Genomic DNA, 111,453 nt, shown 5'->3' on the forward strand with positions numbered 1-111,453 from the left:
GCCTGGAAAGCACTTCGTGCACTGAAAGCCCTCGGGCACAGCGCACGGCACATTTGCCTCCTCCGCAGCAACATGAAGTTGCTCCAGCTTTCCACGCTTCGAGTACGTCTCGAAGCGATCACGCGCTTGCTTAATCCGATCACGGTAAGCACTCGGCCTCTTGTTGAAGTTCTCAACAAAGGCGTTCCAGCTTTGACAAAGTGCCTGCCATTCGGGCACTTTGCTGCGAGAAGATGTCTTCTTGCTTTGAAACCATCGGAGCTCATGAAAGCGTCCGATGTAGTAATCGCGCCTTTGATGCGTTTCCGCATCAAAGTGCAGCTCGGCAGCTACAGCGTCATCTTTGATGGCGCTGCATACGTATAGCGGCACCTCATTCGGAGGTACCGAGTTCCCATACCGGTCCGTGATCTCGGACGCGGACGGTATCCATGGATCGCGCGCTGCAGGCACAGCGCGCGGAGAGCCTTGAGCTTTAACATCACGCGCTGCAGCAGCAGCGCGCGGAGTACTGAGAGCCCCAGCCGAAGCGAGTGGGGTATCACTCTCAGTACGCGAACGCTTCGAACTCGAAGCGTCCGATTCGTCCCCTTCACGCGGACGAACGTTCTTAGCGTGAGGGTCGAGTGATTCGCTCGACACTGAGTCTTTACGCTTTGAGGGCGAGTCCTCCTCGCCATCCATATCTTCATCGTCGTCGTCGAAGTCGACGACGTCGCCGTACTTCGCCTTCTGGCGTTCGAAGTAGTCGTCGATGGAGAGATGACTCCCCATCGACTTTGCGGACTTCTTCTGAGGCGCGCTCATCGTTGAATGAGCGCGGATTTTCTTCTCATTACGCGGAGAATTGACGAATGGTCAATTCCAAAAGATTGACGTGCGGGGACCCCGCGCGTCTAACCTTAAGGGGGGGATGGTGTAACGGGGTTACACGCACAAGTGGCTGCAAGCCACTTGTGAATTTAACAGATAGGTTATCTGTTAAACGTTTTGGATACTTCCTCACATTGGTGTAAGACACACCGATGGATACATTGAAGTGGACCACCACAGTGAGTGGTCCACACATACTAAAAGATCCTATTGGTAGAAAGCAGCATCTTTCTACCAATCAGAGAACATACATATTAGCGGGGCTCTGACAGCCAGCCGCTGCCAACCCTTTCATAGATGATAAACAGTTTTTAGCAGATTTTAGAGGAAGATCAATTTACAAACAATACAGTTCTCATTTTACCTAATCTAAGTCACTTGGAATCCTTTTGTTACTTAACTTATATTTGTGTATTCAAATATAATTAACCTAAGTAATTACTAAGTACTTACGCTTCCTCATACACGTTGCGCAACGTGTAAGCTAAAGTAGTGAGTCAAGTTAGACCCACTACACCTGGTAGCACTTTGTAGTCCGCCCAACGACCGACTGCTTGACGTTCGTACGCGGTGTACGAACGCGGAGCCGAGAACCACATGAGCACGGAGGTGCCCATGGAAACTCAACACGCCTGCAACGCATGTTGCACGCGCTGACTGCCCCCACCTGTCTGACCCAGAGTGGGAGGCCCTCAACGACTGTCAACAGTCATTGGAGAAGCGGCGATAGCTACAATGCTGCGTACGCTATCGCCGACGGAGCAACATGGTGTTGCTCTGGGCTTCATCATGAAGGAGCAGCGTGATGCTGCTTCCTCAGTGACGGCGTCGTCAGGGACGACACCGCGTGCTCAACCATTAAAGTTGAGCGTAAGTAATTACGTGGGAAGAGGGCGAGCCTCTCCTCCGATGGCTTGTCGAACTCGACACAGCCATAGCGGCTCGACGCATCGTCGACCCGCTGTCGAAGGTCGCGTTCGCCATGTCCTGCCTTGGCGGACGCGCAAGGAGTTGGGCGTATGGACGCCGACTCTCCGATCCTACGTGCTTCAGCACGTACGAAGTGTTCAAAGAGGAGCTCAAACAAGCGTTTGAGCCCCCGCAAACGAGTTCCGGTCGAGGGCGGAGTTCCTCGACCTACAGCAGGGTAAGCATGACGTCCATGCTTACGCGCAGCGCGCACGATATTTGGTATCAAATATCGTGACTAACCAATTGACGAGGCGACCAAGGTCGTCACGTTCATGAAGGGCTTAGAGATGGGCCTGTGAAGACCTATCTCTTCCGAGAGTACCGAGTACTCTCGAAGCTGCAATCACCCTTGCCACGCAAGAAGAGTTTAGCCTGCGGCAGGCTAAACTCCATGTAAACGTACCGAGGCCGCAACCGCGCCCGGTAGCGAGACGGGAGGTCCGGAGCCAATGGACCTCTCGAACGCAACAACCGCTGGTTACCAGCAGCTGGGAGGCAACGTGCGATGCTTCCGTTGCGGAAGGATCGGTCACTTTGCACGGGAGTGCACAGCTCCCATGCCCCCTGGAGGTGGCCGTCGTGGCGATGCTAGGCATCGCCGCGGACCAACAAAAAACGCGAACATCCAGTAGGCGCGGGGCGCCCTACTGGTAATGCAGTCGCGCGTGCCGACAACGGGCACGCGACACTGAGACTGCAGCCCCAGTGAGACCAGCTCTCACTGCAAGGAACAAGATGACAGGTCGAACCTAGTCATCTTGAAGGTTTACTCGAAGAGAGTGAGTGACTCTCTTCGAGCTTTGGTAGATTCAGGCGCGTCGAACAACTTTGTTCGACTACGAAGCCTGTCGAGACTTGACTTCGAGGAGGTAGATACACCTCGAAGTCTTCTGGAGGTACGACTGGCAACAGGTGCCATCGTGAAGACCGAGAAGCGCGTCGTGAACGTGCGCTTCTTGTACAAACAACGAGTGTTTGTCGAACACTTTATCGTCCTGGACCTGGACGATAAGTTCGACGTGGTAATGGGCATGCCGTGGCTTGCACGGCATGATCCGGTGATAGACTGGAAGAAGCGCACGCTCGTGCGCTTCGGACGCGAAAACGGAACAGAGAGCGATGGCCCTGTTACCGCAGCGCGCGCACCAGCAGGTGCGCGCGGCTCTCAATCGAGACAGCGCTTTATGCTGCTGTCCCGGAATGCCAAGAAGTGCGCGAGGGCGCGCACAAGTGAACCCACGTCGGCAATGCTGCCGACGTCGGAAGAAAAAAGATGTGTTGGTTCCGGGAACCAACACCCACGTTCAAGCGTGTAAGGGACAGTCCCTGACCCGAAGCGGTCAGGTCGACGACGACGCGTCGGCTCCGGGAGCCGACGCACCCTCGGTCAAGAGGGGCTCCGCCAATGATTGGCGTCGAGGTGACGAAGGCGTGTCAACTCCGGGAGTTGACGCTGCAAACAGTGCGGACGGTTGCAAACGTACCGCACTGACGCAATTGCATGCTGTCGTGCAGCCGGGCTGCACGACGAAGCGCTCATGCGATCAAGCCGGGCTTGATATCGCGCGCCCGCAGACAGGGTCTGCCGGCGAAGGACATTACCGTGCAGCCGGGCTGCACGAAAGAAAAAACAGTCAAGCCAGGCTTGATACCGCGCGCCCGCGGACAGGGTCCGCCGGCGAACGACTGTCCACGGCCGGGCCTGGACAAGAAGAACAACTGTGCGGAGCCGGGCTCCGCACAACAAGAAGACGGCGCAAGCGGAGAACGCTGCGCAAGTCTCGGTCCGGGACCGAGACGCAACAAGAAACAGTCTGCTGGGCAGACTGCGGCGGTGACGCCGAATGTCAAGACGCTAAGCGTCTTGACGCGCACCGATACTGGATTCCAGTATCGTGACATGGAACTCGCTAGTCCTCCGACGACGGCGTCGGAGTTGACTTCGCTTCCAGCCATGAGCTGGAAGCGCTTCACGCGCGACTTGCACGATGGACGCATCGAGCAGGTCTACGTTCTTTCGGACAGCGAAAGAACGGAGAGCGAAACGAAGAGCTGAGCAGCTCTTCATGGGAAGTACCACTGAGAGCGAAGACGCTCTCAGTGCGAAGACGAAGCGAGAGCGCTTCGAGGAACAAGGTTGGGACTCGCTGAAGTCGAGTCCCTATTACGAATTGTTGAGGGAGTACAAAGACGTACTCCCGGAAGACATTCCTGCGGAGCTTCCGCAGGATAAGGGCATTCAGCACGAGATTGATCTCGTGCCGGGCACGAAAGTACTGTGTCACGCGGCAGTGGCCACTGCCGCGAGAGCAAGTGAAAGCGATCGACGACTTCTTTGAAAGTCGTCGTAAAAACAGAGACAAGTGCGGGAATCAAAGTCCCCGCACAGTGCTCCGACGTTCTGTGTCAAGAAGCCACAGGGCGGATGGCGCATCGTTCATGCCTACAACAAGCTGAACGATGCGACGGTACCGGCGCAGACGCCGATACCACGAAAAGATGTTATCATCGATTCGATGGCCGGGAGCACCGTTTACAGTGCTCTCGACTTGCGAGATGGATTTTATCAAATCCTAATGCGTGAGAGCGATATCCCTCTCACGGCAGTGAGCACGCCAAGCGGCATGCTCTGGGAATGGCTAGTAATGCCACAGGGGCTTAAGAATGCCCTGCGACTTTCAACAGGTGCGTGACGCACTTGTTGCGCTCGGTGCGCGACTTCGCACCGAGCTACTTCGATGATGTATTCATCCACAGCCGGGCTGTGGACGGGAAGACCGACGTAGAGATGCACAGGGTGCATCTCCGGAAGCTACTTGAGCTTATGCGAAAGCATAAGCTCTACGCGAACCTGAAGAAGTGTATCTTCGGGGCGAGCGAGATACCCGTCCTCGGGTGTCTCGTAGGGAAGAATGGTGTTCGCCCTGACCCGGAAAAGGTCAGAGTGATAAATGAATGGCCAACGCCTTCAAGTGTCAAGGAACTGAGGCAGTTCCTTGGCTTGGCCACGTACTTGTGCAAGTACGTGGAGGACTATGCGGGCAAGATCCGCCCACTGTCACAGCTTCTTAAGAAAGAAGCTGTGTGGAATTGGACACCCGATTGCCAAAGGCATTCGATGCAGTCAAGCGGGGCTTGACTGAGGCGCCGATCCTGGCAGTGGCCGACCAAGATCGCCCATTTCACGTAGTGTGTGACGCATCCGATTTCGCGATCGGATGCGCGTTAGCAGCACGATCACGAGAGCCGTGATCGTGTCGTCTACCAATCGCGTCAGCTGAAGCCAGCTGAGCGCAACTATCCGGTGCATGACAAGGAACTCCTTGCCATGAAGTATGCACTCGCAAAGTTCCGAGTGTACTTGCTTGGGAGTAGACCATTTGTGGTCTACACCGACCATGCTTCACTGCGCACCGCAGTGAAGTCGCCACATTTCACAAAGAATGGCGAGATGGCTCTCATTCTTTGCGGAGTATAACTTCCGGGTCGAATACAAACCCGGAAGATTGAACGTGGTGGCCGACGCGTTATCACGTCGGCCGGACTATGCAGAAGCTGTTGACGTCAATGCCATTGACGCCATGCGATCGAGCAAACCCACATCATCTCTGTTGGATGATGTGAAGGCCGCGTACGCGCACGACGCGGACGCGAAGCTCTTGCTGGCCTATGGCACAGCGCCTTCTGACAAGTCCCGTCAGAAGCTGCCCAAGCACCTTCGAGCGCGTGCACACCGCTTTCGTGTGCACGACGGACTGCTACTCTACAACGCAGTCGACGACAACGCGGATCGCGTTGTCGTGCCGAATGACCATGACCTGCGACTCAGGATCATGTACGAGTATCATGATGCCCCGACTGCGGGACATCTCGGACGTGAGAAGACATACATCCTTCTCACGCGCGTCTTCTACTGGCACCACCAGTACAAGTGGGTGCGCAAGTACATCCGTGCTTGCGAGGTATGCCAACGCGTAAAGCCTGCGCCATTCGCGCAGGCTCCACTGCAATCACTACCGACTCCGTCGGAGTGTTGGAAGTCCATGTCTTTGGACTTCATCTTTGGTCTTCCCCCGGACAGCGGAGGGAATACCGGTGTTGTGGTCTTCGTTGACCGCTTCAGCAAGATGGTACATGTTACTGCGGTGCCGGCAGAAGTGACCGCGAAGCAGACGGCCCGTCTGTTCGTCGACATGGTGTTCAAACACCATGGCATGCCGACCGACATCGTGTCGGACAGAGACCCGCGCTTCACAGCGCATCTGTGGCAAGAAGTGTTTACACTTCTTGGGAGCCAGCTTTCCATGTCGACTGCGGATCATCCGCAGACGGACGGTCAAACCGAGCGCGTGAATCGCGTGCTCGTCGATATGTTGAAGAGCTACGCTCACTCGTTCCAATACTGGAGCGAGTGCTTATCGATGGCAGAGTTTGCCATCAATAACTCAGTGCATGCCTCGACCGGGCATACACCGTTCTACGTGAATGCCATGCGCCATCCACGCCTCCCGAGTTTACTCGGAGTGATGGCTCCCACTTTAAGTGGGGGAGGATCTACGACTGCAATACAGCAGCCGCAGAAAACTGCTGACACTTGCACAGTGTCAGCTGCAACAATGGACAGACCACATGAGTCTGCGCAGGGCGCAGACTCCTCCAAAAGCAAGGACAAAGACCACGGGTCTGCGCAGAGCGCAGACACCGCAAAGAACCACGCAGAGGCCGGGCCTCTAGCGGAGAGCGAGCTGAATGACTTCAGCTCGGATGCAATCAACTTCATACAAAAAGACAAGCCGTAATTCGGTTTGTCCAAGAAGCAATAGCAGCTTCTGTTGATAAACAGAAGCTGAACGCAGATAATGTGGGCAGAGGCAACACAAATGAATTCAAAGTTGGTTCATTGGTCTTGCTAGCTACACAAAACCTGCCTAAACATGCCGTTTCGGACTTCGGAGCAAGCATGCTTGCTCCGCGCTTCATCGGGCCGTTCACGGTGTTGGCACGGCACGGCAACGCATACACGCTAGACATACCGTCTAGCATGCGCCTCCATCCGACCTTTTACGTCGGACGGCTGAGGCCATACCTGCAGCACGAGACATCTAGCTCGGCTGACCCGAAAGCCTCGGCAGGAGCCGAGGCAGAAGCGAGACTTGGCCTCGGCGACGAGCAGCCTCTCCTCCAGCGCGCGGACGCGCTGGAGCAACCCTCATCTGGGTCCCCAGCTCGACCTGGATATTCGAGGCGGTCTGCGAGACCGCCGCGACTTGGGCCTTCTGGTTCGCCAGCTCCTGCTTCAGGGCGGCGAACTCAGCGCCTACAAACGCTCCACGGCGGTCACCCGGTCGTGGAGAGGCGCATACTGATCAGCCCGGGCTGATCATACCCGGGCGTGTTCCCACCCCGCCACCGCCGATCCGTGACGCCCGCGGCTCAACCCGCTGGATTGTTGAGCGGATTGTTGACCATAGTATCCCGAAAACGAACCCTCAAGGGGCTCGTTTTCGTATTCGTTGGAGAGGATTTCCTCCCCATCGAGATACATGGGAGCCGCGGAATGTCTTGCTGGAGGACGTTCCGGAAATGGTGAGGGCGTACGAAGAGCAGTACGCGCTGGCGCAGCGGAAGTAACACGAGCGCTGCGATCATCGCTAGCGCCCGAACCCTCACGTGCTAAGAACTTAGCACGGAGCTCTTTGAGACTCTCGGGCACACGAAACGACGTGTACCCGTTCAGGTCGCGGTCGCTCAAGCGGACCGCGCCTGGGAAGCACTTCGTGCACTGAAAGCCCTCGGGCACAGCGCACGGCACATTTGCCTCCTCAGCAGCAACATGAAGTTGCTCCAGCTTTCCACGCTTCGAGTACGTCTCGAAGCGATCACGCGCTTGCTTAATCCGATCACGGTAAGCACTCGGCCTCTTGTTGAAGTTCTCAACAAAGGCGTTCCAGCTTTGACAAAGTGCCTGCCATTCGGGCACTTTGCTGCGAGAAGATGTCTTCTTGCTTTGAAACCATCGGAGCTCATGAAAGCGTCCGATGTAGTAATCGCGCCTTTGATGCGTTTCCGCATCAAAGTGCAGCTCGGCAGCTACAGCGTCATCTTTGATGGCGCTGCATACGTACAGCGGCACCTCATTCGGAGGTACCGAGTTCCCATACCGGTCCGTGATCTCGGACGCGGACGGTATCCATGGATCGCGCGCTGCAGGCACAGCGCGCGGAGAGCCTTGAGCTTTAACATCACGCGCTGCAGCAGCAGCGCGCGGAGTACTGAGAGCCCCAGCCGAAGCGAGTGGGGTATCACTCTCAGTACGCGAACGCTTCGAACTCGAAGCGTCCGATTCGTCCCCTTCACGCGGACGAACGTTCTTAGCGTGAGGGTCGAGTGATTCGCTCGACACTGAGTCTTTACGCTTTGAGGGCGAGTCCTCCTCGCCCTCCATGTCTTCATCGTCGTCGTCGAAGTCGACGACGTCACCATACTTCGCCTTCTGGCGTTCGAAGTAGTCGTCGATGGAGAGATGACTCCCCATCGACTTTGCGGACTTCTTCTGAGGCGCGCTCATCGTTGAATGAGCGCGGATTTTCTCTCATACGCGGAGAATTGACGAATGGTCAATTCCAAAGATTGACGTGCGGGGACCCCGCGCGTCTAACCTATAAGGGGGATGGTGTAACGGGGTTACACGCACAAGTGGCTGCAAGCCACTTGTGAATTAACAGATAGGTTATCTGTTAAACGTTTTGGATACTTCCTCACATTGGTGTAAGACACACCGATGGATACATTGAAGTGGACCACCACAGTGAGTGGTCCACACATACCAAAGATCCTATTGGTAGAAAGCAGCATCTTTCTACCAATCAGAGACATGCATATTAGCGGGGCTCTGACAGCCAGCCGCTGCCAACCCTTTCATAGATGATAAACAGTTTTAGCAGATTTTTGAGGAAGATCAATTTACAAACAATACAGTTCTCATTTTACCTAATCTAAGTCACTTGGAATCCTTTTGTTACTTAACTTATATTTGTGTATTCAAATATAATTAACCTAAGTAATTACTAAGTACTTACGCTTCCTCATACACGTTGCGCAACGTGTAAGCTAAAGTAGTGAGTCAAGTTAGACCCACTACACTGCTCCTTCATGATGAACCCCAGAGCAACACCATGTTTGTAGTGGGTCTAACTTGACTCACTACTTTAGCTTACACGTTGCGCAACGCGAGGTAAAATGAGAACCGTATTGTTTGTAAATTGATCTTCAAAATCTGGCATCTATGAAAGGGTTGGCTGTCAGAGCCCGCTAATATGTATCTGATTGCAGAAAGATGCTGCTTTCACCAATAGATCTTTAGTATGTGGCTCACTATGGTGGTCCACTTCAATGCATCCATCGGTGTGACGTGTAACCCCGTTACAAGCAGCGTGATGCTGCTTCCTCAGTGACGGCGTCGTCAGGGACGACACCGCGTGCTCAACCATTAAAGTTGAGCGTAAGTAATTACGTGGGAAGAGAGGGCGAGCCTCTCCTCCGATGGCTTGTCGAACTCGACACAGCCATAGCGGCTCGACGCATCGTCGACCCGCTGTCGAAGGTCGCGTTCGCCATGTCCTGCCTTGGCGGACGCGCAAGGAGTTGGGCGTATGGACGCCGACTCTCCGATCCTACGTGCTTCAGCACGTACGAAGTGTTCAAAGAGGAGCTCAAACAAGCGTTTGAGCCCCCGCAAAACGAGTTCCGGTCGAGGGCGGAGTTCCTCGACCTTCAGCAGGGTAAGCATGACGTCCATGCTTACGCGCAGCGCGCACGATATTTGGTATCAAATATCGTGACTAACCCGATTGACGAGGCGACCAAGGTCGTCACGTTCATGAAGGGGCTTAGAGATGGGCCTGTGAAGACCTATCTCTTCCGAGAGTACCCGAGTACTCTCGAAGCTGCAATCACCCTTGCCACGCAAGAAGAGTTTAGCCTGCGGCAGGCTAAACTCCATGTAAACGTACCGAGGCCGCAACCGCGCCCGGTAGCGAGGACGGGAGGTCCGGAGCCAATGGACCTCTCGAACGCAACAACCGCTGGTTACCAGCAGCTGGGAGGCAACGTGCGATGCTTCCGTTGCGGAAGGATCGGTCACTTTGCACGGGAGTGCACAGCTCCCATGCCCCCTGGAGGTGGCCGTCGTGGCGACGCTAGGCATCGCCGCGGACCAACAAAAAACGCGAACATCCAGTAGGCGCGGGGCGCCCTACTGGTAATGCAGTCGCGCGTGCCGACATCGGGCACGCGACACTGAGGACTGCAGCCCCCAGTGAGACCAGCTCTCACTGCAAGAAACAAAATGACAGGCCGAACCTAGTCATCTTGAAGGTTTACTCGAAGAGAGCGAGTGACTCTCTTCGAGCTTTGGTAGATTCAGGCGCGTCGAACAACTTTGTTCGACTACGAAGCCTGTCGAGACTTGACTTCGAGGAGGTAGATACACCTCGAAGTCTTCTGGAGGTACGACTGGCCATAGGGGCCATCGTAGAGACCGAGAAGCGCGTCGTGAACGTGCGCTTCTCGTACAAACAACAAGTGTTTGTCGAACACTTTATCGTCCTGGACCTGGACGATAAGTTCGACGTGGTAATGGGCATGCCGTGGCTTGCACGGCATGATCCGGTGATAGACTGGAAGAAGCGCACGCTCGTGCGCTTCGGACGCGAAAGCGGAACAGAGAGCGATGGCCCTGTTACCGCAGCGCGCGCACCAGCAGGTGCGCGCGGCTCACCAGTCGAGACAGCGCTTTATGCTGCTGTCCCGGAATGCCCAAGAAGTGCGCGAGGGCGCGCACAAGTGAGACCCACGTCGGCAATGCTGCCGACGTCGGAAGAAAAAGATGTGTTGATTCCAGGAACCAACACCCACGTTCAAGCGTGTAAGGGACAGTCCCTGACCCGAAGCGGTCAGGTCGACGACGACGCGTCGGCTCCGGGAGCCGACGCACCCTCGGTCAAGAGGGGCTCCGCCAATGATTGGCGTCGAGGTGACGAAGGCGTGTCAACTCCGGGAGTTGACGCTGCAAACAGTGCGGGCGGTTGCAAACGTACCGCACTGACGCAATTTGCATGCTGTCGTGCAGCCGGGCTGCACGACGAAGCGCCATGCGATCAAGCCGGGCTTGATATCGCGCGCCCGCAGACAGGGTCTGCCGGCGAAGGGACACATTACCGTGCAGCCGGGCTGCACGAAAGAAAAAGCGGTCAAGCCAGGCTTGATACCGCGCGCCCGCGGACAGGGTCCGCCGGCGAACGACTGTCCACGGCCGGGCCTGGACAAGAAGAACAACTGTGCGGAGCCGGGCTCCGCACAACAAGAAGACGGCGCAAGCGGAGAACGCTGCGCAAGTCTCGGTCCGGGACCGAGACGCAACAAGAGCAGTCTGCTGGGCAGACTGCGGCGGTGACGCCGAATGTCAAGACGCTAAGCGTCTTGACGCGCACCGATACTGGATTCCAGTATCGTGACATGGAACTCGCTAGTCCTCCGACGACGGCGTCGGAGTTGACTTCGCTTCCAGCCATGAGCTGGAAGCGCTTCACGCGCGACTTGCACGATGGACGCATCGAGCAGAGTCTGCGTTCTTCGGACAGCGAAAGAACGGAGAGCGAGAGCGAAGAGCTGAGGCAGCTCTTCATGGGAAGTACCACTGAGAGTGAAGATACTCTCAGTGCGAAGACGAAGCGAGAGCGCTTCGAGGAACAAGGTTGGGACTCGCTGAAGTCGAGTCCCTATTACGAATTGTTGAGGGAGTACAAAGACGTACTCCCGGAAGACATTCCTGCGGAGCTTCCGCAGGATAAGGGCATTCAGCACGAGATTGATCTCGTGCCGGGCACGAAGTACTGTGTCACGCGGCAGTGGCCACTGCCGCGAGAGCAAGTGAAAGCGATCGACGACTTCTTTGAAAGTCGTCGTAAAGCAGGACAAGTGCGGGAATCAAAGTCCCCGCACAGTACTCCGACGTTCTGTGTCAAGAAGCCACAGGGCGGATGGCGTATCGTTCATGCTTACAACAAGCTGAACGATGCGACGGTGCCGACGCAGACACCGATACCGCGAAAAGATGTTATCATCGATTCGATGGCCGGGAGCACCGTTTACAGTGCTCTCGACTTGCGAGATGGGTTTTATCAAATCCTAATGCGTGAGAGCGATACCCCTCTCACGGCAGTGAGCACGCCAAGCGGCATGCTCTGGGAATGGCTAGTGATGCCACAGGGGCTTAAGAATGCCCCTGCGACTTTCAACAGGTGCGTGACGCACTTGTTGCGCTCGGTGCGCGACTTCGCACCGAGCTACTTCGATGATGTATTCATCCACAGCCGGGCTGTGGACGGGAAGACCGACGTAGAGATGCACAGGGTGCATCTCCGGAAGCTACTTGAGCTTATGCGAAAGCATAAGCTCTACGCGAACCTGAAGAAGTGTATCTTCGGGGCGAGCGAGATACCCGTCCTCGGGTGTCTCGTAGGGAAGAATGGTGTTCGCCCTGACCCGGAAAAGGTCAGAGTGATAAATGAATGGCCAACGCCTTCAAGTGTCAAGGAACTGAGGCAGTTCCTTGGCTTGGCCACGTACTTGTGCAAGTACGTGGAGGACTATGCGGGCAAGATCCGCCCGCTGTCACAGCTTCTTAAGAAAGAAGCTGTGTGGAATTGGACACCCGATTGCCAAAAGGCATTCGATGCAGTAAAGCGGGGCTTGACTGAGGCGCCGATCCTGGCAGTGGCCGACCAAGATCGCCCATTCCACGTCGTATGTGACGCATCCGACTTCGCGATCGGATGCGCGTTGATGCAGCACGATCACGAGGGCCGTGATCGTGTCGTCTACTACCAATCGCGTCAGCTGAAGCCAGCTGAGCGCAACTATCCGGTGCATGACAAGGAACCCCTTGCCATGAAATACGCACTCGCAAAGTTCCGAGTGTATTTACTTGGAAGTAGACCGTTTGTGGTCTACACCGACCATGCATCACTGCGCACTGCAGTGAAGTCTCCACACATATCACAAAGAATGGCGAGATGGCTCTCATTCTTTGCGGAATATAACTTCCGGGTCGAATACAAACCCGGAAGATTGAATGTGGTGGCCGACGCGTTATCACGTCGGCCGGACTACGCGGAAGCTGCTGACGTCAATGCCATTGACGCCATGCGATTGAGCACATCCACATCGTCTCTGTTGGATGATGTGAAGGCCGCGTACGCGCACGACGCGGACGCGAAGCTCTTGCTGGCCTATGGCACAGCGCCTTCTGACAAGTCCCGTCAGAAGCTGCCCAAGCACCTTCGAGCGCGTGCACACCGCTTTCGTGTGCACGACGGGCTACTGCTTTACACCGCAGTCGACGACAACGCGGATCGCGTTGTCGTGCCGAATGACCATGACCTGCGACTCAGGATCATGTACGAGTATCATGATGCCCCGACTGCGGGACATCTCGGACGTGAGAAGACATACATCCTTCTCACGCGCGTCTTCTACTGGCACCACCAGTACAAGTGGGTGCGCAAGTACATCCGTGCTTGCGAGGTATGCCAACGCGTAAAGCCTGCGCCATTCGCGCAGGCTCCACTGCAATCACTACCGACTCCGTCGGAGTGTTGGAAGTCCATGTCTTTGGACTTCATCTTTGGTCTTCCCCCGGACAGCGGAGGGAATACCGGTGTTGTGGTCTTCGTTGACCGCTTCAGCAAGATGGTACATGTTACTGCGGTGCCGGCAGAAGTGACCGCGAAGCAGACGGCCCGTCTGTTCGTCGACATGGTGTTCAAACACCATGGCATGCCGACCGACATCGTGTCGGACAGAGACCCGCGCTTCACAGCGCATCTGTGGCAAGAAGTGTTTACACTTCTTGGGAGCCAGCTTTCCATGTCGACTGCGGATCATCCGCAGACGGACGGTCAAACCGAGTGCGTGAATCGCGTGCTGGTCGATATGTTGAAGAGCTACGCTCACTCGTTCCAATACTGGAGCGAGTGCTTATCGATGGCAGAGTTTGCCATCAACAACTCAGTGCATGCCTCGACCGGGCATACACCGTTCTACGTGAATGCCATGCGCCATCCACGTCTACCGAGCTTACTCGGAGTGGTGGCTCCCACTTTAACTGGGGGAGGATCTACGACTGCAACACAGCAGCCGCAGAAAACCGCTGACACTTGCACAGTGTCAGCTGCAACAACGAACAAAAGGCATGAGTCTGCGCAGGTCGCAGACTCCTCCAACAACAAGGACAAAGACCACGGGTCTGCGCAGGGCGCAGACACCGCGAAGAACCACGCAGAGGCCGGACCTCTAGCGGGGAGCGAGCTGAATGACTTCAGCTCGGATGCAATCAACTTCATCACCAAAAGACAAGCCGTAATCCGGTTTGTCCAGGATGCAATAGCAGCTGCTGTTGATCAACAGAAGCGGAACGCAGACAATGTGGGCAGAGGCAACACAAATGAATTCAAAGTTTGTTCATTGGTTTTGTGAGCTACTCAAAACCTGTTTAAACATGCAGTTTCGGATTTCGGAGCAAGTAAGATTGCTCCGCGCTTCATCGGGCCGTTCACTGTGTTGGCACGGCACGGCAACGCATACACGCTAGACATACCGTCTAGCATGCGCCTCCATCCGACCTTTTACGTCGGACGGCTGAAGCCATACCTGCAGCACGAGCCATCTAGCTCGGCTGACCCGAAGCCTCGGCAGGAGCCGAGGCAGAAGCGGAGGACTTGGCCTCGGCGACGAGCAGCCTCTCCTCCAGCGCGCGGACGCGCTGGAGCAACCCCTTCATCTGGGTCCCCAGCTCGACCCGGATATTCGAGGCGGTCTGCGAGACCGCCGCGACTTGGGCCTTCTGGTTCGCCAGCTCCTGTTTCAGGGCGGCGAACTCAGTGCCCTGCAGACGCTCCACGACGGTCACCCGGTCGTGGAGAGGCGCATACTGATCAGCCCGGGGCTGATCATACCCGGGGCGTGTTCCCACCCCCGCCACCGCCGATCCGTGACGCCCGCGGCTCAACCCGCTGGATTGTTGAGCGGATTGTTGACCATAGTATCCCGAAAACGAACCCTCAAGGGGCTCGTTTTCGTATTCGTTGGAGAGGATTTCCTCCCCATCGAGATACATGGGAGCCGCGGAACGTCTTGCTGGAGGACGTTCCGGAAATGGTGAGGGCGTACGAAGAGCAGTACGCGCTGGCGCAGCGGAAGTAACACGAGCGCTGCGATCATCGCTAGCGCCCGAACCCTCACGTGCTAAGAACTTAGCACGGAGCTCTTGAGACTCTCGGGCACACGGAACGACGTGTACCCGTTCAGGTCGCGGTCGCTCAAGCGGACCGCGCCTGAAGCACTTCGTGCACTGAAAGCCCTCGGGCACAGCGCACGGCACATTTGCCTCCTCAGCAGCAACATGAAGTTGCTCCAGCTTTCCACGCTTCGAGTACGTCTCGAAGCGATCACGCGCTTGCTTAATCCGATCACGGTAAGCACTCGGCCTCTTGTTGAAGTTCTCAACAAAGGCGTTCCAGCTTTGACAAAGTGCCTGCCATTCGGGCACTTTGCTACGAGAAGATGTCTTCTTGCTTTGAAACCATCGGAGCTCATGAAAGCGTCCGATGTAGTAATCGCGCCTTTGATGCGTTTCCGCATCAAAGTGCAGCTCGGCAGCTACAGCGTCATCTTTGATGGCGCTGCATACGTACAGCGGCACCTCATTCGGAGGTACCGAGTTCCCATACCGGTCCGTGATCTCGGACGCGGACGGTATCCATGGATCGCGCGCTGCAGGCGCAGCGCGCGGAGAGCCTTGAGCTTTAACATCACGCGCTGCAGCAGCAGCGCGCGGAGTACTGAGAGCCCCAGCCGAAGCGAGTGGGGTATCACTCTCAGTACGCGTCCGATTCGTCCCCTTCACGCGGACGAACGTTCTTAGCGTGAGGGTCGAGTGATTCGCTCGACACTGAGTCTTTACGCTTTGAGGGCGAGTCCTCCTCGCCCTCCATGTCTTCATCGTCGTCGTCGAAGTCGACGACGTCGCCGTACTTCGCCTTCTGGCGTTCGAAGTAGTCGTCGATGGAGAGATGACTCCCCACCGACTTTGCGGACTTCTTCTGAGGCGCGCTCATCGTTGAATGAGCGCCGATTTCTTCTCCAAACGCGGAGAATTGACGAATGGTCAATTCCGAAGATTGACATGCGGGGACCCCGCGCGTCTAACCTTAAGGGGGGGATGGTGTAACGGGGTTACACGTACAAGTGGCTGCAAGCCACTTGTGAATTTAACAGATAGGTTATCTGTTAAACGTTTTGGATACTTCCTCACATTGGTGTAAGACACACCAATGGATACATTGAAGTGGACCACCACAGTGAGTGGTCCACACATACCCAAAGATCCTATTGGTAGAAAGCAGCATCTTTCTACCAATCAGAGACATGCATATTAGCGGGGCTCTGACAGCCAGCCGCTGCCAACCCTTTCATAGATGATAAACAGTTTTTAGCAGATTTTAGAGGAAGATCAATTTACAAACAATACAGTTCTCATTTTACCTAATCTAAGTCACTTGGAATCCTTTTGTTACTTAACTTATATTTGTGTATTCAAATATAATTAACCTAAGTAATTACTAAGTACTTACGCTTCCTCATACACGTTGCGCAACGTGTAAGCTAAAGTAGTGAGTCAAGTTAGACCCACTACATGACCAGTCGCCCATGGATCTGGGCCAGCGGGAGCCGCAGGATCTTGGCGTCATCCGGATTACACCTGATTTGTACCCAGAGTAATCAGTGTAATCAGGTGATGACAGACCAAGTCCGCCCAATCCCGGCCACAAGATCCTGGCGTAGTCAGGATATCACTGATTTGCACCCAGATGTAATCAGTGTAATCAAGTGATGACTGACCCAGACAGGCCAATGGAAGGACGCCAAGGCAGCGACGCGCATTCACGGGCGCCGCCAAGCCAGTAGCTTAGTGGGTGTCTCACCCTTGTTCAAGGTGTACCCAGGAGATGTTTACACCCTTACTTGATAGGCCCTTTGTATGTGCATGTGCATGATAATAATCAGAGTTTGTTTTGCACCGAAGACCGCAAGCGGCGGAGTTCGTCTTGCGCCAACGGGCGTGTTGCGTCACAGGGACCAATCTCTGCCCCCGGCGGCGCGCGCAAGGTCAAGTGGAGTCGCTGCGAGTGTTCTACGGTCAAGCTCAGCTAACTCCAAATAAATTCAAGTTCAACAACCAAGCCTTTTCGTGTTTCGGCCCGGTTTGCCTTCGTTGTTGTATTTCCAAACGCGGGACATTGGTTTTGTTGGTTTTTCGTGCTGGTTGGCTGGTTTCCTGGCGGTGCTTCATATTTTCGGGCGGAAGGTGCTCCGCTCTGAGGTTTCGGCAGAGCAACACCTGGGATAGTGGTTTCTGGGGTTGCTAGTGGTATCCGTGTGGCGCGAATAGTCTGGGATAGTGGTTCCCAGCTTCGCTGTGTCGCCTACATCAAGGCGTGGTGCGCGGAAGTCCCAGGGTACAGCGCGAGAACCCTGGATCAAGGCAGGCTCAGACCGAGCCAACTCTCGGGGCCACTCTGGTCTGAGGGGCGAATGAAGACCGTTGTGCGGCTCTCAGTCTGAGCCGCCGGAGGAAGTGTCGTGACTGGAAGCGATTCGAAGCCGGAGTCGCTGAGCAAGGAGGAGGCTGTTAAGGGCCAGAGTCCAAGGGCCTGAGAAGAGAAGTGTACTAAGTGTGTGTGGAGTGAACGTGTTTATATTCAAGAAAACGGGGCACAGCGGACTCAGCACGTGCGTACAAGGGCCTTCCAAGCAAGGAGCAAGCTTCGTCTGGGGGCATCTGGGAACTGTCGAGTTCGGAGGTAGCTGGTGTGGCCGACGCAAGTCTGGGCCCACAGCATAGCCTTAGGAAGAACCAAGTCAAGGGATGCAAGAGTGAGGAACACACGCCTCACCCAGCTTGGGATCTGAGATCTAATCTCAGATTCTGAGTTGAGTAGTCTGAGATCGAGGTCTAGACGCGAGGCTATTCCCTGATTTTGGAGCCCGCATCGCCACAGGTGGATCTGGTCTGATTCCTGGATCCAACCCAGATCTGGAGTTACGCGATGGATCTACAGCTGGGGCCTGGCGGAAGTAATCAAGGAACACGCAAGAAAGGTAGACAGGCCATGTAGAGTCGGTAGACAGTGATGGGAGGATAGGATCCATAGGGATGATAGGACTTTGGGATGGACCGCACTTAACGGTGATCAGACCTGAATTTGCTTTGGACATCGCAAGACCTCCCTCCCAAGCCTGGATCCGGGAACTACATTGGCCCGACACGGCGTAGAGAGGTTAGCGGTAGGAGATCTAGTGTTGGTAATTAATTCTGAATAATATATTGGCCAGATCCAACCTCCTAGAGATCCATCCTGAGCCTAGATCCAAGATCCATCGAATTTATCTACTTGGCCGGCGGATCCACTCAGCTCTCACAACCCAAGACCCCGTCATAGGAGACGGGAAGTACGACAAAGGAAGACCTGCGAAGGCAAGAAAAGGCGCCGCAAGCACACCCAAGGCAACCCTTCGGCCGGATCCAGATCCAGGCCGCCAGATCCAAGTGCACCGGCATTGGATCTGGAGTATATACCGTGAGCAGAGTGAGGATTTCCGCACTGCTCCACCCGGATCCCCGCGTCTCGCCAAGACATTCCTTCTCCACCGCTTGGACTCTTCGGAAGACACCAGAGGAGCAAGATCCAGCCCTACCGACGGGTACACAAGGTGATAAGTTCAGCACAGATCACGGATCATCGGGGGACCCCTCCGTTAGTCGTTGTCCGGGCGCTGTTGGGAAGTTGGATCTAGCGATCTCCCAGATTTCGCGGATCCCGCTACACCACAATGTGTCCCGCAATCCTGGCAGGTAATCATAGCACTTTTCCACTGATCGATTTCTCGGTTGTTGCAGACTAATAGACAGATCAGACTGCACCAACAAACTGCATTTTCCTTCCTCTTTCCGTCTTAGCTGGTTTTGTTTGTATTGCAAAGCCGGAAGGCTACCTTTTCAGGCCATCTCCAAGTGTCCCATGACCCTGGCAGAGCGGATACAATATACAACCTGCGGTTGTGTCAAGGTGAGCGTTGTGCACCAGAGCTCGCAATCGGGTACCCGAACCCGGGTAAAATGCTTACCCGACCGGGTATACCCGAACTTTGGGTACCGTAAGGTGCAGGTACCCGAAATCATCCTCAGGTGGGTGCAGGTATACCCGAGTCTATACATAATGTTGTACTACAGTACATCCGCTTGCCTGCCTTTGCTATAGATACTGTATAGTCCGCTGTGCATTCCGACATCAAGCGCGGTATCAGAACGCAATTTCTCCACTGCGGGAACCGTAATGTGTAAATCGCGGAGTTCCCTCAAGCCATCGATGCTAGATGATATTCTGGTAGTGAGATCTAATAGCGATCTCATCGACTTGGAGTAGGTCAATTAAAGATGAACTCACAATATTTTGCACACTTTGTTTGAGTGGCTCTGTCTTTTGTCAGGGCCGAATAAGTTGGGTGCCCGAACTGCGGTGTCGGGCGGGTGCGGGTACCCGAGGTGAACTAAGAGATGCGATCGGGCGGGGCGGGTAACCCGAATATCGACATTTGCGAGCTCTGCTGTGCACTTCGATTCAAGTTGCCGCAACTTCTTCGTTATCCATCTACTTTGCGTATACCCGGGTCATCAGCTTAACTTAATAGCTATTATACCTCGTATATTATAATACTTCGAAGTAATTCCTGTTAAATAATTATCTGCTGTAGCGTTCGTACAAACACTGGTATAGCAAACGCTAGCGTTTGCAAATTGTTTGTTAGCGTCAAAACTACTAACGTGTTGGTGGAGTTAGTCGGATTTGACCTGTAGCTCTCTCTAGCCCACATGCACTTCTTGGGAGACATCTGAACATGCTTTTAGATCAAGTTCGCTGCACTTGGTACGGGTGCCTCTGATGGCTGCGCGCATCGTCCTCCATAATGGAGAGATAACTATGAGGCAGTTACTACTTTAAGTAATGGAATCGGACAAATAATTCGTAGCTAATATGGAGGCAATCCCAGGGCCTAACGCGTATGCAAACTACACTTACTTAGCTGGTTGTATATGGTACATGTTTGCGGAGTGCACTACAGGATCTTCATCACGAATACATTACGGTTCTCGAGGTTTGAAACACAATACAGTACGGATCTATTTGGTAGTGCTTCCGTATCTCACGGGCTGAATGAGGAAACCTTGCTCGTCGTACGTATTATGGTATGCTCGTCAAATGGCAGTGTTCGGACTCCAGCTTCAGTACTTTCTTGTAGATGACGGCCGGGGTCTTGGTTTAGGACGTCCAGTGCTTGAACGAAGGAGAGCTCTGCAGACTCATCCGGTCCTTGAACGAAGGAGCCCTCTGCAGACTCTTCGCGAGCTGCTTGGTCTCCGGGTTTTGAGAGCTCTGCAGACTCATCCAGTCCTTGAACGAAGGAGCCCTCTGCAGACTCTTCGCGAGCTGCTTAGTCTCCGGGTTTTTCATGGCCGCTTGAATCATTGTCGCCAGCTTCTCCTCGCCGAAGACCTTGGTGAACGTCTGGATCATCGTCGTCTCTGCGAACGAATACCGCTGGTTGAACGCCGTCAGATAATCGGTCCACATTTTCAACAGTGGATTCGTGAAGATGTTATCTCCGGCCTCGTTAAGTTTAAGGCGCTCGAAAATGTTGATTGGGTGATCTGGACCAGCCAGCCACTTCGTCACTACCTCGTCCTTAAACTTCGTTGCCTGGGGACCGTCATCTAATTTACCCAAAAACGTTGCCATAGCTGGGTGGTATGGTTTGTCCAGCAAGCTCGTCAACATCTCGTCCTTAAACTTCGTGGCGCTGAGACTGTCATCCAATGTACCCACAATCTTAACGATACCCGTTCCTCCGTAGGTCTCCGTGAAGGTTTCCAACTGAGTCATCGTCTTCTTGGGGTTCTTTTCGTTGTAAGCTTTCAGGTAGTTCAACCACGTAGCATACTGAGGACTATCAAAGAGCCCATCTGTAACCTTATCCAGCTTCTGCGTCTGCATTACCTTGACTGGAGTGTCATTTTCCCTCGACCAACGACTAAGTTGCGCTGCCTCAAGTGATGCGGCGAGTTCCTTGGTGTTTGGATTCTTCATTGCCTCAGCCATCTTCTGCGAGAAGACATCACCGCCTAGGTTGACCGTAATTGCCGCGGCGAGAGCCTCCTCGGGGTATTTATGATCGGTCATCTTCACGTATCTATCCAACAACTGGAACTCCTTACTCGCGAGAAGATTGCCTTCCACCTTGCCCACCTCCAGTGCCTTGAAGGCGTCGTCCAGGCGCGTTCCTTCCTTCTTTAAGCCGTTGAGCAGATTCATCACGTGCATGTTGTCGCTGATATCGTCTATTTTCTTCATCACGCCGCTGACCATGTCATCAAAGAGGTTGATACCAAAGGCCGCTCTCTCTTCACCCTCTTCAGCGTCAATAGTCGTGTGTGTTCTCAGATGCCGTTTAGGTGAGGAAGCGTCCAGGTCAGTGAGGCCGCGGACCACAACTGGGGAGGACGCCGTCGAGGTCGAGGTGGTGCCAGCGCTGGCAACGAAGATCGCGACCGCCAATGCAATGTAGTGAACACGCATGGGATAAGACTTCGCTACGGCTGTGGGGGCTTGAGCCGTTGTTGAGAAGTGAGTGCTACCGGAATCCACTGTCATTGACTAAAATGTTCGGTCGCTGGGGATTTAGAAACAGATCGTTTGCAGATCATTTCTGCGCTGGGATTTAGGAAACAGGTGTTGTGTCGTTGGAGATATCGGCTCGCTGTACAGTACAAACCGCTGTACAGTGCGCGTCAAAATTATAGGACCACCCTGTGCGGCCTCATAACTCAATCAGTTTTTATCATTTTGAGGTGGGGTTTCGACACAAGTAGTGGAAGACGCTGAGAAAGACCTGTTATTCTCTAACACTAGCGTTTTTGCATTTTATGCTTCGTACAAGGCGATAGAGTGCTGACCACCTCCTTTTTCTGGCCGCTGAGCAGAGCCCATGATTACCTCAGCGCGCGGTAAGCGCGCTGTGGTAATCATTGTACAGTACCATTACAATAAGCTAAACGGAAAATGTACAGTCCATGTTTTCAGTCGGAGGGGGTGAAACGACTTTCGAATCTAGCAAGAAGCTCAAGCTAAGTCGACCCCCGTGGCATTTAAGAGCCACGAACAACCCGCAGTCAGCCCCATGGTCCTGGCTGGTGCTACGAATCCCTGCTCAACGCTGGGTCGGTCTTAAGCGGGCTTTAACGACCGATAGATCTACGTTTGGCAGCAGTAGTTCACCTTGACCCATAGGATTTGTAGCGGATTTGCAGACGATGACACCCGTCCCACAAGCCAAACATGTTTGGACATATTTCACCATCTTTGGCCATATTTGGGGTTTCTTACTTGTTTTCAGTATGCTTCTTTCCCTAACCGTGTTTGCAAACATGGGAGCCTAAGATGGATGTCCAAATAGAGGGGGGGGGGGTCAGAATTAGCAAATGATGCATAAAGTATGACCACTTGAGCGCCCATGAAATGACCAAACCTTTTCCAAAATATCACCCCAGTCAGATAATTTCTGACTGGGGTATTATGATATGGCCGGTCATTTTCTATCTGACAATCACTCTCCACAAGTCGCGTCTCCCACCCCACGCAGCTCACAGCGGATCGTCAAAAAAAAAAAAGGGGGGGGGCAGGAGTCGCGCGACTACATCGCGTCCTTCTTCCACGCGCTGGCGACGGCGGGCGCCGAGTCCAGCGGCGGCTTCGGCGATATCCGGCGGGCTCAACGAGCAGGTGCACCTCGCGCTCCAGGACAACGGCCGCTACGAGCTCGTGGCGGACCAGTTGGACGCCATCTTCAAGCGCCTGTTGGCACCCGCGCCCCGCGCGCAGCTAAACGGTGTCAATGAACTGACTCGTGCAGCTTGTGTTCGTTGTAGGCACGAGCTGCTAAGCTGCTAAGTCTAGGCCGATGGCAGCTTGGCCATCAACTGTTTGCTGCAGGTCGTCGACGCGATCAAGCTAGCGCCTCTGCAGGCCACGCTTTGCCGCTCCGCATCTGGGGAGGCGCACAAAGTGGAGAGGAAGCGGATGCCTGGATCCAGCGACGCGAGCAAAATGTTATGGCCCATGCAGAAGACCGGCGTGGTATCCACCACCTTCGAGCCGTTCCCACAGCACAGCTATCGAACGGCAGCAATTAATCCCCGAAATGCATTAGATAGGGCTCTAGCAGTAGATCGTGAACTTGATCATGCATTATTATGCTTTGCAATGCGTTTGTCGTTTTCACCTAGTGTTTTGCCCGAATTATAATATCTGGCGCCCGATATAAAAACAGATGGCCACTAACTCGACCAAGTTATTTTCACCAGCCTCGATATCGATCTCGATTTACGCTATCTGTGGTCGAATTGCCGATCCAAAAACGCAATTCGGGCTGATTTATTTTAAATCGCGATGGCTGTGTACGGATTATAATGCCGTGCTATATATATATATATAATATGCAATTGGACACTTACATCTGGACACTTGACGAGTGGTCGGCAGATCGCGCTGCCGATCTGTCGAAGTACCGCAGTTTCCGAAAACCTTCATCGTGCACAAGTGCAGCATGCACTCTCCCGACTACCGTTGACGAGCTGTTTTTCTTATGCATGTGTATGGAATCTGTATGCAGTATGTTAGCGATATATTTTGGCCTAACGTGCGAACACTGCAACGTTGGTACAAGTTGTTTTTGACCGATGGTGTGGTTGATGAAGGAGATCGAACTAACCGCTCGTCGCGTTGGCCGAGTGCCGTGGTCACCCGTGTTCGAAAGTACGTGAAAGCCCACCCTACATTTTATTTAGAGGAGCTACAGCGGTTCATACGAAACGCTTTTCCTAAAGTAAAATGGTAGCGTAATATCAACATGTGGTCTTACATGGCGGGGAGCTGCTCGCGCCACAGAGAAGCGGAAAGCCCAGTGTTGCAGGAGCCGCTCGTGCACTCACAGACGAAGCTAACGAGCCGTTAAACACGTCCAACAGAGCCGTACCGGAGTAGCAGTAGCCGGCGACGTTACCTCGGTGTCCTGAGAACCAACGATGCGCCCGTTATGTTAAGTAGGAAGAGGTGGTGCGACTTACCTAAGCCTGGAGGTCGATTTGAGACCCCTCCAAACAAAATGACGCTTATCTACATTTGATTCATTTTGTAACCAGCCATATCACGTTAGAGCCCGATATTTTGTGGTCATTTTGAGCTATCGGTTGCCCAAAAATACGTAGTGGAAGTATTTGTAATGGCCAGTCGAAAACGTATCTCCAGAGAAAATTAAAAGAGCAAAATATTTTTTTTGGTTTTTTATTCTTGGACAACTATGCTGCTTCAATGGACGAACTTTTGGCCTCCAACACATTTTATAAGCCCCGCAAAATTTGATTTTTGCACTAAGTGTCATTTTGATTCACTGAACCAAAATGACACTTAGCGTCTCGTAGTCACCATCGTCAACCACAGAAGCAATAGGCGAACTCCCCGACCAGTCACTGCCTTCATCGGCGCTCAACACGTCGTCCGAGCTAGAGGAGGCGACTGCAGAGTCCGCATCATCGACTGACGGTGCACGGGCGCCCACGCTGGAAGCTGGCTTCTCCCGCCTTCCCTCCATCTAATCTTGGACTGCGTGAGCTCCAGTCAAGTATTTTATCGGTCATAAAAACTAAAAAGCCCATTTCTCCGATATTCATTTAAGTGCGAACATGAATGGCACATCTTTAAACGCCGATATCTCGAAAACGTCAAAATGTAGATAAGCGTCAATTTGTTTGGCGGGATCTCATTTACTACCGTCTCGGATTTTTATGTCTTCGAATTATTTTATCTCAGAGATCGATCTAAGCCCTAAATCCGAGCGACAAAATATCTTCAAACCACAATATGATTTACCTTACATGTATTGCGTTGGGTTTTATTGTGGTTTGAAGATATTTTGTCGCTCGGATTTAGGTCTTAGATCGATCTCTGAGATAAAATAATTCGAAGACATAAAAATGCGAGACGGTAGTAAATCGACCTCCAGGCGTAGGTAAGTCGCACCACCTCTTCCTACTTAACATAACGGGCGCATCGTTGGTTCTCAGGACACCGAGGTAACGTCGCCGGCTACTGCTACTCCGGTACGGCTCTGTTGGACGTGTTTAACGGCTCGTTAGCTTCGTCTGTGAGTGCACGAGCGGCTCCTGCAACACTGGGCTTTCCGCTTCTCTGTGGCGCGAGCAGCTCCCCGCCATGTAAGACCACATGTTGATACAACGCTACCATTTTACTTTAGGAAAAGCGTTTCGTATGAACCGCTGTAGCTCCTCTAAATAAAATGTAGGGTGGCTTTCACGTACTTGGCCGACCGAAATGGTCACCATATTTTTATGGTCAGCGGACAACATTTTGAGAATGGTTCAGCTGTTTGGGTGAACCATTTCTGAAATGGTCGGAAAGGTCGACCATCGGCAACGGCAAGTTTCCCCTCAGTCTTGAATTTCCCCGCGCAGCGCACGCTTGGAAGGACAAGGCAGCCGCGGCAACATACCTTTCGCCTGCGTGCAGCAAGTACGAATAGCCCGCCACTCGTGTTCCTTTGCTGCCTCACACATCTAAGCGCATCTATGTCTAGCTTGTAGGGAACGATACGTAAGACAGTCGAGGAAACCGAGAAGACCAAGGTCCACCTAACGCGCGAAGACTACCTGATTCTCGTCTGCTGGATGGAGAATCGTGCCATGATCCACGGCTGCGAGAAGAAGAGGGCTGTGGGTGCAAAGACGACAAAGCTCGACACCTTCAAGCATTTGGCAGAGCACCTGTACATGACGTCCAAGACGCCAGGACTGAATTTTTTGTCTGCAGCGAGTATGAAGCGCCGATGGAACACGTACAAGAGTAGATTCAAGAGAATATTGAACGCCAAGCTCTCCGATACGGGAATGGGCAGAAATCGAGAGTCCAGCTTTCAGCTCCTTCTCACCCAGAAGGAGCTGAAAGCTGGACTCTCGATTTCTGCCAAGCTCGACAAAATGTGCCCTCAATTCGCTAGAATGGAGAGTCTGTTTGGGGAGAAACACAACATGGAGGCTGCGGCGACCACAGAGCTTGGGGCGGTGATTGACGTGGGCACATCAGAAACCCCGCCGACAAGTGAAACTGAAAGTGATACCAGCTGTGACGACGAGGTGGCGCTGTCAGTGATACTGACCGTTGTGATGGACGTAATGCCCGTGGTGCTGGACGTGATGCTGAACGCGGTGAAGAACACGACGCTGGGAGTAGCGATGAGCATGAAGCCGGACATGATGCACCCCGTTGTAGTAAGTCTAACTTTACTCACTACTTTAGCTTACACGTTGCGCTACGTGTATGAGGAAGCGTAAGTACTTCGTAATTACTTGAGTTAATTATATTTGAATTCACAAATATAATTCAAATCAGATCCAAGTGACTTAGATTAGGTAAAATGAGAACTGTATTGTTTGTAAATTGATCTTCCTCCTAAATCTGCTAAAACTGTTTATCATCTATGAAAGGGGGTTGACAGCGGCTGGGTGTCAGAGCCCCGCCAATATGCACGTCTCTAATTGGTAGAAATATGCTGCTTTCTACGAATAGGATCTTTGGGTAGGTGTGGACTACTCATTGTGGTGGCCCACTTCAATGTATCCATTGGTGTGACTTACACCAAAGTGAGGAAGTATCTAAAACTTTTAACAGATATCTTATCCGTTAAAAATCACAAGTGGCTTGTAGCCACTTGTGCGTGTAACCCCGTTACACCATCCCCCTTTAAGGTTAGACGCGCGGGGGCCCCGCACGTCAATCTCTGAATTGACCATTCGTCAATTCTCCACGTTTGGAGAAGAAACCCGCGCTCATACAACGATGAGCGCGCCCCAAGAGAAGAAGGATTCAAAGGCGGTGGGGAGTCGTCACTCCATCGATGACTACTTCGAGCGCCAGAAGGCGAAGTATGGCGACGTCGTCGACTTTGGTGACGACGATGAAGACATGGAGGACGAGAAGGACTCGTACTCTAAGCGCAAAGGCTTAGTGTTGAGCGAGCCGCTCGATCCCCACGCCGGGAACGTCCGCCCGCGTGAGGGGGACGAATCGGACGCTTCGAGCTCGAAGCGTTCGTGAACCGAGAACGATACCCCACTCGCGTCTGCTGAGGCTCTCAGTTCTCCGCGCGCCGCACCTGCAACGCGTGATTCTAAAGCTTAAAGCTCTCCGCGCGCTACGCCTGCACGTGGATGCCGTCCGCGTCCGACGTCACGGACCGATATGGGAACTCGGTACCTCCGAATGAGGTGCCGTTATAGGTATGCAGCGCCATCAAGAATGACGCCGTGGCTGCCAAGTTGCACTTTGATGCGGAGGCGCATCAAAGGAGCGATTACTACATCGGACCCTTCCATGAGCTCCGATGGTTCCAAAGCAAGAAGACCTCTTCTCGCAGCAAAGTGCCCGAGCGGCAGGCACTTTGTCAAAGTTTGAATGCTTTTGTTGAGAACTTCAACAAGAAGCCGAATGCTTACCGTGATCGGATTAAGCGAGCGCGTGATCGCTTCGAGACGTACTCGAAGCGTGGAAAGTTGGAGCAACTCCACGTTGCTGCGGAGGAGGCGAATGTGCCGTGCGCTGTGCCCGAGGGCTTTCAGTGCACGAAGTGCTTCCCAGGCGCGGTCCGCTTGAGCGACCGCGACCTGAACGGGTACACGTCGTTTCGTGTGCCCGAAAGTCTCAAAGAGCTCCGTGCTAAGTTCTTAGCACGTGAGGGTTCGGGCTCTAGCGATGACCGCAGCGCTCGCACTACTTCCGCTGCGCCAGCGCGTACTGCTCCTCGTACGCCCTCACCATTTCGGGAACGTCCTCCAGCAAGACGTTCCGCGGCTCCCATGTATCTTGATGGGGAGGAAATCCTCTCCAACGAATACGAAAAGGAGCCCCTTGAGGGTTCGTTTTCGGGATACTATGGTCAACAATCCGCTCAACAATCCAGCGGGTTGAGCCGCGGGCGTCACGGATCGGCGGTGGCGGGGGTGGGAACACGCCCCGGGTATTATCAGCCCCGGGCTGATCAGTATGCCCCTCTCCACGACCGGGTGACCGCCGTGGAGCGTTTGCAGGGCGCTGAGTTCGCCGCCCTGAAGCAGGAGCTGGCGAACCAGAAGGCTCAAGTCGCGGCGGTCTCGCAGACCGCCTCGAATATCCAGGTCGAGTTGGGGGACCGGATGAAGGAGTTGCTCCAGCGCGTCCGCGCGCTGGAGGAGAGGCTGCTCGACGCCGAGGCCAAGTCCTCCGCTTCTGCCTCGGCTCTTGCCGAGGCTTCGGGTCAGCCGAGCTAGATGGCTCGTGCTGCAGGTACGGCTTCAGCCGCCCGACGTAAAAGGTCGGATGGAGGCGCATGCTAGACGGTATGTCTAGCGTGTATGCGTTGCCGTGCCGTGCCAACACAGTGAACGGCCCGATGAAGCGCGGAGCAATCTTACTTGCTCCGAAATCCGAAACTGCATGTTTAAACAGGTTTTGAGTAGCTCACAAAACCAATGAACAAACTTTGAATTCATTTGTGTTGCCTCTGCCCACATTGTCTGCGTTCCGCTTCTGTTGATCAACAGCAGCTGCTATTGCATCCTGGACAAACCGGATTACGGCTTGTCTTTTGGTGATGAAGTTGATTGCATCCGAGCTGAAGTCATTAAGCTCGCTCTCCGCTAGATGTCCGGCCTCTGCGTGGTTCTTCGCGGTGTCTGCGCCCTGCGCAGACCCGTGGTCTTTGTCCTTGTTGTTGGAGGAGTCTGCGACCTGCGCAGACTCATGCCTTTTGTTCGTTGTTGCAGCTGACACTGTGCAAGTGTCAGCGGTTTTCTGCGGCTGCTGTGTTGCAGTCGTAGATCCTCCCCCAGTTAAAGTGGGAGCCACCACTCCGAGTAAGCTCGGCAGTCGTGGATGCCGCAGGGCATTCACGTAGAACGGTGTATGCCCGGTCGAGGCATGCACTGAGTTGTTGATGGCAAACTCTGCCATCGATAAGCACTCGCTCCAGTATTGGATCGAGTGAGCGTAGCTCTTCAAAATATCGACGAGCACGCGATTCACGCGCTCGGTTTGACCGTCCATCTGCGGATGATCCGCAGTCGACATTGAAAGCTGGCTCCCAAGAAGTGTAAACACTTCTTGCCACAGGTGCGCTGTGAAGCGCGGGTCTCTGTCCGATCCAGGCATACACCGTTCTACGTGAATGCCCTGCGGCATCCACGACTGCCGAGCTTACTCGGAGTGGTGGCTCCCACTTTAACTGGGGGAGGATCTACGACTGCAACACAGCAGCCGCAGAAAACCGCTGACACTTGCACAGTGTCAGCTGCAACAACGAACAAAAGGCATGAGTCTGCGCAGGTCGCAGACTCCTCCAACAACAAGGACAAAGACCACGGGTCTGCGCAGGGCGCAGACACCGCGAAGAACCACGCAGAGGCCGGACATCTAGCGGAGAGCGAGCTTAATGACTTCAGCTCGGATGCAATCAACTTCATCACCAAAAGACAAGCCGTAATCCGGTTTGTCCAGGATGCAATAGCAGCTGCTGTTGATCAACAGAAGCGGAACGCAGACAATGTGGGCAGAGGCAACACAAATGAATTCAAAGTTTGTTCATTGGTTTTGTGAGCTACTCAAAACCTGCTTAAACATGCAGTTTCGGATTTCGGAGCAAGTAAGATTGCTCCGCGCTTCATCGGGCCGTTCACTGTGTTGGCACGGCAACGCTTACACGCTAGACATACCGTCTAGCATGCGCCTCCATCCGACCTTTTACGTCGGGCGGCTGAAGCCGTACCTGCAGCACGAGCCATCTAGCTCGGCTGACCCGAAGCCTCGGCAGGAGCCGAGGCAGAAGCGGAGGACTTGGCCTCGGCGACGAGCAGCCTCTCCTCCAGCGCGCGGACGCGCTGGAGCAACTCCTTCATCCGGTCCCCCAACTCGACCTGGATATTCGAGGCGGTCTGCGAGACCGCCGCGACTTGAGCCTTCTGGTTCGCCAGCTCCTGCTTCAGGGCGGCGAACTCAGCGCCCTGCAAACGCTCCACGGCGGTCACCCGGTCGTGGAGAGGGGCATACTGATCAGCCCGGGGCTGATAATACCCGGGGCGTGTTCCCACCCCCGCCACCGCCGATCCGTGACGCCCGCGGCTCAACCCGCTGGATTGTTGAGCGGATTGTTGACCATAGTATCCCGAAAACGAACCCTCAAGGGGCTCGTTTTCGTATTCGTTGGAGAGGATTTCCTCCCATCAAGATACATGGGAGCCGCGGAACGTCTTGCTGGAGGACGTTCCCGAAATGGTGAGGGCGTACGAGGAGCAGTACGCGCTGGCGCAGCGGAAGTAGTGCGAGCGCTGCGGTCATCGCTAGAGCCCGAACCCTCACGTGCTAAGAACTTAGCACGGAGCTCTTTGAGACTTTCGGGCACACGAAACGACGTGTACCCGTTCAGGTCGCGGTCGCTCAAGCGGACCGCGCCTGGGAAGCACTTCGTGCACTGAAAGCCCTCGGGCACAGCGCACGGCACATTCGCCTCCTCCGCAGCAACGTGGAGTTGCTCCAGCTTTCCACGCTTCGAGTACGTCTCGAAGCGATCACGCGCTTGCTTAATCCGATCACGGTAAGCACTCGGCCTCTTGTTGAAGTTCTCAACAAAGGCGTTCCAGCTTTGACAAAGTGCCTGCCATTCGGGCACTTTGCTGCGAGAAGATGTCTTCTTGCTTTGAAACCATCGGAGCTCATGAAAGCGTCCGATGTAGTAATCGCGCCTTTGATGCGCCTCCGCATCAAAGTGCAACTTGGCAGCCACGGCGTCATTCTTGATGGCGCTGCATACCTATAACGGCACCTCATTCGGAGGTACCGAGTTCCCATATCGGTCCGTGACGTCGGACGCGGACGGCATCCACGTGCAGGCGTAGCGCGCGGAGAGCTTTAAGCTTTAGAATCACGCGTTGCAGGTGCGGCGCGCGGAGAACTGAGAGCCTCAGCAGACGCGAGTGGGGTATCGTTCTCGGTTCACGAACGCTTCGAGCTCGAAGCGTCCGATTCGTCCCCCTCACGCGGGCGGACGTTCCCGGCGTGGGGATCGAGCGGCTCGCTCAACACTAAGCCTTTGCGCTTAGAGTACGAGTCCTTCTCGTCCTCCATGTCTTCATCGTCGTCACCAAAGTCGACGACGTCGCCATACTTCGCCTTCTGGCGCTCGAAGTAGTCATCGATGGAGTGACGACTCCCCACCGCCTTTGAATCCTTCTTCTCTTGGGGCGCGCTCATCGTTGTATGAGCGCGGGTTTCTTCTCCAAACGTGGAGAATTGACGAATGGTCAATTCAGAGATTGACGTGCGGGGCCCCCGCGCGTCTAACCTTAAAGGGGGATGGTGTAACGGGGTTACACGCACAAGTGGCTACAAGCCACTTGTGATTTTTAACAGATAAGATATCTGTTAAAAGTTTTAGATACTTCCTCACTTTGGTGTAAGTCACACCAATGGATACATTGAATTGGGCCACCACAATGAGTAGTCCACACCTACCCAAAGATCCTATTCGTAGAAAGCAGCATATTTCTATCAATTAGAGACGTGCATATTGGCGGGGCTCTGACACCCAGTCGCTGTCAACCCCTTTCATAGATGATAAACAGTTTTAGCAGATTTAGGAGGAAGATCAATTTACAAACAATACAGTTCTCATTTTACCTAATTAAGCTACTTGGACCGTGTTTGTTGGCGATATAATGCACGTTATGCCGAACAAACACGTTTTCTGCTGATATGCATTATCCCCACATAATGTGCCTTATCACAGTTCACCTAAAAGGTGATCTGTGATAAGCCGTATTATGATTATGTGGTGAAGGGTCGCGCATTTCGAAAATAGCCGACCAGGACAAAGATCTCAAGTAGCACCCCACTTCATGAAGTTCGCATGGAATCTGGATTTGGAGAAGCACTTGCTCGAGCTTGTGTTGTCTGCGAGAGGGGGAGGGGCAGCGGGGAAAAGCACGAAGAAGAAGACGTGGAAGAGCATTGACGATGCGATGACGGCACGTTTTAAGTGCGATGTGCAAGGTAAGTTCACCCATTTTCTCTAGGGTTTGTCGGTACTGTGCTTATCAAACGTATGCTCAGGAAAATGCCAATCAAAGTATCAACGCCTCATGGCTCAGTACAAGACGTATCAGTTTGTCAGTGGTCTTAGAGGCGTTGGTATTGAGCCTGGTACGAACAAAGTGTCGCTCGATCCCAGTGTCTGGGAAGATCTGGCTAAATCGGTCGACGGGAATACTCAAGCCACCTCCCGCATGCTACAATGTTTCGGCTTCCCGCACGTGGATGTGTGTGCTTTAATTGCTGGAGACTCGGTGGCTACGGGAGAAGGCGGAGGATCGCTTGCAGACTTTGTTGCAACTACAGCAAAGCAAGCAGCAGGGGCTACTCCTGGTTCAACGATTCCAAGCCACCCAAGCGGCGACAGCAGCAACGATTAGGACGATGCGGAACCGACTCCATGCCACCAGCAATGCTCCAACAAAGTCAATCGATTAAGAGATGGGAGAGCGAAAGCCAAAACAAATGCCACCAATGATTTGCTTACCGCTGATTGCGCTACAGACGCTTTCATTGCTGCGTGCAAGGCGAGTGAGGAGATCTTTAAAAAACGTATCAAGCAAATGGAGGCTGCATCTGAAGCCGAGAATATGTTGCCGAATGGCTCAGGTTCTGAATAAGGAAGCACAACGCAGCCACGATCTAATCGAAAATGCATTAACTGGAAATTGCACGTATACGAATGCCGTTTTGGTCTCCCAGAAAGCGCTTATACTCCGACCACATTTGATGTGCCATATAATCGCGCCATGTTGACCCGGTATTGAAGTCGAACTGTATAATGTCTTCGTCGTCATCTTCCTGGCTTCCCCAGGAAAACCTTCCCCATTATCAGCTGAGTCAACCTGACGGATGAAATTGCGAACACAGCAGCACGAAAAGACGGTGACCTTGACAACTTCCAATTCACACTCGTTGACCTGTCGTAGCACCCGAAAGCGGCGCTTAAGAACGCCAATTAGTCGCTCGACGACATTGCGAGCTGGAGAGTGCTTTAAGTTGAATAGTTCTTTCGGATTTTTTGGCCGACATCCACTTGAACACCATTCCTTTAAGTGATAGCGGACGCCTCTGTATGGGGTGAGAACTTGATTCGTTAATGCATACCCTGCATCTGCTAGTACATAGTAGTCTACCGGTACTTGCCTCATAAATCCACTGAATGAGAGCACAGATGAATCGTGGGCACTACCCTCCACACCAGCATAGACATATGAAACCTGCAAATTCCAGTCGCTGGCTATTAGCACATTAGTCGACGTGGTCCCTTTCCGTGAGCGAAAGCGATCTGCATCCTCCTCTGCAACCATTAGTTGAAAATGTACGCCAACAATTGCGCACAATGCTTGATTAAAATGAGGCAAGCTCGAAGCAAATTCTGGGCTCACAGAAGTTGGTACTCGAATAAGATGTTGTAGAGCACTGATGCCGACCTTCATACCAAGAACGCGATACTTTTGGCATGTTGCGTAGGCGATCTTGAAGTTCTTCTCTTGGACACGTACTGCTGAACCAGTAGTCATCCAATTCAACGTGACAGCAAGTAGTTCTCTCGTGCTGCGGTCAGTTTCTGCAATATACAACTCGCAAACGCTGAGAAGGGAGTCAAAAACGTGCCGATTCAAACGATAATTATCACGAAAAACCTTCGGGTGCTTGTTGCAATAAGTCTGATAGAATGGGCGATCAGCCTGAGCGAGTATCGCTAGGAGGCGAGGGACTCGGACGCAACCCCCCTCACTACCGCTCGATGACAAAGTTTGTCGCATCTGGACGAGCATCGCATAGAGAATGCGTAGGCTTGCAACAGCGGCAGCTTCATCTTCGCCGCCCCCCTCCATGGCGCGAAGAATGCGACCTTTCGGTTCTCAGAATGAACACACCCAGCCCAATTCACATTATGTTGTAACCATCGTATGGAGGATAATAGGCAATTACGATAATACGCGTTATCAGCAACACGGCCTTGGTGTCTTTATTCGATTTATATTATGCTTGTGTACTCAAGTATAATTAACTCAAGTTATTAACAACTCCTACGCACGTAGCGCGACGTGTAAGCAAAAGTAGTGAGCCAAGTTGGGCCCACTACAGTTCGAACTCGAGTTCAGCGAGCGAAAGGAGCCTGTCATATAGCTGAGCAGTTGGATGAGGACTGACCCGGTTAGTTGCCCATGCCACAGCGCTCGAGTTGACAATATGTAAGCACACGTAGACCGGGTGTTTCGATGCTTGAAATTACCATTCTGAACCCTAGTACAGAGCGACCAGTAGAGCACTATGAAGTTCTCGGACGTTGATAGAGTTCTCGAACGGATCGGCTTTCAGTAGTTTGGGCTCCTCGGACGTGTGCTACACCCGCATAAATTCTCGTCGCTGCGGCTCGAGGTCACACAGCCCTGAACCCGAAGCGTCCATGTACACGTGGATGCTTGGCGATGATAGGTTCGCAAATTGTGCTACTGGAATACTGCTGAACCGATCACTGAGACTGATGACGTCTTAGAACCAGCAAAGGTCGCTGACCACTTCTGTTTCGAGTGGGCGCTGACCAAACGACGGGCTGGCAATGGCAGGTACGTGAACGTTCTGGTAGAAGGCTCGTGCTGGTGGGAAACACGTTGCTATGTGACGTAAGACACCGAGCAGCTTGTGGAGATCCATCCTCGACGCGTGGTTCGTGGAGCGAATTTCTTCGATTGTTCTGTTTGCTTTCGCAAACTTGTCGTTGTAAGTGAGACCGTACCAGCACCTGTGTCCCAGAGTAGTCCCAAGGCCTTGTTCTTCGTGCTTGTTCCAGGAAGTGAATTTCCTGTCGTTGATGGCCGTTGGCCCACTACTGTAGCCATCACCTAACGTAGCGCCGTGTTAGCGTGATGGCACCGACGTCCATAATTAACTTCGACGCATGTGTGATCGTCGCACCACCGATTTCCCCCTAGGTTCCCCAGCGTACCTCTTTCTAAACCGTCCCGCGCTGTGTTCTCGTAGAGATCATTGATTACGGAACCTGCAAGCGAATAGAATGCGGGTGAGCCACAGCAGCCAAACCCGCAGGATAAATCGATGACAACGTAGTCATCAACGAGGAAGGTGAACATATGCACCTTGCTTTCGTGTACCGGCACGTACCGGAATGCCCCAGAGACGTCTCCGAGCATTAATAACACCTCCGCGTGAGGGTGTTCTGAACGCTACTCGTGTATGCGCTTCGCTATGTCGCGTGGGAGGGGGGTGTACGCGATCGTAGGAAAATTTGACCGATCCGTGAAGTCGTTCACCGAGGACCGTTGACGGTGCGAACAATCGTTGATCATATTTATGGCGTTGCCATCTTTGTCCACCACCCCGACCGGACTAATAAATAGTTCCGACCGAAGCTTCAGGGCGCATTTGGCGAAGATGTGATAGCGACCGTCTCGTTGCCCCTTGCGCACATGCCGACACACTGCTGCCGCATGGACGGTGGAGATCTTGTGGTTTGGCGGACACCGTGACTGTGGCCGCGGGTCCACCTGGGCATGACTCCTTCCTGTACGATTCTGTTCCAGTGTTTATAGACGTCTTGACGGGAGGAGCCGGGAGGAATTGGAACCTCGTAGCGTGACTTGTGGGGTCGGTTGTCAGCTGTAGTTTGACCTCGAATTCGGCGTACAAATTTGGGTAACGATAAGCTCGAGGGCAGAGCCAGATCCGAGATAAATACGTCACTTGCGTTGTCGTTTGAGTCCTCCTGCTGTGGCGGAGGGGGAAATTCAACGCCAAATACCGAAGCAAACTCCAGTAGATTGTCAAGCCTGTCGATTTCGGCGAGTTGGTTGAGTCGCTGAAGGAGATGATTTGTAGATGTTGAATGTGGTGGGGCCTTCCTCGGTCTCGACTTGCCCTTCATATCGGCGCTGCGGAGAGTCGGACTGGCCGCCAGTCATTCATGCTTCGGCGCTGGGGCTGATCCATGGTAGCATTCTGTAATGATGGCTTTGACGACGTCAGGTAATGATGCTGGGCGGAAGTGTGCTCGCTTGCTATTGTAGCGGCCTACTGATCCGTTGACTGAACATCCAGCTACAGATATCGACTACATACACAACTTCGTATCACCTTAGCGGGTCAGGGCCGCCCAGACGACTGTCGGTACGGATGATTGACGACGTTGTCGCTTGACACGACGGAACGGATCTGGGCCAGTGTGGGTGCGGTGGGTGGAGGAATCTCCATTTCGATGAGGTGTGCCACCTTCACTGCGGTGAGAGCTACGCAGTTCGAGAAGTTCCAGTAGGTCTTCGACTCGTCGCGACAACTCGAGCTGGACGTGCTGGACTGAGTCGGGATCGCGAGACACAATGTAGCTACGAAACTTGTCAAACTTACTCGTGATCCAAAAGGTCACGAGCTTCCATCCCACGCTGTCGGATTCATTGAGTCCTCTGTATCGTTCAACGAACGTAAGTGCGGCATCGATGAGCTCGACAGCAACCTGCACGTAGAACTTGGGCGTGAATGATCTCAAGCCCCAAAATGCGCTACTCACATCGCTGCGAGAGGTCACTGTGGGAGTCGCACGAAGGATATTACGCTCCGAAGGGTCGGTAAAACTTACGTTGACATCTTGAGCTTGAACTCGGCCCCACAAATCCGCCGGGCGAGAGTGCATGAGCGTTACTTCGCGGGCTAGACATCCGAATTCCCATAGACCGCGGAACACTAGTGGAAGCCGAGGAGAGTTCGCGTTTCCAGACTGTTGCATCCTTTCAAGTACATATTGGAGACTTTCCTTGAAATTGCGACGGCTGATACGACGTTGGGTGACCGAAGGACGAAATCGTCCTCGTTCTTGCTCCTCGTCGCTGTTGTCGTTGGTGATGTCGAGAAGTGGCCGAGCGCGCTGCATTCTACACAGGGCTCGAGACCGCGAGTACGTTTCCCTAGTGTGTGATTTAGTTGTCGTACTTCTTGCACGCACGTCCTGGTCGTCCAAAGTACTAGCAAGGCTGAGTAGCTCGTCGACCAGTGAACAAGAGGCAGTGCGTTGGTCAGCATGCTGTTGTGTTCTAGATTAACTTGGTGACTGGGGATCGCGATAGAGATCGAACGCATGTTTCTTGCATGGTCCCAATTGACAGTCCAGGACATGTTTTCTGCGTACTGATACGTCAGATCGTGAGGACGTACTAACTTAATTCGGTCGTCGGAAACAAAGGGAGTTGTCAAGGCCGACCTCACCGACGCAGGCAAGTCACCACGCCGCTTGAGGCAGGTCCCAATGACGGCGTCCTGTTGAGCTAGTAACTTCTTCGGGTTGAGTACCATATCTCATACAGTAGCTCCCACCTGAAGCGGGTAAGTGATCGGATCTGCCTTGATGATGCTCAGCGGCTCCGACAGTCTGACTTCCATGGCTGTGTCACCCGCAAGGACACTAAGCCACGTGCCTTCAGTGTTGACTTGGTATCGGGTAACTGCTCCATAGGCCCACTGCCCCTCGTGGGGACCACTCGGTTGGACGAAGGCGATCGGGTGTGCCACGTAGCTGCCCATCCACAGGTTGGTTTCAGACGCATCGACATCGCCTCGACGCAGTGTAGCCACTGGTACCATGAACGCATCTCCATCGTTTCTGCGTCAGGACCAGCAACCGGAACGCTCGCCGTATCCCCGTCCACCTCGATCACTCGCACGTAGAAAAATTTACTCAACTCCGCCGCGTGTACAGGGCAGATGAAGGTGAGGGTGTTGACAGCAACGGGGGAGGCGGTCAGGGTAGGACGCAGTCGTGGCCGACTGAAAACCCGTGGGGCTTGAAACGTTGTGGGTGCTGAAAGACGGGGTTTCGCACGTCGATGCAAATGAAAAGTGAGTTCCGACACTCGCTGAACTCGACTATCAGTAGCTACCACTGTGTCTCCGAATCTTACCACCTATCGGATAACTTATCATCCTCCTGACTGACCTCAATTACTGAGTCGTGCGCGCACAGAGTGGTGTTCGTGGACATGAGCCTGCGGCCGTGGTCATACGCGACTCATGGCGCTGCGCCAGAGCAAGCTGCAACAAGCACCCCAATGCGGCATTGACAATGCCCCCCCCCCCTCTTCCCCACTCCTTCTCCCTTGACGTACCGTATCGTCGTAGTCCTAAGCGTCGTTTAGTTCTAAGGGTCAGTGTCAAAGTGGCCAATCAGAAGGAACCCGTGGTAGGTGGTTTGGAATGCGTTTATACTCTTCTACTCACGTTACAAGCATTGTTGGATGCAACCAGGCATGTTTTCGAGCAACGGAGATTAACCTCGCTTGATGCTGCACAACAGTCAGCTGCCTAGCCAGACAAAATCTAGTTTTCACCCTTGTGAGGTGTCATTGAATTCACCTGCAAAGAGCACTGCAGCATGCACAATACGTGGCGCGCCCGAGGGCGGACGCTTCGTCCACTTCAGCCTTCGCACCCCAATCTCCAGCTATCATATCCGTCTCCACCTTCAGAAGGTGGAGGCGAAAACGGCGATTGTCTCCAGTTGTGTTGTTGTAATGCATTGTTTTGACCAATCACAACTCAATATATTTTTGCTTTCTGGGTCAGCTCTGTGTGGCGAACACGCTCTAAAAAAAGTGTTGTGTCACCTGGCGATAGACATTTGCGGCTCGCAAACAGAAGGAAATAGATAAGGCGCGTGCGACTTTGATATGAAAGAGACAGACAACCCACGATGCCCGAGATTCGCAAGCTACAGTAGATATTGTAATGTACAGGTAATTCTCTCATCGATGATAATTTAATACTTTGTGGAAGAGCCCCACCAATACACTAGGCTTTTAATAATAATCCATTTTGTAAAGTCAAAAGCCTTATTGCAACAGACGAGTGGGCAAATTCCTTCAGTAAAATATAGACTGACTTTAGTTGAAGGAGACCATGTATTATAAGACTTTATTAATAGTTTAGTTTAGCTTATTGTAATGGTACTGTACAAGCGCAGCTGACGTCGAGCCCTGGTACCTGCAAAAGGCGTTAACTCTATTTACTAAAATAGCCTCTGATCGTGGTGTCATCCCATCGTTATGAAATGACGTCAACAGGGTTTAACACCTCGTTAACGTTATCTCCGGTAACACCTCGACGTCGACAGCACTACGCGCGACAAGCGCGCACCATCATGGGATCTGCTCAGCGGCCAGAAAAGGGAGACGGTCAGGGTTCAGATTTACTGGGTGAGCATATGTACTAATAGCTCTATCGCCTTGTCTCAATAATAGATCAAGTCCCCACTGCCGTCGAAGTATTATCTCATGCGTGTTCACTTGCCAAGCCCGCTTGTGTATTAAGAGGTAAAATGCGAACTGAGATTGATCCTGGCTGAGCAACCTAACACGTAGTGCTCTGAAGGAGGCCGACCTTGGGAGCCTGTGTACCATACGTACCCTCCCAGCTTCACTAGACTTCTGATTTGCACCTAAGTCATCCTTGCGCCATTGAAGACAGGCGCAGGTGACGATGGGTGCGAAAAGAGATGTCATTCTCCCCGTATGCCAGGATAATGATGGAGCCGACTTCAGCAGGGGAAGATCCTGCGGATATTCGTCAGGTACTCTGCGGCTCCGGTGTCAAGCATGACTGTACCGTTATCATGAACGGCCTTGAGGACAAAGGTTCCCTTTGAGACTGGATCGGTCTTCGTGCGTTGTCGAACAGGAACTCGCAGCATCACGTTGTCGCCGACACGGTAGAAATGCTGCACGCGTTTTAGATTTTCTCGTTCGTTGTCCTGTAGAATCGCCATGAATCTTTGCTTCGACAAATAGTTTCAATTCGCGAAGTGCAATTGGCGGGTCAGCATGTCCTCGCCGAACAGCAGTTGAGCTGGAGACGCTCGCAAGACAGTGTGGTAACTTGCTCGTATAGCATAGGCGGCGTAGTCGAGTGCGGTTTCGAGATGATCTTGCAGATCTGGGCGGACACGGAGAATATTCATCAATTCCAGGTGCACTCGCTCGCAGATAGCGTTAGACTGCGGATGTTTTTGCTGTGATCGGTTTGTCTTTGATCGCCATTGACTTCAGAAGCGCTTGGAACTCGTCACCCGTGAACTCCGGACCACAATCGTGAACGACTTGCTTAGGTCGAAGATAACGACACAGCCAGACCCGCTCGAAGCTAATTGCGGTGGCTGCGGGTCCTTTGCCGCGCTGCACGATCACCTCCAACCAGCGAAATTGTTGCTCAATCGCTGTCAGGCAGTAAAAATCGCCGACTATCGACCCGAGCAGATCAACGTGAACCACGTCAAAAGGTCGATCAGTGTTTGAGACGGGTGTCGGTGGAAGATAGCCGTACTTCTGCTTACCACCATGTAATTTTGCACGTTTGCAGTCACGGCACACCTTGACGAAGTCTGTCACGTCCTTCTCCATGCCGGGCCACCAAAAGGTGGACATTGTGTAGTACTGCTTGTCAGCACCGGGGTGGAGCAAGTAGGAGTGATACATTTCCACCAAGTCTTGTCGTAGCGATTCTGGCACCACGATTCTCTTGTGATGATGCGACAAGACGACTCCAAGTGCAGGACGAAGCGCGTAGTCTGGGTCAGCCTGCTTGTTCTCAAGATCCTGAATGATAGTTTTGCAGGTATCATCTTCCAGTTGGTGTTTCTTGACGACTGGGCCATCGATGGCGACTTCTTCTTCTTCGACTGCACAGAGTTCTTTTTCACTTGCTTGCTTAACGAAATCGTGGCGCAGCCTCGAAAAAGCATCAGCGCCTACATTTTGGGATCCAGCAATGTATTGCAATTCCAAGCAGTATTCCTCGAGAAGCACCTTCCAGCGCTTGATGCATAGTGAAGTTTCATGTGGATACAGCAAATTCTTGTGGTCGGCGTGAATGACCACTGGAAATCCCAACAGCATTGTGCGATATTCTTTGAGAATCTCGATCACAGAAAACAACTCCCACTCCATTGTAGAGTACTTCCGCTGCGTCTCCGTCATGGAACTCGAGAAAATGCAACGATCCGCTTGCCTTGCACAATGACGCCTCCGATTTGGTGTCCGCTGACATCTGCAAACACGTGAAAGCGGCGGCTGTAGTCTGGGAAGGCGAGCCACACGCTTTGAGCCAGGGCAGTCGTGATGCTGTTGAAGGCTGCAGAATCTTCAGGAGTCCATGCCAACGGACAATTCTTCGATTTCAGACGATTAAGCCGAGCTGCCAAAGTCGACTTGTTCGGCACCATGTCGCGATAATAAGAGATCATCCCCAAAACTCGGCGCAGTTCTCGCTTTTTGCGAGGTTCCGCGATCTGCTGTATCGCTTCAACCTTCTTCTTCTGCGGCTGGATTCCTTCCGGAGTAAGCGTGAAATCGAGATAGTCTACTTGATCGCACAAAATGTGGCACTTATGTCATTAAGAGTCACATCATACTGACGCAGTCGGTCGAATACGATCCGAAGGTGCTCCAAATGCTCCACAGGATTCTGCGAAAACACTAAAATATCATCCAAGTACACAATGACGAAGTCGAGACCACCAAGAATCCTTTCCATACACGACTGGTACTCATCCGGGGCTGTCGAAATCCCCATGGGCAGGCGTTTAAACTGGAATTTGCCGAACGGAAGGCAAAACGCTGTTGCAGCACGGCTTTGAGGACGATACGTCGCGCAAAGTAGCCCATGTTAGCGTCAAGAGTTGTCATACACTTGGCTTTGCCGAGTCGGAGCAGGATTTCACGGATTTTCGGCACGTAGTAAGGCGAGCGGCGCAAGTACCGGTTGAGCTGACGAAAATCGACCAGGAGTCGAAGCGATCCATTAGGCTTGACCAAGAAAAAGGCTGGAGCTGCCGCTTCCGAGCCGTAAATCTGCTCAACGACGTCAAGTTCCAGGAGTCTTTGCTTTTCTCGGCGCGCTGCATCTTCTTGACTGCGTGGGACACTGTAAGGCTTTGCATGCATTGGCGTGTAGTCGACACGCAGCGAAAGTATGTAGTCATCCAGGCGGATTCTGCCAAGACGCCCATTATACAGATCCACGTATTCTTGTAGGAGCTTCAAGTAGCAATGCTGCAGAGCAGCTTCCAGGTGCTCTGGCAATAAGTCTTCAGGGGTTACAGCACAATCATCTCCGGCATACAGTTCGTCACTGGCATCGAGTGTGACCTCGTCTTCTGCTCTTTTCTGCGCTGTAGAACCGCTCTCTGTGGTGCGAACAGTCAACTCGCTTCCATCCTAAGTGACACAACCGTTCTTGAAATCAATGGCAAGTCCGAGAGCACTCATTAAATCACGGTCGATGGTCATATCATCCGGAAGCGAAGACAAGACTTCAAATTCATGAATGATAATCGACTCTCGCTTCAGCTCCGGAATCCGAAAGCGCACCATCATTGAGCCTTCACTTTTGGTGTTTCCCTTGACCAATTTGAAGGAAACGGCGGAGTCTTTGAGCTGGGCTCCCTGCTGCTGCAATTGCTGGATGAACGCACTGTTGATCACGCTGCGCGAACAGCCACTGTCCAGGAGGGCTTGGTACCGCTCTTTTCCCGATTCCAACTTGATCATGACCCTCATTGGTGGTGTTGTAGCGGTCGGTGGCGCGTTGATCCCGACGAACATGTATTCTTCATCGCTAGAGCTCCCAGCTCCCTGCTGTCGGTGCTCTACTCGCGTTTGCTGTCGTTGTTGGCGCGGTTGGCCTGTGCGAGACCCACGTCTCTGATCAGCTTGCTGGTGTTCTTCTTGATGGTTGTCGTGGCGAAGGGCGCGACAGTCTGCTGTGTTGTGAGTGGTCGTTCGGTGAAAGGTGCAGTACTTGTTGCTGGTAGTGTGGTTGCTATTGGCGTTGTTGTTGCCTCGGCCATCATGATCACCTCTGTTGGACGGCTGACGCCCACGGCTGCTGTTGTTGTTGCCACCACGATTGCGATAATTGTTGCTGCTGCGATGTCCCTGACCTCGCGATCTTTCGTGGTTGTTGTTCTTCTTGTCTTGACGATGAAGGCGCTGCTCTCCCTGTTCAATCCGCTCGAAAAAGGGCACAAGGGCAGCTACAGTGGAATAGACATGGCCGCTGGCGTCATACTTGTTCTGTCACTCGTAGGGTAGTCCCTGCTTGTAAAGTCGACACTGCGCGTCCTCGCACATCGAAGAACTTCTTGGAATGGGTGTATCATTTCAACCAACTCGCAAAGCTCAAGTCCTGGAATGTCGAGGACAAGTTTCTAAACACTACCATCTTGCGGGAAGGCGACCTGCATGAGGCCTTCGTGGACGCCTCTCTCACAGATGACGACACTCGCATCGACGACGAATTCACACGCGCGCTCCGGTCCTCCGTCGATGAACTTCGGCATTTTCTCCGTCACCACTTCTTCTTCGATCCCTTGTTCCTTGGTCGCTGCACATACGGTGATCGAATACGTGAGGTAGCGTTCCTTGTCATCCTTGAGCGCGGGGCGGCTCATTGTTGAGGGTTGGCGGCCGACGGGTGTTCCAGGTCGATGATGCTGATTTGAAATATTTCAAAGTGCCAAGCCCGCTTGTGTATTAAGAGGTAAAATGCGAACTGAGATTGATCCTGGCTGAGCAACCTAACACGTAGCGCTCTGAAGGAGGCCGCCCTTGGGAACCTGTGTACCATACGTACCCTCCCAGCTTCACTAGACTTCTGATTTGCACCTAAGTCATCCTTGCGCCATTGAAGACAGGCGCAGGTGACGATGGGTGCGAAGAGAGATGTCACACTACATTGCACTGGCGGCCGCAATCTTCGTTGCCAGCGCTGGTGCTACCTCGACCTCGATTGTGTCCTACCCAATTGTGGTCCGCGGCCTCACTGACCATGGCGCTTCCTCAACTAAACGGCTTCTGAGAACACACACGACAACTGACGCTGCAGAGGGTGAAGAGAGGGTCTTTGGTTTTAACCTTGGCGTCGTTGATGATATCGCCAACGGCGTGCTGAAGAAAGTAAACGATATCAGCGACAACGTGCACGTGACGAATCTGCTCAACGGCTTAAAGAAGAAAGGAACGCGCCTGGACGACGCCTTCAAGGCACTGGAGGTGGGCAAGGTGGAAGGCAATCTTCTCGCGAGTAAGGAGTTCCAGTTGTTGGATAGATACGTGAAGATGACCGATCATAAATACCCCGAGGAGGCTCTCGCCGCGGCAATTACGGTCAACCTAGGCGGTGATGTCTTCTCGCAGAAAATGGCTGAGGCGATGAAGAATCCAAACACCAAGGAAATCGCTGCAGCACTGGAGGCAGCGCAGCGTAGTCGTTGGTTGAGAAATAATGTCACTCCAGCCCAGATAATGAAGACGCAGAAGCTGGATAAGGCTACAAATGGGCTCTTTGATAGCCCTCAGTATGCTACGTGGTTGAACTACCTGGAAGCTTACAACAAAAATAACCCCAAGAAGATGATAACACAGTTGGAAGCCTTCACGGAGACCTACGGAGAAACGGGTATCGTTAAGATTGTGGGTACATTGGATGACGGTCCCGGCGCCACGAAGTTTAAGAACGAGATGATGACGAGCTTGCTGGATAATCCAAACCACCCAGCCATGGTAACGTTTTTGGGTAAATTAGATGACGGTCCCCAGGCAACGAAGTTTAAGGACGAGGTAGTGACGAAGTGGCTGGCTGATCCAGATCACCCAATCAACATTTTCAAGCGCCTTAAACTTGACGAGGCCGGAGATGTGACCTCTCTCACGAATCCACTGTTGAATTTGTGGACCTATTACCTGACGGCGTTCAACAAGCAGTATTTGTTCGCAGAGACGACGATGGTCCAGACATTCGCCAAGAGCTACGGTGAGAAGAAGCTGACGACAATGATTCAAGCGGCCACGAAGAACCCGGAGACGGAGCAGTTCGCGAAGAACCTGCAGAGCTCTCAGTTCAAGCAATGGATGCTTGAAAAGAAAACCCCAGATGACGTCTACAAGAGAGTACTGAAGCTGGACTCGACCGACAGTCCGAACGCTGACATTTGGCGTGCGTACTATAATGCGTACGACGAGCAATACCCCGGCAAGCTTTTCTCATTCAAACCGTAAAATACCGAAGCACTACCAAATAGATCCGTACTGCATTGTGTTTCAAACCCTGTGTAGCGTAATCTATTCGTGATGAAGATCCTCTACAAACGTGCACCATATACTAACCAGCTAAGTAAGTGTAGGTTGCATACGCGTTAGGCTCTGAGATTACCTCCATATCAGCTCCGAATTATTTGTCCGATGTCATTACTTAAAGTAGTATCTACCTCATACTTGAGTAAGGTTATCTCTCCCTTCTGGAGGACGATGCGCACAGTCATCAGAGGCATCCGTACCAAGTGCAGCGAACTTGATCTAAAAGCATGTTCAGATGTCTCCCAAGAAGTTATTGTGGGCTAGAGAGAGCTACAGGTCAAATCTGCCTAAGTAGTCGGCGTCTTGCTGACACGCTGCATGCAGTTTCCTGGCAGCACCACAGGCGGGAATTCAACAAAATGGCAGACTCACTTGCAAATACGGCAATGGACTCTAAATGCAGCGTACAGCACCGGCCGTCCCGGATTTTAGAATCCAGCACAGCCTGGGAAGCAGTGTACTCGCATGCGCCCAGTGATATTGGTCACTGGCTGGAACGGAACTACCATGAGAACTTCTCGGAGTTCGTGGCCCCATAGTCTTAGGTCCGTAAGTAGGCTCGGTACGGAGTAGAAGGGTGGGAGGTTTGAGACGGCTGCCGACAAGGTCATAGGATGTCGTTAGCCAAGAAGTTAAGTGAATTACCCTATTCATGCATGACACTCACACACACTTATGGGGCATATGTGGACACCCACAGGTGGACACAGGTGGACACAGACCAGCCAGGCGCCCCTGGCAGCTGCCTCAATGCAGCCCAAGTCGGGGCTGGCTGGGTGGGTGGATGGCTACACTTTGTGTACCCATACACTACAGAGGTACGCCACACTACACAGCGTGCGCCACACAAGGGGGGAGGACCGAGGGACCGAGGGGGACGTGTGGCACACACACACGCAACGTGTGGTCACCATTCACTGCCATGTTGGGGTTCCCTGCAGCCTACAACAATGCATACGCTATGCCGACACGTAGGCAAGCACACCCACACGACACCTAGCCGTGCAGATACCCCCCTGCTCCATATTCACGCACACGCTTCCAGGCGCTAATGCACATGCACCAAGGTGTCCATACAGCTTCCACGCACACGTAGCCACGTCGTATGCGACATGAATCGCCATTTTCGTGCATATTAGCCGTAGTGATGCATGTTCACCGCCATATCCAGCGCCACCTCCCGCCATCACCTCCATATCCACCGCCATCACCTTCCTCCATCTTCCCTATCACCTTCCTCCATCTTCACCTCCATATCCAGCGCTTCCTCGCCGTCATCTTCCATCACCTTCTCCATATTCGCAGCGCTTCCTCGCGCTTCCTGCCTGTTGTTAATTCCATACAAAACCACCGCAAACCCCATACAATTAAAACAGCGCCAACACTTCGCGTTTTGTTCGCAAAGTCTTTTGCTTTATTTCCCATACTTTATCCTAGTCTATTTCTACGTCTTCTACGCCTACGCTAGTTACTGTTGACCCCTTCCTGCCACACCTCCTGCACACCAAAGACCACCCGGACTTAGCCGAAGGCCTACGGCACGCACTGACACTTAGCGGTTTTCACACAAAGTGACCAGCAAGTCGTCCACGTAGATGCCCACGACCAACAGAACCCCTTCCTGACGCCTGAAGTAGACACACATATCGATGAGGCTTTGCACAAAGCCGATCTCAACTAACTTCGAGTGCAGCAACTTGTTCCACAGGCGTCCAGCTTGCTTCAGCCCATAGAGGGCTTTCTCAAGCTCCAACACGAGCTCGTCGTCGCTCGTGACGCCCAGCTGCTTCAGAATCTCCTCTGGAATCGCCATACCCTGGAGGATCCGGATGTAGATGGCGAGTTCAGCCTCCTTCCTCGCCTCCACATAGGCATTAGGTACATCACCATGCTTAGCGGGCACCCGCCACTTCCGCGCCAACGCTAGTATCAGCTTGACGCTGCTCATCTCTATTACGGCGGCGAACGTGACGCTGTAATTCACGCCGAACTCCTGCTCATTCCCGCAAGCAACGAGCCGCGCCTTCAGGCGCTCGATCGCCCCCACCGCATTTGTCTTCGTTTTGAAGACCCACTTTGTGTGCAGTACGCGGACCCCTCGAGGCCTCCGCACAATCGCCCACACTCCATAGTTCTCCGGATCCATCTCAGTCACGCTGTTCACTGCATTGTTTCTCGACTCTTTCTGTTGGGTGGCCTCGGCCGCCTTCTCCTCGGCTTTTCGAGGTACTGAGCGCGTCACATGGCGCTCTCGCGTGTAGCCCTTTTTCTTCCTCTGCCTGGACCTCTTCTTCGAGCTGCTTGCGGCGACGGCTGCGTCTCCTGCAGTCGCTTCTTCGGCCCCAGCCTCGTCGTCCTGGAGGTACAATCTCTGGACGTTCTCGTTCTGCGCCTTGTCGAGCGTCTCGATGTTTCTAACGTGTTGTGTGGTCACTACCACCTTGTTCTTCGGGAGGTACACTCGGTACCCCTTCGTCTCTTCGCCGATCCCCACGATCATGCCCTGTTGCGCCCTTTGGACGAAGTTCTTCTTCACTGGATCCCTGTACACCACGCAAGGCGACCCGAACACCACGATCTCGCCCAGTGGTGGCGTCTGCTTCGTCAGGAGCTTGATCGGAGACGCACGCCCAGGGTTCGAGTTAGTCGGCGCCCTATTGAGTATGTACGCGGCGTACTGCACCGCGTCCCCCCAGATGTTGAGCGGCGGCTCGCAGGCAAATATCATACCCCGGGCCATGTTCATAATGGTTTTGTGCATACGCTCAGCCTTCCCGTTGCTCGACTGGTTGTGTACCTCGCTGCGCTATCTCGCTACCCCCGTCTTCTTGCAGAACAGGTCTACGTTCTGGTACTCTCCTCCTGCGTTCGTACGCAGAACACGAACCCGACAATTAAACGGCTTCTCAAAGAACACTATGAAGTGCTCGAACGGCTTGTCGGCCGCGTCCTTCGTGCGCGCTAAAAACACTATAGTGATCCACGAAGTTGATCATGTACCTGTTGTTTAGGCGGTCGCGTGGAGTCATCGGCCCTTTCAAGTCCGAGCAGATCACTCCTCTAACACGGTGGATGGGCGAGTTGCTGCCCGTGTCCTTCTTCGGTCTGTCGTTCTTCGTCTGCTTGCCCTGCGCACAGGTCAGGCAGATCACGCGCGCCGACGGTCCGTGAGCTCGATGCCCGAGCTCGGGTCTCGTGCGAGCCTCTCAACAGCGTCGTAGTTCAAGTGCCCCAATCTCTGGTGGAACTCCACCAGCGTGCCTCTCTGGTCATCACTTGACACGTCGGCCGGCTTCGTAACCTCCTTATCCAAAACCGCCATGATCACCTCTGACGTTCACTCGCTCCCCGTCACGACACTCGCGTGCACAACGGGCATGGATCGCTGCAGTTCGACATCGAAAACCACACGCCCGCCGTTGCTGCCGGCTACGACCCGACGGCCGCCCCTATCTGTCAGCGCGAAGCCCTTCCGGTGCAGTGTGCCGTAGGAAATGAGATTGTGCACCACGTTCTTGGCGTAGTACACATCAACCAGCTTCACAGTCTGCTGTTTCCCGCACCCCGTAACATTTAACGTGAGTGTGCCCTTCTTGGTAATGTTCAGCAGATCTCCGTTTGGCTGCACGTACGCGTCCACGTACGGCTCCACGTCCTCGAGCCACGACGCATCGTTGACCAGATGATGGCTGGAGCCGCTGTCCAGGATCCAGACCTTCTCCGCGGCCATGTTGACCTCATTAACAGTCAACGTGCTGTCCGCCACACCTCCCCCTTGGGTGCCAGGGCGCGCAGCCCGCAAGTGGCCGACCTGACCGCACTCGTGACAGCGTCACGTTTCCTTGCGACGGAGCTCACCAACCGCGCCGACCATCTCCTTTCCGATGTTCTTGTTCTTGGTCTCCAGCTCCCACGACTGCGCGAAGTGCGCGAGCTCCTCTGACTGCTGCACATAGTCCGTCCTGGTCCCATCCACCTTGGCCGTCAACACAGTGCGCAGGTCCGCAGACGCGTACTGCACGATGTTGTTCAGGACCAAGTAGTCCGTACCACCCCCTCATGCTTCTGAAATCGCTACGAGGTACATATAATGTTCTGGCCACGTTCGCTTGGGGTCCTTAGGCGCCGTGAACATCTTTATCGCTTGAGCAGGCGTGATATTCGTCTTGTAGGTCTCCAACCTCCTCTCCATCACGTACTGCAACGTTGGCATCTGCGACCACCAGGCGTCGACCTGCTTGTTGTAGTATCGCTCTGCCGTGCCTGACAGGTAGTTCCCCAGCAAGTCGACCTTCACGTCCTCCGGCCACAGGAGCCCGCAGGCAGACTGGGCAAATGCCACCTGCCTCTCAAAGCGTCTGTCCCACTCTGAGAAGCCCGACCCAATCCGACGTACAGCTCCTTGCCATTAAACGCGCGAATTGCCAGCTTCTTCTGTCGAGCATCAGGATAGCGAATTGCCTGCTGTCCGACTCCAGGCTGCGCTGTTGCAGCGTGGTGCAGTGGTGCCGGCGGAGGTGGCTGCTGAGCCTGCGCCTGCGCTGCAGCATAGAGCCGCTGCAGTTCAGAGAGTTCTCCGCCGTAGCCATGCTGATGCACCCCGAAGTACTAGTGCGCCGGCGGCGGCCTCACTGGCGATCTTGTGCTTGGCGTGCGCGGCGATCCGCTGAGTTGGTCAATGTGCATGCGTGCACCTCGACCAAGGCTTGATGCGAACAAATTCGTGTTCATGGGGGGAGTCAGGATCGGGTCCACCTTGCTCTCGTGCTTGGCCCGATCTCCCTCCAGCGTCTTCTCTAGCTTGGCTTGCGACTCCTCAAGTCGATCTAGCCGTTCGGTGATTCTGCGCATGAGTGCCAGGAGCTCCGTCTCGCCGTCAGGACTCTTGGTTTCGCCGTCGCCCTTGGGGGCAATGGCAGTTCTGTTTCTCCGACCATACCAATCCGTTTGTGACTGGCAACGGGCGCTGGCGCCGGCACGTCTCGTAGTGGGTCTAACTTTACTCACTACTATAGCTTACACGTTGATCTACGTGTATGAGGAAGCGTAAGTACTTAGTATTTACTTGAGTTAATTATATTTGAATTCACAAATATAATTTAAATCAGATAAGACTCCAAGTACCTTAGAATAGGTAAAATGAGAACTGTATTGTTTGTAAATTGATCTTCCTCCTAGAGCTGCTCAAACTGTTTATCATCTATAAGAGGGGTTGACAGCGGCTGGCTGTCAGAGCCCCGTCAATATGCACGTCTCTAATTGGTAGAAAGATGCTGCTTTCTACCAATAGGATCTTTGGGTAGGTGTGGACCACTCATTGTGGTGGCCCACCTCAATGTATCCATTGGTGTGACTTACACCAAGGTGAGGAAGTATCTAAAACTTTTAACAGATATTGTATCTGTTAAAATCACAAGTGGCTTGCAGCCACTTGTGCGTGTAACCTCGTTACACGTCTGCCTTTGCGCAAGCGGCCTCGTCAATGGTTTCGCTCATTTGGGCTCAAAACCTGTTGGAACCCCCTCTTGGTGGGAGGCTCCGTAGCGCACTTTGGCGGTAGAATGCAAAAGGGAAAGTGAGATTGAGAATCTGCGGCCCTACGCTAGTCCTGGAAAGTGGATACACACAGCTGATCGCAACTGCCCGGTGCCCCCAGATCTCTGATCGGAGATCAATCTTCAACAGTGTTGACGCGGTCCTCGTGTGCTGTCGGTCCTGCTGCAGCACTGCCGCCGTCGCCGGCAGCAGCATTGGGGCCTGGTGTGTCGCCGTCGTCTGGTTCCGATCGATACTCCACACTGCCTGCCTAGACAGCGTGCCACACTCAGACCACCTTCGGGTCACATCAATTTATGTCGTAGCCATGTCCTCTCCGTGCACCCAACTTCAACGGCAACGAGGTCAAGTTGTACCCATCCTATGGAATTGACCATAACTTTGCCGCCAGCCACCACAGGACCCCCATTTTTTTACTGCAACATGGCAACAGCATGCGCTTCTGTATAATTGGCCACGAGAACAAGAACGTCACGCTGGATTGAGCTAGCGCGTTCCCAGGAATTCTCAATGTCTCCAGCCCGCGCCAAGCCACCAACGACTCGAGCTCGCCAGTCGTTGTATTCACTCTGTGATCAACGATCTGTCGAACTTCAAGCACAATGCCCTGAAGTGACACGTGCTCACGGATCTCTGCTATCTCATCGAGATCGGGGTCGTGGTAGAACTTCAAGCGAGAGCCATGCACATCATACTCGGCTCCAGTGAGTATGTGGCGGATGAGAAAGGAGTGGGGAAGAGCTTTAACCACCTGGAAGGCCCGACCCAGCGCACGAGTAACTTGCTGCCCTGCAGACGATGGTCGACGCGCGACCAGAGAACATAGTCTCCCTCGGTAAAGTTGCACACAGTGCCCTTCGAGCGGGCCATTGCTGCCAGGCGCTGGCGTTCACGGCGGTCTCGGACCACACGGTGCAGCCCATGGAGGCTGTGCCGAAGTTTGGCAACCGCCTCGCGCGGCTCCTCCTTTTCCATCGGCAAGTTTCGGAGCACCCGTTCGCTAGGGGCTGCCAGGGTTTCAAGTGCGGGCTGGGCAGGGAGTCCCGTAAACAGTTCCACTGGGGCGCTGTTACCTAGCGAAAGCACTGGCGTGTGGTTCAAGTTGGCTTGGACAATTGGCATTAGGTGCAGCCAGTTGCGCGTGTCGAGACGACACTCCAATAACATAATCCGCAATACAAGCAAAATGTCGCGGTTCAGCCGCTAAATAGTCCCGTTGATCCATGGAGTGTACACTGGTACAAACCGCTGAGAGGTGCCGAGGTGCTCGGCCAACAAAGCCATTACCTGACTTTTAAAATGGGAGCCATTATCAGAAACCCAAGTGTCTGGCACACCGAATCGCTTGTTCCAATCGAGAATGGCAGCAACTGCCATGTTACTATCTGCTGCGTCGGTCGCCACGAGCTCACAGAAGTGCGTGAGCTCGTCCTTCAATACAAGCACATATTTCGCATCGCCGTAGGTCTCACCCAGGTAGAGATAGGCTACGTGCAAACACTCGTTCCGCTTGGCCACGGGCCGGCCAACAGTCCAGTCACGCTGCACTACCAGTCCGCCGTTGAGATGCTTGTACAGCAGGCAATAGTTGATGAAACGGGTGACAGTCTGGCGCAGGTTCGCCAGAGCAAAGTGTCGATTGAGAAGCTCCACCATCACGTGTACACCACGGTGACCCTGGATACCACAGTGTGCAACCACAAGCAGACGCTTTGTCAGACTCTTGGAATTCCTAGGTATCCACAACTTATCGTCGACCATGATTGCCCCATCCCTCTGCGTGGCACCAGCAGGTGCTTCATCGTGGTGCTGTTGCTGCGCCTGGACAATTTCGCTGCGTGGGGGCCACTTAAACTGTCCATCTTGCAGCGGGCGGAGCTCCGAGACTGGTTGAGCAGACCGCAGATTCATTTGTTTGACAACCAGATGTGCGCTTGCATCAGCTGCCTTAGGCTGCCCCCACCGAGATATGACATCCGCCCAGAGATTGTTTTCACCAGCGATGTGGTGGATCACGTAGCTAATTTCAGTACCCACCGCTGTAGTTTTCCCTTTACGTGAGCCTTCACCTCCGTGTCCGGTGCAAATAGCTTGATCAGATTTGAATGATCGCAGTAGATGTGGAAACCTTTCTCCCGTCTGAGTATGTAGTCTAGGTCTCCGCAGGCTTTCATTATCGGGTGGCCTTCATTCTCCACAATCGACCAGTTAAGTTGGGCCTTCTTGAATAGACCACCTCGACAAATCAATAGCTCATGCGCCTGTTGCGCAACAGGAACGCCTTCTTGCCAGTTGCAGACTTGAGTGACTGCCAAGGCCCATCCAGCGTGCGATGCGTCCGTGAACATGCAGACGGTGGCTCCTTTGTCCTGGAAAATGAGCTTACACGATCGCTCCAGCATTTCCAGTGTCGCCGTGAAGGCCTCTTGCTCGTCTCCGGCCCACACCAGAGTGGTCCCTCTAAGCTGTGACTTGCGTCTACCACGCTCATGCATCACGCGTTCTAGCTTCTCCTGCAGAGGGGCAACCGTCCTGGAGAAATCTGTCATCGAGTCACGTAATCAGTTCATGGCGCAAAGGAAATGTTGCAATGCAGCTCCTGTAGGAGGCAACGGTATTTGCCTTAGCACTGCTAGCCTCTCAGAATCATGCGTCACCCCTTCTGCGTCAATTACTTTTCCATACCACTTCACACGCCTGTATTTCTTAGCGTTCAACTTCAACCGGCATTCCCGCAGGATCGAGAAGAACCGCTCGAGGTTGTCTAAAAAGGTCCCTGGTGTTCTCGCAAAAAGCAGTACATCGTCGATCCACATGAGGATCCTTTAAAACAGCAATTCCTTCAACACCATTCATTTGCGCCTGTAAATGGACCGCCGAATCACTAGCAGCTTGCCGCACGCGCGTGGGGGTAAACACCGCGTCCTCGGTATCAAAACGGAACATTTCACGGCTGTTGGGGCGCAACAGCATCTGCCAGAAGCCCTAGTGGAAGTCAAAGGTTCCAAAGCCATAGGCAATGCGCACTGCCTCCATCACTACAGTTAGATTTGGCGCGGCTCCAGCAACCGGAATAGTCAGATTGTTGACAGACCGATAGTCGATTGTAATTCGGAACTCATTCGTGCCTTGCTTAGCGACAGGCAATGCAGGACAAGACCATCGACTGCGATTGTTCCGCTCGACCAGGCCTGCAGCCTCCAACTCGCGTACATAGTCTCGCAAAAATTGCCATTGTGCCTCAGGGTACCGGCGCACACCTCTTCGGTAGGGTTCTGCGCCTGGCACTAGCCGCACCTCCAGTGGCTCAACCTCAGCAGGTTCGTCGCGGCCCAACCGCAGCCGAAACACATCGGCGTAGCGCATCACCAAGTCGCGTAGTTGATCCGCAGATGCTGCGTCAAATCCTGCTTCCATGGCCACGTCCACGAGACGGCGCAACATGTCCGCCACCTCGTCGTCCGCGGTCTCCCCCACCACTTCGCCATGGTCGGCCGGGATGTCATCCGCCTCTGCGTCAGCCTCGTCGACATGCTGCTAAGCTAACTGCTCGAAGACACCATCTATGTAGTGGGCCTACTTTTGCTCACTACTTTAGCTTACACGTCGCGCCACGTGTATGAGGAAGCGTAACAGTTTATTAATAATTTGAATTAATTATACTAGAGTCCACAAGTATAATATAAATCAAATAAAGACACCAAGTAGCTAGTTTAAGGTAAAATGAGAACTGTATTGTTTGATCTTCCTCCTAGAGCTGCTAAAACTGTTTACCATCTATAAAAGCAGTTGACAGCGGCTGGCTATCAGAGCCCCGCTAATATGCACGTCTCTAATTGGTAGAAAGATGCTGCTTTCTACCAATAGGATCTTTGGGTAGGTGTGGACCACTCATTGTGGTGGCCCACCTCAATGTATCCATTGGTGTGACTTACACCAAGGTGAGGAAGTATCTAAAACTTTTAACAGATATCCTATCTGTTAAATTCACAAGTGGCAATTGTCATGCACAAGTGACTGTTGTCACTTGCGTGTGTAACCCCGTTATAATCTAGATCGACTCCGACATACTGCAGTGTATCCCGTCCCAGTCATAGCTCCTCCTCTGGTGCATCTAACTCCAGGCACGCAATGTTCGTTAAAGCCAGAGGGCCAGCAGCAGTCACGATTTGCAGGTCAATAGGGATTTTCTCACGGCACGACATCGTGTTGCCACCGGCGGCAATCACCTGGACTGGAGGCTCCACCCGCTCGATAGGTAGACTCGGGATCAGGTCTCGAAGTTCATCAAACACGGGCTGCCCAATGATGTTGGCGTCGGACCCAGTGTCGGGGCAAAACGGCACGTCTAACACCCATTAATTATTGCACTCCGAAACGCTGCTTCGCCACCAGCGGTTATACGCTTAACACGTCCCGGTTGACGGTCACGCTTCTCGCGCAATGTTTTTGCCACCCCAGCCTTTTGTTCAGCAGTGACAGTAGGACACTCTCGAGCCCAGTGTGCGCCTTTGCAGATGAGACACCCATCTCGTGGAGGTTGACGTTGCTGTCCGGTGTTTTAATTGTTGGCCGTTGCCTCTCGATGTGTGGTCGGCAGCTTGGCTGGCCATTGCGGCACCTTTCCAGCCTTCACGGTGGTCTCCTTGACCTTAGAGACCGTGTTTTGTTTCATCTCAGCTTGAATAAGATGATATCGCTGCTGCCGGGTTGCCCGTTCGATCGTCAAGTCGTACAGAGCACGGTCATTGACATTCGCATCACGGTGGTTGAAATCGACCAGCCTTGACAAATCAATCTTCAGAATTTCCGGCGTCACGTTGGCCAACAACAACTTGCAGCGCAATTTCATACGCTGCCGGTCGTCATCACTCGTCACCTTTCCACGGCCCAGCATACCGGACAGTCCATTGTTCTCAACAAGGCGATTGAAGGCTATAAAATAATTTGCCACCCTCGCTTCAATATCCTCCTTGGAGAGGTCCATCTTCAGCTCGCGTGCGAACAGCTGGGTCACGTCCGGCACACGGTCATTGACCTTCTGGCCAATCTTCTTGCTCATGTCGAGCATCAGCATGTCGTCGGTCACATCGACGACTTCTTGCTTTAGAATATAATGAGCTACATGCTCTAGCACCTTGGTTCAATCGTTGAACGAATGCTTCGGGTCACGGCTGCTTCGATTTCGCCCGTGATCCAACACTGCTCCTTCACCTTACCCTCGTATTGCTTCCTTTCACGCAGGAAAGGCACGATAGCTGACTGGCTCCATGCTTTCAAACTCGGGACCCTTGTCACTTCAAAACTGGGCTGCGGCAATGACATCTCGACGTCGCCCTCGGCGTCGACATGGTAGTCAATTCCCATTGATGGCATGACGGTGCGTGGTTACTCTTGAGCCAAAGAATACTTTATCGCGCTACGCGCTGTAGAGTAGAATGCGAAGTGAGTTCATTAGCAGTTAAGACAAGGTTCCTAGCGCTACATGCCTTACAAGGAGGGTGGGCTCTGTAGCAGCGCCCTCCAGCTCTCCAGCACCACCCATTGGTGATGATTATGCAATGCCGCGGTTGACGCGGCGTCGATTATGTAGATGTAGTGTTGACGCGGTCCTCGTGTGCTGTCGGTCCGGCTGTAGCACTGCCGCCGTCGTCGGCAGCATTGAGGTATGGTGTGGAGCGATTTGTTATGGGTCAACCGCTGCGCAGGTCAAAATTGGATCAACACTTTTCTTTGGTCAACCACGTCATATTTGATCCATAGCAAACCAAGTGATTGTATAACTTCGATACCTCTTATAATATATAATTTATAATATACAATATATATTATGCTTTTCAAGAACCTGTATTAGTAGCACTTGTGTTGTCATGAAAATTTCAGTATGCCCATAGGGCGTGCGCCTAGATAGACAGGTGTTTATCAGGTGGCGTGGGTTCAAATCCTACACCTGTAGAGGAACTCGATGCTTGAGGTAAGTGTCGTGTGGAAATCCTCCGTCAGATCTGAGACATAACCAAGGATTTGGGTCGTCCGGCACGCTCTTCTTAGGAGGAGTGAGTCTCCTATAGATCAGGCTGATTAAAGGATCACGAGTAATAACCCACCGTGATAATTCGGTTATTAAGTCGTTTGGCGGACGGTAAATGGGATCACTCCCTGGCCACAAAGTTCTCGGTTGGCAAGAGTACTCTACTTTACCATTTTTTATTGCAAAATACTACTATACATTGATCAAGTCACTTTTTGGTGCGGTACAAAACAGTTAGTCCTACACATTTTTGATGATGTATTTTTCGTGAACTGACTAAATCAGGAAAAATGAAAGACTACCAAAATAAACGATATGTATCTTATGCTAACTACTTACCAAGTTGGGGTCCAAATATTCAGGTGACATGGACCTGGTTGAATCATTACCTGAGTCAGATTCATCAGAGTCAGAATCATTGACTTCCAAATCAGAGTCAAAATCAATTTCAAACTCCGAGTCAGATTCAAACCCTGGTGCACGCTGGCAGTCGGCATGGACTGGGGCACGGGCTCTACGGTTCGAAATGTCTCCCAGTAGACGAACATTCTCGCGACTTTGCTGCTCGATCATATTGACGAATTAGGTAATGTCGGGATGAGCTCCAGAGAAAGCTTAATTAAGGGTGCGGTTGTAGCGTTCGAGTGGAATGTTTGTCCGATTTACGATATCCTCGCTCACACTGTCAATATTCCACCACTCTGGGACAAACTTGTGGATCCAGACTTTCTTGAAATATTTCCAAAACTTCTTCCAATTGGCCCTGGAGTAACTGATTCTCCTGTCGCGTCGGTCGCGTTTAATCATCGGCCGGACGTCATAGACGCCTCGAAGGGTGATATCCATGCGTCAAATCAGTGTCAACCTGTTCATGCAGCCTTCCCGCATAGCCAAACCAACTTCAGGTTCTGGAATTCTCGACTTCAGCATCTTTCGACAGAGTGCTTGCTTGAAGTGAAACAAACACCCGACGATTCTTGATTCTGGAAATTGTCTCTGAACGGCTTTAATCATGGCGAACTCAAAATCGCACACAACATGTGCAGGGGCCATCTTTTTTCTTAATGAGATATAAATGTTGTGAAATAACCGATCGTAGAGTTCAGACGTTTTTCCCGTCGTGAGGATGTACCAAACTGGTAAATAGAGCTCCGATATAGAGTCGTAAAGCATCACGATAACCAATTGGTAGAAGGGCGCCGGCACACACCGATATGTTGCGTCGACAAAAATTGAACTCTGGCGCTGCTTCATGCGATCCATAAGCTGCGGGTGAGCCCAGCCAATCAGTCGATGTTGTACTTCGTCTTCGTAACAAGTCACATGGAAGTTGAAGATCCAGCAGTCTCTTTTACGTCACAAAGTGGTTCCCGCTCCAACCGACCAAAAGTCTCTCGGCCAAAGAGCTTCGCACGGGTCCGATATAGTCGACCCAAAACTTGCTTTTTTGTCGCCCTACGTACTATTTCGTTTTCAGTCCCGTAAAATTGGTCGCGCACCATACGCCAGACTTCCGTCGGAGTCAAAGTGACATCTCGGACACAGATTTTATCCGTAACCAGCAACATCTCCTCCTTGCGATCGTTGATAGGTGGTGCCGGTCCAGTCGGGATTCGGTAAAACCCAGGGACACAATCGTGCATGTGCTCACCGGTCTGTGTAGTACCAAGGGGCCTCACAAAGAGCTTCGCCTTGCACTTGGTGCGTCGGTAGGCGCTGCAGCGATAGTGGTTGGTGTCCGTTCGGACGTTGAAATAGTCCCGAGCGTAGGAATAGCCTCCAAAATGGACAGCCCCCGTTTCCAATCCGGCGGCGGGGGGATCGGCTGAACTGGCGCAATTAGCAGAATGGGTATCTTCGGATGACGTCGGCGCTTCAACTTGGTTACCATCACTCTCTTCGACATCCGAGCTTGATGATTGACCCAGCAGTATAACCGTTTCTGTGCTGCTGAACTCGGATCCTTCGGACAGGAGCGAGTTGGACATCGATTCATCGGAAGCGTATCCTGCGTTCATGGGGCTTGGTGCTTGGGTGCGGTGCGGTTGTGGTGGTGGTATTTTGAACTTGGTAGATTTGAAAATGACACCTTAGGCGCTGTACGAATAACACCAAGATTTCTGACCACCCACGTTACTACGAAACGATTTAGCGAGCAATCAGACTACTGGCAATCGCAATGGAGCAATGACGATAGAGCGAACGAAGTAACAATTCTCAGCAACCCTACAATAATGGGGTAGATATTAAGTCACAACAACACACAAAAATCCAGCGAATTCACAACTGTCTAGTTATTCCACAACACCCTAACATATAGTTAACGGCCACGCAAACGCACGACGACATGAGAAACCACCGGTCTTCCACTTTTTTACAGCTAGTAGAATACCCTCTTCGTGGTGATAAAATTTGATCCAATTTTGACCATAACAAAAGGTTGCCCCCTTTTGACCAACTTTTGACCCATAAAAAGTGTTGACCCAATTTTGACCTGCGCAGCGGTAGACTCATAAAAAGGTTATCGTCTTGTGTGTCGCCGTCGTCTGGTTCCGATACGCCACATTCGGGTACCCGAACTCATACGGCCCTAACTACAAACAGAGCGATTCAAACAGAGTGTGCAAGATATTGTGAGTTCATCTTTAATTGACCTCCTCGAAGTCGATGAGATCGCTATTAGATCTCACTACGAGAATATCATTGGCTTGAGGAACCTCCACGATTTACACATTACGGTTCCCGCAGTGGAGAAATTGCGTTCCGATACCGCGCTTCACGCCGGAATGCACAGCGGGCTATACAGTATCTATAACAAAGGCAGGCAAGCGGAAGTACTGTATACAACGTTATAGATAGACTCGGGTATACCCGCCGCACTCACCCGAGGATGATTTCGGGTACCCGCACCTTACGGTACCCGCAGTTCGGGTATACCCGGTCGGGTAAGCATTTTACCCGGGTTCGGGTACCCGATTGCGAGTTCTGGTGCACAACGCTCACCTTGACGCAACCGCAGGTTGAATACTGTAGTTTGTGTCATCTACCAGTGCACTCAGCATACGTCAACAGCCCCGAAAAATCAACATTCTACCGGGAGTCCGGTACCCGATGTCGAGTACTGCTACTATAATAACATGCGCACTGGGACCGCACAGATTTAACAACGGACGGCATGCACCGACGGAAGGGTTCAAATTCATATCGCCAAAGCGCACTTGATACGGATGCCTCTGATGACTGTGTGCATCGTCCTCCAGAAGGGAGAGAGACTCAAGTATGAGGTAGTTACTACTTTAAGTAATGACATCGGACAAATAATTCGGAGCTGATATGGAGGTAATCTCAGAGCCTAACGCGTATGCAAACTACACTTACTTAGCTGGTTAGTATATGGTGCACGTTTGCAGAGGATCTTCATCACGAATAGATTACGCTACATAGGGTTTGAAACACAATGCAGTACGGATCTATTTGGTAGTGCTTCGGTATTTTACGGTTTGAATGAGAAAAGCTTGCCGGGGTATTGCTCGTCGTACGCATTATAGTACGCACGCCAAATGTCAGCGTTCGGACTGTCGGTCGAGTCCAGCTTCAGTACTCTCTTGTAGACGTCATCTGGGGTTTTCTTTTCAAGCATCCATTGCTTGAACTGAGAGCTCTGCAGGTTCTTCGCGAACTGCTCCGTCTCCGGGTTCTTCGTGGCCGCTTGAATCATAGTCGTCAGCTTCTTCTCACCGTAGCTCTTGGCGAATGTCTGGACCATCGTCGTCTCTGCGAACGAATACTGCTTGTTGAACGCCGTCAGGTAATAGGTCCACAAATTCAACAGTGGATTCGTGAGAGAGGTCACATCTCCGGCCTCGTCAAGTTTAAGGCGCTTGAAAATGTTGATTGGGTGATCTGGATCAGCCAGCCACTTCGTCACTACCTCGTCCTTAAACTTCGTTGCCTGGGGACCGTCATCTAATTTACCCAAAAACGTTACCATGGCTGGGTGGTTTGGATTATCCAGCAAGCTCGTCATCATCTCGTTCTTAAACTTCGTGGCGCCGGGACCGTCATCCAATGTACCCACAATCTTAACGATACCCGTTTCTCCGTAGGTCTCCGTGAAGGCTTCCAACTGTGTTATCATCTTCTTGGGGTTATTTTTGTTGTAAGCTTCCAGGTAGTTCAACCACGTAGCATACTGAGGGCTATCAAAGAGCCCATTTGTAGCCTTATCCAGCTTCTGCGTCTTCATTATCTGGGCTGGAGTGACATTATTTCTCAACCAACGACTACGCTGCGCTGCCTCCAGTGCTGCAGCGATTTCCTTGGTGTTTTGATTCTTCATCGCCTCAGCCATTTTCTGCGAGAAGACATCACCGCCTAGGTTGGCCGTAATCGCCCCGGCGAGAGCCTCCTCAGGATGTCTTTGATCGGTTATCTTCACGTATTTCTCCAGCAACTGGAACTCCTTACTCGCGAGAAGATTGCCTTCCACCTTGCCCACCTCCAGTGCCTTGAAGGCGTCGTTCGGGTGCGTTCCTTTCTTCTTTAAGCCGTTGAGCAGATTCGTCACGTGCACGTTGTCGCTGATATCGTCTACTTTCTTCAGCACGCCGTTGGCGATATCATCAACGACGCCAAGGTTAAAACCAAAGACACTCTCTCCACCCTCTGCAGCGTCAGTTGTCGTGTGTGTTCTCAGATGCCGTTTAGGTGAGGAAGCGTCCTGGTCAGTGAGGCCACGAGCCACAATTGGGGAGGACGCCATCAAGGTCGAGGTAGCGCCAGCGCTGGCAACAAAGATCGCGACCGCCAGTGCAATGTACTGAACACGCATGAGATAATACTTCGACGGCAGTGGGGACTTGATCTATTATTGAGACAAGGCGATAGAGCTATTACACAACTAAAGTCAGTCTATGTTTTACTGAAGGAATTTGCCAACTCGTCTGTTGCAATAAGGCTTTTGACTTTACAAAATGGATTACTATTAAAAGCCTAGTGTATTGATGGGGCTCTTCCACAAAGTATTAAATTATCATCGATGAGAGAATTACCTGTACATTACAATATCTACTGTAGCTTGCGAATCTCGGGCATCGTGGGTTGTCTGTCTCTTTCATATCAAAGTCGCACGCGCCTTATGTATTTCCTTCTGTTTGCGAGCCGCAAATGTCTATCACCAGGTGACACAACACTTTTTTTAGAGCGTGTTCGCTACACAGAGCTGACCCAGAAAGCAAAAATATATTGAGTTGTGATTGGTCAAAATAATGCATTACAACAACACAACTGGAGACAATCGCCGTTTTCGCCGCCACCTTCTGAAGGTGGAGACGGATATGATAGCTGGAGATTGGGGTGCGAAGGTTGAAGTGGACGAAGCGTCCGCCCTCGGGCGCGCCACGTATTGTGCATGCTGCAGTGCTCTTTGCAGGTGAATTCAATGACACCTCACAAGGGTGAAAACTAGATTTTGTCTGGCTAGGCAGCTGACTGTTGTGCAGCATCAAGCGAGGTTAATCTCCGTTGCTCGAAAACATGCCTGGCTGCTTCCAACGATGCTTGTAACGTGAGTAGAAGGGTATACACGAATTCCAAACCACCCACTGTCAGCTACCACGGGTTCCTTCTGATTGGCCACTTTGACACTGACCCTTAGAACTAAACGACGCTTAGGACTACGACGATACGGTACGTCAAGGGAGAAGGAGTGGGGAAGAGGGGGGGGGGCATTGCCAATGCCGCATTGGGGTGCTTGTTGCAGCTTGCTCTGGCGCAGCGCCATGAGTCGCGTATGACCACGGCCGCAGGCTCATGTCCACGAACACCACTCTGTGCGCGCACGACTCAGTAATGGAGGACAGTCCGGAGGATGGTACACTGAAGTGTTGCCTTTTGTAACGCTCTATCAGTATTTTGTATCTGCGTTTAAATATAAATCAAGCGCTCGCATACGGATTTCTATTTTAATTTGTAGTTAAGTAGGCATCACGACATGGATCGCACTTTGTGAATTTCTACTGTTTGAATTTGGGGCAGCATTAATCACCTGGGAAACAAAACAATAGTTTTCTACTGTATTATGGAAATTCCTCGACTTCCTACAGAGCAATCCTGAGGAGCCACCATCACCTAGTGAAGGCACGCCTGAAAGGGACTGTAATCAGACCTGTAGCACCTACTGAATCAGGTTCTACCCGACATCTTCTTGTCCACCCTCCCGGACGTGGTGTCCACAATGGATCCATGCGAAGTGATCCGCCTGCTTGAGAAGGATTTCGGACAAGTCGATGCTGCTGGTCTGATTGATCTGACCAGGATGTGGTCCAAGCTGATCCGAAGTCAGTGACGTGGCTTACGAACTCTATTTGCGCAACTTAAGAAGACCATAAATGAAATTAACCGGAGGACTCGCAAGTTGATCGGGCAAGACACGGTCACAGAACCGTGGCTGTGTGTTGAAATATTGTCCCAATTGCCGAGCGAGTTTTGGGCCTCATCAATCACGATGAAAAGGGAAGGTATTCTGCGGATGTGGCGAAGGTGCACTCAGGCGCATATTCGGAGTCAAGTCCAAGAAGGAAATTGCCTTGATGGATAAGGGGAAGGGCATCCCCATCCTCAGCAAGGTCAAGCAAGCGCAAAAGCGTAAAGCTGACAGTGGTTCGATCGACAAAAGCTGTTACTATTGCTTTGAAGAAGGTTACTTCAGGCACGGATTCCGGTTGTGCTATCGAGAAATGGAGCCGAGACAGGGCGCGGAGAAGCCTCGAGGCGCAGGCGCCGATTGGCAAGTCACAACCCATCGCCAGTCTGTGGACCAAACTCCCCGGTCGCTGATTGGCCTAAATTTGTCGGTGACGATGACTCGTCGACGGTCCCAAGTCAAGCGTGGGCAGTTGCAGCTTCCTAAGTACGGTGCGAACCTACTGGCAAGATCCGAACTTATGAGTCATCGGCGCCTGTCTCCAGTCGTCGGTGGCGTTTCAGCGGCCGTTTGACTCGTCGGTAACGCCGCCACGTCGCAGAGAAAGCGCCGAAGAGTCGTGCGTTACAACGTGCGGTCCAAAAACGGTCGCGTTTATATTTGATATGTGTATTGAGCGATAGAAAACTTAAGAGAAGACACGGTAAGCCTTCGGGCAACACTAACAGAACAGCTTTTCCTCCCAACCACGCAAGGGCGACACCGGTGCCTGCAGTGAACGACCTGCAGCTCGAGGTAAACTTGGTAGGTAGGATTATGACTGTCGGTGGGCACATCTACTAGTGTAGCGTGTGTTCATCCCTGACAGGGCCAAGAGTTAGTGGCCGGTGTGTTGGTAGCGACGAGTCGTCGCCGGGAACTGGAGGAGCGAGAGCGCACTCCATTTATTTCTTCCCGCCAGAGTATAGCTCCGGCACCCTCTTATCACACCGTAAAAGACCGGGACCGTTCCTTCTGAGGACTTGCGATGTATAGTTTGTGTGTGAGAGCGTGCTAGCCGTTGATCGTGGCTAGTGACGCTGAGTATTCCGTCGGACGACTAGCGGAAGCTCGGTACACAGGGGAAACATCAACCCAGTGCAAGGGAAAGTTCCTGGGCCTTCAGATTCTAACCCTAACAAGCCCATTGAGTCTTCGGTGACTCGGTGGGTGTTGTTGGTGGGGAAAGTGTGCCTTATATAAATTATCGCGTGTTCCTACACGATAACTGGTGCCGCGACGCGGGATTGGTGTGACCTTATGTGTGTCGTGCAACTGCAGGTCGATCGACTTTAAGAGCAACAACCAAGAGAAGAAGCAAAGAAGAAAACGAAGGCGAGAAGAAAAATGTCGAAAGGATCTTGTTCAGTGGTACCAGCAACTCCGATGAAGACTGGCGGAACGCGTGTCGACAACTCGACTGCGGCCCTGATGACGCCGCACCTCGACCCGATTGCTGAGTGGACCGTCAGCTTCGACGACTCGATGATCAGATTCGACGCCAAGGACGAAGAGATGGATGATGACTACGACGACTCCGGAAGATGAAGTGCTATCTACGCGACGCAGCGCGGGCACACGTTCATTGTCATGAAACCTCGCGGTTGAGCTTAACGATGACGCGCGTTCCGTTACGCGCAACCTCGCGTACGAACTGGATGATGTGGATGGCCCTGGGCCTGCGTACGATGACGTGGAAGCCTTTGATGACGCTGCAGACGACTCAAGGTCACCGGTCATGACGACTCAAGCGACCGAGCAAACCTCCGGCAACCGGCCGCCACTCAACGGTGACACGCCGACGGCCAACAAGGTGCTCGGTCGCCTCTACGAAGAAATGAAAAAGAGCGACTGGGGTGAGCTATTCGATACAACGATGACTCGCCAAGCGCTTTGAGCCGATTAGTGTCATGAGTTGGCTCGCCCAGTCAGTTACGTAACAATCGAACAAGTGGTGAAGGAAACCGAGCGATTTCCGAAAGCATTGGGGCTTCGGCCTCTGCAGCACACTTCGCCGACGACTCTGGCGTGCTGGGTGCCGGCGGAAGCCGGAGCGGAGCTCTGGAAGTGGAAGAAGCGGCTTCTCATAGCCTTTGGCGTGAACCCGTTCACTTTGGATGTCTCGCGGACGACCCAAGCGACTCATGAAGTGGTCAATCCGGCTAGCGTACCCCCGCTGACGACTCCAAAGAGGACAAACCGCGAAAATCCCAGCCAAAAACCCACCGGAGAAGTATTTAGCGCGTTGGGGGAGCGATTCTGTACTCCCAAGACTCCCACATAGTGCCTCCACCACTACGGGCCACTCGGACCGAGCCGGACGCACTACGGATGACTCAAAAATGACCAGGAGCACGTGAAGCAATTCCGGACGGAGCAAGCGTCGTCGCTACCAGGCCACCGATGACTCGTCAGACAAAGAAGCGGACTTCACAGGTGATGGAGGGGCGCAGATGGGCGAATACCTGCGTCAAATCCGTGAGGTGACCGAATCCGAGCTGCTGAATGCAACCCCAAGGATCGAGGTGGCAACACACCGACCACTGGGGCAGATCAAGGCATTCTCGGGCACCAGGAACATGAGCGAAAACTCGATGCAATGGCCTCGCGCCTTTGTATACGAGACGAAAGGAGCGCTAGGATCACCCAATGAGTGGTGCACACCTTTCGAACTGAGCCCGATCCAACGGGATAAAGCTTCAAGGTAGTCAGTCGACGCCATAGGATAGGATAAGGCTCAGCTCCGAATTTTCTCCGTAGCACACAACCGGATATCCTTCCCTCGCGTCTCGAAGACCACCAAGCACCGGCAGTGCGGTAAGGAAAACCCGGCCCCCGACGCGCTGTCGCGCCGATCTGACTACGAGCTCGCTCACATCGGTCGGGTCGCAACAGATCTTTACGATAGCATCCGGCTGGCGTATCGTGATGATGCCAACCTTGCGTTTCTTGCGTGGTTCTGAGCAGCGGGACCGGGTGCCAACGCCGAGTGGCCCACGCCCCACCAGCGTGCGTGGCTTCACCGTTATGAGTGGGCCGATGGCCTGCTCCACTATAGGGTGACGACCGAGGATCCTCCCCGTATTGACGTGCCGGACGACGAGGATCTCAAGTACGACATCCTGACGATGTGTCATCCAGTGGCCACCTCGGTCGTGAGAGGACGTACTCGTGCGTCTCTCAGGTCTTCTAGTGGTCCCATATGTACAAGTGGGTCGCCACGCGCACGTATGAGACGTTCCAGCGGGTGAAGCCTGCTGGTCACGCCTCGGGTCCATTACTGAGCCTGTCGGTCCCAGCGGACTGCTGGAAGCCGATGAGTCTCGACTTTGTATTCGGCCTTCCGACCCATAACCGTGGCAACACCGGTATTGTGGCCTTTGTGTACCGTCTAAGCAAGATGGTCTACTTTCCACCAGTCCGTGATATCGCCCACTGGCTACGAGGTGACTCGCCTGTTCATGGACTCTTTCTTTCGACACCACGGCCTTCTCGAGACCATCGCCTCAGATCGAGACCCGCTGTTCACCGCTGCGTTTTGGCAAACGCTGTTCCACCTTCTAGGCACTCGGCTGTTGATGTCTACGGCGGATCACCCGCAGACGGACGGCCAGACAGAGCGCGTCAATAGAGTGCTCGAGGACACTCCTCCTCAGCATCTGCGCGAAGGATCCCCGCTCTTGGACTGATCGATTGACCATGGTTGAGTTGTTTGCGCTCAACAACGCGGTGGACGCGTCGACGGGGTTCACCACCTTTTATCTCAATGGGTTACGATACTCTCACGAGCCGCTCACCTTAGGAGACGGTACCGAGGTTTCGGTCGTAAGTGGGTGAGAGGCTCGGAAAAACCTATCCTCCTAGGTCTCAGACGTACGTCCAGCTTCAATACGGAAGCAATTGTTCTCTTATGTCGAAGACAGGCGGGATATCATCAGCAGGGCTAGAGATGCAATGACACAAGCCCAAGATAAACAAAAGGAGTACTCCAACCGAAAGGGACGAGGGAACATGAACGTGTTTAAGGTAGGGGACTGTTCTCGTAGATACTAGAGACCGTGTGGAGGAGGGAATAGCTCCTTGAAGCGCGACGCCGGCTCGCGATAAGATGACTGGTACGCCCGCTGGTCGTAGGACGACGAGAGGTACATCGGGGTGCCGTAAGCAGGGCCCCCGTAAGAGCCGTGGCCGTACGGAGCTGGGTATGGGAATGCTGTGGCTCCGGGTAGGGCACGCGGCCACGAAGTTCGGTCCGAAGGCCCGCAAGACAGTCACACAGGGTCTCGAAGTCCGACGCGTAAGTCCGACGCTCAACCCGAGCATTGAGGTCACGAACCTCCCGGAACCGTGAGCCGACATCCTCAACAATCCGATCCACGGTGCCGGGCTGACCAGTCTGAGAGGCAGCCTCGCCACCAAGGCCTGTCCCCAACGCGATCTCGAGCGAGTGCACGCGCTATCGGAGAAGACGAATCGCCTCTTGCTGAAGGGCCACTACCTGGCTCAGGGTTTCAGAGCGCGGCGGCAACGCCTCCGGCTCGTAGTCATGGTCGTGCGAAGCCACCGCCTGCCCTGCTTGACCGGAATGGGGAGCTCTACTTCAACGTGGAACGGATCCTACAGGAGCGGCATCTTCATGGCAAGCGCGACCTTCCCGTGAAGTGAAGGGGTTACCCGGAGTCAGAAAACTCGTGGGGTCTATTGAACAGCTCCAGGCGGACTGCCCGAAGGCTGTTGCGATCTGGGACGAGAAGCCGCAGACGTTTCGTAAGTAGTCCATGGCTTCTTGGTCGACGTGCGGGGCACGGTAGCAGACGCAGTCGCACCGCGCCCGCGCTCTTCACGAGCTTTGACTTTTGCCTGTTGCTTGAGCTCCTCTATGATTGGGTAGAACTTGCGCTTGCACACGAGGTTGGCGAACTCAACGCGGAGGTCGCGCTCGGCCAGTATAACGAAAATCAAACGGTCCCCATGGAGTTCTTTATAGACCTGGCCGGAATACCCTTTGCGAGATACGTATCTCCAGAAGAGGTCTTCCACCTCAATCCAGATTATAGCCTCGACAGGCTTGACCCAGGGATAACCCACAATGGATGGAGTCCACCTTATCCTCCGCCTTCTAGCGAAGGTTGGTGAAAACCTTCAGCGGAATCTTGTGTGGTGCCAAGAGCACACACCGAGCGGCTTCAATGTCGCTGACAAACAGCGACTCTGTCTCAACCAAAGAGCGCTCGCTCATAGGCGCCCCTAGAGGTGTAGCCGCTGGCAAGACCGCGAAGAGGCTTGAGCTTCTCCAGGAGCAGTAGAGCACCGAGTCCTTATCGGGCGCATTCGCTGGAGAGGTTTCCCTCCCCAACATGACACGTGGGAACCACCGGACGTCCTGATGGAAGACGTTCCGGACATGATGAATGAATACGAAACCCAACACGCACTACCAGCAAGAAGGTAGTGCGAACGCTATAGTAATCTACAACGCCTGACGACTCGCGTGCTAGATAATTAGCACGGAGACCACGAAACTTTCAGGTATACATATAGTATACCCGTTGTGGTCGCGGTTGCTAATACGCACCGCCACCTGGATGAACAGTGCGCATGGCGCACGGACACCAGCCTCCACCGCAACAGCGTGGAGTTGCTAATACTTGCCTCACTTCGAGAAGGACTCGAAGTGTTTTGGCGCTTGCTTACCCGATCACGGTAAGCAACAGAAATTCGCTTAGAGATGTCGACGCACAGACGCGGTCGACATCGAAGAATCGTACACAGACACTGTGTTGTCTGTCCCCGTGGTAGCGGTGCACCTCGCGCTACCGCGCATGGTACTCAGCAACAGAGAGTTTACACTCTGTTGCAATGGTGGTCTTCAGCTTGATCGTGCTCATTGCGGATGAGCACGGAAATCCCCAGCACAAACAATTGACAAGCAGTCAATATTAATTGACGTGTCGAGACCGACACGTCTAAGCTTAACGGGGGGATGGTGTAACGGGGTTACACACACACAAGTGGCAACAGTCACTTGTGCATGACAACGGTCACAAGTGACAACAGTCATTTGTTCGTGACAACTGTCACTTATGGTTTAACAGATAAATATCTGTTCAAGGTTTTAGATACTTCCTCACCTTGGTGTAAGTCACACCGATGGATACATTGAAGTGGGCCACCACAATGAGTGGTCCAAACCTACCCAAAGATCCTATTGGTAGAAAGCAGCATCTTTCTACCAATTAGAGACGTGCATATTGGCGGGTCTCTAGCAACCAACCGTTGTCAACCCCTTTCATAGATGATAAACAGTTTTAGCATATTTAGGAGGAAGATCAATTTACAAACAATACAGTTCTCATTTTACCTTAAACTAGCTACTTGGTGTCTTTATTTGATTTATATTATGCCTGTGTACTCAAGTATAATTAACCCAAGTTATTAAACAACTCCACGCACGTAGTGCGACGTGTAAGCTAAAGTAGTGAGTCAGGTTAGACCCACTACACCTGGTAGCACTTTATAGTCCGTCCAACGACCGACTGCTTGACGTTCGTACGCGGCGTACGAACGCGGAGCCGAGAACCACATGAACACGGAGGTCCCCATGGAGAGCTCCAACACGCCTGCAACGCATGTTGCACGCGCTGACTGCCCCCACCTGTCTGACCCAGAGTGGGAGGCCCTCCAACGACTGTCAACAGTCATTGGAGAAGCGGCGATAGCCACGATGCTGCGCACGCTATCGCCGACGGAGCAACATGGTGTTGCTCTGGGCTTCATCATGAAGGAGCAGCGTGATGCTGCTTCCTCAGTGACGGCGTCGTCAGGGACGACACCGCGTGCTCAACCATTAAAGTTGAGCGTAAGCAATTACGTGGGAAGAGAGGGCGAGCCTCTCCTCCGATGGCTTGTCGAACTCGACACAGCCATAGCGGCTCGACGCATCGTCGACCTGCTGTCGAAGGTCGCGTTCGCCATGTCCTGCCTTGGCGGACGCGCAAGGCGTTGGGCGTATGGACGCCGACGCTCCGATCCTACGTGCTTTAGCACGTACGAGATATTCAAAGAGGAGCGCAGACAAGCGTTTGAGCCCCCGCAAAACGAGTTCCGATCGAGGACAGAGTTCCTCGACCTTCAGCAGGGTAAGCATGACGTCCATGCTTACGCGCAGCGCGCACGATATTTGGTATCAAATATCGAGACTAACCCGATTGACGAGGCGACCAAGGTCGTCACGTTCATGAAGGGACTGAGAGATGGGCCTGTGAAGACCTATCTCTTCCGAGAGTACCCGAGTACTCTCGAAGCTGCGATTACTCTTGCCATGAAAGAAGAGTTTAGCCTGCGGCAGGCTAAACTGCATGTGAACGTGCCGAGGCCGCAACCGCGCCCGGTAGCGAGGACGGGAGGTCCGGAACCAATGGACCTCTCGAACGCAACAACTGCTGGTTACCAGCAGCAGGGAGGTAATGTGCAATGCTTCCGTTGCGGAAGGATCGGTCACTTTGCACGGGAGTGTACAGCTCCCATGCCCCCTGGAGGTGGCCGTCGTGGCGATGCTAGGCATCGCCGCGGACCAACAAAAAACGCGAACATCCAGTAGGCGCGGGGCGCCCTACTGGTAATGCAGTCGCGCGTGCCGATATCGGGCACGCGACACTGAGGACTGCAGCCCCCAGTGAGACTAGCTCTCACTGCAAGAAACAAGATGACAGGCCAAACCTAGTCATCGTGAAGGGTTACTCGAAGAGAGCGAGTGACTCTCTTCGAGCATTGGTAGACTCAGGCGCGTCGAACAACTTTGTTCGACTACGAAGCCTGTCGAGTCTTAACTTCGAGGAGGTAAAGCTACCTCGAAGTCTTCTGGAAGTTCGATTAGCAGCAGATGCCATCGTGAAGACCGAGAAGCGCGTCGTGAACGTGCGCTTCTCGTACAAACAACGAGTGTTTGTCGAACACTTTATCGCCCTGGACCTGGACGATAAGTTCGACGTGGTAACGGGCATGCCGTGGCTTGCACGGCATGATCCGGTGATAGACTGGAAGAAGCGCACGCTCGTGCGCTTCGGTCGCGACTGCGGAACAGAGAGCGATGGCCCTGTTACCGAAGCGCACACACCAGCAGGTGCGCGCGACTCGCCAGTCGAGACAGCGCTTAACGCTGCTGTCCCGGAGTGCCCAAGGGGTGCGCGAATATGCGCACAAGTGGGATCCACGTCGGCGGTGCTGCCGACGTCGGAAGAAAAAGATGTGTTGGTTCCGGGAAGCAACACTCGCGTTCAAGTACTCATGGGACAGTCCCTGACCCGAAGAGGTCAGGTCGACGACGACGCGTGATGAGGGGCTGCGCCAATAACTGGCGCTAAGGTGACAAAAGCGTGTCAACTCCGGGAGTTGACGCTGCAAACAGTACGGACTGTTGCAAACGTACCGCACTGACGCAATTTGCATGCTGTCGTGCAGCCCGGCTGCACGACGAAGCTCCATCCGATCAAGCTGGGCTTGATATCGCGCGTCCGCAGACAGGGTCTGCCGGCGAAGGGAAACATTACCGTGCAGCCGGGCTGCCCGAAGGAACATGCGGTCAAGCCGGGCTTGATACCGCACGCCCGCGGACAGCGTCCGCCAGCGAACAACTGTCCACGGCCGGGCCTGGACCAGAAGAACCACCGTGTGGAGCCGGGCTCCGCACAACAAGAAGACGGCGCACGCGAAGAACGCTGCGCAAGTCTCGGTCCGGGACCGAGACGCTACGAGAACTGTCTGCTGGGTAGACTGAGGCGGTGACGCCGGACGTGGAGACGCTAAGCGTCTTGACGCGCACCGATACTGGATTCCAGTATCGTGAAATGGAACTCGCTAATCCTCCGACGACGGCGTCGGAGTTGACTTCGCTTCCAGTCATGAGCTAGAAGCGCTTCACGCGCGACTTGCACGATGGACGCATCGATCAGGTCTGCGTTCTTTCGGACAGCGAAAGACCGAAGAGCGAGAGCGAAGAGCTGAGGCAGCTCTTCATTGGGAAGTACCACTGAGAGTGAAGACACTCTCAGTGCGAAGACGAAGCGAGAGCGCTTCGAGGAACAAGGTTGGGACTCGCTGAAGTCGAGTCCCTATTGCGAATTATTGAGGGAGTACAAAGACGTACTCCCGGAAGAGATGCCTGCGGAAGCTCCGCAGGATAAGGGCATTCAAGCACGAGGTTGATCTCGTGCCGGGCACGAAGTACTGTGTCACGCGGCAGTGGCCACTGCCGCGAGAGAAAGTAAAAGTAATCGACGACTTATTTGAAAGTCGTCGCAAGGCTGGACAAGTGCGGGAATCAAAGTCCCCGCACAGTGCTCCGACGTTCTGTGTCTAAAAGCCACAGGACGGATGGCGCATCGTTCATGTGTATAACAAGCTGAACGATGCGACGGTACCGGCGCAGACGCCGATACCACGAAAAGATGTCATCATCGATTCGATGGCCGGGAGCACCGTTTACAGTGCTCTCGACTTGCGAGACGGATTCTATCAGATTCTAGTGCGTGAGAGCGATACCCCTCTCACGGCAGTGAGCACGCCAAGTGACATGCTCTGGGAATGGCTAGTGATGCCACAGGGGCTTAAGAACACTCCTGCGACTTTCAATAGGTGCGTGACGCACTGGTTGCGCTCGGTGCGCGACTTCGCGCGGAGCTACTTCGATGATGTATTCATCCACAGCCGAGCTGTGGACGGGAAGACCGACATTGAGATACACCGGGTGCATCTCCGGAAGCTACTTGAGCTTATGCGAAAACATAAGCTCTACGCGAACCTGACGAAGTGTATCTTCGGGGCGAGCGAGATACCCGTCCTCGGGTGTCTCGTAGGGAAGAATGGTGTTCGCCCTGACCCGGAAAATGTCAGAGTGATTCATAAATGACCAACGCCTTCAAGTGTCAGGGAACTGAGGCAGTTCCTTGGCTTGGTCACGTACTTGTGCAAGTACGTGTAGGATTACACGGACAGGATCGGCCCGCTGTCGCAGTTCCCCCAGTAGGAAGCTGTGTGGAAGTGGACAGTCGATTGCCAAAAGGCATTCGATACAGTCAAGCGGGGCTTGACTGAGGCGCCGATCTTGGCAGTGGCTGACCAAGATCGCCCATTTCACGTAGTGTGTGACGCATCCGATTTCGCGATCGGATGCGCGTTAATGCAGCACGATCACGAGGGCCGTGATCGTGTCGTCTACTACCAATCGCGTCAGCTGAAGCCAGCTGAGCGCAACTATCCGGTGCATGACAAGGAACTCCTTGCCATGAAGTATGCACTCGCAAAGTTCCGAGTGTATCGACTTGGAAGTAGACCATTTGTGGTCTACACCGACCATGCTTCACTACGCACTGCAGTGAAGTCGCCACACATATCACAAAGAATGGCGAGATGGCTCTCATTCTTTGCGGAGTATACCTTCCGGGTCGAATACAAGCCCGGAAGATTGAATGTGGTGGCCAACGCGGTATCACGTCGGCCGGACTACGCAGAAGCTGCAGACGTCAATGCCATTGACGCCATGCGATCGAGCACACCCATATCGTCTCTGTTGGACGACGTGAAGGCCGCGTACGCGCACGACGCGGACGCGAAACTCTTGCTGGCCTATGGCACAGCACCTTCTGACAAGGATCGTCAGAAGTTGCCCAAGCACCTTCGTGCGCGTGCACACCGATATCGGGTGCACGACGGGCTGCTTCTTTACAATGCAGTCGACGACAACGCGATCCGCGTTGTCGTGCCGAATGACCATGACCTGCGACTCAGGATCATGTACGAGTATCACGATACCCCGTCTGCGGTACATCTCGGACGTGAGAAGACATACGTCCTTCTCACGCGCGACTTCTACTGGCACCACCAGCATAAGTGGGTGCGCAAGTACATCCGTGCTTGCGAGGTATGCCAACGCGTAAAGCCTGCGCCATTCGCGCAGGCTCCGTTACAATCCATACCGACTCCGTCGGAGTGTTGGAAGTCCATGTCTTTGGACTTCATCTTTGGTCTTCCCCGGACCGCGGAGGGAATACCGATGTTGTGGTCTTCGTTGACCGCTTCAGCAAGATGGTACATGTTACTGCGGTGCCAGCAGAGGTGACCGCGAAGCAGACGGCCCGTCTGCTCGTCGACATGGTGTTCAAACACCATGGCATGCCGTCCGATATCGTGTCGGACAGAGACCCGCGCTTCACAGCGCATCTGTGGCAAGAAGTGTTTACACTTCTTGGGAGCCAGCTTTCCATGTCGACTGCGGATCATCCGCAGACGGACGGTCAAACCGAGGGCGTGAATCGCGTGCTCGTCGATATGTTGAAGAGCTACGCTCACTCGTTCCAATACTGGAGCGAGTGTTTGTCGATGGCGGAATTCGCCATCAACAACTCAGTGGATGCCTCGACCGGGCATACACCGTTCTACGTGAATGCCATGCGGCATCCACGCCTACCGAGTTTACTTGGAGTGATGGCTCCCACTTTAAGTGGGGGAGGATCTACGACTGCAATACAGCAGCCGCAGAAAACCGCTGACACTTGCACAGTGTCAGCTGCAACAATGGATAAACCACATGAGTCTGCGCAGGGCGCAGACTCCTCCACCAACAAGGCCAACGACCACGGGTCTGCGCAGGGCGCCGAAACCGCTAAGAACCACGCAGAGGCCGAGCCTCTAGCGGAGAGCGAGCTGAATGACTTCAGCTCGGATGCAATCGATTTCGTCACAAAAAGAGAAGCCGTAATTCGGTTTGTCCAAGACACAATAGCAGCTTCTGTTGATCAACAGAAGCTGAACGCAGACAATGTGGGCAGAGGCAACACTAATGAATTTAAAGTTGGTTCATTAGTTTTGTTAGCTACACAAAACCTGCCTAGACATGCAGTTTCGGATTTCGGAGCAAGCAAGCTTGCTCCGCGCTTCATCGGGCCGTTCACTGTATTGGCACGGCATGGCAACGCATACACGCTAGACATACCGTCTAGCATGCGCCTCCATCCGACCTTTTACGTCGGACGGCTGAAGCCATACCTGCAGCACGAGCCATCTAGCTCGGCTGACCCGAAGCCTCGGCAGGAGCCGAGGCAGAAGCGGAGGACTTGGCCTCGGCGACGAGCAGCCTCTCCTCCAGCGCGCGGACGCGCTGGAGCAACTCCTTCATCTTGGTCCCCAGCTCGACCTGGATATTCGAGGCGGTCTGCGAGACCGCCGCGACTTGAGCCTTCTGGTTCGCCAGCTCCTGCTTCAGGGCGGCGAACTCAGCGCCCTGCAAACGCTCCACGGCGGTCACCCGGTCGTGGAGAGGGGCATACTGATCAGCCCGGGGCTGATCATACCCGGGGCGTGTTCCCACCCCCGCCACCGCCGATCCGTGACGCCCGCGGCTCAACCCGCTGGATTGTTGAGCGGATTGTTGACCATAGTATCCCGAAAACGAACCCTCAAGGGGCTCGTTTTCGTATTCGTTGGAGAGGATTTCCTCCCATCAAGATACATGGGAGCCGCGGAACGTCTTGCTGGAGGACGTTCCCGAAATGGTGAGGGCGTACAAGGAGCAGTACGCGCTGGCGCAGCGGAAGTAGTGCGAGCGCTGCGGTCATCGCTAGAGCCCGAACCCTCACGTGCTAAGAACTTAGCACGGAGCTCTTTGAGACTCTCGGGCACACGAAACGACGTGTACCCGTTCAGGTCGCGGTCGCTCAAGCGGACCGCGCCTGGGAAGCACTTCGTGCACTGAAAGCCCTCGGGCACAGCGCACGGCACATTTGCCTCCTCAGCAGCAACATGAAGTTGCTCCAGCTTTCCACGCTTCGAGTACGTCTCGAAGCGATCACGCGCTTGCTTAATCCGATCACGGTAAGCACTCGGCCTCTTGTTGAAGTTCTCAACAAAGGCGTTCCAGCTTTGACAAAGTGCCTGCCATTCGGGCACTTTGCTGCGAGAAGATGTCTTCTTGCTTTGAAACCATCGGAACTCATGAAAGAGTCCGATGTAGTAATCGCGCCTTTGATGCATTTCCGCATCAAAGTGCAGCTCGGCAGCCACAGCGTCATCTTTGATGGCGCTGCATACGTACAGCGGCACCTCATTCGGAGGTACCGAGTTCCCATACCGGTCCGTGATATCGGACGCGGACGGTATCCATGGATCGCGCGCTGCAGGCACAGCGCGCGGAGAGCCTTGAGCTTTAACATCACGCGCTGCTGCAGCAGCGCGCGGAGTACTGAGAGCCCCAGCCGAAGCGAGTGGGGTATCACTCTCAGTACGCGAACGCTTCGAACTCGAAGCGTCCGATTCGTCCCCTTCACGCGGACGAACGTTCTTAGCGTGAGGGTCGAGTGATTCGCTCGACACTGAGTCTTTTCGCTTTGAGGGCGAGTCCTCCTCGCCCTCCATATCTTCATCGTCGTCGTCGAAGTCGACGACGTCGCCGTACTTCGCCTTCTGACGTTCGAAGTAGTCGTCGATGGAGAGATGACTCCCCACCGACTTTGTGGACTTCTTTTGAGGCGCGCTCATCGTTGAATGAGCGCGGATTTGTTCTCCAAACGCGGAGAATTGACGAATGGTCAATTCCAAAAGATTGACGTGCGGGGACCCCTCGCGCCTAACCTTAAGGGGGGATGGTGTAACGGGGTTACACGCACAAGTGGCTACAAGCCACTTGTGAATTTAATAGATAAGTTATCTGTTAAAAGTTTTGGATACTTCCTCACCTTGGTGTAAGACACACCAATGGATACCTTGAAGTGGACCACCACAGTGAGTGGTCCACACATACCCAAAAGATCCTATTGGTAGAAAACAGCATATTTCTACCAATCAGAGACATGCATATTGGCGGGGCTCTGACAGCCAGCCGCTGCCAACCCTTTCATAGATGATAAACAGTTTTTAGCAGATTTTAGAGGAAGATCAATTTACAAACAATACAGTTCTTATTTTACCTAATCTAAGTCACTTGGACTCCTTTCTTACTTAACTTATATTTGTGTATTCAAATATAATTAACCTAAGTAATTACTAAGTACTTACGCTTCCTCATACACGTTGCGCAACGTGTAAGCTAAAGTAGTGAGTCAAGTTAGACCCACTACAAACAGTCGTTGCGGAAGCGGGGATAGCTACGATGCTGCATACGCTATCGCCGACGGAGCAACATGGTGTTGCTCTAGGATTCATCATGAAGGAGCAGCGCGATGCTGCTTCCTCAGCGACGGCGTCGTCGGGGACGACACCGCGTGCTCAATCATTGAAATTGAACGTGAGCAATTGCGTGGGAAGAGAGGGCGAACCTCTCCTTCGATGGCTAGCCGAGCTCGACATATCCGTAGTGGCTCGACGCATCGTCGACCCGCTGTCGAAAGTCGCATTCGTCATGTCCTGCCTAGGCGGATGGGCAAGGCGTTGGGCGGATGGGCGCCGACTCTCCGATCCTACGTGCTTTAGCACGTACGAGATATTCAAAGAGGAGCTCAGACAAGCGTTTGAGCCCCCGCAAAATGAATTCCGGTGGAGGGCGGAATTCCTCGACCTAAAGTAGGGTAAGCATGGCGTCCATGCTTACGCGCAGCGTGCACGGTACTTAGTCTCGAACATCGTGACCAACCCGATAGACGAGGCGACTGAAGTCGTCACGTTCATGAAGGGACTGAGAGATGGGCCTGTGAAGACCTATCTCTTCCGAGAGTACCCGAGTACTCTCGAAGCTGCGATTACTCTCGCAATGCAAGAAGGGTTTAGCCTGCGACAGGCTAAACTGCATGCGAACGTGCCGAGGTCGCAACCGCGTCCGGTAGTGAGCACGGGAGGTCCGGAACCAATGGACCTCTCGAATGCAACGGCTACTGGTCAACAGCAGCACGGAAGTAATGTGCGATGCTTCCGTTGCGGAAGGATCGACCACTTTGCCAGAGAGTGCACGGCTCCCGTACACTACAATGGTGGTCGTCGTGGCGATGCTGGGCATCGCCGCGAACAAACAAAAAATGTAAACATCCAGTAGGCGCGGGGCGCCCTACTGGTAATGCAGTCGCGCGTGCCGACATCGGGCACGCGACACTGAGGACTACAGCCCCTAGTGAGACCAGCTCTCACTGCAAGAAACAAGATGGCAGGCCGAACCTGGTCATCGTGAAGGTAACGTCGAAGTGAGCGAGCGACTCTCTTCGCGCTTTGGTAGATTCGGGCGCGTCGAATAATTTTGTTCGACTGCGGAGTTTTTACCGAGTCTTAACTTCGAGGAGGTAAAGCTACCTCGAAGTCTTCTGGAAGTTCGATTAGCAGCAGATGCCATCGTGAAGACCGAGAAGCGCGTCGTGAACGTGCGCTTCTCGTACAAACAACGAGTGTTTGTCGAACACTTTATCGCCCTGGAACTGGACGATAAGTTCGACGTGGTAACGGGCATGCCGTGGCTTGCACGGCATGATCCGGTGATAGACTGGAAGAAGCGCACGCTCGTGCGCTTCGGTCGCGACTGCGGAACAGAGAGCGATGGCCCTGTTACCGAAGCGCACACACCAGCAGGTGCGCGCGACTCGCCAGTCGAGACAGCGCTTAACGCTGCTGTCCCGGAGTGCCCAAGGGGTGCGCGAATATGCGCACAAGTGGGATCCACGTCGGCGGTGCTGCCGACGTCGGAAGAAAAAGATGTGTTGGTTCCGGGAAGCAACACTCGCGTTCAAGTACTCATGGGACAGTCCCTGACCCGAAGAGGTCAGGTCGACGACGACGCGTGATGAGGGGCTGCGCCAATAACTGGCGCTAAGGTGACAAAAGCGTGTCAACTCCGGGAGTTGACGCTGCAAACAGTACGGACTGTTGCAAACGTACCGCACTGACGCAATTTGCATGCTGTCGTGCAGCCCGGCTGCACGACGAAGCTCCATCCGATCAAGCTGGGCTTGATATCGCGCGTCCGCAGACAGGGTCTGCCGGCGAAGGGAAACATTACCGTGCAGCCGGGCTGCCCAAAGGAACATGCGGTCAAGCCGGGCTTGATACCGCACGCCCGCGGACAGCGTCCGCCAGCGAACAACTGTCCACGGCCGGGCCTGGACCAGAAGAACCACCGTGCGGAGCCGGGCTCCGCACAACAAGAAGACGGCGCACGCGAAGAACGCTGCGCAAGTCTCGGTCCAGGACCGAGACGCTACGAGAACTGTCTGCTGGGTAGACTGAGGCGGTGACGCCGGACGTGGAGACGCTAAGCGTCTTGACGCGCACCGATACTGGATTCCAGTATCGTGAAATGGAACTCGCTAATCCTCCGACGACGGCGTCGGAGTTGACTTCGCTTCCAGTCATGAGCTAGAAGCGCTTCACGCGCGACTTGCACGATGGACGCATCGATCAGGTCTGCGTTCTTTCGGACAGCGAAAGACCGAAGAGCGAGAGCGAAGAGCTGAGGCAGCTCTTCATTGGGAAGTACCACTGAGAGTGAAGACACTCTCAGTGCGAAGACGAAGCGAGAGCGCTTCGAGGAACAAGGTTGGGACTCGCTGAAGTCGAGTCCCTATTGCGAATTATTGAGGGAGTACAAAGACGTACTCCCGGAAGAGATGCCTGCGGAAGCTCCGCAGGATAAGGGCATTCAAGCACGAGGTTGATCTCGTGCCGGGCACGAAGTACTGTGTCACGCGGCAGTGGCCACTGCCGCGAGAGAAAGTAAAAGTAATCGACGACTTATTTGAAAGTCGTCGCAAGGCTGGACAAGTGCGGGAATCAAAGTCCCCGCACAGTGCTCCGACGTTCTGTGTCTAAAAGCCACAGGACGGATGGCGCATCGTTCATGTGTATAACAAGCTGAACGATGCGACGGTACCGGCGCAGACGCCGATACCACGAAAAGATGTCATCATCGATTCGATGGCCGGGAGCACCGTTTACAGTGCTCTCGACTTGCGAGACGGATTCTATCAGATTCTAGTGCGTGAGAGCGATACCCCTCTCACGGCAGTGAGCACGCCAAGTGACATGCTCTGGGAATGGCTAGTGATGCCACAGGGGCTTAAGAACACTCCTGCGACTTTCAATAGGTGCGTGACGCACTGGTTGCGCTCGGTGCGCGACTTCGCGCGGAGCTACTTCGATGATGTATTCATCCACAGCCGAGCTGTGGACGGGAAGACCGACATTGAGATGCACCGGGTGCATCTCCGGAAGCTACTTGAGCTTATGCGAAAACATAAGCTCTACGCGAACCTGACGAAGTGTATCTTCGGGGCGAACGAGATACCCGTCCTCGGGTGTCTCGTAGGGAAGAATGGTGTTCGCCCTGACCCGGAAAAGGTCAGAGTGATTCATAAATGACCAACGCCTTCAAGTGTCAGGGAACTGAGGCAGTTCCTTGGCTTGGTCACGTACTTGTGCAAGTACGTGTAGGATTACACGGACAGGATCGGCCCGCTGTCGCAGTTCCCCAGTAGGAAGCTGTGTGGAAGTGGACAGTCGATTGCCAAAAGGCATTCGATGCAGTCAAGCAGGGCTTGACTGAGGCGCCGATCTTGGCAGTGGCTGACCAAGATCGTCCATTCCACGTCGTATGTGACGCATCCGATTTCGCGATCGGATGTGCGTTGATACATCACGATCACGAGGGCCGTGATCGTGTCTTCTATTACCAGTCGCGTCAGCTGAAGGCAGCTGAGCGTAATTATCCGGTACATGACAAGGAACTCCTTGCCATGAAATATGCACTCGCAAAGTTCCGAGTGTATCTACTTGGAAGTAGACCATTCGTGGTCTACACCGACCATGCTTCACTACGCACTGCAGTGAAGTCGCCACACATATCACAAAGAATGGCGAGATGGCTCTCATTCTTTGCGGAGTATACCTTCCGGGTCGAATACAAGCCCGGAAGATTGAATGTGGTGGCCAACGCGGTATCACGTCGGCCGGACTACGCAGAAGCTGCAGACGTCAATGCCATTGACGCCATGCGATCGAGCACACCCATATCGTCTCTGTTGGACGACGTAAAGGCCGCGTACGCGCACGACGCGGACGCGAAACTCTTGCTGGCCTATGGCACAGCACCTTCTGACAAGGCTCGTCAGAAGTTGCCCAAGCACCTTCGTGCGCGTGCACACCGATATCGGGTGCACGACGGGCTGCTTCTTTACAATGCAGTCGACGACAACGCGGACCGCGTTATCGTGCCAAATGACCTTGACCTGCGACTCAGGATCATGTACGAGTATCATGATGCCCCGTCTGCGGGACATCTCGGACGTGAGAAGACATACGTCCTTCTCACGCGCGACTTCTACTGGCACCACCAGCATAAGTGGGTGCGCAAGTACATCCGTGCTTGCGAGGTATGCCAACGCGTAAAGCCTGCGCCATTCGCGCAGGCTCCGTTACAATCCATACCGACTCCGTCGGAGTGTTGGAAGTCCATGTCTTTGGACTTCATCTTTGGTCTTCCCCGGACCGCGGAGGGAATACCGGTGTTGTGGTCTTCGTCGACCGCTTCAGCAAGATGGTACATGTTGCTGCGGTACCGGCAGAAGTGACCGCGAAGCAGACGGCCCGTCTGCTCGTTGACATGGTGTTCAAACACCATGGCATGCCGACCGACCTACGCTCACTCGTTCCAATACAGGAGCGAGTGGTTGTCGATGGCGGAGTTCGCCCTCAACAACTCAGTGCATGCAACGACCGGGCATACAACGTTTTATGTAAATGCCATGCGGCATCCCCGTCGGCCGAGTTTATTTGGAGTTGTGGGCCCCACTTTATGTGGGGGAGGATCTACGACTGCAGTACAGCAGCCGCAGAAAGCCGCTGACACCTGGACAGTGTCAGCCGCGACAACAACGAACAAGACTATCAGGTCTGCGCCCCGCGCAGACCTCGGCAGGAAGAACCGGGTCAGCGCAGGGTGCCGACCCCCAGAACTAGGAAAACGAGTCTGTGCAGAGCACAGACTCCACAAGGAACAAGGACCACGGGTCTGCGCAGGGCGCAGACACCGCGAAGAACCACGCAGAGGCCGGGCCTCTAGCGGAGAACGTGCTGAATGACTTCAGCTCGGATGCAATCAACTTCATTACCAAAAGACAAGCCATAATTCGTTTTGTCCAAGATGCAATATCAGCTTCTGTGGATAGACAGAAGCTGAACGCCGATAATATTGGCAGAGGCAACACTAATGAATTCAAAGTTAGTTCATTGGTTTTGTTAGCTACTCAAAACCTGCCTAAACATGCAGTTTCGGATTTCGGAGCAAGCAAGCTTGCTCCGCGCTTCATCGGACCATTCACGGTGATGGCACGCCACGGTAACGCATACACGCTAGACATACCGTCTAGCATGCGGCTCCACCCGACATTTTATGTCGGGCGGTTAAAGCCATACCTCCAGCACGAGCCAAGTGGCTCGTCTGACCCGAAGAGACAGACTCGGCAGGGGAAACCCTCCTCTCCAGAGCGTAGTCGCGCTGGAGCAGTTAATACAGTCGGGCCTACAGCCCGACCGGCACGTTCAAGGCGGTCTGGGAGACCGCCACAGCCGGGGACACGAAGGTACACAGCGTCAACCTATGCACTCTGAAGGTACTCCACGACCGTCACTTGGTCGTGGAGCAACACGAGATGAAGGTCAACACGGCGTTGACCATCGGGGCGTGTTTCCATCACCTCCGCCACCGCTGCGAGATGCACGCGGAGAAATTCGCTGGATCGTCCAGCGAATTGTTGATCATAGGAAAACAATCCGAGGTCCGGATTGTTTTCACATTCACTGGAGAGGTTTCCCTCCCCAACACGACACGTGGGAACCACCGAACGTCCTGATGGAAGACGTTCCGGACATGGTGAAGGAATACGAAACCCAACACGCACTACCAGCAAGAAGGTAGTGCGAACGCTATAGTAATCTACAACGCCTGACGACTCGCGTGCTAGATAATTAGCACGGAGACCATGAAACTTTCAGGTATACATATAGTATACCCGTTGTCGTCGCGGTTGCTAATACGCACCGCCACCTGGATGAACAGTGCGCATGGCGCACGGACACCAGCCTCCACCGCAACAGCGTGGAGTTGCTAATACTTGCCTCACTTCGAGAAGGACTCGAAGTGTTTTGGCGCTTGCTTACCCGATCACGGTAAGCAACAGAAATTCGCTTAGAGATGTCGACGCACAGACGCGGTCGACATCGAAGAATCGTACACAGACACTGTGTTGTCTGTCCCCGTGGTAGTGGTGCACCTCGCGCTACCGCGCATGGTACTCAGCAACAGAGAGTTTACACTCTGTTGCAATGGTGGTCTTCAGCTTGATCGTGCTCATTGCGGATGAGCACGGAAATCCCCAGCACAAACAATTGACAAGCAGTCAATATTAATTGACGTGTCGAGACCGACACGTCTAAGCTTAACGGGGGGATGGTGTAACGGGGTTACACACACACAAGTGGCAACAGTCACTTGTGCATGACAACTGTCACTTATGGTTTAACAGATAAATATCTGTTCAAGGTTTTAGATACTTCCTCACCTTGGTGTAAGTCACACCGATGGATACATTGAAGTGGGCCACCACAATGAGTGGTCCAAACCTACCCAAAGAACCTATTGGTAGAAAGCAGCATTTTTCTACCAATTAGAGACGGCATATTGGCGGGTCTCTAGCAACCAACCGTTGTCAACCCCTTTCATAGATGATAAACAGTTTTAGCATATTTAGGAGGAAGATCAATTTACAAACAATACAGTTCTCATTTTACCTTAAACTAGCTACTTGGTGTCTTTATTTGATTTATATTATGCCTGTGTACTCAAGTATAATTAACCCAAGTTATTAAACAACTCCACGCACGTAGTGCGACGTGTAAGCTAAAGTAGTGAGTCAGGTTAGACCCACTACACCTGGTAGCACTTTATAGTCCGTCCAACGACCGACTGCTTGACGTTCGTACGCGGCGTACGAACGCGGAGCCGAGAACCACATGAACACGGAGGTCCCCATGGAGAGCTCCAACACGCCCGCAATGCATGTTGCACGCGCTGACTGCCCCCACCTGTCTGACCCAGAGTGGGAGGCCCTCCAACGACTGTCAACAGTCATTGGAGAAGCGGCGATAGCCACTATGCTGCGCACGCTATCGCCGACGGAGCAACATGGTGTTGCTCTGGGCTTCATCATGAAGGAGCAGCGTGATGCTGCTTCCTCAGTGACGGCGTCGTCAGGGACGACACCGCGTGCTCAACCATTAAAGTTGAGCGTAAGCAATTACGTGGGAAGAGAGGGCGAGCCTCTCCTCCGATGGCTTGTCGAACTCGACACAGCCATAGCGGCTCGACACATCGTCGACCTGCTGTCGAAGGTCGCATTCGCCATGTCCTGCCTTGGCGGACGCGCAAGGCGTTGGGCGTATGGACGCCGACTCTCCGATCCTACGTGCTTTAGCACGTACGAGATATTCAAAGAGGAGCTCAGACAAGCGTTTGAGCCCCCGCAAAACAAGTTCCGATCGAGGACAGAGTTCCTCGACCTTCAGCAGGGTAAGCATGACGTCCATGCTTACGCGCAGCGCGCACGATATTTGGTATCAAATATCGAGACTAACCCGATTGACGAAGCGACCAAGGTCGTCACGTTCATGAAGAGGTTTATAGATGGACCTGTGAAGACCTACTCGAGTACTCTCGAAGCTGCAATCACCCTTGCCATGAAATAATGTAGTGGGCCTAACTTGGCTCACTACTTTAGCTTACACGTCGCACTACGTGCGTGGAGTTGTTTAATAACTTGGGTTAATTATACTTGAGTACACAGGCATAATATAAATCAAATAAAGACACCAAGTAGCTAGTTTAAGGTAAAATGAGAACTGTATTGTTTGTAAATTGATCTTCCTCCTAAATATGCTAAAACTGTTTATCATCTATGAAAGGGGTTGACAACGGTTGGTTGCTAGAGACCCGCCAATATGCCGTCTCTAATTGGTAGAAAAATGCTGCTTTCTACCAATAGGTTCTTTGGGTAGGTTTGGACCACTCATTGTGGTGGCCCACTTCAATGTATCCATCGGTGTGACTTACACCAAGGTGAGGAAGTATCTAAAACCTTGAACAGATATTTATCTGTTAAACCATAAGTGACAGTTGTCATGCACAAGTGACTGTTGCCACTTGTGTGTGTGTAACCCCGTTACACCATCCCCCCGTTAAGCTTAGACGTGTCGGTCTCGACACGTCAATTAATATTGACTGCTTGTCAATTGTTTGTGCTGGGGATTTCCGTGCTCATCCGCAATGAGCACGATCAAGCTGAAGACCACCATTGCAACAGAGTGTAAACTCTCTGTTGCTGAGTACCATGCGCGGTAGCGCGAGGTGCACCACTACCACGGGGACAGACAACACAGTGTCTGTGTACGATTCTTCGATGTCGACCGCGTCTGTGCGTCGACATCTCTAAGCGAATTTCTGTTGCTTACCGTGATCGGGTAAGCAAGCGCCAAAACACTTCGAGTCCTTCTCGAAGTGAGGCAAGTATTAGCAACTCCACGCTGTTGCGGTGGAGGCTGGTGTCCGTGCGCCATGCGCACTGTTCATCCAGGTGGCGGTGCGTATTAGCAACCGCGACGACAACGGGTATACTATATGTATACCTGAAAGTTTCATGGTCTCCGTGCTAATTATCTAGCACGCGAGTCGTCAGGCGTTGTAGATTACTATAGCGTTCGCACTACCTTCTTGCTGGTAGTGCGTGTTGGGTTTCGTATTCCTTCACCATGTCCGGAACGTCTTCCATCAGGACGTTCGGTGGTTCCCACGTGTCGTGTTGGGGAGGGAAACCTCTCCAGTGAATGTGAAAACAATCCGGACCTCGGATTGTTTTCCTATGATCAACAATTCGCTGGACGATCCAGCGAATTTCTCCGCGTGCGTCTCGCAGCGGTGGCGGAGGTGATGGAAACACGCCCCGATGGTCAACGCCGTGTTGACCTTCATCTCGTGTTGCTCCACGACCAAGTGACGGTCGTGGAGTACCTTCAGAGTGCATAGGTTGACGCTGTGTACCTTCGTGTCCCGGCTGTGGCGGTCTCCCAGACCGCCTTGAACGTGCCGGTCGGGCTGTAGGCCCGACTGTATTAACTGCTCCAGCGCGACTACGCTCTGGAGAGGAGGGTTTCCCCTGCCGAGTCTGTCTCTTCGGGTCAGACGAGCCACTTGGCTCGTGCTGGAGGTATGGCTTTAACCGCCCGACATAAAATGTCGGGTGGAGCCGCATGCTAGACGGTATGTCTAGCGTGTATGCGTTACCGTGGCGTGCCATCACCGTGAATGGTCCGATGAAGCGCGGAGCAAGCTTGCTTGCTCCGAAATCCGAAACTGCATGTTTAGGCAGGTTTTGAGTAGCTAACAAAACCAATGAACTAACTTTGAATTCATTAGTGTTGCCTCTGCCAATATTATCGGCGTTCAGCTTCTGTCTATCCACAGAAGCTGATATTGCATCTTGGACAAAACGAATTATGGCTTGTCTTTTGGTAATGAAGTTGATTGCATCCGAGCTGAAGTCATTCAGCACGTTCTCCGCTAGAGGCCCGGCCTCTGCGTGGTTCTTCGCGGTGTCTGCGCCCTGCGCAGACCCGTGGTCCTTGTTCCTTGTGGAGTCTGTGCTCTGCACAGACTCGTTTTCCTAGTTCTGGGGGTCGGCACCCTGCGCTGACCCGGTTCTTCCTGCCGAGGTCTGCGCGGGGCGCAGACCTGATAGTCTTGTTCGTTGTTGTCGCGGCTGACACTGTCCAGGTGTCAGCGGCTTTCTGCGGCTGCTGTACTGCAGTCGTAGATCCTCCCCCACATAAAGTGGGGCCCACAACTCCAAATAAACTCGGCCGACGGGGATGCCGCATGGCATTTACATAAAACGTTGTATGCCCGGTCGATGCATGCACTGAGTTGTTGAGGGCGAACTCCGCCATCGACAACCACTCGCTCCTGTATTGGAACGAGTGAGCGTAGGTCGGTCGGCATGCCATGGTGTTTGAACACCATGTCAACGAGCAGACGGGCCGTCTGCTTCGCGGTCACTTCTGCCGGTACCGCAGTAACATGTACCATCTTGCTGAAGCGGTCGACGAAGACCACAACATCGGTATTCCCTCCGCGGTCCGGGGAAGACCAAAGATGAAGTCCAAAGACATGGACTTCCAACACTCCGACGGAGTCGGTATGGATTGTAACGGAGCCTGCGCGAATGGCGCAGGCCTTACGCGTTGGCATACCTCGCAAGCACGGATGTACTTGCGCACCCACTTATGCTGGTGGTGCCAGTAGAAGTCGCGCGTGAGAAGGACTTAAGTCTTCTCACGTCCGAGATGTCCCGCAGTCGGGGCATCATGATACTCGTACATGATCCTGAGTCGCAGGTCATGGTCATTTGGCACGACAACGCGGATCGCGTTGTCGTTGACTGCATTGTAAAGAAGCAGCCCGTCGTGCACCCGATATCGGTGTGCACGCGCACGAAGGTGCTTGGGCAACTTCTGACGATCCTTGTCAGAAGGTGCTGTGCCATAGGCCAGCAAGAGTTTCGCGTCCGCGTCGTGCGCGTACGCGGCCTTCACGTCGTCCAACAGAGACGATATGGGTGTGCTCGATCGCATGGCGTCAATGGCATTGACGTCTGCAGCTTCTGCGTAGTCCGGCCGACGTGATACCGCGTTGGCCACCACATTCAATCTTCCGGGCTTGTATTCGACCCGGACGTTATACTTCGCAAAGAATGAGAGCCGTCTCACCATTCTTTGGGATATGTGTGGCGACTTCACTGCGGTGCGCAGTGATGCATGGTCGGTGTAGACCACGAATGGTCTACTTCCAAGTAGATACACTCGGAACTTTGCGAGTGCATATTTCATGGCAAGGAGTTCCTTGTCATGTACCGGATAATTACGCTCAGCTGCCTTCAGCTGACGCGACTGGTAATAGAAGACACGATCACGGCCCTCGTGATCGTGATGTATCAACGCACATCCGATCGCGAAATCGGATGCGTCACATACGACGTGGAATGGACGATCTTGGTCAGCCACTGCCAAGATCGGCGCCTCAGTCAAGCCCTGCTTGACTGCATCGAATGCCTTTTGGCAATCGACTGTCCACTTCCACACAGCTTCCTACTGGGGGAACTGCGACAGCGGGCCGATCCTGTCCGTGTAATCCTACACGTACTTGCACAAGTACGTGACCAAGCCAAGGAACTGCCTCAGTTCCCTGACACTTGAAGGCGTTGGTCATTTATGAATCACTCTGACCTTTTCCGGGTCAGGGCGAACACCATTCTTCCCTACGAGACACCCGAGGACGGGTATCTCGCTCGCCCCGAAGATACACTTCTTCAGGTTCGCGTAGAGCTTATGTTTTCGCATAAGCTCAAGTAGCTTCTGGAGATGCACCCTGTGCATCTCTACGTCGGTCTTACCGTCCACAGCTCGGCTGTGAATGAACACATCATCGAAATAGCTCGGCGCGAAGTCGCGCACCGAGCGCAACAAGTGCGTCACGCACCTGTTGAAAGTCGCAGGGGCGTTCTTATGCCCCTGCGGCATTACCAACCATTCCCAGAGCATGCCGCTTGGCGTGCTCACTGCCGTGAGAGGGATATCGCTCTCACGCATTAGGATTTGATAGAATCCATCTCGCAAGTCGAGAGGACTGTAAACGGTGCTCCCGGCCATCGAATCGATGATAACATCTTTTCGCGGTATCGGCGTCTGCGCCGGTACCGTCGCATCGTTCAACTTGTTGTAGGCATGAACGATGCGCCATCCGCCTTGTGGCTTCTTGACACAGAACGTCGGAGCACTGTGCGGGGACTTTGATTCCCGCACTTGTCCAGCCTTGCGACGACTTTCAAAGAAGTCGTCGATTACTTCACTATCTCTCGCGGCAGTGGCCACTGCCGCGTGACACAGTACTTCGTGCCCGGCACGAGATCAATCTCGTGCTGAATGCCCTTATCCTGCGGAGCTTCCGCAGGCATCTCTTCCGGGAGTACGTCTTTGTACTCCCTCAATAATTCGCAATAGGGACTCGACTTCAGCGAGTCCCAGCCTTGTTCCTCGAAGCGCTCTCGCTTCGTCTTCGCACTGAGAGTGTCTTCACTCTCAGTGGTACTTCCCAATGAAGAGCTGCCTCAGCTCTTCGCTCTCGCTCTTCGGTCTTTCGCTGTCCGAAAGAACGCAGACCTGATCGATGCGTCCATCGTGCAAGTCGCTCGTGAAGTGCTTCTAGCTCATGACTGGAAGCGAAGTCAACTCCGACGCCGTCGTCGGAGGATTAGCGAGTTCCATTTCACGATACTGGAATCCAGTATCGGTGCGCGTCAAGACGCTTAGCGTCTCCACGTCCGGCGTCACCGCCTCAGTCTACCCAGCAGACAGTTCTCGTAGCGTCTCGGTCCTGGACCGAGACTTGCGCAGCGTTCTTCGCGTGCGCCGTCTTCTTGTTGTGCGGAGCCCGGCTCCACACGGTGGTTCTTCTGGTCCAGGCCCGGCCGTGGACAGTTGTTCGCTGGCGGACGCTGTCCGCGGGCGTGCGGTATCAAGCCCGGCTTGACCGCATGTTCCTTCGTGCAGCCCGGCTGCACGGTAATGTTTCCCTTCGCCGGCAGACCCTGTCTGCGGGCGCGCGATATCAAGCCCAGCTTGATCGGATGGAGCTTCGTCGTGCAGCCCGGCTGCACGACAGCATGCAAATTTCGTCAGTGCGGTACGTTTGCAACCGTTCGCACTGTTTGCAGCGTCAACTCCCGGAGTTGACACGCCTTCGTCACCTCGACGCCATTCATTGGCGGAGCCCCTCATGACCGAGGGTGCGTCGGCTCCCGGAGCCGACGCGTCGTTGTCGACCTGACCTCTTCGGGTCATGGACTGTCCCTTACACGCTTGAATGTGGGTGTTGGTTCCCGGAACCAACACATCTTTTTCTTCCGACGTCGGCAGCATTGCCGACGTGGATCCCACTTGTGCGCATATTCGCGCACTCCTTGGGCACTCCGGGACAGCAGCGTTAAGCGCTGTCTCGACTGGCGAGTCGCGCGCACCTGCTGGTGTGTGCGCTTCGGTAACAGGGCCATCGCTCTCTGTTCCGCTGTCGCGGCCGAAGCGCACGAGCGTGCGCTTCTTCCAGTCTATCACCGGATCATGCCGTGCAAGCCACGGCATGCCCGTTACCACGTCGAACTTATCGTCCAGTTCCAGGGCGATAAAGTGTTCGACAAACACTCGTTGTTTGTACGAGAAGCGCACGTTCACGACGCGCTTCTCGGTCTTCACGATGGCATCTGCTGCTAATCGAACTTCCAGAAGACTTCGAGGTAGCTTTACCTCCTCGAAGTTAAGACTCGGTAAAAACTCCGCAGTCGAACAAAATTATTCGACGCGCCCGAATCTACCAAAGCGCGAAGAGAGTCGCTCGCTCACTTCGACGTTACCTTCACGATGACCAGGTTCGGCCTGTCATCTTGTTTCTTGCAGTGAGAGCTGGTCTCACTAGGGGCTGTAGTCCTCAGTGTCGCGTGCCCGATGTCGGCACGCGCGACTGCATTACCAGTAGGGCGCCCCGCGCCTACTGGATGTTTACATTTTTTGTTTGTTCGCGGCGATGCCCAGCATCGCCACGACGACCACCATTGTAGTGTACGGGAGCCGTGCACTCTCTGGCAAAGTGGTCGATCCTTCCGCAACGGAAGCATCGCACATTACTTCCGTGCTGCTGTTGACCAGCAGCCGTTGCATTCGAGAGGTCCATTGGTTCCGGACCTCCCGTGCTCACTACCGGACGCGGTTGCGACCTCGGCACGTTCGCATGCAGTTTAGCCTGTCGCAGGCTAAACCCTTCTTGCATTGCGAGAGTAATCGCAGCTTCGAGAGTACTTGGGTACTCTCGGAAGAGATAGGTCTTCACAGGCCCATTCCTAAGTCCTTTCATGAACGTGACGACCTTGGTCGCCTCGTCAATTGGATTAGTCACGATATTTGAGACCAAGTATCGTGCGCGCTGCGCGTAAGCATGGACGTCGTGCTTACCCTGCTGTAGGTCGAGGAGTTCCGCCCTCCACCGGAATTCATTTTGCGGGGGCTCAAACGCTTGTCTGAGCTCCTCTTTGAATATCTCGTACGTGCTAAAGCACGTAGGATCGGAGAGTCGGCGCCCATACGCCCAACGCCTTGCCCATCCGCCAAGGCAGGACATGGCGAATGCGACCTTCGACAGCGGGTCGACGATGCGTCGAGCCACTACGGATATGTCGAGCTCGACTAGCCATCGAAGGAGAGGTTCGCCCTCTCTTCCCACGCAATTGCTCACGTTCAATTTCAATGATTGAGCGCGTGGTGTCGTTTGTGACGACGCCGTCACTGAGGAAGCAGCATCACGTTGCTCCTTCATGATGAATCCTAGAGCAACACCATGTTGCTCCGTCGGCGATAGCGTACGCAGCATCGTAGCTATCGCTGCTTCCCCAATGACTGTTGATAGTCATTGAAGGGCTTCCCACTCTGGGTCAGACAGGTGGGGGCAGTCAGCGCGTGCAACATGCGTTGCAGGCGTGTTGGAGCTCTCCATGGGGACCTCCGTGCTCATGTGGTTCTCGGCTGCGCTTTCGTACACCTCGTACAAGTGTCAAGCAGTCGGTCGTTGGACGGACTACAAAGTGCTACCAGGTGTAGTGGGCCTAACTTGGCTCACTACTTTAGCTTACACATCGCACTACGTGCGTAGGAGTTGTTAATAACTTCAGCTAATTATACTTGAGTGCACAAGTATAATATAAATCAAATAAGGACACCAAGTAGCTAGTTTAAGGTAAAATGAGAACTGTATTGTTTGTAAATTGATCTTCCTCCTAAATATGCTAAAACTGTTTATCATCTATGAAAGGGGTTGACAACGGTTGGTTGCTAGAGACCAGTCAATATGCACGCCTCTAATTGGTAGAAAGATGCTGCTTTCTACCAATAGGTTCTTTGGGTATGTGTGGACTACTCATTGTGGTGGCCCACTTCAATGTATCCATTGGAGTGACTTACACCAAGGCGAGGAAGTATCTAAAACTTTTAAAAGATATTTTATTTGTTAAAATCACAAGTGGCTACAGGCCACTTGTGCGTGTAACCCGATTACACGAACTACCGTAGCACATTGTAGGAAAGCTGAACGTGATGGCCGACACTGGTTCACCTGCGCGGACAGACAAACATCCTCTATGGCGAACTTGGGTTAACCTATCATCGTCGTGGTCACAGGCAGAAGTACGACCTTCCTTCGACGATCTCTCAAGTCGAGTCGATTTTATCACGATGTGCTTGTTTTCTCGTCAGAGAACCACATCGTATACGCGCAGATAGGGTACATGTGTTTCATAATCTACCCGGTATCCCGGTGGGTTTATACTCGACCTCAGTGTCAAAACAAAAGTACAAGATCCAGTCTTTGGCCAGGAAAATGGCGAATTCTAATCTAAAAATTGCACATTCCATTCCTATTTTTGTTTTAATAAAAATGGTCATGCATATTTTTATAAAAATATATATGACCATTTTGGCCTACAGTGGAGATTAATGTGAGTAATAGCACAAATGAACATATAGAAATTTGTATACACTCACAAAGGGCACGTGTTTCGTAGGCGACACATGCGACGCACTAGGATTGGTACAAAACAATTCACGCTGTCAAGTCGATCTCTCCTGCATCATCAAGACCCGCAGCGCGACCGACCAAGTTAAGGAGAACCTGTCTTCGAGCACACCTAGCTAGCCGTTGTTTACCTCTAAGCGCGGCTCGGCTCCGCTCACCACTGAGCCCAGCTTGGCGTCGAGCGCCTCGAGCACCACCGAGTCCAGCGCGACCTCGAGAACGCCACCGAGCCCAGCTTGACCTCGAGAGCCACCAACTGCAGCTCGGCCTCGAGCGTCATCATGGCCCCGGTCTCCGTTGAGTCTGTCTCGCCTCGTACCCCACCGTCGAGCAATCCATCTTCCGCACCTTCGACGTGCAACGGTGACGTGTTCCCTTCAGCCACTATTGTACCGGCCAATAAAGTTTGTACCGCGGAGACGGGTCATTTTACGCATGGAAGATGGTGACTTTCCATATGCGATAGTTAGATATAAGGGTAATTTTCGCCGGTAGATTCCGATTTTGCGGTCAGATTTGACGAATTCCGCGTAGTTTTCGAGCTATAGCCGTTAGAAAAAACGCTCTCAGCAAGACGAAAGTTTGGGGAAAGGGCTTGCGTAGGGTTATGCGGTCAGTCATCGCAATCAACGGTTTAATTGGCTCCCCACTCGTATCATATGTCAAAAAATATGGCGGTTTGGGTTAGCTGATTGCTGGTGTCGCCAAACGTCCAAATGATGATTGCAACCTTGCAAATCAACGCAAAAGCATCAGTATTATATTTTAAAGGCCTTCGTCATGGCTGTCACTAGCTTCACTGTTTTCTTCCCCTTCTCCTGCATCGGTACACTCGATATCATCAGCATCTAAGGCTCGAAGGTACTGGTCCACTTCCTTCTGTATCTCTTTGTATGCATTTCTCCACTCCTTTGATGTAATTTGCTGTTTGCTCGTCGCCACCTTTTCCTCCAGTTCCGTGATGCATTTAGCAGGATTCCTCCCTATCCACCCTTTCATATTTCCCCAAATCAGCTCAATTGGCTGCAGTTCAGGGTGGTAGGGAGGTGTGTAGTGGATACAGTGTCCGTACGTGGTGGCAATTGCCACAGCCATATAGAACGGAGGAGGCTTGTGTGCGCGCACAAGGTCAAGCAACTGTGCTTTATAGAGTTTATCGTTGTGTGGCACACCTGCATGCATTCAATTAGTATTGAGATTAATATAAAACAATTAATGACATACAGTTATGTTGAAGCCACTGCACAATTTCAGCTTTCTTTGTGCGAGTAGTAGGAGCCGGCATGATATACCGCTTGTGATAAGCGGCTCCATCCATGTATATTAGACAAGGGTCATGCAATGTACTGAGCTGTTGGCACAAATCTGTAAACCACATCTCAAACTGGGAGGCGTCGAAATTACCGTGGTAGTCACCCTCACTACCTTTACGGTTAGCCACCCAGTCTTTAAATGACTGCTCCACAATGTGTCCTCGTAGCGCATTTCCCTGTCGGTACAGAACCCCAGCAGCAATCATACAAATTCTGTAGAATTAGAATTGCTGTTAGTTATTTAGTAGTTCACGTTAACGTACGACTCGTCCAGGTAAACCTCAGGCTTGATTGGATTGTTGTTGCGATTTCGGTTCGCTACTTTCCGCTGTAGGTAAGTAGCTCGATATGCTACATTTTGGACAGAGTCGGCCAGAAATGGACGGTTTTCACCTTTAATGTATCTGTAACCCAGTCGACGGAGGAGGCGGGCCATTGCACGACGTGATATTGGAATCGAAGTGCACCTCAACACTTCATCGCTAACCATTTGGGCTGTGATCGGCTGACGTTCTTTATTGCATTTGTTGATGAATGCAGAGATACTAGGCGAGACGTCTTCGTCCTCGTAGCTACAGGGACGGCCTCGACGCTCCTCGATGCTGTGCAGGGTCTGCAATACAGTCGTATTAAATATGACAGGTAACTGGTATATATCGTTAAAGTGGCTCTGAAGCACATACCTCGGTACTCTGAGAGCTCTTGCTCTCCTTGTAGGCCTTCCAGACGACTGCAACCGTGCTTGTTGGAGTCCCAATACACTTGTTGATCAACTCGCGCGTGCGCCCCTGGAGCTCAGGGCATTCTTCGCGCCCTTCGAGAAAGAATTCGTAGGCCTTCACAATCATGGCCCTCTGAGCATCGCTTAATCTCCGTCCTCTCGCCATCGCTGAAGCGATAATGGCGCTAACTGGTTACATGTACAAGCAAGCTAATGGTTTCAGGATTATTTTGAGGGTCTACAGGATCTCGTACGCCTAATATTAGATAAGTACCAGGCAAAAATATGGAGCTGTTAGAATCTCCGGTACAAACTTTATTGGCCGGTACAATAGCTTGGTGGCGTCCCCCTCCCCCTCAATCGGCCAGCTCACCGTCGCCTTGCGCAAAATGGGAGCGAAACAAGAGAAGTCACTGTGCAAGATGTAAGGTGTGCGTGCGTGTCTTCCAAAACACAGCGCGTTAATCGAGGTAGCTTGGCGGTTATATCTCGACGGATTCGATCAACTAAAGGTGACGAGGCACCGATGTATTTACAAGCCTGAGGCGTTCCTGTAGGAGAAGCGCAAACGTGTCAGTGTGGGGACGCTAAGTGGGGATCGCAGCGCAATAAAGGATCTATATCGACGTCGAGAAATACATCTTCCTGCAGCTTACGAGAAGGGAATGGCTACATTGTTTTCTTCGGCTACGAAACTCAATTAGACATTACTCAGAAGCAGGCACAAAAACATATTTAGGGTAGGAAATGAGAACTTGCCTCTCCCAGCTTCGACTCGCAAGCGCAGAGTATCCGGGCTATCCCTCGGATCTACGCTCCGCCATCTAAGCGCTCGCGGAGCTTGCCATAATTGGACAAAATTCAGTGTGTTTCCACCAATAATAACAGATACGTTTTTGCCCGCGATAATTCCTACGTTTTTCCTAGATAAGTGATTGACCAAATTTTAGGGGGAGGGGGGGTTGAATGAAGATCCGTACCCGGATGCCTCCCCGATACTGCGATCAACCGCTGGATCGTGCACTTTCGAACTTGCGGGTTAGCGATGAGCCGATAGTTGCCAAGACCAACATGCGAAGCGAAGTTAAAGCAGCAGGCCGACCCTGCACTGACCCAGTGGAGAAGTGTTTGAGCGACGATGGACATCGGAATGGAAGGATATCGCTTGCCTACTCGGTGGCGAGGGTAGCAGTGTGTATGAGAAGCAAATGCTGGGGACCAGCGTTACAGTAAGTCAGCGAGCTACCAGAGCAACCAAATGCCCCGAAAGCGATTTCACCGTCCTATATCAATATCGTCATGTTAAGGCTCTAACTATAGTTCTCTGTTTGAGGGATCCAGTGAACCTGTGCAAATGCTCAACTCGATGCAGTAAGATGCCCGAAGCCGCTTCGTCTTGTACGATTTTGGCGCGATCGTGGAATAGCAACTTGCTATGGATGAATATACACGTCTTTCCGACAGAGATTTATGCAGGATTGTGATAAAGGCAATTTCAAATCAAAATTAGCCAATCCAGTCATCGTATCGTCTCATTTTAGCGAATAGGAATACGTAGGGTTAGGGTTATGATTCCGACAGATTCCTTCACATATTTGTCGGAACTCGACCCTAAATATGAATATGTATATTCAAACATCAAATGTAAGACATATTTCTAATAAATATATACCGATTCAGTCAATTAGACATAGTCCTAGTATAGGAAAAATGTGTTAGCTACGTATTTCGATGGTACACGTAACCCGTACAAGTGTCGAGTGACCCGTACAAGACATCAGTACAGTAGCGTTACGTAACCCATACAAGTGTCAGATAACGCGTACAAGTGTCGAGTAACCCGTGCAAGTGTCGGAGAACCCGTGTCTGGTTCTGTCACGTTTGTGGTCTGCGCCAGTTGGGTCCGCGGCTGCAGGAAGGTGTCTGGTGGCCACGACTGTCCATTCCCTTCTACTTCCTAACTCAGATAATCATGCAGGGCCACTAGCGATTCAACTATCCTTGCACGCACCGAAATGGTCAGGCCGCTCGATACCACTCGATTCTTCGCCAGGGGATTGTGATGGGGGATAAACGACTCTCTCCTGCTCTTTCAATCCGCCTGCGTCACGGACTGCTGATACCGACGATCTTACGAGGCTGCCTATACCCGTTTCACTAGGTACTCGAGGGCCACACTCAGAACTTGCACGGCCGGAGGACTGGCTTTGCTCTTGGTCGTATTAGCTTGAGCAGCTAGTGCTTGTCGCCTCACCATTATGTCCGCCAGCTTGCGTGCTGCGTGTCCAATTTTAAAGTGAGCACATCCTACACATGCAACCGAGCTCGGTGTGTGCGCCGTCGACCCTTCCCGTCCACTTATCGCTTCGCCGGCGTCGCCCATCCGTCGCTCGTGGTATCCTGCTGTCTGGCAGTCTTCGTCGTCCCCCTGGAGAGTCCCTTGGCTAACTTGCGATCTTCGACGGCTGGGTTCTCGCTGTGCGGGCGGGGTAACCCGTGCCACCCGAATCCAGCCGCCTTTTGGTTCGTCCTGGTCCTCACCACGGGGGCCGTTCCCGCCGTCCCCCGCTGTTCTCCCCCCCCCCTGCCTCGCCGTTCCTGTCTCCGCTGTCCTCGCCGTCGTCGCGGTCCGTGCCTTCGCTGTCCGTACTGTTCTTGCCTTCATCTGTCCTGCGCCGCCACCTGCACCATATCTGCTCGGTGAAAGGAAGCAAGAGATATTCTCCAACGAACAAACGCTAGAGGACTTCGAGCTATTGGAGCTCCAGGAGTGGAATACAACTGAAGCGTCCAAATATCTGCGTGTTTGCCCTGTCCTAATTTACAGAACGTATCGGTTAATTTCCGAAATGCTCTACTATTTCCGATTTCGCCCCCCGTGTCGGTGTGTCGGAACCGTTGCGATATGGAGTAATATCCACTTGGTTCCTACCACTATTCGTTTTTCCAATTGTAAGCAGATCGAATAACACCGATTTTATCCAATGAACAACATGATTTAGATCAATTATAGCCAATGGCATTCCCCTTAAATGGGATACACTTTTCCAACCATTCCAACTATATTTGGTTGGAATTTTGACAGAATATTTTTAATGTCATACAAATACCTATATAAATACATAGTCCCAAAATATCCTTCAGTTTCCAACCCAGGTGGTCGGTACAGAGTTTGGTGTTAGAGCGACAACAGGAAGCAAACGGGCATGTCGATTGCATCCCTCGCTCCTGCTAACAGCAAGAAGGCCAGGGCGACGGCGATAAACTCGTTCACGACGCTCCTGGCCGCGGAGACATGACACTTGACGCCGCCCACCAACTTATTGACGAGGATAAGACAGGTAAGGTGTTGCGTGTTATACTCGACAAGTATGCATAATCGTTAGCCACTTCAGCCAATAAGGTAAGGGCGACGAATACTTGTCTAGCATACTATGGAAACGTAAAGAACTGGCTAGTCGACAAATACCCATTGCGGGGAGCGTTAGTTAAATCTCAGCACCAAAATATTCTATCTGGGCTGGGTAAGTATTGCAGCAACCGAGAGGAGGCTGGTGACGAGAAAAAAGCACCACCGCGCTCGAAACGAGACTTAGCAGCTATGGTGCATCTACTGTACTCGACGGCTTCTACGGAGAGTGAATATTTCGACGCGGCACTCGTCGTCATGATGTGGTACCTATATGGCCGCAGCTCCGATGCAGAGACGGTGGAGAAACGGCAATTATCCATTTTACCTGGCAAGTATAGTTTGGCTTTGATGTCACAGTGACTAAGACTAACAATGCATTCACGTATATTAGGTGGTGTTTTATTTCTCCGATTTAAAAGGGTTAAGACAGCCTTGCTGCAAGGAATATCCTTGTTCAAGGAACCCACCAATTTCTTGACATGCCCGCTCAACGCTTTAGCTGCGGCACTGGTAATGCAGAAGTCGCCATGTCAACGCATGTTTCCCCAATTCATCAAAAAGAAACATAGTTCAGATGATATTCAAGATGTACAGGAACTCACACTTGTTGAACTTTTAGAAGTTGATGACGATCTATCTTCTGTGGAGGACACTCAAGCACCTTCGCCAAAACGTGTCCCTGGTGCACAAGCATACGTGCACAGATTGCTGATTAGAGTTAAAGAGATAGCGGATTTACGAAGGATTAGAATGACCCCTGATCTTACCTCGCATTCTTTCCGGCGTGGAGGAGCTATGCACGTCAATGACGGCTGTCTGGCAGAGAACGGGATAATTGAGCGCGGCGGCAGGCAGCTGGACCGCAGAACAAGGCGTTTGGTTACATGCTCGGCACGACTCAGGCGGACCAGAAGGTCTCCCGCGTCTTAAGCGGGTGGAAGCCGAAAGAAGGTGCGCGGCTACCACCGCTAACAGCCTTAGACGCGCCAGTGCTTGCTCGCGCTCGCAAGTTACAGCTGTTGTTGTTCTCGAACACCCTGGCTTTTGCAGACACAAAACTCAACCTCGATGCAGGTGTCGCGAATGTTCTTACCGCAACGCTCTTGATGCACTACCCCGACATGCTGCGACTCTGTGACAGCAGCCCATTCATCACAAAGATACGGGAAATATTAGCAGCACTGGGTATTGGCGAGTCGGAGTTGCTTGCTTGGAGTCTTACGATTAGCCGGTGTAACGGGGTTACCCACACAAGTGACAACAGTAACTTGTGCATTACAACGATCACAAGTGACAACTGTCACTTGTGCATAACATTTGTCACTTATGGTTTAGCAGATAAATATCTGTTAAAGGTTTTAGATACTTCCTCACATTGGTGTATGTCACACCAATGGATACATTGAAGTGGACCACCACAATTAGTGGTCCACACATACCCAAATATCCTATTGGTAGAAAGCAGCATCTTTCTACCAATCAGAGACATGCATATTAGCGGGGCTCTGACAGCCAGCCGCTGTCAACCCCTTTCATAGATGATAAACAGTTTTTAGCAGATTTAGGAGGAAGATCAATTTACAAACAATACAGTTCTCATTTTACCTTAAACTAGCTACTTGGTGTCCTTATTTGATTTATATTATACTTGTGCACTCAAGTATAATTAGCTCAAGTTATTAACAACTCCTACGCACGTAGTGCGATGTGTAAGCTAAAGTAGTGAGCCAAGTTAGGCCCACTACACCTGGTAGCACTTTGTAGTCCGTCCAACGACCGACTGCTTGACACTTGTACGAGGTGTACGAAAGCGCAGCCGAGAACCACATGAGCACGGAGGTCCCCATGGAGAGCTCCAACACGCCTGCAACGCATGTTGCACGCGCTGACTGCCCCCACCTGTCTGACCCAGAGTGGGAAGCCCTTCAACGACTATCAACAGTCATTGGGGAAGCAGCGATAGCTACGATACTGCGTACGCTATCGCCGACGGAGCAACATGGTGTTGCTCTAGGATTCATCATGAAGGAGCAACGTGATGCTGCTTCCTCAGTGACGGCGTCGTCACAAACGACACCACGCGCTCAATCATTGAAATTGAACGTGAGCAATTGCGTGGGAAGAGAGGGCGAACCTCTCCTTCGATGGCTAGTCGAGCTCGACATATCCGCAGTGGCTCGACGCATCGTCGACCCGCTGTCGAAAGTCGCATTCGTCATGTCCTGCCTAGGCGGATGGGCAAGGCGTTGGGCGTATGGGCGCCGACTCTCCGATCCTACGTGCTTTAGCACGTACGAGATATTCAAAGAGGAGCGCAGACAAGCGTTTGAGCCCCCGCAAAATGAATTCCGGTGGAGGGCGGAACTCCTCGACCTACAGCAGGGTAAGCACGACGTCCATGCTTACGCGCAGCGCGCACGATACTTGGTCTCAAATATCGTGACTAATCCAATTGACGAGGCGACCAAGGTCGTCACGTTCATGAAAGGACTTAGGAATGGGCCTGTGAAGACCTATCTCTTCCGAGAGTACCCAAGTACTCTCGAAGCTGCGATTACTCTCGCAATGCAAGAAGGGTTTAGCCTGCGACAGGCTAAACTGCATGCGAACGTGCCGAGGTCGCAACCGCGTCCGGTAGTGAGCACGGGAGGTCCGGAACCAATGGACCTCTCGAATGCAACGGCTGCTGGTCAACAGCAGCACGGAAGTAATGTGCGATGCTTCCGTTGCGGAAGGATCGACCACTTTGCCAGAGAGTGCACGGCTCCCGTACACTACAATGGTGGTCGTCGTGGCGATGCTGGGCATCGCCGCGAACAAACAAAAAATGTAAACATCCAGTAGGCGCGGGGCGCCCTACTGGTAATGCAGTCGCGCGTGCCGACATCGGGCACGCGACACTGAGGACTACAGCCCCTAGTGAGACCAGCTCTCACTGCAAGAAACAAGATGACAGGCCGAACCTGGTCATCGTGAAGGTAACGTCGAAGTGAGCGAGCGACTCTCTTCGCGCTTTGGTAGATTCGGGCGCGTCGAATAATTTTGTTCGACTGCGGAGTTTTTACCGAGTCTTAACTTCGAGGAGGTAAAGCTACCTCGAAGTCTTCTGGAAGTTCGATTAGCAGCAGATGCCATCGTGAAGACCGAGAAGCGCGTCATGAACGTGCGCTTCTCGTACAAACAACGAGTGTTTGTCGAACACTTTATCGTCCTGGACCTGGACGATAAGTTCGACGTAGTAATGGGCATGCCGTGGCTTGCACGGCATGATCCGGTAATAGACTGGAAGAAGCGCACGCTCGTGCGCTTCGGCCGCGACAGCGCAACAGAGAGCGATGGCCCTGTTACCGAAGCGCACACACCAGCAGGTGCGCGCGACTCGCCAGTCGAGACAGCGCTTAACGCTGCTGTCCCGGAGTGCCCAAGGAGTGCGCGAATATGCGCACAAGTGGGATCCACGTCGGCAATGCTGCCGACGTCGGAAGAAAAAGATGTGTTGGTTCCGGGAACCAACACCCACATTCAAGCGTGTAAGGGACAGTCCATGACCCGAAGAGGTCAGGTCGACAACGACGCGTCGGCTCCGGGAGCCGACGCACCCTCGGTCATGAGGGGCTCCGCCAATGAATGGCGTCGAGGTGACGAAGGCGTGTCAACTCCGGGAGTTGACGCTGCAAACAGTGCGAACGGTTGCAAACGTACCGCACTGACGAAATTTGCATGCTGTCGTGCAGCCGGGCTGCACGACGAAGCTCCATCCGATCAAGCTGGGCTTGATATCGCGCGCCCGCAGACAGGGTCTGCCGGCGAAGGGAAACATTACCGTGCAGCCGGGCTGCACGAAGGAACATGCGGTCAAGCCGGGCTTGATACCGCACGCCCGCGGACAGAGTCCGCCGGCGAACAACTGTCCACGGCCGGGCCTGGACCAGAAGAACCACCGTGCGGAGCCGGGCTCCGCACAACAAGAAGACGGCGCACGCGAAGAACGCTGCGCAAGTCTCGGTCCGGGACCGAGACGCTACGAGAACTGTCTGCTGGGTAGACTGAGGCGGTGACGCCGGACGTGGAGACGCTAAGCGTCTTGACGCGCACCGATACTGGATTCCAGTATCGTGAAATGGAACTCGCTAATCCTCCGATGACGGCGTCGGAGTTGACTTCGCTTCCAGTCATGAGCTAGAAGCACTTCACGAGCAACTTGCACGATGGACGCATCGATCAGGTCTGCGTTCTTTCGGACAGCGAAAGACCGAAGAGCGAGAGCGAAGAGCTGAGGCAGAGAGGGCGAACCTCTCCTTCGATGGCTAGTCGAGCTCGACATATCCGCAGTGGCTCGACGCATCGTCGACCCGCTGTCGAAAGTCGCATTCGTCATGTCCTGCCTAGGCGGATGGGCAAGGCGTTGGGCGTATGGGCGCCGACTCTCCGATCCTACGTGCTTTAGCACGTACGAGATATTCAAAGAGGAGCGCAGACAAGCGTTTGAGCCCCCGCAAAATGAATTCCGGTGGAGGGCGGAACTCCTCGACCTACAGCAGGGTAAGCACGACGTCCATGCTTACGCGCAGCGCGCACGATACTTGGTCTCAAATATCGTGACTAATCCAATTGACGAGGCGACCAAGGTCGTCACGTTCATGAAAGGACTTAGGAATGGGCCTGTGAAGACCTATCTCTTCCGAGAGTACCCAAGTACTCTCGAAGCTGCGATTACTCTCGCAATGCAAGAAGGGTTTAGCCTGCGACAGGCTAAACTGCATGCGAACGTGCCGAGGTCGCAACCGCGTCCGGTAGTGAGCACGGGAGGTCCGGAACCAATGGACCTCTCGAATGCAACGGCTGCTGGTCAACAGCAGCACGGAAGTAATGTGCGATGCTTCCGTTGCGGAAGGATCGACCACTTTGCCAGAGAGTGCACGGCTCCCGTACACTACAATGGTGGTCGTCGTGGCGATGCTGGGCATCGCCGCGAACAAACAAAAAATGTAAACATCCAGTAGGCGCGGGGCGCCCTACTGGTAATGCAGTCGCGCGTGCCGACATCGGGCACGCGACACTGAGGACTACAGCCCCTAGTGAGACCAGCTCTCACTGCAAGAAACAAGATGACAGGCCGAACCTGGTCATCGTGAAGGTAACGTCGAAGTGAGCGAGCGACTCTCTTCGCGCTTTGGTAGATTCGGGCGCGTCGAATAATTTTGTTCGACTGCGGAGTTTTTACCGAGTCTTAACTTCGAGGAGGTAAAGCTACCTCGAAGTCTTCTGGAAGTTCGATTAGCAGCAGATGCCATCGTGAAGACCGAGAAGCGCGTCATGAACGTGCGCTTCTCGTACAAACAACGAGTGTTTGTCGAACACTTTATCGCCCTGGAACTGGACGATAAGTTCGACGTGGTAACGGGCATGCCGTGGCTTGCACGGCATGATCCGGTAATAGACTGGAAGAAGCGCACGCTCGTGCGCTTCGGCCGCGACAGCGGAACAGAGAGCGATGGCCCTGTTACCGAAGCGCACACACCAGCAGGTGCGCGCGACTCGCCAGTCGAGACAGCGCTTAACGCTGCTGTCCCGGAGTGCCCAAGGAGTGCGCGAATATGCGCACAGTGGGATCCACGTCGGCAATGCTGCCGACGTCGGAAGAAAAAAGATGTGTTGGTTCCGGGAACCAACACCCACATTCAAGCGTGTAAGGGACAGTCCATGACCCGAAGAGGTCAGGTCGACAACGACGCGTCGGCTCCGGGAGCCGACGCACCCTCGGTCATGAGGGGCTCCGCCAATGAATGGCGTCGAGGTGACGAAGGCGTGTCAACTCCGGGAGTTGACGCTGCAAACAGTGCGAACGGTTGCAAACGTACCGCACTGACGAAATTTGCATGCTGTCGTGCAGCCGGGCTGCACGACGAAGCTCCATCCGATCAAGCTGGGCTTGATATCGCGCGCCCGCAGACAGGGTCTGCCGGCGAAGGGAAACATTACCGTGCAGCCGGGCTGCACGAAGGAACATGCGGTCAAGCCGGGCTTGATACCGCACGCCCGCGGACAGCGTCCGCCAGCGAACAACTGTCCACGGCCGGGCCTGGACCAGAAGAACCACCGTGCGGAGCCGGGCTCCGCACAACAAGAAGACGGCGCACGCGAAGAACGCTGCGCAAGTCTCGGTCCGGGACCGAGACGCTACGAGAACTGTCTGCTGGGTAGACTGAGGCGGTGACGCCGGACGTGGAGACGCTAAGCGTCTTGACGCGCACCGAAACTGGATTCCAGTATCGTGAAATGGAACTCGCTAATCCTCCGATGACGGCGTCGGAGTTGACTTCGCTTCCAGTCATGAGCTAGAAGCACTTCACGAGCAACTTGCACGATGGACGCATCGATCAGGTCTGCGTTCTTTCGGACAGCGAAAGACCGAAGAGCGAGAGCGAAGAGCTGAGGCAGCTCTTCATTGGGAAGTACCACTGAGCGTGAAGACACTCTCAGTGCGAAGACGAAGCGAGAGCGCTTCGAGGAACAAGGCTGGGACTCGCTGAAGTCGAGTCCCTATTACGAATTGTTGAGGGAGTACAAAGACGTACTCCCGGAAGACATTCCTGCGGAGCTTCCGCAGGATAAGGGCATTCAGCACGAGATTGATCTCGTGCCGGGCACGAAGTACTGTGTCCCGCGGCAGTGGCCACTGCCGCGAGAGCAAGTGAAAGCGATCGACGACTTCTTTGAAAGTCGTCGTAAAGCAGGACAAGTGCGGGAATCAAAGTCCCCGCACAGTGCTCCGACGTTCTGTGTCAAGAAGCCACAGGGCGGATGGCGCATCGTTCATGCCTACAACAAGTTGAACGATGCGACGGTACCGGCGCAGACGCCGATACCGCGAAAAGATGTTATCATCGATTCGATGGCCGGGAGCACCGTTTACAGTCCTCTCGACTTGCGAGATGGATTCTATCAAATCCTAATGCGTGAGAGCGATATCCCTCTCACGGCAGTGAGCACGCCAAGCGGCATGCTCTGGGAATGGTTGGTAATGCCGCAGGGGCTTAAGAACGCCCCTGCGACTTTCAACAGGTGCGTGACGCACTTGTTGCGCTCGGTGCGCGACTTCGCGCCGAGCTATTTCGATGATGTGTTCATTCACAGCCGAGCTGTGGACGGTAAGACCGACGTAGAGATGCACAGGGTGCATCTCCAGAAGCTACTTGAGCTTATGCGAAAACATAAGCTCTACGCGAACCTGAAGAAGTGTATCTTCGGGGCGAGCGAGATACCCGTCCTCGGGTGTCTCGTAGGGAAGAATGGTGTTCGCCCTGACCCGGAAAAGGTCAGAGTGATTCATAAATGACCAACGCCTTCAAGTGTCAGGGAACTGAGGCAGTTCCTTGGCTTGGTCACGTACTTGTGCAAGTACGTGTAGGATTACACGGACAGGATCTGCCCGCTGTCGCAGTTCCCCAAGTAGGAAGCTGTGTGGAAGTGGACAGTCGATTGCCAAAAGGCATTCGATGCAGTCAAGCAGGGCTTGACTGAGGCGCCGATCTTGGCAGTGGCTGACCAAGATCGTCCATTCCACGTCGTGTGTGACGCATCCGACTTCGCGATCGGATGTGCGTTGATACATCACGATCACGAGGGCCGTGATCGTGTCGTCTACTACCAATCGCGTCAGCTGAAAGCAGCTGAGCGTAATTATCCGGTACATGACAAGGAACTCCTTGCCATGAGGTACGCACTCGCAAAGTTCCGAGTGTATCTACTTGGAAGTAGACCATTCGTGGTCTACACCGACCATGCTTCACTACGCACTGCAGTGAAGTCGCCACACATATCACAAAGAATGGCGAGATGGCTCTCATTCTTTGCGGAGTATACCTTCCGGGTCGAATACAAACCCGGAAGATTGAATGTGGTGGCCAACGCGGTATCACGTCGGCCGGACTACGCAGAAGCTGCAGACGTCAATGCCATTGACGCCATGCGATCGAGCACACCCATATCGTCTCTGTTGGACGACGTGAAGGCCGCGTACGCGCACGACGCGGACGCGAAACTCTTGCTGGCCTATGGCACAGCACCTTCTGACAAGGCTCGTCAGAAGTTGCCCAAGCACCTTCGTGCGCGTGCACACCGATATCGGGTGCACGACGGGCTGCTTCTTTACAATGCAGTCGACGACAACGCGGACCGCGTTATCGTGCCAAATGACCTTGACCTGCGACTCAGGATCATGTACGAGTATCATGATGCCCCGTCTGCGGGACATCTCGGACGTGAGAAGACATACGTCCTTCTCACGCGTGACTTCTACTGGCACCACTGTGGTGGAGCGGGAATTAAATTATACCGCGATCTCAACCCATCGATCAAGGGCAAGGGATGTAATACCTCGGAAGAGTGTCAAGGTCACAAAGGAGGTGCCACGGAAGCCGGCGGCCCAATACCCGGCATATTCGATCGGAATCGACGATATCGATCTCGAAGGGGATGACGCTGATCTTGAAGATAGACACTGAATCTCAGTCCCACTGATGACGCAAACACCGTACAGAGAGTCAGCGAGGTCCAAGGAGCCAGTAATAACGCGCCAAGATTAGTGGTGTAGGAGAACAAACATGGCCAGTACTAGGACATGGTAACACATTAAACAGAGTTGATTTTTCCTTCTTCATCACAAGTGGTCTTCGCGCTACCGGGCACGGGATATACTTTGGCCCACCCGACGTCAAGCCAAGTCAGCGACGCCTCCAAGATCGAGTCACCCCGGACGCCAGGATTTCTTGACCCAGCGTCCGTCAACCCTCGTTTCAACCCATCGCTAGAGGAAGCGGCAAGCAAGGAAAGGCAAGACAAGGTCACACACCGACCACAAGGCAACCCCAGGCCAAGATCAACAGCGGCCTACGAGTCTCGATCCAGGTAACCCAAAATCAACGACTCGAACCCATACTGGCGCAGCGCGTAGAAATATCCCCGCTGCTGCCACAAGTTCCCGCTGTCCTTCAGACAGTCCAAGTCTCGGCCGCAAGCGCGTCTTCCGAGATCACCCGAAGAGCGATCCAGCCCACCGACGGGTACACAAGGTGAGGATCAGCAACTTCACGGAAGATCGGAGTACCCCCACCGTTAGTCGGCAGTTCGGGCGCCGTGTGCAAGAGGAACCCCGCGATCTGCAAATTTCGCGGAGCCACTTCGCCACAATGGTGCGCGTGCGCGGAGCTTTGGGTGACTTGAGATTTCACCGTGAGTCCCCTCAAGAGGATGCGCAAGGCGAATTTGGACAAGGGAATGAGGTGTCGACGGAGATCGGATCACCGACGACACCGCTGAATCAAGATCGATCCGCGGAGCGGCAGAGTTTTGGGAGGAGCTCTACCGACGGAACAGAGGGAGGTCCCGCTACGGACCTCGAAGACAAACCTCAACCTCCTCCCCAGGTCCCCTCGGGGACCCCTGCGGCCCTAGATTCGCATCTAGACCCGTCGAACGAAAGTCCACCGGCGAAAGCCGGAGTACGATCGTCCACTCAACCACCTAGTGCGAAATCGGCAGCAAAGAAGAAGACCGCAAGACCGAAGTCCTCGCGGAAGAAGATCAAGGCACCAGACTCGGAAACAGAAGATCGCGGTGATCTCACGTCGATCGTGTCCGAAGATCAGTTGGCGGTCGCGTACTACAAGAAGGAACTGCATGGCTTCTTGGTCCAGGACACCGTGATGCGTGTCCTTCGACCGCAGATTCTTGGCGAGCTCCGAGGACCCGTGTCGCTACCAGTGCCTGGATCGAACAAGCTTACGGCAGCCAAGGCACTGATGCATCTCCTAAACGAAGGTGGAATAGTTGCCGGGTCATTCGCAGCGGAAGATCTATTCGATCTGGAGCTCAGCGAGATCGAACACACCATACAGAGCCTGTTCACACTGCTGACACCTCTAGTGGGAAAGGCAAAGCGGCCGCAGGAGCAATCGGCCCGGTCAAAGCAGATTACAACTGAAGTAGTGCTGACGCCGGCAAAATCGACCCCGGTTACACCCGGGGAACGGACCGCAACGTCATCGCCTTACGTGTCCGCCACCGAGGATATCGAGTCAGACAATTCGGAAGACTCGCCGCGCATGACACTAGGGCCTTCTGGTGCAGCCACGTTACGACATCTAGTTGACCGTGCAGACCGAGCGATGCCTACTTCCAACAGAACACTCAGGAAGGCATCGACAAATTCAGATCGTCACTCGCCGGAGAAACTGGAGTCGTTCTTCCAGGCAGTAATGGGAAGGTTCATGAAGGAACAGCGTGTGTCCCACGGGCAGCCGAGGTTAAGATCGACAGGGGATCAAGATGTCGAAATGGAGTCGGTTGGGTCACCAAACCAACCCGCCTCGTACGAGGAATACGACCCCGACGACCTTGACCTCAGCCAACCAGCCCGAGCGGCAGTCGCTACTGCGACGACCACTACAAGCGGACAGACACTGTCCACACCACGTATTCGAGTGTCGGCGATGTCCGAACTGAAGGAGTTTTCTGGGAAAGATGGCGATGAAGATCGAGCCCGATCTTGGATAAACAAGGTAAAATCGGCATTCGTTCGCGACCAAGCACCAGATGAAGAGAAATGCCTGGTAATCGGAAATCTTCTCACGGGGCCAGCACGAAACTGGTACCGCCAGCTGAGCCGCACTACCCGTAGCTCGTGGAAGGATCTACGTCAAAGCTTTCAGATCCAATATTGTGGTAGAGGAGTCTCGGTGGCACGGCAATACTATCATGCCAGAAAAAGATCTGATGAGTCGCCCCTGGAGTACCTGCACCGCCTTAACGTTGCTGGCCTTCGTGCTCGTCTGCAAGTCAAGGATGGTTCGCCTGATGTCAGGCGCGAGCACGTCGAGCATTTTATCGAAACGCTCGACGACCGAGACCTGGCCGAGCAGTTAGCCCTGCTGTGAATCCCTGACGCTGACACACTGGAGGAAGTCTTGCGACCTCGCCAGCGCGCGAAAGCCAGGCGGAGTAAGACCGTGTATGGATCGATCAAGCCCCACCAGTAGACCGCTGCTGCAGCCGCTGGTACGCGGGCGGTATGAGCGATCCACGTACCCTGTGACAGCAGCGACTCTGATGAAGAGTCAGGTGAATCGGCGGACGTGAGCTTGCACCGAGTATATCTGGCGGCGACTACGCGACAGGAAAGATCACAAGATCAACGTCTACGTGACCAAGCCCAGGATCCATTAAGGCAAGATCGTCGGACGGAACGGAACATTAGATCGACGGACGAGGGGACGCCGCCTCCGCGGTGTTCGCATTGTGGGCCGAGGAAGCATGACGAATCTTGGATGTTGGAAACGACTGACCTGTGACAAGTTTGGAAAGAGAGGCCATCCATCAGACCGATGCCTATTTGTACGCAAGGCGTGTGGCGAGATTTACGAAGCCGGCGAATGTCCAATGGATGAATTTTACAACTTGATCTGTCAACGGTATAATCCTACCAAACACGGGGGAATGCTGCCGGAATCGGCGGAAAAGATGTTAAACTAGGACGCTCGCCGGGTTGGAACGGTACGAGCCGAGCGATCTAAGTTCTGCATCTATGCATATGTCGAGAGGCAGTCGGAAGCAACAGTAAACAAGGTGATCGACAATACATGTGGACTTCATGAGAAATTGACTGCTGCGGTGGCAAGCCTTCACAAGACCGATGAATACTCCAGATCAAACGTGAAAATGGCGCTGGACATCGCGCACGGAGAATCACGAGGATATTGGAAATACCATGTGCCTGACAAGAAGGTTAAGCAGGCCAAAACTATGGGGAAGATCAACAATGAGAAAGTGACCTTGTTGTTTGATAGTGGTGCCGAGGTGTCTATTCTAGATGCCGCCTGTGCTCGTAAGGTGGGGTGCTACGTGGATAATAGTCAAGCATTAGAATGTGAGGGCGTGGGAAAATCGCCGTACATGACGGAAGGACGTACCCGTCTCAAGATCACGCTTGCTGGATCGTTGGTTTACTTTTTCGATGCTTGGGTGGGTCCGCTGACCGGCGGCCAAGACCTCATCTTAGGCATGGACTTCATGGTACCTGCCAGTATCCGGCTTGATTTAGTGAATGGATCGATTTGTCTGCCAGATAAAGTCCGAATTGAACTCGCTGGACGACGCCCTCTCTATGGAGCCAAAGTGGAACAAGTAACCTTGGGTAGACACTGCGAGATCGACGTTGGTGGATCAACAGAGGTGAAGCTACATACCGTGCCGTCGGATCGCTAGAAGCTATGGGTCCCTCGTGGAGGTCGCTGGGTGCCTACTGTCGCTGCTGGTCCCGGTAAGATTTGCTACCTGCAAATAGTTAATGTGAGTGACCGCAAGCTAGTGCTCCAGCGGGATACAAGGATCGCAATGTGGCTAACTGGGTATCGCATACCCCGCATACCTGGATATATCTCGGTCGGGTCGCGACGTTACGCTGAGTGGCAGAACTTGGCCTACCAGGCGCCTACCGACGCAAATGGAGCCACCCCAGATCTAGAAGTTGTGCACGGACCGGCCGTGGATCGTCCACTGTACAAGTTGCCAACCGCGATTTTGAAGCGCCCACCGAGTCGATCTGGAGAGGTGGCGATCGTTACCCCAGACGATATAATTAATGACTCCACCACAAGCGATTTCCATGGCACCGACACGCGGGAAAGTGATTCCGCCACGCCGACGAACAAGAAGTGCGCTCGAGCACTGATATCGCAAGTGTGCGGTGCTGCCCATCCGGTATGTGACACCGCGTGTCGCGCAAAAAATTCGGCCGACGGTTCAGAGGGGCGTAAACGTGCACCCACCGATGATTACGATCTGAACAAACATTCAGCACCCACCGAACATGGGGACGAACAAGTCTGCATCAAGGAAGGCGGCGATCTCTACGCGGAAGATGTCGAAGGAC

The 111,453-nt window shown here is 53.3% G+C and overlaps 8 protein-coding genes across 8 annotated transcripts; 3 read left to right on the plus strand and 5 right to left on the minus strand.

Annotated features, from left to right (window-relative positions):
- Positions 1-20,285: 20,285 nt before the first annotated feature.
- On the minus strand, positions 20,286-21,599 carry IUM83_13066 (putative secreted RxLR effector protein; the record flags this gene model as incomplete). The annotated part of the gene is made up of 1 exon (XM_067937724.1): positions 20,286-21,599. The coding sequence occupies one exon, from the start codon at positions 21,597-21,599 to the stop codon at positions 20,286-20,288; it is 1,314 nt and encodes a 437-aa protein (XP_067795799.1).
- A 4,178-nt stretch (positions 21,600-25,777) lies between these two features.
- On the plus strand, positions 25,778-26,425 carry IUM83_13067 (uncharacterized protein; the record flags this gene model as incomplete). The annotated part of the gene is made up of 1 exon (XM_067937725.1): positions 25,778-26,425. The coding sequence occupies one exon, from the start codon at positions 25,778-25,780 to the stop codon at positions 26,423-26,425; it is 648 nt and encodes a 215-aa protein (XP_067795800.1).
- A 5,589-nt stretch (positions 26,426-32,014) lies between these two features.
- Positions 32,015-32,587, plus strand: IUM83_13068 (uncharacterized protein; the record flags this gene model as incomplete). Its single annotated transcript, XM_067937726.1, has 2 exons — positions 32,015-32,168; positions 32,229-32,587. 2 exons carry the CDS (start codon positions 32,015-32,017, stop codon positions 32,585-32,587), a joined length of 513 nt encoding a protein of 170 aa, XP_067795804.1.
- Positions 32,588-43,419: 10,832 nt separating this feature from the next.
- On the minus strand, positions 43,420-43,662 carry IUM83_13069 (Pol protein; the record flags this gene model as incomplete). The annotated part of the gene is made up of 1 exon (XM_067937727.1): positions 43,420-43,662. One exon carries the CDS (start codon positions 43,660-43,662, stop codon positions 43,420-43,422), a length of 243 nt encoding a protein of 80 aa, XP_067795805.1.
- Positions 43,663-43,933: 271 nt separating this feature from the next.
- IUM83_13070 (putative secreted RxLR effector protein) lies at positions 43,934-45,268 on the plus strand (the record flags this gene model as incomplete). Its single annotated transcript, XM_067937728.1, has 1 exon — positions 43,934-45,268. One exon carries the CDS (start codon positions 43,934-43,936, stop codon positions 45,266-45,268), a length of 1,335 nt encoding a protein of 444 aa, XP_067795773.1.
- A 1,630-nt stretch (positions 45,269-46,898) lies between these two features.
- On the minus strand, positions 46,899-50,197 carry IUM83_13071 (Integrase catalytic core protein; the record flags this gene model as incomplete). The annotated part of the gene is made up of 5 exons (XM_067937729.1): positions 46,899-47,760; positions 48,979-49,157; positions 49,218-49,361; positions 49,425-49,714; positions 50,041-50,197. 5 exons carry the CDS (start codon positions 50,195-50,197, stop codon positions 46,899-46,901), a joined length of 1,632 nt encoding a protein of 543 aa, XP_067795691.1.
- A 4,796-nt stretch (positions 50,198-54,993) lies between these two features.
- On the minus strand, positions 54,994-55,979 carry IUM83_13072 (uncharacterized protein; the record flags this gene model as incomplete). Its single annotated transcript, XM_067937730.1, has 3 exons — positions 54,994-55,250; positions 55,328-55,364; positions 55,524-55,979. The coding sequence occupies 3 exons, from the start codon at positions 55,977-55,979 to the stop codon at positions 54,994-54,996; spliced, it is 750 nt and encodes a 249-aa protein (XP_067795690.1).
- Positions 55,980-60,426: 4,447 nt separating this feature from the next.
- On the minus strand, positions 60,427-61,695 carry IUM83_13073 (uncharacterized protein; the record flags this gene model as incomplete). Its single annotated transcript, XM_067937731.1, has 1 exon — positions 60,427-61,695. One exon carries the CDS (start codon positions 61,693-61,695, stop codon positions 60,427-60,429), a length of 1,269 nt encoding a protein of 422 aa, XP_067795772.1.
- Positions 61,696-111,453: the final 49,758 nt, after the last annotated feature.

Source organism: Phytophthora cinnamomi (assembly GCF_018691715.1).
Source record: "Phytophthora cinnamomi strain GKB4 chromosome Unknown Contig19, whole genome shotgun sequence".
NCBI classification, from domain to species: domain Eukaryota; phylum Oomycota; class Peronosporomycetes; order Peronosporales; family Peronosporaceae; genus Phytophthora; species Phytophthora cinnamomi.